Source organism: Populus alba, chromosome 16 (genome assembly GCF_005239225.2).
Source record: "Populus alba chromosome 16, ASM523922v2, whole genome shotgun sequence".
In the NCBI taxonomy this organism is placed as follows: Eukaryota; Viridiplantae; Streptophyta; class Magnoliopsida; order Malpighiales; family Salicaceae; genus Populus; species Populus alba.
In genome coordinates this window covers 69,397-191,292 of record NC_133299.1, presented here as the reverse complement: position 1 = coordinate 191,292, position 121,896 = coordinate 69,397, and the positions used below count along the sequence as shown (strand labels likewise).

The following is a 121,896-nucleotide window of genomic DNA, read 5'->3' as shown; positions in this document are numbered from 1 at the left end:
AGTAAACAAGGAGAATCAAAAGAAAACTAGTAGAAACTAAATTAAAATTTGAAGCATGGAACTCAAGTTGCTGATCTCTTCTTCAAATTCATTGCATCCTTGTATATCATTCGGTTATTCTTAACCCAATTCTAAGCTTACAAGACTAGAATTTTCTCATCATAAAATCCTAGACATACCATTCACACCCAAATACATATACTTGATTTGCATCGGAAGTGGAAACATTGAAGATAAATAACATGTGATGAACAAGTCTCTCTTATCATTCTGCCAACATCTCAAGATTCAAAGAATAACATTAAACATGGTACTTGGTTATTTGATTGGCTTCGAATTTGTCTCTTTATGCATACATAATTTACTTTAAAGAACTTGACTCAACACTATGTGCCTTGTAGCTCATAACATTCTTGGAAAAAAAATTATTTTTAAGTAATTTTTTTATAATTTTGATACATTTATGTAAAAATCATTTAAAAAGCACATATTAAAAAAACATCATGGCAAGAATTTATTTAAAAAAACACTTCAAAAAAACATGTGAATCCAAGTAAAACGTTGCCTAAAACATCACAACTGCAAGAAAAACATTAGCAAGTAGTAGCCTTGACCATAGCTGAGAAAAGAGAGCCAACAACCTTGTAAATCCACGTGTGTGTGGGTGTCAAAGACCTTGTCATAAACTGAAGCCGGCTTGGTTTGGCTTCCATTTTTGGCTGCCCCATGCCTGCTCTGACCTAAATGTAACCGAGACCAAGACCATCCCCTTCCTTTCATTTTTGGTGCTTGAATTTTAATGTTTTGTCTTGCCTCTTGGGATTTTTTAAATTAAATTGAAAAAATCACAATCACTCCCTTCCTCTTTGCTTAACAAAAAACAAAAACACCAACTCTCTCTCTCTCTCTCTAGATAATTATAAAATACTAATAAAAAAACTTAACCACAGCAAGAAAAAGGAATAGGGAGAGAAATGTCTAAGAATCTTGACTTCTCCTCATCTTTCCTTCTTTTCTCTCCTTTGTTTCCCTAAAAGGTAAGTCCTTTTCTTTATTTTTCATTTCAACTGTTTCTATGTTTTCTTTCCATCAACTCTTGATTGTTTCTGTTTTTTTAATTTGGGATAGCGATTTGATTTCTGTTTAAAAGTCATAATCTTTTTTCTGGGTTTTGCTTGATCTATTGTGGGATATTGATTTAATTGTTTGTTGTGTGTGGTTTGTGCCTCAAGTTTCAATTTTTATGATGGCATTGGAGTTGTCGGATCAGGAAGTTTGGTTTTTGGATCGGTTAGATGTAATACATTTGGTGAATTGGTGTTTGTACCTGTTATCATGGCCTCTGATTTTTTGGTATGTATAGTTAGACGTGGTCACATCTTATGATTCATATTAGTTGAATATGGATTTTGGAATTGGATTTTGCTGTGAATCCTGATTGGTTAGTAACTATCTTCTTCTGTACTTAAAATGTTACCTGCCGAAACAAAAGTGGGAGCACAAGATTGATTTCAAAGGATTATTGAGGTATCCTTGAAAGGTTAAGATAGTAGGTTAGCTACTTTTGTATTCCGTAATAAGTCAACCCCCCCACCTAAAAAGGGCCTTTGAGTTGTTGATATGGTGAATAAATATTGATATTAGCTCTTTTAGGTTAAAGGCTCTTCAGTGAGATAGTAAGCATGGTGTTACGCTCTAGAAGTTGGCTGTTTAGTCTCTAATAGTGTTTCTTGTTAGGCAAGAGTATATGTGTGATGCAAGCTCCCGGGATTGTAAACATATGAGTACTTTCATTTGATGTCGTACTTTCTCTAGAGAAAGCTGTAGATAGGGTTTCCAGGATTGAAACATACCATTATGTAATTTGTCTTGTTTCCAGGCAATAGAACTTAAGCGCCCATCATTGTCCTATCGTCATCAGAATTTTCCTCTGAAAAGACATTTATGGAATTTGAATTTTTTGTTCTGATACCGTGTAAATTTTGTTCAGTGCTATTCAATATTGTTGTTGGTGGTGATTTTTGCTATCATATCTGAATTCTTAATGAAAGAATTCATTCCAAGCTTGAATTCTGATCCTCCAAAACAAGAGCAGGAGTGAAGGGTTTATTTCAAAGGATTGTTGAGGTACCCTTAAAAGGTTGAACTGATAGGAGCAAATTTGAACTGTTTTGTAGTCCCTAATAAATCAATCCCTCACCTTTTTAGATGGCCTTGGATTCTTATCATGAATTATATAAGGGGTGAATAAATTTTTTGTATTAGTTTTTTTAGGTTGTAGACACTTCATTGGGGTAGTAAGATGGAGAATGCTCTGGATGTTGGCTGTTCAGCTCAGAGTAAACATTGAGTATTTTCATATGCTGTGTTGCTCTTATTCTCTAAACATAAGTGTAGATGGTGTTTCCAACATTAACAAGTTATTTTACTATATAGTCTCTGTGTCTTTTTCCAAGTGAATAGAATAGGTATTAAACTCCCATTGTTGTCCTATAGTCATCTGAACTTCCCATTGAAAAAGACTTCTATGGTATTTGAATATATGGTTTCAAGCACCGTGCAATTGTCGTTCTAGGTTTTTAACTTATAATCATGCAAGTGAAGCTGGTCGATGCTGCATGTGTGCATCTTCTATGATAACAGCATCCTGAAGTTTGGGATGGTGCTCAACTTTTTGCCTGAGAGATGGGAAATGGAAAAGGTCTTTCAGATTCTTTCCAGGTTTTTAATGGTATTAGAAAATTCAAATATTTCTCTTCTTTTAATTTTCTTGGTGAGAAAAATTGAGAATATTGGTTTCATTTGTTGCATATTAGATCAAGAGTTGAATTGGTTGTCACTTGTCCGATAAGATTATATGTTTTGTTTTAGTTAAAGGAGACATAGATAACGGAAGGAAATATCATATTCTGATTAGTCTCTGATGTTTCTGTGCCATTTAATTCACTTGGCAACAAAATTGATATTTACAGGTCATGTTGCATTTATGATTACTTGCATACAATACGATGCAGGTGACAGAAAAGAACCATTGGATTCTGAATTGATTGTATTTTATAATTATGGTGTTTCCTTAATTTACTCTGTGACAAAAGAAGCAGAGCGTACTGTTTCGTTGAGTGTTGGAATGCTACAATGACTTGGTATTCTTGAATTGCACACAGGAAAAGGGAAATAAATGAATATTAGATTCTGGCAGGTTTTGATAAAAGTTACAAGATTCTGATTTAGTTTTCTTTTATTTATTTTTTTAAGTTGAGCACATCAGAAAGGGGGGCCCACTGTTTTATTTTAAACGGCAAATGTATAATATACAAAAATTTATCCATGTTTATACTTCTGTAATTATTATCCAATTTCAAAAATCAAAGTGTTTTAAAGAATTGTGTTAAAATATATGCACATGTTTGATTACGTGTTCCTAAATATATGCGCACATGTTTGATTACATGTTCCTATTTCTGTTCAACGTATCCAAAGCCTGTCAACTTGAAAGGTCAGAAAGTTTATTCTTTTTTTTATCTAAATTAGTTAACTCCCGTTAACAGATCTGAATTTACTTTGGAAGTTTGATGAAATGCAACTTGTTTGTGTTATGGTATATCCACTCTCTAATTTCCTATACATATGATTTGGCTGGCTTGAAGTTCTCATCCACATACAAGTAAAGGGAAGTTTGTCTGCGACTATGATATAGTTATTTCCTTCTCTCAAGTTAACTGAACTTGTATGATACTTTTTACACACCTTCCATAATTATAGCTATGATAGAATTTGAAATACATAAAATAGTATACCTTTACAGGGTATTCTCTTTTGTTTTCTTGGTTTCTTGCTTGCTGAATCAACGGTCTTTTGAGCTAGAGTGCACAATTGAAGTAGCTCTCTCTTTGCTCCAGGTATGGAGTGTTTTGACGTCTGGAAAAGATCATGGTGCAGTGCCTAGACGGATTAAAGCATTTGTGTGCTGCTATAGCAAACTGTTGTGATGCAGATTTGTATAAGCAACCCAGAGGGCTGGAAGATCCAGAAGTTCTTGCAAGGGAAACAGTGTGTATGTTACATCTTTTAATTAAATTTCAGCTCTGGTTTCAGGAATCGCTCTAGTATAGTTATTAGCATTTAAATGTACAACTTGATCTGTCATTCAGTTACCTTTGCTTTCTTATGACAAGTGATAGTTTTAGAATGGCTTGTCACGCATTCTATGCTTCTGGTGTGTTACATACATCAACTTCATATGAATTTTATAATTTCAGTTAGGTTTAGGATTTCTAGATCAACTGTAAATGCTGGTCTTTGAATTCAAAGGTTTTCCAATCATAAGATGCTTGTTCTTTCCTGATGCAGTTAGTGTGAGTGAAATAGAAGCACTGTATGAACTGTTTAAGAAGATCAGCAGTGCAGTGATTGATGACGGGCTGATCAATAAGGTAACAAAAGTCATGGCATATTCCAATTGTTCTAATTAGGTTATTCATTTTTTTTTCACCTATGGATATGATTTATCCACTTTTTTCACATATGGAACTGATTTTTTATTATTAAAGTTATCCTTTTAAAGAGAGATTTCTTTCTTAAAGCCTAATGTGTTTCTTCATCTTTAATAGTGGATAAATGAAAAGTTTTATGAATATTTGATTACAGGAAGAATTTCAGCTAGCACTATTCAAGACAAATAAAAAGGAAAGTCTATTTGCAGATCGGGTATTTTATTCATTTTACCTATAAAGTCTGTTGTTTCACTTTTTGTATGCCTTTGGATGCCCTTTTTCTTGCTTTGTAATGGTACCTTTGTTCACAGTTTTCCTATATTAGTTGCAGACTTTCATTATGAAAATGCCTTCAATGAAGATTGCATATTAATATCTCAAGTCCAAACTTTTGTAGGTATTTGACTTATTTGACACTAAGCACAATGGAATATTAGATTTTGAGGAGTTTGCACGCGCTCTCTCTGTATTTCACCCCAACGCACCAATTGATGATAAGATTGAATGTAAGTGTTGCTAATAAATGTAAAATGCTTCGAGTAGACTGAAAGTAATCTGTAATTCGTAATTGATACTTGATATGTGCCTCCGACATCATCTTCTTTTTCTTGTTTTTTGTTGAGGGAGAAGAGATTGGTAATGCTGCTGTGGGAGAAGTTTTTTGATTATGGAATAGTCTGTATTTTTCAGTTAGATTTTAATTTATTGTCTTAAGTCCTCCATTTCCTCTAGATTTTTTAGCAAAATGCCTGTACTCCTTATATATTGATGTTTCTTGATAGGCCCCACTTTTACTTTCTTGCAGTTTCATTCCAACTGTATGATCTCAAACAGCAAGGGTTTATTGAGAGACAGGAGGTACTTGGTCTTCTCAAGTGGAGATATGAGATTTATTAACTCTGAAAACCTGCAATATTTAAGATAAATCTTGCGTATATTTGAAATGCATGTCTGGATTTCATTATTTAGTATCAAATCTTGGTGTACAGGTAAAGCAAATGGTAGTGGCTACACTTGCTGAATCTGGTATGAATCTGTCGGATGATGTAATAGAGAGCATTATTGATAAGGTGTTTCCTTAATCTAGCTGACTTTTACCTTGGCTGTCATTATTGCATGGTGCCATGTCAAAAGGAGTTGAAAGAAAATGAAAAGATGAGTGTTATATCACTGTTCTTGTTTATGTTAGACATTTGAGGAGGCTGATACCAAGCATGACGGGAAGATTGATAAAGAAGAATGGCGAAGCCTTGTTTTGCGACATCCCTCTCTTTTGAAGAATATGACTCTCCAGTATCTCAAGTGAGTCATTGCCTTATCATCAATGAATAGTACATAAAAGTACTGTTTCTCTCACCAATGTCCGAAAAGTGACATTTTTTTCATGTTTCTTGAACAGGGACATCACCACCACATTCCCAAGTTTTGTGTTTCACTCACAAGTTGATGATACCTGAGTTGTAGATGTGAACAAGTTTTACTGATGTAGTTTAAAAGAAACGTGCGGCTGTGCGTGCCAAGGTTTCCTAGATATAGGGAGAATGTCATCTTGTGTTTTAGAGCTGCTGCAATGACTAGAGCATGCTCTCCATTTTGCATTAGATTAGATTTCTACCTGGAACGAATCGGTTCCTGCTGGTGTTTCTTTCTTTCTTGCGTTTGAATGGGGTAAATTTCATGCTTGCAATTAAGCTTTGATATAGTTTTTTGGGATTTTGGCCTCGGTTTTGCTTTCTGCTCGATATATATACGGTCTGTTTAGCTTGAACCTACATAACTCGAGCGAGCAGGCTTTCACGACCAAGTTACCAAAGGACCGGTTCTTTTAACAGTTCGTTTTTAAGTATGAATCCCTCTCACTTACAATTTAAACATCGAGTTTCCGGATCTGGGTATTCTATTTCCTCGTGTACGAGCCGTTAAATAACAAAGAGTGCAATCATGCTGCGTCTCATCAACAAATATAATGGTTGAATCTTGAGGCTAAGATTTGAAATCATCTGGTTTTCAGCTCGTTCTCATTTCAGGAGAATCAGGGCAGCGCTATTTCACTGTGTCACATATCAACACGGACATCAGAGAAGATTTATCTAAAGAACACAAGAGAGGAAGGCAGCGGAGAAGAAATTGCATGTATTTGGCCAAGTTTAAATAAAAAAGAGACCATGTCTTGATAACAAAATTAAGTACCATCCTTGACAAGCCTTTAAAAAGGCAAAAAAGAAGAGATTAGATTATTAACTGAAGGGACTTGGGAGGAGACCACTATAGGAGAACACAGAGCTGGTTTAGTCAACCTCCTCCATCTTGCTACCCTCAGCATCATCAGCATCTTCCAAAGGAGGCATGTCAGTGTCAGCGTCAGCATCACCACTGTCTTCATCAATACTCAAGCCCAATTTCAGCATTCTGTGGATGCGACTGCCAAAGGTGTTGGGATCATCCAAGCTGAACCCGGATGTAAGCAGAGCTGTCTCGAAAAGCAAGAGGACCAGGTCCTTCACTGATTTGTCATTCTTGTCAGCATCAGCCCTCTTCCTCAACTCCTCCATGATTGGGTTCTCTGGATTAATCTCCATTGTTTTCTTGCTTGACATATACCCCCCCATGCTGCTATCCCTAAGTGCTTGTGCCTTCATGATTCTCTCCATGTTTGCGCTCCAACCATACTCTCCAGTGACCAAGCAGCAGGGTGAGTCCACCACACGATCAGACACCACAACCTTTTCCACCCTGTCACCAAGCACATCCTTGATCACCTTGCATAGACCCTCAAACTTTTCCTTCAATTCTTCCTTCTTCTTTTTCTCATCTTCAGTCTCATCAATCTTAAGACCTTCCTTGGTTGCAGACACCAATTTCTTTCCCTCAAATTCCTTTAGCTGTCCCACAGCATATTCATCAATTGCATCAATCATATATAGGACCTCGTATCCCTTCTTCTTCAGCTTCTCAAGGAATGGGGAATTCTCAACAGCCTTCTTGCTCTCTCCTGTAATGTAATAGATATCACTCTGGCCCTCCTTCATCCTTGTTACATAATCCTTCAGACTGGTCATCTCATCACCACTCTTAGTTGAGTGATATCGAAGCAACTCAGCAATCTTGGATTTGTTCTGCGAGTCCTCGTGAATACCAAGCTTCAGGTTCTTAGAGAATGCCTCATAGAATTTGTCATAATCTTCCTTGTTCTCAGCAATCTCAAAGAATAGCTCAATGCACTTCTTGACCAAGTTCTTGCGGATAACCTTGAGGATCTTGTTCTGCTGAAGCATCTCTCTTGAAATATTGAGTGGAAGATCCTCAGAATCCACTATACCCTTCACGAAGCTCAAGTATTCAGGCATCAACTCTTCACAGTTGTCCATGATGAAGACACGGCGTACATAGAGCTTGATGTTGTTCTGCTTCTTCCTTGTGTCAAAGAGGTCAAATGGTGCCCTCTTTGGAACAAAGAGAACAGCTTTGAACTCGAGCTGGCCCTCAACTGAGAAATGCTTCACTGCAAGGTGCTCCTCCCAGTCATTAGTAAGGCTCTTATAAAATGCACCATACTCCTCTTTGGTGATCTCCTCTGGCTTCCTCATCCAAATAGGCTTCTGCTTATTCACTAAAGACCACTCATGTGAAACTTCCTTTATCTTCTTCTTTTTCTTCTCCTCCTTTTCCTTCTCCTCATCAACATCCTCTACATTGCCTTCCTCATCCTTCTTATCTTCCTCGTCCTCATCATCAGAAATCTCCTTCTCAGTGGTCTTCTCAATCCAAAGGGAAATTGGGTAGCTAATAAACTCAGAATGTTTCTTAATCAGATCCTTGAGACGACGCTCCTCAAGGTACTCCAATTGGTCTTCCTTAAGGAATAGAGTTATCTTAGTACCTCTACCAAGGTTCTCGCCAGAGGTATCCCTAGTGATAGTAAAAGAACCACCAGCCTGAGACTCCCACACATACTGCTCATCATCATTGTGTTTGGAAGTAACAACCACCTTATCAGCAACCAAGTAAGCCGAGTAAAACCCAACACCAAACTGCCCAATCATGCTTACATCAGCACCAGCAGTCACAGCTTCCATAAACTCCTTAGTTCCAGACCTTGCAATGGTACCAAGGTTGTTCACCAAGTCTGTCACAAACAAAGATAAGTTAAACACCAAACAGAAACATAACCCTAATCAATAACTGTAACAAAATTCAGACATCAACAGTTGCAAACAGGATAATAAGATGCTTACCAGACTTGGTCATTCCAATGCCACTGTCGACAATAGTGAGGGTATTGGTTACCTTGTCGGGAATAATGTGGATGAAAAGCTCAGGTTGGGCATCGAGCTTGCTCTTGTCAGTCAAGCTATCAAATCGAATCTTATCCAAAGCCTATAAAACACAGAGATACAAGGACAGCATAAGCTAACGCTACCATCTGCACGTTCATACCCATTAACTCTACCTTTATCCAATCGTACCACATAACACAAAATTGCATTTGCTTTTAATGAAAGAAGAAAATAAAGAACACAATTTTGTTTCCGATTCCAAGCTACTAATAAACCATGAAAATTTTCATAACCGGATAAACGAAAGGATAAAAAAAAATATATTGATTTTTGACGTGATTAAAACATAACATCAAAAGGGTTTATCAGACGACATCAGTCTAAAAATCAGCTAAAAACACAATTAGCTACATGCATTGATTACTCTATTCATATAAAAACATTAAGGGAAAAAAGAGTGAAAAATTTAGGGATATTTGACATCACTAAATCACAGCAACAAACGGGTTTATCAAACACAACATTAGAGCCCCAAAATTCGGCCAAAGTCATACATTTATACGTTAATGAAAAAGAAACATAAAAAGAACAGAGAAAGAGAGAGAGGCATACATCAGAGGAGTTGCTGATGAGTTCACGGAGAAAGATCTCCTTGTTGCTGTAAAAAGTGTTGATTATCAAACTTAGCAGCTGATTGATCTCAGCCTGGAAAGCAAACGTCTCTGTATCCGCCATTGTGATTGCTCTGCTCACAAGGAAAGAAACCAGAACGACACCGCAAAAGGGAGAGATTGAGTAGGGAGATCTAGGGATTCGGAAGAAAACCAAGAATTGAGCAAGGGGAGGAGTGTTGGGTGTGGTTTTATAGAGAAAGGGAAGGGAAGGTCCTTGTTCTAGATCCTTCTTCTCCTTGTTGACGTTGACGTACTAGAATCTTCTCTTGCGTGACTGACCGTAGTGGATTACCGGAGCCGAGTAAATTACATATTGGTCCCTCTAGTTTTTATAAGCAAATCGAATAATCCATTCAATTTTATAAACTGATTAATTAACCCTTTAATCAATGTTGATCATCTTGATTTGGAAGCTTGGAAAAAAATACAATGGTCATTTTATTTTAAAAAAAACTGATGAATTGATCCTTAAAACAGTGTTGATCATGCTGGATTTTCAAGAATTGTCTTATTGTTTTGTTAATTTTTATAGAATTAATTAAAAAATATATGTTATATTTGCTATTTAGTGGTAGTAGTGTTTACACCTTTTCAATCGTGTCCTTCCTTCCTTTAAAAACTGGCGAGTCAACTCCATCGAGATTAATTGAAAACTAATTAGGTCCCCAGACGAAGTCGCCGTGTTGACTAGATGGGTTTAACAAATTTGGTTTAATGACATTGACAAAAGTTCCTCACATTAGATGAATTAGTTAGAGGAATTAATATTATATTATATTATATTATTTTCTCACGTTAGAAATATTAATTAATTCATTTTAATAGCTACCAGGATTAATTTATTATCAACTTTTCTTATAATACCATAAAATTATCAAGTTGAATTCCTGAGGAAAAAAATTTCAGTTGGTAATGTCAGATAACAATAGCAACAAAATATATATATATACTAGCTTTGATACCCGCGCGATGCCGCGGGTATTTTTTTTGTATAAAAAATATTTTAAAAAATAAAAAATTAAAAAAATCTTGAATTTTTCTACAAAGTTATACCCAAGAATCTTGGGTTTGGCTGCAACGTCTGACCTAAGAGTAATATTTATAATATTAATAATAAAATTAAACTTGCATGACCCAAGTTTAAGTGAGCCTGGCTGTAACACCAGACCCAAGAATATTGGATGTGGGTCTGGCTATAAGGTCGTGTCATAAAAGTGTGATAATTAAATAGAGTAATTAAAAAAAAATCAACATAAAAGAAAAAACTAATGAAGAAAAAGAAAAAAAAATTGAATTAATTGGGTTAACCCTTTAAACCAGGTTACCTCGTAAAATCTAGGATTTGCGTCATGAAAGTTTGATAACTAAATAGAAAAAAAAATGACGGGTTTACCTAGAATTAACTGGGTTAACCCATCAATCCAAGTTAACCTGTTAAGCCCAGGATACGTGTCATGAAAATCTGATAATTAAATAGAAAAAAAATTAACTTTAACAAACTAAACTAAATGAAAAAAATAACTCGTCAAATCAGGTTAACCTATCAAACCCGAGATTATCATGAAAATATGATAACTAAATAAAAAAAATAATTTAACATTAACAAAATAAATCAAACCAAAAAAAAATTCATTAAAAAAAATTAAAAAGAAAACAACAAAAGAAAAAAACAGTCATATAATATAATACAATATAATAATAATTATAATGAAAAAAACGTGGGGAAAACTAAAGCTAAAGCTAAATTTTCAACCAACTCAATATTAAAAAAAATAAATTTAACAAAGATAATTTAAAAAATAAACATGTGAGGGAAACACTGCAACCAAACAAAAATCATGCAAGGGAAACACTGTAGTAATCCGGCTTGGGTTATCGGATAGCAAGATTCTATCAACGGGAGTTTCATAGTCATTAAAAGCAAATTGTGAATATTGAGAAGATGACACATACTCATCCGGCTGAACATGTCCATGAGGACTTGTCATCTCGTTGCTCTAAATAAACCATGTAAACAAATATCAAGGCAAATGAAAAAAAAAAAAAACACTAAAAAAACCATCATTAGGACAGGATGATGGTTAAGTTAAAGAAAACACAGGGATAGAGAAAATCTTAATGACATGCACTTTCTATAGAAACCATGTAAACATAGGGATAATAAGCAATCAAAGAAAAAACATCATGAAATTAGGTGTTGGGCAAAGATTAACTGGCTTGTAAGGAAAAGGAACGACATTGGATTGAAATCCTTAACATGTCATAAGACATGATGATGGATAGGCTTAGCTAGAAAACTACTGATTTGTTTAATTAAGGAATAAAAAACATAATTCCATAAAATTAACATGTTGAAGAAAGGATGAAGATATAAGAATAAAAGATCAAGGAACTAAAAACAGAACATTAAATGTTGTTAAACATTGGAATACCATAAGAATGATTAAGCATGCAAGGCAATAGAAATGCATAAAGTAAATAAGAGAGAGGCACAAAACAAACCTGAGAAAATGTTGACGATAAATAAAAGCGACCTCTTCAAAGGACCTAAAAACAGCGTGAAATTTTGATTAATATGTGCAAGGATAAAAACAAATAGACGTGGGGCATAAGACTTGGAAAATCAGGCATGAAAGAACAAAAAAATAATAAAAAAAGATGAGCCAACATATTCTAAGCCCAAGCAAAATTGTATAAGCTGCAAAGAATAAGGGAAATAATTTTGTTATTTATTTAATGAGAGTGTCTTATGTTCTGTAATCTTTTAAAAAATAGAGCAAGAATTTTTTTTATTTATAAAACCCAATTGTAGTTCGTAGTTTGACATATGTAAATACTGCTAAAAAAAACAGGGAATTATGACCTCCCCTCTTTATATGATCATCAGGCATGTGAAATCTGTTGTAAGCTCATGTTCTTAAACTCATGTAATTTCCTGAAATGTTATTCATACCATTAATACATGTATTGCAATCATGTAGAAAAGTGTTAATTTGCATATGCCATCGAACATTTTGAATTTTTCTTTTGATATTACATGTAAAAGATATTGTTTTAAAAATATTCACCTCCCAAGCACAATGGAAAATGTAATGTTTATATCTAGCTGATGCTGCTTTTAATTAAAAATGATTACATAATTTAATTAAGCACCATCAGAAATAAACACGTATTTATAAATTGAAATTTCCCAAACTTTGCAACACAAACTAATGGCATCCATGCACTTCATTCCTTTTTGGACCCCTGATGATATAAATACACACCTACCAAATAAATTCTCACCAGAAACCTCATAAAAACTCCCTAAATTATGAATAGCTTTTTTATATATATTATTATATAGGAAAGATTCAAAGTTCAGATCTTTTAAGCAACTAAAAACACTAATATTAGGTTGAATTACAATTAATTAGCTACTAAATAAAATTAATTGGCTACTCACCATAATTTATTAAAATAAAATGAGAAAAATGAAATGTCAATCGAGAACAGTTCAGGGGATCTCTATTGTTTTAGCCTAATTTATATAATTAAATAGTGACAAAAGATTATTCATAAATTTATATGTGAATTTGCGTATAGTCATTAATTAAATATAAGTATTCCATGAGTTGTAGTCTTGGACAGCTGTATAAATTTCAAATATCAGTGTCCCCTTGCTATTATTTCACCAGATTTCTCTGCCATAAACCCATTTTTTTTTTCTAGACTCTGATGATTAACTTACATGATGTGTGTGTGAGAGAGAGATATTAAATAATCTCTGAGCAATTTTTTATAATTACTTTTTTTTTAGAAAAAAATCTTATTATAAAGAGATTATTATATTATTTTTAACTATAACATTAACAATGTAATGCTGCTGAACATCATTTAACAAAATTTGACAATCCTGAGAACTAATATATTTATTTCTTTTTTTTTTCCAATTTATCTGTTTCTTAAACTAAAAGATTGGGGCATATTTATTTTTTATTTTTTCCAATTTATCTCCCTAGATCCCTTTTAAGTTTCAAGTAATCATGGGTTTATGTTACAAAAATCAGCGATTAAATTTGAGATTAATTTTGCTTCAAATTGAAGACCATTTTTCTTTGAAAACAAAAAAAAAGGATGGTTTGTTCAAAATTAGTTTTTTTTTTTTTAAATTGTCCCCTTCTAAGGTTGTCTAAAGTGCAATGAAAAAAAAAAAAAACTTCACAAAACATGTGAAGAATCCAATAAAACCAGGAAGAAAAAAAAAAAAACAAACTTTAGAAACACCGAATAAAAAGAAAATCAAAGTGCAATGAAATAAGCAGGCAATTTCGATCAACAGTAGCTGAATGAACAACCCATGCAAACTAAAAAAAACACACAACATTAAAAAGAACAACTGAAAAGAAAGACAAATAGTAATGGAATAACCTGGAAATTCTGATCACCAAGAGTCAAACAAAAAGCTGTCAAAAACTGAGTATCCTCTTGAATGTAATGGAAGAAGCAAACCATTTAAAGCAAATGGAAAGAGACCAACATCCTATGAGTTACAATAAAATAAGATTAAGAAGCCATAAAAATCATAATAATTAAAAGAGAAAGAACGAAAGCATACTAATTAGAGAAGTTGCTGGAAAACAAAACCAAAACGGAAGGCAACAAAGAGGGCAAGAAAAAGAAACTGCAGAAAATTGTAAAAGGATTTAAGGCACCATCATGTCGCTTGTGCAAGTAAAATTGTTTCCCACGAAGAAAAGACTGAATTGCAAAAAGCAAAGAAAAAGCAGTGTAAATTTTCAAAGCATTCAATACAGAAATATGATGATGTCTTCCCACGAAAAAAAGACAGAATTGCAAAAAACAAAGGAAAAACAGTGTAAATTTTCAAAGCATTTAATACAGACACATGATGATGTCGCTTTAATAGTTTTCAATCTACAATGCTTTTAATAATATAATAATAATCAACAAACAACAAACTTGTGCAGGGAAAAAAAGCAAAGTCTATAGTAAATTGTTAAAGCATTTAAAACATTTAATGCACCATCATGATCTTGCTTTAATAGTTTTCAATCTATAGTACTTTTAATAATATAATAATAATCAACAAAGACAAATGTTCATCTAAAAGCAACCAAGTTGCGCAAGGAAACAAAGAAAAGACTACAATAAATTGTTAAAGAATTTAAAAACATTTAATGCACCATCATGATCTCGCCTTTGCATTTCCCACTGCAGATAAGAAGAGAAGACTCGACGGAAAAAAACAAAGATAAAACAGTGTATATTTGCAAAGCATTTAATACATTAATATGATGCTGGATGCAACTTTTGCAAGTCAAATCAGCAGCTAGCTACAGTTCTCCCCATTAAAATCTGCTAGGTACAACTCTTCCTATAATATAATACTAACTAATATAGAAAATTGTTCCATAAAAAAACAACACAACACTTAGAAAGAAAATTGTTTTGTGGGGAAAGCACAGTACTTTCCCCACGCGTTTTAGAGTTTTTTAATATATATGTCGAACATCACCACCATAATTAGTGATGAAATATGTTATGTAGGTAATTTTTAATTGAATAATAAAAATTATTAATAAATATTGTATTGATAATACTTTATGACAATTTCTTCCCCTCCCCCTTCAGCTCCAGCTCCAGCTCCAGCTCCAGCTCCATTCTAATGTGTTAAAATATTTTGTAATTAAATTTATGGTTAAATTAATAATATAAAATGTCTTTTTCAATATTGTATAATTTTTAATGTCGATTAATGTCAACTTGTTTGATCCAAATTAGAATGTATTAAAAAAAAGTGTGTCTCTTGTAAAAACTTGGGACAGCCGGGGTTTTATTCACTTACCTAGGCCCACAAAGTACGCTTTTCAGATGGTGGGGTTTCCTTGAATCTAAAAAAAAAATATATTAAAAAAAAAAATTAATAAAATACAGATAGAATCGTCGATAGGCATTTAAATATTCTTGTTGGTGATTTCATCAGTTATATAAGCTCATTTTCATCAAAGAATTACAAAAGAGTTCTCAACTATTTTGATATCATCAATGAATTCACCAATAAAAATTTGTATGTCGATGATTCCATCAAAATATATCTAATGTAGTCAAGCTTACAATAGCTTATGTAATTCCATCAAAATTTATATGTCGGTGATATCATTAAAATATATATTGTTGGATCATATTCAAATTTTTACAAGAGTTTCCTACTATTATTTTATTTAGAGTGGTATGGAATTTCTACTCGAATCTTTCGATATTGAAAATCTCACCCTAGGGCTTGGTTTTAGTAGTTTTATGATTTTTCTTTTTATTTTCAGATTTTTTGCGTTGTTTTGAATTTTATGCTTGTTTTCTTGTTAGTTTTAGAATTTTCTTTTAATTTTCTAGTTGAGGTAGGACTTATTTAAGGCTCTGTAAACTTTCTAATAAGATAGAGTTTATTATTATTAATAATTTAGAGAGAATAATCTTATGAGTTTGGAGTTCATATTTACAATCTATTTCTCCCATGAAGAATTATGTGTTCTTTATTTGTTGTTATTTTCCTTTCGCCTGCATCAATATTTGTCAGCGATACATAATTAGTTTTTGATGGGTAGTCCGTTATTGATCCGTCAATAATATATATCTACGGACTGGCCGATAGGAACATTGTCGGCAAATAATTTTTCTTGGCATGGATATTTTATTAGTGTTTTTGCTGGCAAGTTATTATTTTACTGAATAAATTACAAATATAATTGAAATAAACTCTTTAATGTTGGGTTTTTATTGACAAATTTGTCGGTAATTTATATGGGAGTGGAAATACAAATAAAACGCTTCATCTATGATAATCAATTTTCTAGTAATGTTATTGATTAATAACAAAATATACATAGTCTATTTATATATATAAAAAAGAGAATTCTATTTGTCTTCTTAATGAAGGAACGTTGACAAATAGAATTGACCTAAAAGCAGTGGCCTTCTCTTTCGATCAAGCAGGGTGGTGAGGAGCTCTTTGATGACAATGGATTCCCCAAACAAGACTTGGCCAACAAGTGGAAAGGATCAAATGGTCTTTACGGTGTTGGATTTGCAAGAAACGGCTTGCTGGCTATTTCTAGCGATGCGCAAGACATCAGTACTCTGATTCTGAATTGTCAATTCTGCTAAGAAATCATCCTTCGGTGACGAGTCCTAGCAATTCGTTTGAGAACACCGTGTAAATTATGTTTTTATTAAATTAAATTTTTTTTTATTAAAATTTAATATAATTTATATTTTTTGAATTGTTTTGATATGTTGATATCAAAAATAATTTTTAAAAAATAAAAATATACATTAACATATATTTCAACATGAAAAATTATTTAAAAAACAATCATTACTGGACTGCCAAACACATTCTTAGACTCCTTTTTTACTTTTCAACCTCATTTTCATCAAAGAAACAGGAGCAATAAATAGCATAGGAACACCTATTTTGTTTTTCCTTCGGTCGATATTTTTCTTCATTGGAATAATAAATATACCATTTTGGTTTAGCTAGCCAATCTCTTTTGTGCTCATTTTATTTTTATTTAACAATCCTTTTTAGCGGTGAAAAAATTAAGTGCCACTAGAATCTTCTATCCTAATCCTAGTTTTTGACTTTTTACAGTCATCAAATTAATTTAAAACACATAAATCATAAAAAATCCTTACTCTCTCGTAATTATAATTCAATTAGTTAAATTTTTAAATTTATTTTATAAAAATTATTAGTTTGAATCCTACAAACTTCAGAATCATTAAAACTTACATAATTATTAATTTTAAAATTTATAAAATTAATTAAAATACACGCAAGTTAACCAAACACCCTAAATAATGATGATGATTATAATTATAATAATAATAATAATAATAATAATAATAATAATAATAAAGCTTAGATGGCCATATTGCAATATCGAATAATCATGGATGAATCGGGTCAATTAGAGTGAATGGGAGCCCTATGGTAGGGCCAAATAGTGAAAATAAGAAATAATAAGAAAATAAAAAGCCCAAAAGAACAAAGAGAAGAGACAATGGTGTTCAAAATCACTCAACAGACAGGGGAGAGGAGAGAAGAGAACAGGTCTGTGCTCTGCTGCTCTATTTCTCTCTCATCACTCCCAGGTGGGTTTTTCTCCATGTTTGGAGACTGAAATGGGTTTTTCATGCTTGATCATTTTATATTTATTTACAAATTCCTTTCTTTTTTTTATATATAACAAAAAGGCTGACTCCTTGCTTCTTTTGTGTTTTGCTTGTACATGCGAGTGTTGCAGAAAGCATACAACTTTAAGCTGCAAAATGGAGAAAGGAGGAGGAAAAGGGTTCTCTCTACCATCCAAAGAGCCTAAGTCTTCTCTCAAGTCCTGTAAGGATGCTTTACATTACTCTACATGCATTTTTCCATGTGTTCCTGCTATTTTTATTTTCATAAAAGAAGAAAATTTAATGGGGTTTAATTAAATAAATTTATCAAAATTCTTTGCTCTACCTCAAGTCTATGGAGGGTATAACTGTTGTGATGGTTCATCCTTGTGGTTTAGGGTTCTGTGAATTTTGGGTTCTGCTTGCTTTTCTCTAATGTGTTTTTTTTTTATTTGTAGCCATTATTTGGGTTTTGTTTTATTACCACTTAGTTTATCTTAGTCTTCTCCTTCAAGCAATTTGCAACATTGGAACTATTTGGAGGTGCCTTTATAACTGAAGTGCTGAACGATGTGAAAACGCTTTCATGTTTTATCTCTTTTTTTTTCCTGAAGACCCCACATGCTCGCTTCATTTCTCTTTTCTTTTATTTCTGGATTGGACAATAATTGAAACTACTCATGGTTTCTGTTTGAATGTCTTTGCTAGCATCGACTAAAGGAAAGGATGATTCAAATAAAGGAAGGAAAATCCATTTTGAGTCTGAAGGTTAGCATATTTATATGTACTTTGACTCAATCTCTTACCTTTTCTATTTCTGGGATTTGTTCTTCATACTTGTGTTTTACTATTTAAAATGCATTTCTTTGAGAGTCTCTATACAGTTTCTTCTCCTTTTCTTACACTCATCATCATTTTGTAGCACTGATCTTACTGTGCATCGATGTTTCTCGGTGGGCTTTTATTTATTTATTTATTGATTTCTGTTGATTTTCTTTATACAATCAAGGTAATTTGAGCAAGGGGGGGAAAGGAGGCAAGATTGCAAATGGTGGGAAAAGTCCAATGACAAAAGAACCACCTCCACTTGAGCTAAAAATTGAGTCAGGTATATATTCTTATCCTAGCTTTACATATCTCATTCATCAAATCTCCAAAGATTCATTTAATTGTTTTTCTTTACTAGAGAAAAAGAATTACATACTAGTTGCTATAACAATGTTAGCTCGTTATTTGCTCTCAATTCTAAACTGCTTTATACAGGGTTAATCTTTTCCAACTTTTCCAATGTTACTATGCATGGCATGCTTTATAAATGATTGTAGGGCTTGCATTTCCTCTCTCAAAAAGTCTCCTCTATATTTACTGGATTCACAGTGATTTTTATTTCCTTGGGTAGGATACCGCTATGCTATCATTATTTTTGCTTGTATATGCAGAACTCCCACAGAATGTCAAACCCCTGATGGATTGTGAGGCGGCACAAATCTTACAAGGAATCCAGGACCAGATGGTTCTGCTGTCTCAGGATCCAACTATCAAACTTCCTGTGTGAGTAACATGTACAAAGCTTCTATTATTGAGTAAAAGGATCTTGGAATGCTGAAATTGTGTTGCTTGTTTTCAGGTCATTTGACAAGGGGTTGCAGTATGCTAAGAATGGTGCCCATTATACAAACCCTCAGTCTGTTAGACGAGTTCTTGAGTATCCTTGTTTTTATTGCTATAGGAAGTAGTTATAATGAACATGCGCTGATTATGCATTTTATATTAGTATTCTGTGATCAAACTATCGTTGAACCATTAACTCAAATGTCAGGGCTTTGAGAAAATATGGTGTCTCTGATGGAGAGGTATCAATCTTAACATGAGTTAGTTCTTTTTAAGGAAAAAAATAAATGCAGCTTTTAATTTCAACTTGATGAGTGCATTGCAGATATCTCTAATTGCCAATGTCTTTCCTGAAACTGCTGATGAAGCTTTTGCACTTGTCCCATCTTTGAAGGTATGATTCTGTTGTTTTCGGATATGAGTGCATTTCTCCCGTAACTATCCTGGGTTTTTTCATTCAATAGTCTAAAAACAGAACAAACTTTGTTGTGAAAAGCTGATGAATTGATGCAAAGCTTTCTTGATCCACAGGGTTTTTTCATTCAATAGTCTAAAAACAGAACAAACTTTGTTGTGAAAAGCTGATGAATTGATGCAAAGCTTTCTTGATCCACTACTGTGGAAGGCATTATATCATAATTTTTTGATTTGTTTTCTCCCTTTTGTCAGTCTAAGGCTAGCACACTTAGAGAACCCCTGAAGGACATTTTAGGCGAGCTAGCTAAGTTTAAACAGCCAGCATGAATCTCCAAACAGTTGAGGGGGAGATTCTTGGCAAGATATCTCCTTTTTGCTGCTTGAGCTGGTGGCCAGTTTTCAGAATGCGGATTCATCTCATTCATGGGGAGATGGAGATGACAATGTTGTGATGGATGGAGCTTGTATATTATAAACTCCTTGATAAGAAGCTTTGCATATCTTGCCTATTAACTACATTTAATGTAAATAACTCAGACTAGTAACGATCTATGTACTCTCTAACCATTCAAATCTTGTGTTTTTTGGGTTGATTGTTTGCCATTAGTAGATAGCAAAGAATGAATTGAACTGTTGAATCATCTCGCTAAAGCGTTGATGCATGTTAACTCCTAAGGTCCCTTGGGGGATTAAGTTAGCAATGTTTTTACCAGACTCGTTCTATGCCCTCTTTGCGCGATTGTGGTAGATTTCTTGCCATCATCTGTCAACTTCACAAGGAGTAGGCCAGCTCCTTGATGGTTCAAATTCTTAACAATGTGTATAAGAACTTTTAGTGGCTACTGTTATCCATCAAAATACCCCCGAATATTTCATTTAAGAGATGCTTGCAAACAGACCAAGTTATCAAAAAAAAAAAAAAAAAAAAATTGATATTAGTAAATGAACAACTTTAGTTAAAGTTTTGAGAGAATGGACGTGACTTGATGCATAACAAGTATGTTCAAGGCTAAAGCACAAGTTTTTCTTTTTATCTATTTTCCAAGACAACACCCATATTCTATCTTTAAAAAGTATGTAATTACCTGCTAGGGAATAAATTAAAATCCGATATTAATTCAATATCCCAGTTTCTCATGGTAGCGAAGTATATGTATTTTATGCATTACCTATCAAAACACAGGATGTTATTGGTTGGAGAAGACGACTTCTCTCTCTCTCTTTCTTTAGCCAGACCTTTTCGTTCTGCTCTCAACTTGGTTTCAACTACTGTTGATACCCAAGGCACTCTCTTTTTTCTTTCTTTACTTCAACTTGTTAAAGGGTTTCTTTAGTTTCGTTGACAAAAGAAAGAATTTTTAATGATCCGTAAAGGGTTTGTAAAGAATTTTTAATGATCCGTAAAGGGTTTGTCTGTTTGAGGTGCATATAACATAGCCAAGAAATACAGTAATGGCGTAGGAAATGCGAGGGAACTAGAAGAGAAGGGAGGGTTAGTGCTCTATGGAGTGGACGCAATAGAGATGAGTCAGTGCAACTTTTTGAGGACTCAGAGATTTGATCGAATTGTCTATCAACTTCCCTCATGTTGATTTCCTCTTCCCTGAGGGCAGCCACTGTCAAATCCAGTTATGTTCTAGTCTCTTACACAATTTATATGCTTATTTATATAATCATATCATTGTATTAGTCTATTTATTGTTTATTTTATGAAGTTAATTTGGAATTTCCTGTATTAGAATTCTTAATACCAATGAGATAGAGTCTAAATGATGCATTCCCACGTAAGAGCAAGTCTTAAAGCGAAGAAAACGAGACCCCACTTGCTAATTTTTGCTCAATAAAACAACTAAAACTATCTGAATTCGATTCCTCTTCTTTAGGGTAGCTATTGCCAAATCCAGTTATGTTCTCTTGCTCACTCTTTTCAATAAGTTTTGTGTTTGTTAGTTCATGATTATTTCAGCTAGTCTCTGCATTGTTTCTTTCTTTGAGTTTCTGCCCTCTCAAGGTAACATTGAACTTTTGTTATTTTAGGGTATTAGTTCTCTTTAAGACTTTAACAACAGATGGACGTTCTAACTAGGCTGAAACTGAGATGTAATAGAGGGGTTTGAACCAAATATTTCATTTGAAAGTTACTGAAGGACTTTCTTTCCTATGGTCATAGTAGCATGAAAAATGACTCGGGAAATTAATTACATTTCCTGAACAGAACAAGAAACAGATGAATCTTGATTACATATCATACTTTTAAAAAGATTCATTCATGCACGAGATCGATCAAATTTGAATGGGAAGAACTGGAGAACTGTATGCTGAAAGGATGTGTTAAATTTTCTTTATATCTGTTTGCTTTCATACCTATCTAGAGATCCTTGTGTAGTGATATGGATATATCGGAATTGGAAAAATTAAATGATGAAAATATGTTGGGATTGAAAATAGGTTAAACAAGATACTGCTAAGGGGTTATTTGAGCAATGCCAAAGTCAAGCTGAAAAAGGATAAAGGGGAGATTCATGTAACACACAAAGGCGACAATGGAGTTTAGTCAAGAAAGCAGAGAAGATAGGCTTGGTTTTTTCATGAAATTGTGCCCTTCTCCAAAGATGACTGTCCAGGATATGACAACAGGAGAGCTCATGGAAGCCTTTCCGATGCTCCCTCTCGATTTGGGGATAGCAGTACTTACAAGTTCAAGCCCATCCAGTCATCCAAGTTCAATAGATCATCAAGTTGAAATGCCTGAATGTTCTGTGGTGATAGATAACTGAGCAGAAGTACTGCTGATTTGTGAGTACATCTTGTGGAACATGTATTTTCATGTATTCATACAGCTGGTGTTTTGTAATAATTACTCGTATTTTTTGGTGTTCAGAAATCAAAATACTTTTGCAGCTGATTAGTACCATCTTAAACCAAATATATCCCTGATGCTTGCTTTGTCGAGGCTTCATAATTCATGAGGTGCTGCATATGGTACGCCTTAGGAGAAAGTCGTATGGTTACGACGGCATGCATGTTGATCAATGAGAGTCTGTATGATCTCCATGGAAATTGTGTTCTGTATAACCCCATCTCCAGTGAAATTGGTATTTTTTTAATTGAAGAAATAACATCAAGCGTGAAATGACATGGATTTCTGGAGGATTCGCATGCCATTGACATGGAGGAACTGGTCAAAGTTTTATAGAGATAAACGGGGTGGATCCTAGCTAGTGCACAAGTTGAATATATATCCTCAGGATGAGCTGAGGAACAGACGAAGTTTTCTTCTTCGTTTAAGGTCTTGATTACGTACGACGCAAAGCATAGTCAAGCTAAAGTATTATATTGTGTCATTGTCTTCCATTGTTTAACCTTGTGATGTAATAACTTACTCATGAAACTTATTCATGGAAAAGACATGGTGATTTACAGAAAGCAATCCCGGAGTCCAATTGTCCCTGTATATACGATCTTAACTATGCAATCCAACTTTTTGATAACCAGGCCTGTAGCGTTTGTAAATTTGAAGGATTAGAGTATTTAAATAGAAAAGATATACATAAAAATGACAAAAACATGTAAGAGATATATATATATATATATATATATGTGTGTGTGTGTGTGTGTGTGTGTGTGTGTGTGTATTTATGTTCCATTCAATACCATAAGGTCAAAATACTGAACATATCCTTTTGATTCTTTAGTAAAACAAGAAGAGAAATCCTTCTCAGAAGGAAAGATGCTGGAAGTTGTGGACAATACACACCCTAAGTTCCAAATCTTTTCACAGCCCCATGCATAATTGCAAGGCCTTTTCTTGGAAAAATAAAATTAAAGATCGAGTTCAGAAGTCATGAGGCCCCAGCTACTCTACTTACTTTATTATTATTATTATACATTGTTCATTGTGTTTTCTTCTTAATTACCATGCTTACATAGGCGGAGGAACGGTAAAGACTGGGGTGGGCTCTAGTCTAGGTCAAAATTTTATCAATATTTTTTAATTAGTTTTATGTAAAAAAATTTATAATTCTCAATTAACTTATTAAAAAATTTTAAAAATTTACGTAAAGCTTTCTAATATGATGCTTTAGCTTATGTTATAATTTCAGAATTTTTAAAGAAATTTAGAAATTTAATGAAAAATCAAAATTTGATCAGTTTTACGTTATTGGACATAATTTTCAATCCAACTATCAGATCGAGTTGAAATTTTATGAGAGATCTTAAAATATATTGAATAAAATCTAGTTAAGATTTTAGGATGAACGGAGCTTGATAGTGCTAACAAAAAAAAGAACCGTCAAATAAAAGCAAAATAACTCATTAAGAGTAAAATAATTATTTGCCATTAAAAAATAAAATAAATTAATCAGTCCCTCTTTTTGTTTATATGTTGCCGACTGAGTAGAAGCAGAATAGAAAGAAGAAAGAAAAGAAAAGGCGAGAGAGAAATAGAAAAAAGTAAAGGAAAAACATAAAAAAATTCCAAAGAAAAAAAATAAGAAGTGAGAGAATAACATTGTAAACTTACAAAGTCCAACTTATAAAACACTAATATATAGGGAAGAATCAAGTGAAGGAAGAAGAAATTAAAAGAGGGAAAAAATTTAATTACTTTGTTTTCCAGTTGACATGAGATTGTTATTTTATCCTGGTTGAAAGGGTTGTTATAATATCGATTCAGATTTGATTATAAATGAATTATATTCCACAAAATATCGAAGGATGTAACTTTAATAGTGAGTTTATTTTTATTTTTGCTTTAATTTAATATACTTTTAAATTTATTTTTTAATATTTTAAATAGTGTATTTGAATTAAAATTTTATTATTAATTTTAAAAATTCATGTATATAAATTAATAATCAAACTTAAAAATTATTTATATATTTATTTAATAGCCTAAAACAAAAAAAATTTCTGACCCCGCCCTTCATGTATGGCAAAGAAAATGTAGGTGAAACTTCCGAAACCAGTAGCTGTCAGTCAAGTCAACATTGCTATTTTCTTAGAAATCATAACATTGAATGCAGAAGAAGAAAACAAGATAGACTTTCATACACCATGTGAAATTATATCATTTGTAATAAATGTGTCTTGTGAGAAAATAAATGGAAGGATATGTGTAATCACCATCATCATTAATTAGAATATAGAATTTAAAGGGTTGACCTGATGGATGGCTTGCTAGGGGTGCTTAATTTATTCTTTCTTAATTAATTGTCCAGGTTGAAATCTTGAGGCATCATTAATTAATGCTATATAATATAGGGTAGAGTATTTTACCAGGAGCACAAGACAAGTTCCTGGTTTCTTCGTATAAAATAACTAGCTAGCTAGCAGTAGTACTGGTAAATTCATACGTATACGTTACCGTATGGGGAACTACAACTCCACAACAGGCTGTGGAGCTTCTGCTTATTCTCGACTTCCTAGTTGTCACTATTCTCCTGATGATGATCACTCCCTAAGGAACCCTCTTTTACGCAATATTACACAGGTTAATTATGGATTTAGTTAGTGTTTTTTTTTCTTTCTTTTTATTTACCACTTGATTTGCTGAACATGTTCATCTGAGTCTTGAACATTTAGTATGATAACTTTGCTTGTTGATCATGGCATGCAGAGGATGGAGGAGCAACATCAACAGCTTCTTCATCATATTTATGAAGCAACTCGTGTAAAGGAGACTGTAAAATCGGCCACTACGTCTAGCTCTAGCCCTAACCCTCCTCCCTCGAAGCCCATGGTAATATTTAGGTTTTTAATTTCATTTCCTGCTAAATTTTACCTCACCAATTAGTTTTTAATTTCATTTATCTATATATTTCTGATGTTTACTGCGGCCCATGAAGGAGCAAAAGCCGAATGGTCATCAAGAGTTGATCAGGCATGGAGTTGCAAAGCCAAAAGCTTTAGCTTCATGCCCTTCATGTTATGTGAGTCGTTGATCGATCCTTTCATTGCATCAATCCAAATTAACACATCATTTCTGATGAATATTTAATATACGATGTGAAATCTAATTAATAGCTGAAGATCAGGTAAATAATAATTTGCTGGTAATAAATGGTTGTCTTCAGTACTGTTAACTAATTTGTTGTTGATGAAGAAACAAGGAGAGGCCATTGAGAGACTCAAGGAGAAGAATGCTACTCTAGAGAAGAGAGTCATGGAGTTGACAGCTACTATAGAAGAGATGAAGAGGACTGGTGATTCATACATTAATAATAATAATAATATCAAGATACCTGCGGCAGGCTCAGGCTCAGGGTCAAAACCTCATCAGAGCATCATCGACACTCCAATTATACCTGATGATCTTATGAACCTGCAAACCAGTCCAGTTCCTGATCGTAGCACCAATGAAATTGAGATGAAGAATGATTCAATGATGAGTGAACAAAGCTCCGCGACACAAGCTCTACAATCTGAGATCATCTATGGATCCCAGATCAATGATCTTACTGGATGCTTAGTGGTTTTGATTTTTCTAGTGGCCGTGCTCATTGGTGTTTTACTATGAACAATCATCATTTCATAGTAATATTTAAGACATATATAAATATCTTATGCATCCATGAAGGTTATTTCATGAGGTTTGCTGAAATAAAATAAATACTTTAAGTCTCCATAAGTAGATATACAGACGGACACAACACCCTGACGAAATTACTAAATCTGCTGTGAAATCTAAACACTCGTTATGAAAGATCATGAAAGTCCAATTACAGTTTCCCACGTGGAAATGTTATTAACCAATCAACGTTCTTCTATTTATCTGGTGAAGCTATCATTAATTAATAGTCCAAGAAATGTAAAAGGAGAGAAATTATCATTGACCTAATCAAAGGATTATGAAAGATCATGAAAGTCCAATTACAGTTTCCCACGTGGAAATGTTATTAACCAATCAACGTTCTTCTATTTATCTGGTGAAGCTATCATTAATTAATAGTCCAAGAAATGTAAAAGGAGAGAAATTATCATTGACCTAATCAAAGGATTGTGTTCGACAATTAAAATCAACGTTTCATTAATACCTTGTTGTATCACTATCGTATATACTTCCAGTCAAATCTCAATACTATTCTCAACTTTCTAATCAATGTTGATGTGATACTCAATTGATTTGAAATCTAGAAAAATCTAGGTTAAGGAAAAAAAACAGTCGGTTGTTGACATGTGGAATAAAAACTTAAATTGACATGTGGACCACTGAAAATCCAACCCTCAACAAATTAAAATAAAAATAATATTATTTTTAATTTTTTAAAAATTAAAATGAGTCCAAGTCAAATCTTTTAACTTATAACTTAGATCTGCCTCATATCGACCCCGAGTTGAATCTTACAGGTATATATATATATAAAGCCAATTTGTAATTTAATGTATAATATATTTTTTTGTTCTTTTGTGGTATATGCCTTGATTAATAAAAGTGAAGGGTTTGAAGCTTGATTTCATAATCTCATGTTGTTGCTGCTAGTTTCGAAGAAGTTACCATTTGAATTTTGCTGCTGATTAAACTTTCGATTAAGGCCCCTGATAATTAATTTACCTGGTAAGTTCTCAGCTAGCAACTTGAAGAGGACTTTACCTCATTATAATTGAGGGGTTGGTATGCATCATGATCAGAATAAGAAGTTTCTTCTTAATTCCTTGTTGCCTTTTTTCATTTAGGTTACACAGTGTTGACCTTTACCATTTCAAAGGTCTTGCCTTTTCATTTAGGTTATTTAATTATCGTACGTTAGCCTTTACTATTTCAAAGGTCTTGCTTTGGCTTGTTGTATTCTTGTTGTCTATATATATAGTTTTCCTCTTGTATTATTAAAAAATACATTTTACCTCTTATTTTCCTTCTGCTAATTCTTATCATTAGTTTATATAACCTTCATAGATCTTGAATGATTATCTGCATCTTGCGGGGTGCTGACTGATATATGAAGAATAGAGTACTTCCAAGTTGCCATTTTTATAATCCAAGTTATTAGGTATTTTTTTATTTTTTAAAAAAGACTTTTCTCTTGTCATGGAATGTTTTGTGCTATTTTTTAGTATCGGTTGTTGCTCAGTGAGTGGGATATATATGAATATCTAAATTATTGAGCTGCTAAATAGTTGTAGAGATGTGAAAGCTTAATTATATATGTAACTGAAATCGTTTGATGAGCAGTTTGTACCAAAACCAGTACGATCAGAAAGTTGGCAGAATCAATATGGGATGCAAACATTCAAGGAATCAGGGTCATCATCACGATTCTTATTGCTGTAGGGCTTCATCAAAATATCCAAGCACTTCTCTATATTCAGCAAGGCATGCTGCTTATGATGATGGAAGGAGCGAGCTGCAGTCAAGGTATTCAAGAAATGGTGACGATTACCATTCTCTTGAGCAGGTGAAAATGCTTCTCCTTTGCAGCTACTTAATATCTAATTAATTTAGATATCTGAGTTGTTGCCTCCTCATCCCCACTTTTTTGTGGCGCCCACACACACCTGCTACCATTAGAGGAATACAAGAGTTCTTCCTTCTGTATTCTTGAACATTGAGTTCATCTGGCTATTGCTTTTATTTGCCTCTAGAACTAGAAAAAGAAATAGTAAAACCCGGTCGCACAACTCATGTAGGTTACGAAAGCTCTTGTGGAAGCTGGTATGGAATCTTCCAACCTTATTGTAGGCATTGATTTCACCAAAAGCAATGAGTGGACCGGCTCGCGGTCTTTCCATCATAAGAGCCTGCATCACCTAGGGGGTTCTCTGAATCCGTATGAACAGGCAATTTCAATAATAGGAAGAACGTTGTCAGATTTTGATGAGGATAACCGCATCCCTTGTTTTGGCTTTGGTGATGGTGAGTCATCTATTACCTTTCTTGCTCAATGCAAGATGCATGGCATATTTATTCAGCAATTCGCTATTCCAGTACTGTTTTAGGGGCATAGAATGGACTGTTGTTTCATTGAAGTCTTTAAATTCGTTTGCAGACACGACTCATGATAAAAAAGTCTTTAGCTTCTATCCAGATGATCAAGTATGCCATGGCTTTGAGGAAGTCCGGAGTCGTTACAGAGAATTAGTCCCCCATGTTCACTTAGCTGGTTAGTTTAAACGATTCTTCTTACATTGATCACGTAAAGTTTTCCTTTGACCTACTTCTGGTGAAAAATTTATTGCGTTGAGCCATGACAGGACCAACATCTTTTGCTCCAATCATTGAAACTGCTATTGAAATTGTGGACAATAGTGGTGGTCAGTATCATATTCTTCTGATCATTGCTGATGGACAGGTCAGTTCCTTCTACTTCGAAGTCTGCAGATGTAACTATTACCTCTTAAGAGTTTAAATCATTCCCTGAAACGTTTTATTAATGCTCTTCACTGCATGATATGTCAGGTTACAAGAAGTGTAGACACTGCTAATAGACAGTTAAGTCCTCAGGAGCAGAATACTACTGATGCCATTGTAAAAGCAAGGTATTAATATTCTGAAAAATGTATTTTTTCAACATTTTGCAGTTTGTGTTTAACAAAATCTGTATCTTTTTAATCCTTAATTTTGCAGTAATTATCCCTTGTCAATTGTGCTGGTTGGAGTTGGTGATGGACCATGGGACATGATGCATCAATTCGATGACAACATTCCTTGTCGGGCTTTCGATAATTTTCAGGTTGAAATATTGACTTGGGGAACTTTGACAGAAGCTTCCATTCTTTGAAGTCGAATTGATTGCTAATGCGTTGTTTGTTCAATGCAGTTTGTGAATTTCACAGAAATCATGTCGAAGCACATTCCAATGTCGAAGAAGGAGACAGAGTTTGCTCTGAATGCTTTAATGGAGATACCATCCCAATATAAAGCCACAATAGACCTCCAACTCTTAGGGTAATACGATATCCACTAACATTCAGCTTAGTAGTTGAAGTGTGTTCAAGTTTTCTTACAATGATAGCCTGCACTCTCATCATCATCTACTTGCAGCTTCCAAAGAGGTACTGATCCTGTAAGGAATATTGCTCTTCCTCCTCCACTTGGAAACAGCTCGGTTAATTCCTGTCCGAAATATAGCAGCAATAATGCTTATGCCCCGTCTGCAGATCATTCTCCAGACAACAGGCGGGTAGACCTCATATTCTAGTCTTCTGAGATACCATGGAAGTTTTTCTCTTGGTTACCCAGTTTTTAATTGTTTCGTTATGCTTTGCAGCAATGTCCCTTGTGTTTATGCAATAAGAAAGATCTTGCCTTCGGCTGCGGACATCAGGTAACCTAAAAACAACATGCATGGACCTAACATTGCCATCTCTTTCCTGACAATGGCTCGTTCTGATTCCCGCAAATCTTTTGCAGACATGCTATGATTGTGGGAAATACTTGACGCGATGCCCCATTTGTCGAGCCTATATAACCACAAGGATAAAGCTGTATGACTAAGCTGAGCAGCAACTATAGTAGCGGGGACACCGAACCAAATTTACATCCTATTGTGGTCATAGATGATAGAGGATAATTCAAATTATTAAGGGATTGAGTTTTAACTTATATTTTTGTTTAATTTATTTGAGCTTTTTTTTTTTTTTTTGGAAGAAGATGATATATTAAAAGGACTAACCAGAAGACACTAAAAAACAAGATAAAAGGAAGAAAAATAGAAAAGAAAAGAAAAGAGAATCACAAAAACAAAAAGCAAACACAAAAAGAAAGAAAAAGAGAGCCAACAAATACATCACCGAAAAAGATCATCAGGATTGAAGGAATTGATACGCCACGCTCAAAGTTTTGATTTAGTGGCCGTTTGCTAGTGTGGCTGCAGGTGAGGTTCACCTGCAGCCACACTACCCAGTGTTTGGTTAAAGAAAAAGAAGTGTGTTTTGCTGGTAGGACCCATTAATATTTAAGGCTGGACCGCAAGTTTTGAGAAGCTGCTTCTCATGCTGGCAAACAAACCTCAACAGTGGAGCATGGCTCCACTGCGTACTGTTCACGTGAACATTTTTTTTTTTTTTGAAAAACCAGTGCGCAAAGTTTATTTTTTTTTTATTGAAAAACTAGTATAGTTAATTAATTGCACTCGTATTATTCACGTGAATGTGAACAATATTTTTTTTTGTTTTTTTAAAAATTAGTTTAATTAAGGTAAATTAAATTTGTTTTTACTGTAATCTCAATTTTATTCCTGATAATATTTTACTTAATTTTATTGCACACAGGATAAATCATGATAACTGTAGTTATTGTCGAATGAATTTTGTACATAATAAAATTGTTGATTTTTTTTTAAATTGTGTTTTACTCGAAAAACTAGTACTTAATATTATTTAATAACACTGCATAAATTAAAAGGATATCGCATGATGACGTAGCATTTGTGAAATTTGATCGCAATTCCAATTATGTTATTGCCGGGTCCGGCCCAGTTAAAAAAAATTCAGTTTTTATTTTTATTTTAATTGTGTTCTATTCAAAAAATTAGAAGGAGATCGCTTGATGACGTAACAAAAGATTCAATTTTTGTTGTTGCGCGCTTAAGAAACCATGAAAAATACAGTCCTTGTTGGATAGATTTCGTATGTGATGACATTGCACATAGTTTAATGGAATAATAAAAAAATATTTGATATCAATATTATTTAGTTCATGATGTAATAACAATAGTTAAATTTACAATATTTAAATTAAAAATCAATATATATATATATATATTATTTTATAACCTCAATTTGAAAAGCATTTTTTTATCCAAACACATTAAACTACTTTTTCTTCAACCTTAATTTCAACCACAGTTTTAACTAAACACATATTTTTTCAAACTAACCTCAACTAAAAGTATTTTTTATAAAATAACTTTTTTCAAACCACAACCACAAAAACTACCGCAATACCAAACACATTCTTAGTGTTAGACCAATCGATATTACCTTTAGGCCCCATAATTAAAGCAGTGCCAGTAGCCATGAAGAACTTATCTATAGACTTGAGCCAATTTAAGAGGCGATAAAAAATTAAGGAGAAACTATATTCGAACGTCGCAATTCCATCATAGAAGATTACCTTGTTCCTCATAAGCCATATACTCCAGCTAACACAATAAAAAAGCATATACTAAGCCTTACGCTGGAATTTTCCAAACACTAGGTTAGGTTATTAATGTAATAGATCATCCACACAGTAGGAAAGGCAACCACTAAAACCCCATGAATCCAAGAATTTCATCTATAATTTCCACATTGATCTACAATGGAGGAGAAGATGATTTAAAGTCTCAATCTTATTTTCACAAAAAAAATAAAAAAAGCTTGATCAACTGGGATTATATTACAGCAAAGTAAGAAATTCTTAGTGCATAATCCATTCTGAACAGCTAGCCAAAGAAAAGATTGAACATTAGGAGGGACCTATTTTTGCCATATCGAAGCCTTAAAAGTTTTAATCCCTGGATTCACAATTCTGTTAATAAGTAAAGAACAAGTTGTAACTGTATAACCTCCATTTACTGATAAGGACCAAACTTTTTTTATCGAAGTTGTTGCTTTTAGTCGAAAGCTTTCTAAAGATGAGAGAAGGTATGTAATATCCCACTTCGGCGAGTGATGGTTTAGTAGCTGGCTTTATTAGTAATGCTAGTAGCTAACATGTTGTACGCGTTTTGGAGCGTTAGGCTCAGAAGTGGGCTCGCTTCACCAAGAACAAAACCGTGAGGGCGGTAAGGCCTAAAGCAGACAATATACGACATGTTAGGCTGGGTTGTTACATTTGGTATCAGAGTCAACCTCACTGGCTGTCCGGTTGTGTCGACGGGCTCGTCGGGCTCCTTAAGAGGGGTGGATTGTAAAATCCCACATCGACGGATGAGGGTTTGGTAGCTGGCCTTATTAGTAATACTGATTGCTAACATATCGTACTTGTTTTGAAGCGTTAGGCTTAGAAGTGGGCACGTGTCACCAAGAACAAAACCATAAAGGTAATAAGGCCCAAAGCGAACAATATACAACATGTTGGGTCGGGCTGTTACAGGGTAGACGACTTGCTTAGTTTCAAAGAGGAATAATTGTCTCCTCCAAGCAAGCTCCCATTTCCATTCCCCTTGCTCTTAAATTCTCATGCTAGCAATTTTGGCATTCGGTTTAGTGGAGAGAATATAGAGTCATGAGTAAATGACTTTCAATGGAGAGCTATTAAACCAAACATCAAACCAGAAGCGAGTTAGAGAGTCATTTCCCATTACAAATATGAAGTTATTAGCTAAAGCTGAAGAGACAAAGTTTGTTGAAGTTATAAAGGATGTGATGTCCCTTCAGATATAAGACAATCTTTTACTAAAAATAGGGAGACCATTTTAAAACACCGACTTGGATTTGTTGAATATCATCTTCTTTCATAGCTCATTACTAAGAAAAGAGAGCCTCCAAATCCACTTGAAAAGCATTGCTTTATTCTTAGCTATTAATGACCCAATCTCAAGGCCACCCTTATCCTTATCTCTAACAACCACATTCCATTGGACTTTGCAAATTTTTCTCATTCTAATGGTTATTGACCGACCATAGGAATTTGCGCTGGATAGAAGTAAGTAATCTGCACACACCTTTTGGCATAAGGAAGATGGATATGAAGTATAAAGAAAAGGGTGTTCAACAAACTTTTGATAAGGTAAATGCGACCAACCATACTTAATATTTTTCCTTTCCACAAAGTGAGTTTATTTCGAAACTTATCAATCATGGGTTTCCATGTTGAAATCCTTCTAGGATTAGACCCCAAAGGCATCCCTAGGTAGTTACATGGAAGAGAATCATACCTGCAGTAAACTAATTTTACAAACTCATCCAAGCAAGAGTCATCAACATTGATTCCTATAAAAGAGCTTTTAAAAAAATTAATGTGCAAGCCTGAGCATAGGGCAAACCACCTTAAGAATCTTTTAACTTATTATAGGGCATGCAAACTAGGTGGCATAAAGACAAGAGTGTCATCTGCATATTGTAGGTGACTTAAGAAGTTATTAGAGCCAAAATCAATACCCTGAAAGATGTTTGAAGCTGCCTTATGTTGAAATAAAACAAATAAACCTTCAGCAACAATATTAAAAAGAAAGGGCGATTGGGGATCATCACCTTGCCTAATACTGCGCCCCACTTTGAACTCTAGGGAAGGAGAGCCATTGACTAAGATTGATACTTGACTAATAGAAAAGCAAGAGGAAATCCACCCTCTTCATTTAACACCAAAACCCATGTAAGTCATCACCTTATCAATGTAATCCCATAGAACTGAATCAAAAGCTTTCTGGAAATCAACCTTGAATATAAGACCTGATCTTCGACTTCTTTTTAGATCATAAACCACTTCATTAGCTATCATAAAACCATCAACAATTTATTTGTCTGCTATAAAAGCAGTTTGATTATCATTAATCAAGCTGTCTTTTACTTTCTTTAGTTTGCTAGATAAAATATTCGCAATAATCTTGTAAATACCATGGATAAAACTTATAGTATTTTATTTAGTGGACTAGAAACCCAATTGTTTATTCAGTTAAAGTTATAGTATTTGTATCCTACTTTTTGAGAGTTTTAATGAATTGAATAAAAATTTACAAAGTTGCGGCAACCTCAATTATTCTTAGCTTCTTCTTTTCTTTCTTATTAGGCATCAAATCTTCTTTTGCTCCGCATCATATATAAACTTGACACGACAAGACATTGTTGGATTAATGCTCAACTTCCATAAAACTACTATTTAGCTATTGGAGAACCTTTGTACATATCATAGCTGGTAACCATTTTAGGCATATACATAAATAAAAAAGTTTCATTTACTCCCTTAAGCATAGATGTTCCACGTTGTAATTCCTTAAACTTTACAAACTTTTTCAATTTTTTGAAAGACACGAAACACTTATACATAAATTTTTATCCTGGTTAAGAAAATATTACTAAAATCTAAGACAAGATAGTGCAGAAATGGTAACTAAACTTGTCAAATATATATAGGATTATTTTGAACTACTATAGGTTTTGCTCTAGGATCAAGCTTTACAGGGTTCAAAAGTAACACCAATTCTTGTAAACAATGGACTACTAAGACTTAGCAACAACCTTCTTCTAAAGATTGGTGATTTTATCAGGGAGTTTTGATGGTTCAGATGATGGCATTACTAGTCTTATTCAATTGACAAGCACAGATGAGAACAATATTGAGATAGCTAGCATCCCAGATTAGGTGTTACATCAAAGTTTGATATTAAGGAGAGAATGAATGACATGATTCAAGATTTGAGCTCTCTGATTTGGAACCTAGAAGACCAGCCAAATCTGACAAATTTGCCATACCAACTAGATTATGCTAACTATTAGAATCCTGTACCAGGTAAAAAATAAAGCTCGAGAGCTTAAAGAAACTAATAAAAAACCATAAAGAAAAAAAAATCAAAATCTGAATGCTAGTAACTGTGATGTTTCAGCTTAGTTGCTCAGTATAATCAACATTCCTATAAAAGAACTAGACGAAACAATAATGGTTACAAATGCAATCATTACAATCAAATTGATGATACCAAATCACTTGTGGGATATCTAGAATAGTGAGATCATACTTGTGATTCACGAAAGAAGAATTTCAAGCATATCTCCACTACAACAGTTATTGTTGTTAATGTATACGCTCTATGGTCAATCAGTTGTTTACACGTGACATTGACATATAAACATATTTAATTTTTAATAAAGACTTTATTTATCTTTAATATTCATTAAATATTTAATTAATGAATCTAGAATAAAGATAAAGTCCAAAACATAAAAATGTTTTGCAAAGAAAATTATAAAGTTGTTATAATTATGAGATTCTTATTATATTAAAGCATTGCTCATAAATGTTCTTAGTCAATGCTCTATTAAGGCTTAAAATTATATGAAAGTATTTGAATAATCAAAAGAGGATTCATTACCATAGACAAATAAAATAAAATATTTTATATGTTTTCAAATAGCATTGATTGTAAATTCCCGCGTAAGGTGAAATAAAATTTGAAAAGAGTTTCAAATCATATTTAAAAAATCAATGACTATGGTGTTAAGAACAAATATGATTTAATAAAGTAGATATATTCCACACTATAATGTCTAAATCGAAATATTGTTGATAAAGTGATAATAATTACATTAAAAAACTGGTCATTAAAATGTCAAATCACTTTCCTAATATTTTTAGTGATCATGAGATGTTGCTAGATATTGTACTTGATCCTTAAATATAAATCAATGATCAATTATTAAATTGATAATAAATTAATTTATTTAATTCTATTTTATTTAGGATTGTAATTTATATATGTGCCAACTTATTAGAGAAACTAATGGTCACACATATAAGAACTGTTGGTTAGAAATTAAATTGAGATGAATTAAGGACTAGAATGCAATTTATACAAAGAATTATAATGATAGACTTAGGAAAAAAACCAAGTAAGGACTTGATTAAATAAATTTATAAAATCATTTTGAAATAATATATGTGATATTATTAATGGGAAAAATTGATATTTTTTTTATTTTTAGAGTTTTTAGGTTTTTCTAAGAATGTCATGCCTCTTATTTTCTATACAGTAAATAATACCTAAAAAACATAAAAGAAAAGAGCTAGCATTCAAAGACATAACAATCTCTCTCTCCTAAAAGGATTTAGGAGATTTTTAATTAGCGGTTCGGGTATATTACTATTAGAGGCTGGACACTTAAATGACTTTTGGTTTGCAAAAATATAACCTTCAAGTATTATTCAAAGACCAAAATATATATATATATATATATATATATATATATATATATATATATATATATACTAATTAATCTTTGTATAAACTTTAAACAACCCTAAATTATCTAATAGAATCTTAAGACTTCTAAAAAAAAATTAAATTTACTATCTCTATTGCTTATATATGTTTTTTTGAAACCCAAAAATTAAACAAAAAGGGAAAATATGAACAAACTCCTAGCATCGGCAGCTAGTAGCTGCAAATAATGGCAGTAAGGCTTTAAATATTTCTACATGTTTTGCATGGATAATTGATTCTGTGATATAAATCACATGACATTTCATTGTAGATATTTCACAGCTCTCAATTCCTTTGACCCCCTAATTCACTGGAGAAGGATGGATAGATAGATTCTATTCTATTTGTTTCATTATTATAACTTATCATCATCATCAATATGTAAACAACCTTTTTTTCTGCAATTGATATATATTACTGTAACATAAGAATTCTCAACAACAGCAGAGAAAATATATACGGTGATGTTACCGATAATTCTTTTGTCATCCACTAACAGATAAAAGGAGGATCGATCGATAACATCATCGGTACCTATAAATCCAGGCATGCAAACCAGCTCCTAAGAGCTTCTTAAGGATAGGTAACACTGTTCTTGCATGCAGACTCGTTCCATCTTCCGATCACACAGTACTGCTACCATGTCACAAGGTTTAAGATGACAGATATCAAAACAAATACAATAACCTTTATAAATACAAGCTCTAAGCCTTAAAAATCATATAGAATTAATGTTAGCATGCTGTTCTGCCTCTATGATAGTTTTGTTATGGTGGCATGCGAGGCCTGCTGGGCATCTTTTCTGTTTAAGAATGAATTATACCTCAGAGGCCAGCATGTAAGCACCTCGCTAGCCATTTATTTGGTTTCCACCTATACCAGAGATTCCATAATATATAGTACTACCATATTAAATCAATCAAAACTTTATGAATAAACACATCAAAATATTGTTTTTTGTGGTCTTGCCTTTCCAGCAGGATTGAAGCGGCGGTGAACCGGAGTGGAAATGCTGTCCAAGTTGGTCTTGAAGGAAGCCTACATCAGTACTAGCCATGCATAAAAAAGAAGAAAAGGAAAGCCTACATCAGTAGTAGATAGCCATGCAAAACTATGGATTATTATGTATGATGAACCATCAAAAAACACACAAGGGCAAGTGATTGGAACATCTATATATTTATCTGTCCAGTGAAAGTTGAAACGAGGGGTAGGCGAAGGTGATCATTAATAATTAAGCTCGGAAAAGTTTGAAGCTAGCTAGGAGAGAGAGGATTCGTATATTATTTGTGAGGAAATTAAGACTCTGCAGCTAGGTTTTGATTATAAGGATTTACACGAGAGGGAGAGGAGCAGGGATGGTGGAGTCCTGCTTTAATTAGCAAGGCGTTGACGTCGGTGATGGGGAATGTCCTTAATTTATCTAATGGCGGTGAAACCTTGGGCGCCCACAACCCTTCAATAAAGTTTGAAAACATATATTTGATTGAAAATAATTTAAAAATTAAATATTAAAATATATTTAATTGAAGGGTTATAATTTTAGTTTTAAAATAATTAAAATTTTGAAATTATTTTTAAATAATATATGAGTTAAATAGTTATTTTAATATTTTTAGGGTTTTTAGAATTACCTATAAATATAAAGTTATGTATATTATTTTTTTAGAGGTTCTCTATTAGATAGAAATACTATGTAAATCATATAATAAAGAGCTAGCACCTTAGATGTAGAAATCCATCTTTTTTAAATAGAAATTTAGAAAAAAATTTACTCGTGATTCATGTGAATTACTGTTGAAGGTTGGATAATTAGATGATTTTTGGCTTAAGCATGATATCTCAATCTTTGAAGAATTATTCAAAATTAAAAAAAAAAATCTTAAGATAATAAATTCTTAAAGTACTATATATCTATCTAATAAAATTTTAAAAACTCTTGAATATTATTTTAAATTTGTCATTTTCACACTATGAATTTCCATAACCAACGATAACATCAACATGACATAAACACAACAAGAAAGAAATTTCTAGCAAGAAAAGTCAGCCAAAATACTGACAAGGACATGAGCTAGGATAGATACACAATCCATAAATCTCACATTATTTTCTCTCAGCCTGTACAATTTTTCCCTTTACATAAGAAAATCCTGACTTAAGCATTGTTATATGTTCATCAAAGAACTTATTTTTTCGAAACTAACCAAACTCATCAACAGAGCCATGAAAATTGTAATTTTTGTGTAGATTTTGTTAACACTTTCATCATATTCTATGAATGTTTAACACACCAAAATCATTCCACGTACATGCAAACTCCATCATTATCGACTTAAGGGTGGTCTGCCAAACCCATCATGGATATATATTGGCAAAGGAATAATAAAAATAAACTAAAAAATGCACACAGAAAGTCTCGGCTCTGACGGCTCACAGATTTCCAGTACTGTGTGGTTTAGTCTCCGCTCTGACGGCTCACATAAGGAGGCTGCTCATAGTCAGTGATGGCAGCTCGCTCATGGTTACTGAAAGCTGTGTGTGTGTGTGTGTGTTCAAGCTAGCACGCAGTGAAGCAAACAAATCTTCCAAGTCTTGATAAGCAGGCCAAATTACGTCAGTGATGGCAGCTCATGGTTACTGAAATCAGTCAATCTATATATTAAGCTTAATAAAGGACAAAGAAAGGCCCTTGCAGAACTGATAGACACTGCACTATTCGTTGATGAACAACTACATGTTTGCGTGCGTGGTTTTTATAAAAAATATATTAAAACAATATTATTTTTTTATTTAAAAAAAAATACTCACGTTTAATATTAACATATTAAAACAATTTAAAACGTAAAAAAAAATAAAATAAAAAATCAAAATTTACTGATGCAGCCCCAAACAGGAGCTAAGAAGTAATGAAAGAAGACGAGATCACACCCCACTTGCTCATAAATTTCCAAGCCGCCTACGGAAAGTATATATATGCAACTTTGTGGTATAAATAGGATGTTATTGTCAGGGTACTGTAATGGTGGCTTTCATGGCTAGCCTCCTCTTGGTGGCATCCTTTACCATTTGTGCTCGTGCATGCAACTGAAGGTTGATAAATACAATCAGTATATTGCGATTATTTTTACATATAGAATTCTACATTTTATATTTATCAGTAAACACTAACAAAAAAATTCTCCTAAGGATTCAAAAAGACAAATTATACAGTGATATGATAGTTTTATCAATAAAATAACTATCAAAGTTACTGACAAAATAATTCCATTGGTAATGCTGTTAGTGACATTTGATTTATGACCTGGCAATCGTCCCTCGTCTCCCTCTTTTATTTTTTTTTTTCTTCTGTATTTTTTTCTTCAACAAACAACCATCCCTTCCCCACAATCTCAACGCAATTCAACCTCCAATAACACTTAGTTTGTCAACATTAATGTCCTGATTCAAATTTTATTAAGAACCACTTTAAGTAATCAAATCAATCAATTTTTTTTATTTGAACTCAATTTTAAAATGTTGATTTTTTATGCATATTTTTTTGTAGTGTGTGTGTGTGTGTGTATTTGGGTGCTTACTTGTTTTATATTTTTTTCTCATACAAATTTGTTATATGGATTTATGATTTGTACATGTTAGGGTTTGTTTTAAATTTTGTAAAATTATATTTGTTTGTAGATTGATGAAACATATGTATAATTTTTAACTTAGATGTTTTGTGATGAAATAAATAATGACTTACTTAACGGGTTAATTTTATATTTTTATCAGTTTTATTGTCGAATTGAAATTTTTGGTAAATATATAGAAATTTAAATTTATGTAGATATTTGATAATGAATTAAGAGTAATATTAAAATAGATTAAATAAGTTTGAGCTAAATCAATATTTTTACAAATTATTTAGTTAACGTAGTTAATTAATACATATGATCATCTTTATTTTATATAGATTTGATACAAGTAATGGAAAATTGTTCATTGATGCATAGAGATTCACCCCTAAGAGTTGTGGAGGATGGATTATTGTAATGAGGTTCAAAATTTTATTAATAACACACTATTTAATCCAAGAAATGTTAGTTAAGACACTAGAGAGTATTAGATGTTTATGCAAGAGATGTAAAAATAAAAGGTTTCTCGATCTAGATGTTGTAATGATACATCTTCTATAGAAAGAGTTCGTGAAAAAATACATATGTTACTAAGCATATAAAGAATCATATGTTCCTCACGATACCATGGTAGAAAGGATGGTTGGCTCAGCTTCTAGTTTTAGCAACATATATGAAGTTTTATATAACAATAGTAATCCTTATAGGAATATGATTATAAATACGATAAGAATGAATAAGGGTCATACCAGCCAATGTTTAATCATAGATGAAGAACCTAATTTGATTGCATAATTTATCTTGAAAATGATCGATATGGTCTCCCTAGTGCAATTGCACAACTCTTCAATAATAGGATGGATACTACCTTTGCAACGGGGATGGACGCGATCTTATTAGGAAAACAACCCCACAACTTTCCAGAGATGGAATGAACTTAGTAATGTTAGTGCGATTACACAACTTATCTTGGAATAGATCAATTCAATCTTCTTAGTACGATTACATAATTTATCTTGGAATGAATCAATATGGTCTCCCTAGTGGGATTGTATAACTCTCCAGTGATGGGATAAACACTACATCAATAACAAAGATGGATACAATCTCTCTAGGCCAAAAACACCACAACCTTCTAATGATGGGATTAATTCACTCTTCTTGAAGCGATTATATAATTTACCTTGAAAGAGATTGACATGATTTCCCTAATGTGTAAGAGATATTTATCCTATATTAATAATGTGTAGAGAATATTTATCTATTTTCAATGCTATCAAGGCAAGGTAACATGTTAGTCCCTTCTCTCCATTAAAGTACACAAGGTTCATGGACTATAAAAATCCTATGAATCTTTCAAATTAAGAGAAAACGGTTTATAATCTTTTCACTCTCAATATTTTTTAGTATATATATTTTTATATTCTATCTTTCTAAAATATTATTGTATTTTCTTTTTCTAAAAAGATATTTACTCAAATATCTAAGTCTTTAAATATACAAAAAGAAATCTTTTACAGTACCAATCATCTTGGCCTGTAAGATATCAGGTACCTACCACCACCTATCTTGGCTAAGGAGAGAGAAATAGATTGGCTACATTTATCAAATCCTTTGAAGGGCCACACACCACCTTGATGGAAGACACTTGACATTCTTTGCATTCTTCAGTAACCTGTTACCCAAACTATGCAAGGTTCGATGCATATTTAGCCTGGCCACCAAACGATCGAGAAAATCCCCGGCCCAGTGTCTTTCAAAGTTTCCTGGGAGTACAGTACTCTTCGCTCCTTCATCAAGCAGACCGAGAAGATGAATATCGATGGGAGGGGCACCTGGCCTCGGAGGGGTTCCTTTATTACTCAATACATAATTTATACAAGTCCCTGCTGGTTGAAAACCCTTGCTGCACCAGTGAGGTTTGCACCAATGGCTCCATCAGTTGGCCAACCCACCTCCCCAGTAACAATGGGCATCTGATCACCATATCCAAGTTTGTTGATTGCTGCTGCAACTAAAGTGTCGAAATTCCCATCAAAAGCATTGTAGTAGACATTAATTAGACCCGTCTGTAACAGGATGGGTACTCCCCTCAAAGAATGCATAGTCTTGTGGAAAATCGGAGTTCCCATCTGTAACTGCATTTTTTAAAGTTGTTTTGACCACACACAAGCTAATAACTTAGCCAACAGGTTATCATGCATATATGCCCCTGAAAATAATTTGAGGATTGGAGCAATATCAGAAGTAGTTCTTCACAGTCTTCTTCCTTGCTAAATGGATTGCATGGAGGAAAATTATCCCAAGTCCTGATATTAAACAAGAATTGCTGAAATTGACCTTCGATTTCGAGACACTTGATTCTTCTGTTTAAGATCAATCCAGGTTTTAACCACCTTCCTTGTTGCTAGAATCTTCATTGAAAAAAATCACTTCATCCTTGTCCAGTTATTTCACTTGAGAGCTGTAGGAAAACCTAGAGAGGCAGAAAATATCTAAGGCATAGCTAGCTTCAGAATTATATAGTAGGCTAAAGAAACTTCATTATATATCGACAAAAGGGTGGCTGCCAAACCCACCATGGATGGAAAAGGAATAATAATAATAATAATAAACTAAAAAATGCACACAGAAACTCTCCTCTCACGGACTCACAGATTTCCAGTACTGTGTGGTTTAGTGCTCTCCATGGAAAGCGTAATGGCCCAACTTGTTACTGATACTGTTTGTGTTAAAGCACCTAGTGGAGCAAACAAATCTTCCAAGTCTAGATAAGTCAGTGTTGGCAGCTCATTGTTACTGATTTTTCATTTAGATAGCTATTGAGACGAGTCATTCAATTTATTAAGCTTAATAAAGGACAAAAAAATGTCCATGCAGAACTGATAGGCACTACACTACTTCTAGTTAGTTAATGACTAAGTAGCAGTGCCGGCAAAAAAAGACACCCCACTTGCTCATAAATTTCCAAGCCGCACAAGGAAAGTATATGCAAATTTGTAGTATAAATAGGATGTTATAAACAAGGCTTCTCAGTCCAAAATTACATGTATATTTTTCTTTGATACAAACTATATATTGTGCAAGCAAAGATGGTGAGAAAGGAAACTGTATCTGTGGCTTTCATTGCTAGCCTCCTCTTGGTGGCATCCTTCACCATTTGTGCACATGCAACTGAAGGTCCTCGTATGCTGGCATCTGAGAAAGTGTATTATCCTCAAGGTAATTTAAATTCACCATGCTTGCTTATCCTTCGTGGTTGATTGCTTTTCCACTAATGTAATTCTTGATTATTTGAAGGTTGTCGCTGCTGCTTCTTTGTCGGAAGGATACCAAACAGGCGCTGTGGAAAAGCATGCTGCACTAGCATTAGAGGAGAGAACTGCTGCATCGGAACATAAAAAACAATAAGGCGTGAATGTGGCATAATCCATGTGCTTGTGTGTGTGTGTGTGTGTGTAAGTCTTGTGTTGCAGACCAAAATAAATTATACTATAAGCTGCAAATAATTGGAGTATTGGAGCATCATTCTGCAAGTTGCAGAAGTTCTTCAATATTCTTCTTCTTATTATAAAAGAGAGGGCTCCGGCATTTGTAATTTTATCAGTATCCTGTAATAAAAGGATTTACCTTTGGAGTGTATTATCCTCGAGGTAAACTAAATAAATTATGCCTGCCCATGGTTTATTGTTGATTCTGTTTACTTTTGATCTTGTTGTACTCACGAGGTAAGCATCATTCATGATTATTTGAAGGTTGGCGCTGCTGCTGCAGAGCCCTGCATCGAAACATAACAAAACAATGAGGTGTGAATGTGGAATGTGGCAGCATTCGTTTGCTTGCTTACAGTCTTGTGTTGCATCGAAACATAACAAAACAATGAGTATCATTCTGCAAGTTGCAGAAGTTCACCATTCTTCTGCCTTTCTAAATGAGAGGCTCTATCAGATGTGATTTTACCTTTTTGTAATCAAAGAATTTAACTTGGTAATAATATATACCTGATGCAATGGGAATTTCTACTAAACTTGACATGCCTGGATCACAAATCAGAGTGCAAGCACATTAAATACATGATAAAATTCAAAGTATATAGAAAATTAAGGTCAATATAATTTCAAGATTAGATAAATATCCAGTACATGAGTCTACTCTGTTTCCTACTCGATATGCTATCACATTTTGGGCATATCTAAATAACTGTATTCTCTTGTCTATGTGCAATACTGCTTATAGTTCTTGAACAGGGGGATGAGAAAAACCTATGCAAAGAAACTTCTCATAACATTAGAAAGAACCACACCCCCCCTAGGATAGAAGTCCAGATGGTGGTCCACCTATGACATGATCTGAAAGCTAATGAACTCTTATGATCATTCACTCCAACAGGGAACCTGCAATCACCAACTGATGGGTCTAGGAATGTCACCATACCAAGCCCATCGAAATCACAGCTTTGTGCATTTTGCATCTGGAGCTGATAGTAACTGTTGAATGCATATGAGATGTTTCCTTTTGCCCCAATTTCATTGCAAGATCCGCCATAATTAAGTGTTGTGCAATCGGCAGCACTGCAGGCTACTCTCAGGTGGTTGGCTACATTTGTTAGATCTTTTGAGGGGTCTGCCACACACCACCTTGATGGGAGATACTCGACATTCTTTGCATTCTTCAGTAACTTGTTACCCAAACCAAGGTTCAGTGCATATTTAGCCTGGCCATCAAACGAGAAAATCCCCCAGTGTCTTTCAAAGTTTCCTGGGAGTACACTCTTTGCTCCTTCATCAAGCAAAGCGAAAAGATAAATATCCATGGGAGGGGCATCTGGTCTCAGAGGGGTTCCTTTGTTACTCAATACATGTTTTATAAGTCCCTGGTTGAAAACCCTTGCTGCAGTGAGGTTTGCGCCAATGGCTCCATCAGTTGGCCAACCCACCTCGCCAATAATAATGGGCATTTGACCATATCCAAGTTTGTTGAGCGCTGCAACTAAAGTGTCGAAATTCCCATCAAAAGCATTGTAGTAGACATTAGACCCGTCTGTAACAGGATGGGTACTCCCCTCAAAGAATGCATAGTCTTGTGGAAAATCTGAGTTCCCATAAAGGCTAAGAAATGGGTAGATATTCACAACAAAAGGTGAGCCATTTGAGTTGAGGAAGGACACAAGTTGAGTCATAATCTGAGTTAGTTCAGGTCGGAATGCCCCTTGAGAAGGAAGAGAAGACTCATAAGCATCAGCATTGCAAGGAACTACTAGCTTTACATAACCAGCTAGATTTGCTTTCACCAGAGACTGTTGTAGATTGAGCAGAGCAGGGACAACAAAAGATTGAAATTGACCTGAATAACTTGTGAGGAATGGTTCATTTCCTACAGCAACATACCTGTCATTGTATGGTATACGAGAGCATCGCATGAGAAATGCAGTAAAACTCCTGATATACGTAGAAAATTACAAGCAAATCCCACATTTTAACAAATGCAGTAATCCGAATTCTGAACATGCATAAATGCACTTTAGGTTATGAAAGTATTGGTCTGCAACCTATGCAATTCCATGAGCGAGAGGATTCTTAGCTCAATCCAAGCTATCAGGTCTCATTCCTAAAATCTTACACATTACTGAAACAAAATAGCTATTCATGGATGGTTAGGTGCCATATCAGTTCTAATTCCTAAAGGTATCTCATGAGCAATGTTGCTTAGATCCTAGGAAGAGGAGCTACCCGAGAAGCTTGCTATTTGGCATGGCAACCCACAATTTCACAGACAAAAAAACTCTTTGTCAAGGAGGTACAACACACCTCAGCTGTATAGGACCATTAGAAGTTCAAACTGTGGTACTGGTATCATGAAGTTGCAATTACTAAAGATTCTGCATTATTAGTGATGAACACGTTACTAATCAAAAGGGCCTTTGGGTTTCTACTGAATTATTGATTCGCCTTCCACAAGGAATTGCCTTTCCCATCCCAAACCAACTTTGGTTTCAACTGAATTATTTGATGGATTCGCAACATATTTAGAGAAAACTTAAGGGTTTTTTCCTTCTTTGTTATTTTTTTTTCTTAAGAAAAAGTAAGGTCTATATCCCAATACAAATCCCATAGATAATTGTATCTCTGGTTGCACTATTACCTAAGATGTACCAACTTTGCCTGGTAGCAACCCTAATGCTCCTTTTTGAGAAGTACCTCACAATCTTTACTCATAGGCACCTCTACATTTGGCAAGGAACCCAACTCAACAACATACAAATATTTTCCATATGAATTACTAACATGGAATTGCCTTTCACTTATCCATCTCAATTCACTCAAGATTTAAAAGGAAATAAAAGCCAAGATCCAGATGAAAGAATAAAAAAGCCTTTTTCCTTTTCATTTCATTCACAACTCCTGTAAGAAATCAAACTGACCCAAAAAGGCAAAAACAACAAAACTTAAACAAGGAAGAGAGGGAGAGAGTGAAAGAGAATAACCTTATATCAGCACCACCTTTAACAACATATCTAGACACATTTTGCCTAACCCACAAATCAGAAGCATCAGTTGAAGAGCTAAGAGCAGCCAACATCTCATTAGGAATCCCAACCATGACTTCAATCCCACTCCCCATTAAAGCAGTAAGCGAACCTGGGTCTGCATCGAACAACTTCACTCTCTTTATGTTGTTGTCTTTCAACAGATCCACCACAGTTGAAGGCTTCAACCTGTGAAATGAGATTGTCCCCCAGTTGACTCCTATTGCTGATTCTCCCACTGGAAATGACCCTGATAATAGTACGATTGCTAGCACAAGATAAAGCAGAGTTCTTGATAATCTTGACATTTTGTTCATCCTTTATAAAGGAGAGAGCTCTAAGGGTTACCTTCAATACCATTCATTGAGGGGGGGGGGGGGGGGGGGGATGTAATGGGACAGATATAGGAAACTTGAAACGGTTTCTGTGGTGAGCGGGTAGAGAGTGACAACCACCTGCTATATAGGAAGGACCTGCCAGAGAATATCTTAATTCGTTAGATATTTCAGTTTAGTTTCCGCAATGCCTTCATTACCCCCCCCCCCATTTTTTAGTTTTTTTTTTTTTAAAAATTAGCACCTTAATTAAAAAATTTAATGGAATAATACTATTTAAAAAAACATTCGATAAAAATAGTGAATTTTCGCTTCGTAAGCGCAATTTTTACTAAATATTATTGTTCCCAAATGAGCAAGATATCGACTAAATCTTTGTCTTCTCGCATTTTAAGATTTATAAAAATACCCTTCCTTGAAAGAATCTGCACTCGTAACCCATTAGGGTGTCACTCTTCTCCTTCTCCCTATAGGCATCCGCCGTCTCTTTACCTCAAGAACCCATCTCTGTTTAGATCCAAAACAGGGCATCTCTCTGATCCCAAATGGAAAAATCTTGATTTGTACGTCCCCACCCTCCCTATTGCTTCTCTTTCTTTTGAGCAAGGGACAGGCGTGCGGACTCTACTGTGGGCAGTGCTCTTGATATATTTTGGGGTAACTTGCCATGCAAAGATGTTGTCTTTGATGGTTTACTTCCTTGTAATTGCTGTGTTTTGTTTCATTTGGTCTTTGAAGTTTCTCAGATCTTTATAGATGATGCATGCAGACCGCAAAGGATTCCTAGCTGTTTCTTGTTTCCTGCTGCATTGATTAATAAATATAGTTTTTTCAAGAGAGAGTTTTTGAGTGGAACTTGTACAGAATCTATGGAGTGTATTGGTTAATAAATAATTTATAATCAAGACAAATCACCCTAAATATTTGAAGTTAAAAAAAAAAGGGTAGATTTATTTAATGATTAGACCACCTCAGAAAGTTGCAATTAAAGAACATTCAAGTGCTCTATTGGTAATTGTGAGATGGATGGAGTGTTATGAAGGCTATATGGTGATGATAGGACATCTTACCTAAGAAATTTTGATTTTGAGTAAAATAGTAGTTGTGTTAACTGATTAAACATCTACAACAATGGGGTTAAGGACGATGGATGTCATTTAAGACCTTGAAGCCTAATATTGTATAATAAACCGACTTTCTGGACACGCTTTTCCATTGCCCACTAGACCACCTCCCAAGTTTGATGTCCCAGATGTGGATTTTGGACAGTGGTGATCACAGGGGCTATGTTCATGTTGTCGGCTGCCTCGTGTCATGAGGTGGTTCATGCTTGCTTGCAAATTGTCTCTCCCTGTCATCATGGGCATCCAATTCCATGCAAGCAGAACAGAAGGGCTCACAGCCTAAACTTTGTTATGCCCATTGAGAGGCCATGTGAGAGGGAGCTAGAAAGTATAGATTAGTAGTTGAAATGCTAACTGGCTGCTACAGGATTCTACTTTTTGGGGAGGTTGTCTCTCTATGGAAGTTGGCAAGCGAACCTTTCTTTGTCTCTTCACTAAAGTTTCAAGCTTTTTGGAAACTTGGGAAAGTAGAAACATTGTTTTGAGAGGGCTAATGGCCACGCAAAAGAGATTCTTGATTCTTACGCAGTCACAGTCTATATGGCACCAATTGAAGAATTTCTTCGTCTTTCTTTATAAAAGAGTGTCAAAGCAAGATTATGCCCAATTTGCCCGTACAGAACAATCAAACACAGCTTTCTTTTTCTTTCTAGGATCCTTCCCTTTTTCTTTCTTTGCTTCTTCTTAATGGAATGAATTTCATTGGGCACTTGTTTTTGCTCGTTTTTTTTTTCTTTCTTTTTTTTTCCCTCTTTAAATCGCTTCTTTTAACCTTTTAGTAGGTAATCTCCTTTTTTCTCTTCTCCCCTTAGGCCAAACTCCCATGTTTTCCCTTTCCCTTCTATAAAGTGAAGTTCGCAATGGGTATTGTTCACGAACGCTCTAATAAGTTTAAGCTTTTTCAAGTGTTTTTTTATTTCTCACGAATAATAAAGGCTTTGCTTGATTCTAGTTCAGTGTAAGCTCTTAGTCACTGCACATGATGATCACTTCTTAATGCGAACATGACTTTGCGGGTTTGCTAAGATTCATCAAAGCAGATTGACATGCATGGCCCCAAAATCCCACAATCGATGATTGTATGTCATGAAATTAAGAGTTCAATAATTAGAGAAAAATCATTGCAGCAACTTTAGCATATAGCTTTTGCACACAAAAACCAAATCTATTATCTCAACTTGGTTGGCAAAGTCCCAATTGGTTCAACAAAGTGGACGGACCATATGACCGTCCACAAACAAGCAAATAAGGAAAGCTCACACCAGCCATGACAGAGCCAGTTGCTGGGGGGGGGGGGGGACTCTGTGGTCGTTTCAGCATTTCAGGTTCATTTTTCCTGTGAGCATTAGTGAAATATTCATGCCCGCTATCATCTCTCACCATCAACATGTAATTGAACTCAAGTTTTATTAGCATAGAGAACATAGGGTCTAAGCTGTAAAGTTGGTATTTGTGTGATAGACAAACATGTGGGTTTGTCTGAAATTAACCCTTTCATTTTCTTTCAAGGACCCTTCCTTTTTCTTGGCCCTTCTTGATGGATTAATGAGTTTCGACTGGGCGCCTCCATCAATATGTGGAACAATAGAAGCTTGTTTCAAGCTGCATGTAAGCTCACAGTTCACTTGATGATTACATTGACGTTTTCCAAAGATTCATAAAAGCAAATAGAGAAGTGATTACCTTTCCTGAAAAATAAAAAAAGGTGATGTTTCAATGATTAAATTAGTGAAATCTATATATCATCGCCAAAACTTCAGCAAATTAAATAGCTTTTACACACACAAAAAATAATAATAATAAAAAAAAAACACCATTAATTCCTGACCAAACCATGCAAGCATGCGCGGACGAGCAATGTTTAGGGAATGAGCTCGGATTTTATTAGCAAACAGAGTAGAGAGTGATTTTATTAGCATACGCTAGAATGACGTTTAGGGCTTGACAAAATCAGGCTGATTGGTAACAGATCTCACCCATGCCCATTTATGGTCTTTTGTGTTAACTTCATTCCTAGCATGAGCAACCTCTTCCACTGGGATATATGCATAATTTCCATTGATAAGACCAGAGACAAATCCAGTGTATCCTGCCATTACACCGTGAATTGCCGAGTATGCTACAAGAGTGCAATACAAGTTATCTGTAGCATTTGCAGGCACTGCCCTGATCATGTATGTTGGATCTATGTACTTCACTGTGAACAACTCGTTTGCATGGTCTCTTGCCCACCAGTTCTTAAGTTCTGACTTTAACCACGCACCAAAGTCTAAGAACACTAAGTTGCCGGACTCATCCCTCTCTTCTTTTTGGGCCTCTGTTCTTGGTATCATATCCTGCCCAGCTCCCTCAGCAACAACTAGGACTGCATGTCCGTTCTCTTTCAGTTGTTTCTCCAGAAACTCAAACAATCCTCCTTCTCCTTCCAAGTAAAAATCGATTTCAGGAATTAAACAGCAATCCACATCCCGGCTGCTCAATGTGGCATGGAGGGCTATGTGACCTGTGCTTCGACCCATTAACTTCACTAGGCCAATACCATTAACTGCACTCTCAGCCTCAACATGAGCTGCATTGATTGCTTGCTGGGCCATCTCGACTGCTGTCTGAAATCCAAATGATCTATCAATGATGCCAATATCATTGTCAACTGTTTTGGGAATTCCAGCAACTGCAATATTTAGTTTTCGACGTTGAATTTCATTGAATATGTTCACAGCTCCGCGCATTGTTCCATCTCCTCCAATTATATACACCTATCCATAAGCAAGTGAAACAATGAAGAAAGGAAAGACCCTGACTAGCATCATTTCTCAAGCACAATATGGTAATAAACAAGAATTAAAGAGCAAGTCATAATGCAAGTTGCTAATGAAGAAGCCATCTAGCTTTTCAACAAACAGAACAGAGAAAAAGACCCATCTCTCTGGACAACAAAGAGGACAATTCACTAATTTATCATTTCTTTTTCAAGAACACGCTTACATGACCAATACATATCACTCTTTGGATTTTGTCCAGACTCATTAAATGAGAGGCATAAAACAATGTTCAATTGATTTGTTGAAAAAGACTGTCAATTTCCATAAACCTACTAAAGGCTGAAGTTTTTTATGTTCCATTCAATGAAATTTCAAGAATTTCTCATCAAGCTTTGGGTGTCAGGTGTCAATCAAACTAAGCAAACATTTACAATTCTAGGGACACTTTATTAAACTTTCTCCAGGTTATGCACAGACCATTACATTTTTTATGGACTTTTGGAGCAAGGATCATGCATTGCTCCTCTCCAACCCTAAAATGGATGTTGTTTTCAGATAATAACAACATCAACCAAAAAGCACAGGCTTTGAGAATGGAGATGGTTCAATTGAAGACTTTTTCACATAGTTGTTCTCTCACAAGTTCATTTGCAGTAAAAGTCTAATCGTTTCCCCTTGAAACCACAAAAAAAGGCAATGACTTTGCTATCATAAGGCAAAGCCAAAAGTAGTTTTTGCCAAATAAGATGAAACTCAACAGGCTTTCAAAATGCTACCTAACTACTGCACAAATTGAATTGATGGGGCAAGGTAACAACACATCAATGATCCATAATGGACTCAATCATGAATTAGCTTGTGGAATGAAAGCATGTGATGTAGCACATATGCTCTAATTTCTAATTCAGAAGATTTCCTACCGAATCAAGTTACTCTATTATTGGAAGGTACCAATTATGCGTACCAAAGAGAAACCAACTTGATCAGGATCACAACATCGAAAAAGTAAACCTTTAGCGAAGAAAGTTATAACATGGAGCCAAAATTTAGAGAAATAACCTGATTAAAACCGTGATGTTCAATGGCATCCACAATTTTATTAAGATCAAAACCACCTCTGGAGGTCTCAAGAGCTGTACCACCCAGTTTGTGCCAATTATGCACAAGCTTAGGATTAAGCTCAATAGGGTCTCTAGAATAAAACCCTCTATAACCAGCTGTCACCCCATAAATCTGACGCACTCCATACATCTCCCACAGCCCAACAACAAGTTCCCTGATCACTGTATTCATGCCAGGACACAGTCCCCCACATGTAACAATGGCAGCTTTGATATCTTTTGGATCAAAAAAGACTTGCCAGCGCGGACCAGCTCTGCTGTAAGCCACTTGGGGTGAGTGGGAACTCACAGCTTCACTGTCAGCAGACAAGTCTAAGATGATCTTGCCAAGGACTACTTCAGATTGATTGATGTAAAAGCCTGCTGGTGGGTGATATAAAGTATTCTTCTCCAAAGGGTTTGGTAGTGGTTTAAGGTTTGGAAGATAGTCTGTTAAGTGAGGCAGTTTTTGGAGGTGTATGGAGCATGGGGAGGACGGGTTTTCTGGGATTTTTGCAGTGTTTAGATTGGTGGCTTCTGGTGATGAAAGGGCCATTTTCTTCTTCTTCTTCTTCTTCTTTTGTCAGTGGTGGTTGTGGGAGTGGCAGCGGCGGTGGTTTGATGGAAGAGCGTGGAGATGAAGCTGAATTGAAGAGCTAGTTCAGTACACGTGGAGGTTGTGATGGCTCTGATACAGTTTTTGGCGACACGTATGGAAGCCTGTGGTAAGTAGTGATGCCATGAGACCTTGGCATTGATTGATTACTATTTAATCCCCAACCAATCAAGTTATGGTCAGTAAAAGTAAAAGACTGGTCAAATACTTTTACCGACGGAGCATCTTCCTTATCACAATGTGACTCTTCTGCATGGAATTGGAAACGATTTTGCATGCTAATGAAATCCAAAAAATTCCCAGGTAGATTAGGAATAGAATTTTTGGAATAGATAATGCAATAATATTTTTTTAAAAAATATTTTTTAGCTAAACTCGAAGGGAAGGAAAAGAGTTACTTTCTTGAACGGGTTCCACAAAGAATTGCCATTCATTTGAACTTACCAGGGAGAATACATTTACCTCTTGAAAATTAATGCATATAATACTCGGAAGACCACATCTGTTCTTTAAAGATTTGTGTATATAGCAGAAGACCAGGTTCATCTCCTAAATATTGGTACATATAACACTAGAGAGACTAAATTTATCTCATGGATAGTGATGCATGTAACATTAAAAAAACCAAGTTCATCTCTTAAAGATTGGTGCATGCAACACTAAAACCAAGTTCATCTTATGGAGAGCAGTGAATATAACATTGAGGAAATTAAGTCTATTCCATAGAGATTGGTGCATATAACACCGGAGGAATTAAGTCCAATTCTATCGGGGTCTAATACAATATGTCTAAGGTTGAGAGTATTGCTAAGCCCAACACTTTTTTATTAAAACATGTTTTTTTTTTAAAAATTTAAATTAACAAAAAAATTTAAAACTGATATTTTTATTTAAGATATATCGATATAATATTGGTTCACCACAAACAAATTTACTCTTTTTCGTTGCTGTTAAAGATTAGTAGTAGACACTAACTAGTACATGGTTGAAAAGAAAAGGGAAGGGTTGCTGGGGGGAATTAATTACTGTTACTGATCTTCTTTATCAACATTTTGAAGCTTCTCCAGATAAAAGGCTTAGAGATTAATAGAGGTCAGAGCTATATATAAATACATGGCCATTTGCTGGTAGCATTGACATGTTTCTACTACTCCATGGGCTGGATGCTGATAGTATCAGTATGCCTACCTTTTCTCCTCAAGCAGGATGTCAAATGGGCTGCATCAGTTCCATCTCCTCTCACCACAATTCTTTCATCTCCTTGTAATGCTGAAGAGTTCACTCCTGTTTTTCCATACCAAAGGCTTCTGCCACAACAGTGCGAGCCTTGACTACCCTGTTTTTCCCACAGTTCATCTGAACCTTGAAAATGATCACATGCTGCCGATTAATTAACCATAAAAGATGCAAGAATTAAATTAATGGTCTCTGAACAATTTATAAGAGAAGACACAGATGTTTTATGGCAGGATCGAGCAATAATACCGGACAGGATAGGACATACATGTGTAGTACATCCACCTTCACTCCGTTGATCAGTCTTGAAAGATGATGATGATCTCCAACATTGTGTTGTGGAAGCATGTGTGGTGAAAGGGGTGTTACCCTACCTGCCTCCCCAGGCAACCAAAGTCTTAGAGCCAAGATTTTCCGTGATATTCATTTCTAGTGATTGCTCGCTCGATCACAAGGACATAAGGTGGGATCAGAATCCAATAGCTTTAACTACGTTTTAGCCCTTTTGATTTAGTACTGTTCTACTGTTCGTAATTTATATATGTTATCTCTGTAATAATATATCACAAGTGCTCTTGACACCATATATACAGGATCCAATAAAACAGAGATTAGCAATCTTCTTTGAAGAAGGCTAAACCACAAACAAACAAGACTGGAAGGGGGCCTTGTCTGCTTCTGATCCACTAATACTGCAACACTGAGACAATGTCAGTATGCCCAACTTTCTTCCTTAAGCTGCTGGCTAACTTGGCAGCATCGACTCCTTCTCCAATCACCACCACATCTTCTTTCTTCAGTTCTCACCTTCTAATCCCATACAACTCACACCTGCATGCAACAGCAATTAATACTTGACATTCACATGCATGTTCCCAGAGAAAGCAAAATTAAGAAGAAAAAATAAAAATAAAAATTAGCCCTTTAATTTGAAAGCAATTCAACAGTACTTAGCCACTTAGTTACCATCCGCATCTGCCACAACCTTGAGTGCCATGGTCCTACATCTCTCGCAATTCATCGGTACCTTGAGCACTATTTTTTGCTGCACAAGGACGTGCCCAACAAGAAAATTGAAAAACAGAAGGAAGAAGAAAATACATCATAAATTAATTCTCTCTCTCTCTCTCTCTCTATATATATATATATATATATCAATTCTACTGCCAAATTTACCTTCGTCATCTTCTGATCACACTCCTTGTTATGGATAGAACAAATTAAGAAATTCCAAATTGCGAAGAAATAATTCAAAGCTTGGTCTCTATGAGTTATGATAAACCTGTACGTATAGAGGGAGCAGGGAGAGAGAGAGAGGAAGAGGGAGGTGATTATTTTGCTGTCCATTTTCAAACTTCATATACAAGTTTATATATACATATATAAGAGGTAGAATAATATTTAGAAAGGGCACGTAGAAATGTCACAGAAAGGGGTGGTCTACCTTAAAAATCAAATTCACATCGATCATGCATGTCCATGTGACTGCTTGACGCCTTCTTCTCAATGTTTGGACGCTCATTTATCATTTTGATTTGGTCTTCCTACGATACTGTTTGCTCCAATGTTATCATCAATCACCTATCCAAATCGTTCCAATCTCTCTCTACTATTCATCGAATTGTTGATTTTACTGCTAAATGTCGTCTCCATCCGAATGTCAAAACAATTAAGACTTGGAATTAGTTTTTCCTTGAAAGCTTCAAGTTCAAATTTGTACATTGAAAGGATGAAATTCAAGATGCATGACCCTTCATGTTAGAAGACTTGATCATTGACTTCCTTGCTTCCTGGGAATCTGTAAGATAACGTGTAGGCTACACATATAGCTGATGAAGTAAATACTGAATGTGCATCGAGTTCGAGGTAGCTTCCCGCGTGCATGAGACTTCGAAGGAAATCAAAAGGTCTTTCTTGGCCATTTCCCTGGGTGGAAAATATTCACTGTCTCAATTCATCTAAAGCAACCAAAACAAAGAAAGAAAGATTTGAAAATTTCTGTTCTGACATACGACTACAGAGGAGACCTCGAAAACCACCATACGTGATATATATATATATATATATATAGAATTCTAGAGGAAAACTGGGGGCAGGATTTTGAGACCATGCTTATAAATTGGTGAATGAATTATGTAAATTAATGTATGTGTGGGCTACATCTATATACTGTGAGACAATACTGTTGATTGATTCCATATTTTGAAGTTTGGTCTTGGACGATGCTTCAAGTTTGGCCACTGTCTTGTGTCTTGGCAACTCAAATTTGGCAACTCAATCTGGACTCGACTTTTAGTAGTTTAAAATTGAAGTGCAGCAACGACAGAAGTACTGTACTGTACTAGACTCAGACAAGAAGTTGCTACAGTTTTAGAAGCTTACAAGTTTGTTAAAAGAAAAGAAAGGAATATATTGCTCCTCAAAAGCCATGAAATTGAAGCTTTGATGGCTTAATTATAAGAAGGTTGAAGAGTACTGGCATTACTGAAACAGACAATTGTATTAAAGGAAGCTCTTAATCATCAGTAAGAACACAGGTGTGGATATCAATCTCTTTCAATGGTTGTCGAGATTTGATTGGTTTGCTCTAGTAGATTGGCCCACAACAAGTGCCCTTCATTATATGGCTTCTTCCAAGCCACAAATCGATCTGAAAGTGCCACCAGAACATTGGATGACAGGCCAAAATTGCTTTCAAGAGATGTTATGTATGTAAATATGTGATCAGAATAATTCACCTCTCTATCAATTCTCTAATTAATTGAGGGCTTCAAACAAGTCATTGACTTGATCATACTTGATCATACAGATTCAAACTAATTAAAAGAACTTCATTGTATGCTAGCTAGAACAATACTGTTACTGCTGTACTTGCTATTCAGATATGGCATTAAAGACAGTAGCTGATAGCTATCACAAACTTGAAAGGAAATCAGGATGTTGATAAAAATCTCTGATAAAATGGCTAAAAAGCTCAGTTTTCTTTAAATAACTTAATTAGAAATTAATGGTATCTAATTTTACCTTATTCATGAATGTATAGTACATGATTCACAATACCAATTCCTCGAGAGGTTAGGCTCATTCAGTAAGTAGCTAGTAGCAGTGCTGTACCTCATGAATTCAATATTGGGTAGCAGTAAGCTGTTGTTGGGCCTGCGTGACTCCCCTCATGCCAGTTAGAGAGGTTGCCAACACTCTTTGACAAGCTTCCTAGATGGCATTCAGGGAGCCAGGCAGACCATTCTTTCAGACCAAAGTAGCTAGCTCTAGCTAGTAGGAAGCAGTCTCAAGCATCTTAACCTGCAAAAAATTAGTACACATTAATCTAATAAATGCCTTGCATCAGTGCCATATATACATACCTTGCGATCTCAATTAATTACTATCATATATAAACACTCAACTGATTAACGAAATATTGATACTTTTTTTCTTAAGCAGCTCAATAGTTTAAAAGACTAGACTTAGATAATGATGTTCAAGAAAAGTTGATTGATTCTTGATTGTATTAGATAATTGTAAGAAGCTTATAAACCAACATTCAATCACAGAAATATTTAGACACTTACGGTGCTTGAAGAGAAGATATTACACAAGACTGGAAGACGAGCAAATAACTGGGAGATCAACCATTAATCTACCTCTCTCTCTCTCTCTCTCTCTCTCTCTCTCTCTCTCTCTCTCTCTCTCTCTCTCTCTCTCTCTCTCTCTCTCTCTCTATGTGTGGTGTCTGTATGAATATTGTTTCAGGCTTCGATTTCAAGCAAAGAATAGCACGTCAGGGGGCGGGGGATTTAAAGGGGTTGTGGAGGAAGAAGAAAAGACAGAAGACAGAAGAAGATTCTTCAGGAGAAAGAAAGGTGGTAGAGAAGGCAGCAGCAACGGCTTAACATATAGCTCCGTAGATACAGCCAAAGCTACCTGGGTTTTACAGGTAACTTTGTTTGGATTTTCTTTCCTTGGAAAAGGTGATTTTCCCACCTCCCACTTCCTTTTCATTCTTCCCCTCCCAATTAATTCAAGTCGTGTGTGCATGGTCCTCTCTCTCTCTCTCTCTCTGATTCTCTATCCTTTTATTGCATACGTAGGATTGCATTTTATTGCATCCAGTATTATCAACTCATTTCATCTGTCCTAGCTACCTAATTTTATTTTATTTTTTGTAAGGAATTGAAAATCACACAACGTACCATGTTATTTTAATGTTTGGATCGATGTAGAGGATAATGGATTTTGATAATTCCTAGAGGAAGCCAGCCAAACCAAGTAAACAAGACAAAGTGTAGCAGGGGTGCCTTAGTTGTGGTCATGTCCTCGCTAGAGCTTTTAATTTAACAAAAAAACAATCATTCTGTGTTGGAGATAATTGTTTATGTTAAGAGAGCAATGGAGCTCATTGTAGTCTAATGCCATATATCACAAGATGCATAGATTATCTATGTATCAATTTGAAATAACCAATTAGCCTGCAGCAGCTAAGATAAAAAAACGAATGCTATGTTTTGGATCTTCTGAGAACTGGAAGGACCCATATATATAGTATATACAAGGGAGAGGAGAGGAGAGGAGGAACTAGAAAGAAGCTAGCTAGAGCCTGCTTTGCCAAGGGGGAATCACTTTTAACCACTGAACTCAACTGTGAGTGGGCAGTCGGCTGGATCCACGGGAGTCGGGACCCTCTTGAGCCCTAGACCAATAGTACTAGCATGCTCCACCCCTTCTAACCACACCGAACTCTTGAATGCACATGTTGACGTTTTACGAGCTAGCATTTATGCACCAAGACAGAACTGATCAGTTGCAAGAAAGAGTCTGGTCCTTGATTGCTACGAAGAACGATTAGCCTAAACAAGTCGATGACGTCGAGATGTTTACATATATATTGGTAAGAGCATTTTTCAAAACACAGAATGAAGGTGTGTTCTAAGCCACAAAAGCAAAGCTTTTTCATGGATAATTAACAAGGTGGAGTTTCTATGGGTGATCATGATGGTGTGTGAACTCAATGATTGAAGAGAGAGTAAGATGTAAAACAAACATATATCCCATTAATTTGATTCGTTTTTTTCCCCAATTCATGGCAGTATCCTATCTAGATATCGGGTCCACTGATGTGCCAAGGCAGGTGGGAGAGCCATAAATAAAGTCAGGCGATGGACTGATCAGGTTGAACTTTGAAGGTGATAGGGCGGGCAAGTTCTGTGACATAATTAACCAAGAAAAGAGTGGGAGGTGGTGGTGGGACTGGCTATAGATGCCCTCCCAGAAAAAAGAACATCTTAGGAGGTGATATCACTGTGTTGGATTATTTTTTATACGAGAAATTATTGTCTACCAGAGTTTCCCCACATGTTGCTGACGAGCAAATGAGTGTGGGATTGCACTTTTTTGTATTTCGAGTGTCTTTAATGTCATGTACTTTCATGTTGCTATTGATTATAGTTTATTTACGAGAGGTTTAAATAAAAAATTAAAATTTATAAAGATTTGAAGTTTATGTTGTTAAGATTTTATTCATGGTTATTATGGGTTTAAGGTTAAGTGGTTGATTTTAGATTTGTTGTTAGAAATAAAGATTTGTAAATTGATTTGTTATGAATTAAGAAATTTGCTCCAACTTTGTTGGAAAATTTGGACAAAATAATTTTGAGATTCAAGATCATGAAATTTTATTTTGGTCATTGATTTATAAATATTACTGTTTAGTTCCTAAACTTTGAAAAATTATAATTTGACTCCTGAAATGTATTTTGAAACCCCGGGCAATATTCTTATAAGGTTAAGGATAATGAATCTCAGTTTAATAATTGATTTGTGTAACTTTCATTTGAGTCCCTCCATTTTGGAGATTTACAATTTAGTCCCTAAATTTTTAAAAAAAATATATAGTTTGCTCCCTAGAATATAAATTGAGATTCTTGATAGAATTGAGAATGGATTATGGGTGAAATTTCAGTATGGTTATGATTTCTAACATTTACAATCTAGTCATTCAATTCTAGTAAAATTATGTTTTGGTCCTTGATTTCTAAAAATTGTCGTTTTAGTCCTTAAACTTAGGAGACTAAACCTAGTCTTCTTTTATGCATTGGAGTCTTTTATTTGTGTTGTTTTTTAGGATATTCTGTATATTCATTATATGTACTTCTAACAATCCTCAATACAATTTTCAGATCTTTTATTTAATATTCCTTTTATTTCTATATTTTTCAAGTGAGTGGAATAATATTTAATAAGCATGTAATATAAATAAATATGTATGTTGATTATATGATGAGTACATCTAGCTAATTTCTTGAATATTTATATTTGTTACTTTATTTTCCGAGTACTTATCTATTCTTGAATTTGCACTTCATTTTGTTGAGCTAAATTCTATTTAATATGATATACATTGTTTCGATAATTATGTGAATATCTATTATGTCTTGATATAGGATTTGTTAGTAATTTCATACTAACAAAGAGTAGCTAATCTATGTGACATAGTATTTTATATACCTAACTATTAAGAGAGATACTAGTCTGTGGCAACTGATCCTCCCACAATGATCACCTTTGGGTGTCATCTAATCTCTAATATGTATTCCACTACTTTATAATAATATGCTTAGTATATATATGTATATCAAGATAAATTCACTTGCAAACTATTAATATCTAAAATATATATTAAATATTATTTTCTCACTGAGTTGGTTGAACTTATTCCTCATTTTTAATATTATTTTAGGCATGGTTATCATATCCGATTGGAAGTTAACCCAACCAAAAAGTCGGGTCCCGTGTTACACGAATTGACCCGAATCAACCTGAAAAAATAAAAAAATATATTTGAAGTTTTAATATTTCATACGAAAAAATTAACAATCCATGTGAAAACATAGGCCATACATGTGTTAAAAATGATGAAGTTTAAAAGATTGTTTTTAAATGTTTTTTATCCTATATTGAAAAGATATTATATTAGTATGTTATCCTTTCAAGTTGAAATATTTAAATAAAAATATTTTTTTATCTCACATTAAAAAAAAATAACTTTTTTCTTGTGATCATAGAGTTTATATATTAAAATGTTTAAAATCTAACATTGAAAAAAATAATTTTTTATTTATATAGTGAACTTTTTAAAAAAAAATTATTTAGGAGAAAACACATTTGAAAAAAAAAAAAGGATTTCAACCGGGTTTTGCGGAGTCGTTCGGGTCTTGAGTCAACTTATTTTTGCTAGGTTTTTGCTCACCTCATTCTTTTTCCTTACCTGAACCAGTCTAGTCACCAGATCGACTCGTCAGGCTGGTTCGAGTTTAATGGCTAACTATGATTTCAAATTCTTAGTTCCTATTAACAGGTAGACTTTGTTAAGTATTCTTGCTTCTTAATTTCTCTTTTAGTTTTGATTTGATATTTTAAACACTCCATTATTATCCTATTTTAATTAAGTTTTGATTTTAACAATATAATAAGTATTATAAATTATTGTTTTTGTTTTAATTACTTATGAGAAATTTTAAAATATCATTTGATTTCATTAGTTTTGAATAATATAATACTTTGAAGATTATAAAATATTATTCTTATGATATGTCTGTGCATAAATATGGTGTCAGTGTAACATTGTTCTTGCATTGCCAGTCATGGACCGAGATGATCGATGATCTAGTTCGTGACACCATCAAAATGAAAGTTCCCATGGATTCACTTGTTAAACACGGTAAATGATTCAAGGAAAGCACGTTAAAACATAGTGCAAATGAAAACCTTGTGGAGAAGAAAATCTTCTTATAAAGTAATTCTTCATCAAAACAGAGTCTTAAATGACCCCAATAAAATGATTGTTTGATCAACTAGGCAGGAGTAGAGGCCGCCTCCTTCTCTTCAGTGTAAAAAGGAATAGGTTTGGTTGGGGCAGGCAAACGGCCGATGCTATCAACTTTACCTCTTAGCTTTGGTGGAGGCCTAGCAGCCTTTGGCAACAACCTCCCCTTCTTTTCAAACCACTCAGGCTTAAGCAATGCCCGCAAACCCAACTGGTTGTAATGCACTCGCCTGACAGATCCACCAGCAGCTTCGACTGCTTCCTTTGCCCTGACAGTCACTCTTGACACCTGCATATATCAGTTATCAGCACAAGTTTGTGTAGCATGCAAAACAAGGGAAGGAATTATCACTAAATTTCACTGATAATTGTGATATGGTATTTGAAATTCAAATGTTTAATCAATTTCAGCAAATATGTCAGAAAAATTCCATCACATACCCAAAAAGTTCATAATTGTAGCTATGAATCCTGAACCTTAACTAGCAGTTATAAAGCAAAATATATAATTTCCATCTCAAAAAATTGATATAAAGCTTTTTAATGGCCATTCTGTAACACTGATATTTATGTATGATGCAGCTTCTTATGACTGTCTAATTGGTTCCCCTATTTGAAAAACAAGAAAAGGAAGAAGTAACATCTGTGAGTCAGCACAATTTTAACAGCTTACAAGAAATTTGTTTGCCAGTTAGCTCAAACAACAATAACAATAAAGGAAAAAACAAATTCAAGCCCAAGTGGAAAACTTTAACAGATGGCTGGAATGTTAAACCTATACTGCCACCCCAACCAAAAGTCTTTGGATTCTTTATTTAATAGTTTGCTTGCATATATCATCATTCAACTAACAGCAACACAAATAAAGAAATGCAACACTTAAATCCCAGAGGACATGAACACAAACTAAGAATTATAAAATAATGCCTTAGAACACTTTGGATTGCCTCGAGAATACTTGAAATCAAAGCTCCTAGCCATGCTTGTACAAATGGGGAAACCCCGTTCAAGTAAAATTTACCTCCAGATGAATAGGCCATTGGATCTTCTCTGCACCACGCCCCATCAGTCTTACCCCATCTTTTATCTGCTTCCCGATGGCCCCAGTCTCCTGTTGGAATAATTGTAAAGATCAAAAAACCAAGGCTCACCATGGAAATGACTTAGATTTGGGAACTGAAGAAGGATGCTAGCATACCTTTAGCGTTTTCATTGTGATTAATTCATGGGAATCTATCTTCCCTGCATTAATAAGTCTTGCAATCTTTCCCAACCCTACTGGCTGCCAGAGAAATCATAGGAGTTAATGATCCAAGGAATGCACAGAAGAACAGAGACCATTAACAATATACTTACAGGAAGGATTGAAATCAGCAATGTTCATATAACAAATAAGTAAATTAAGTTTGAAATCTTGTTTGCGGATTGTTTTTTCTTTATCTGATACAAAAAAAAAAAAAAAAAAAAAAAAAGGGACAAAACCATCAATCGACTCAGCCAAAAACAACTATTTTCAGCAGATTGCATTCCATCAAGGTAAAATGTCTTTCCATTTCACTTCCCTCCATTCTTCTTATAAAAACAAATAGAACAAAAACCCCAAAAACTTTGTTGAATTAAGAAGAAAAGAAAAAAACACACACACAGCACAATAACTCAAATTGCCAATTCCGCTTATTTTACCCACTTTTTATCCTAGCATCCATAAAACTGGCACACTCATCTAAAACACAGTACAGAGTACCACAATTATATACTCAAGACACCAACAATTCTTCTGGCGTCTAATTCAACATTCTTTCAACTTAACACATAATCAATGATTAATCTCATGTGTTATGATCCCTGGAAAACAAAAGGAATCGTACTCTCATTCCTAATAAGTCTCAGCAGCAAATCCTCAATACAAAAGATTTCAACTTTAACGGGCTGCCACTACCAATCACTAAACCACAGCTTCTTTTCATTTCAAATACACATTAGGCTTCATTGATCTAAATAGAAACTAAAAATCAATCCATAACAGACCCCAACTGGCATTTTTTCTCCAAAAAAAAAAAAACAGACAAAGTGGGCAACTTAGAAAGCAGCAAAATGCACCTGAAAAGTGAGACTAAAGGGATTCTTAAACCCCCTTTTGGGCAAACGCCTTCGCATTGGAGTCTGCCCGCCTTCAAAACCAAACTTCATAGTCCCTCTGGCTTTCTGTCCTTTATGACCTCTCCCTGCAGTCTTTCCTTTACCAGACCCAATGCCACGACCCTTTCTTGTCTTTTGCTTCCTTGGAACATTGTCCCTCAAATCATTCAAACTCAACAAACTATATGCCCTGAAACCCATAAACCCAGATGCCCCATTTGCAAAATAATTGTTAAAGTTTGATTCTTTGAAGGGTTGAATTTGAGAGAATGTGGGAATTAAGGTGGTTTTGGGGGTTAGGAGTGAGGTTGATGAGATCAGTGAAGAGAGTAATCTTCTTCTTATCATTTTTGGATCAAAAAATGAGTTTTGGTTATTAGGGGTTTTTGATTTTGATCTTCTTTTGTCATTTGGGGATTTAGGGTTTTAGTTTCTGTGATTAATCCCTCTCTTTTTTATCTCAGTGGGGGGGCCATCGGCCCACTAAGAGAGGGCTCGAGGCAACTATGCATTTTTAGGCGATATTTGGTTATTTCAAATAAAACTATTAATTAAACCCCCTTGTCAACGTGCTGTGCTGTGGTGCAGGTGTTTTACAAAAGTAAAATATATTAAAATAATATTTGTTTTTTTTTTTTTTAATTCTTGATATAGATATATTAAAACCATTCGAGAATATTTCAAGAACATGTCTTCCACTGAGGCTCCATATCGTCTCTCAGACTGTCGCGGTGGCTTGGGGTGGTGACGATATTGGCACAGCTTATTTTTCCAAGAATTCAATATTCAAAGCAAGAAAGATTATAAAATTTAAAACTAAAACGTATGGATTAAATCAGATCTTCTTTTTGACATTGAGTCATGAGTTTCCTAATTGATTTAAGTTTTTTTTTAATTAAGAATTAAAATTTTGAATTTATAATTTATTTTAATTTATTTAGGTTATCTCAATCTTATAACTCGGGTCATAAATTTAACAGTTTAATTTGGTTTATTTTTTTAAATTATTTTTTTCAATTTCATTTCCTAAGTTGATTAAAAATTAAATTTTATAAATTGTTTTGATTTATTTTTTATGAGGTTATTAGAGTTTTATAACCCAGGTCGTAAATTCAACATGTTAACTCAAGTTGACCTAAATCAATTTAATATGTTGTTATATTAATATTAAAAAAAAATATTATCTTGAAAATTGTTTTTAGTCAAATTATGTTTTTACAGATAATTCGAGTTGATGTTGGACTCACAATGTCAACCTCCACAAGATTTAATTTTTTTTTTCACTAGAAATAAAACGCTAATTTTTTTTAATATTTTTTTACGTTTAAGAAAACTTTGACCCGACCCGCAGCTTAGAGCGGATCAGTAATCTAGTAAAGCACTACCAGTGTGTTTAGAAATGTGATTTCAAAAATTTTTCGCTCAAAAATACATTAAATTAATATTTTTTATTTTTTAAAATCAACATTTTAGAAAAACATTTAAAAATATTAATTTGAAGAAAACAAAATCAAATTTTAATAAAAACCAGGTTAGAACTAAATGTCAAACACCCATATGTATTTTCTTTTTATCTAAACCCCAATATTTAAAAGTAAAGTACATTGATCAAGTTAACACAATTTACTAAAAGGTAAAACTCTTTCCAGCAATTATATACTCCATTCACACTACTCAAACTCAAGACTTTATTTAAAAAGATCAAGCATCTAACCACTTGAAACAACCATCATTATCACACCCATTTATACAATACTCTAAATGGTGTGGGGGAAGCTTTCCTCTTCTTTTTTTTTCTAACTTTTCCTTCTTCTTTTTTTCGTTTCTTTTTTCTTCTTTTTTCAAATTTACTTTTTTTTTTTCAACTTTCCTATTTTTTTATTTTTTAACAGTGCTTTCCTCTTTTTTTTTTTTTTTTTTTTTTCTAACTTTTCCTCTTTTTTTCCGTTTCTTTTCTTCTTCTTCTTCTTCTTTTCAAATTTACTTTTCTTTTTTCAACTTTCCTATTTTTTTTTTTTTCATTTTTATTAATTTTTTTTCAAAATTATTTTTGTTGATTTTAACTTTTAAATATTGACTTGGTTAAAATGTTTGCTTTCTAATTTTTTTCTTTAAAATACTGTGGAGTGCTGCGATGTTTTTTCACATATTTTTTCTATTTTATTTCTTTATTTTTCAAAATTATATTTGTCGATTTTTTTTTTAATATTGAGCTGATTGAGAGTTTAGTTTTGTAATTTTTTTTTAAAAAAACATTGTTGATTTCTACAATGTTTCTCTGCATGGTTTTTTTTTTCTCTAAAATTATCTTATTTTATTTTATTTTTTAATATAGAGCTGGTTAAAAATTACAATTATAATATGTGAGGAAAGCACTGTAAATTTCCTCAAAAATTACTGTTAATTGCTACAGTTTTTTTTTCTCACATGGTTTTTTTTTCCTGTTTTTTTATGTTTTTTCCTAAAATTATCTTTGTCAATTTTATTTTTTAAATATTAAGCTGGTTAAGAATTGCAATTACAAGTTTTTCCTCACAAAACACTATGGATTAATACAATTTTTCTTCATATGGTTTTTTTTTTCCAGTTTCTTTTGTGTTTTTTTTTTGTAATATTTTTTTCCAAAATTATCTTCGTCCATTTTATTTTTTCTAATATTGAGTTGGTAAGAATTTAACTTTGTAATAAAGCTTAATCATGTGGGGAAAGAATTGTAGCTTTGCTCATAAAACATCATGGATTGCTACAGAGTCTCTCCGCATGGTTTTTTTTGTTATAATTTTTTTTGAATTATCCTTTTCATTTTTTTTTTAATATTGAGTTGTTTGTGAATTAAAATTATAAGTCATTACAAATAAGGCTAAATCATGTGGGAAAACACTGTAACTTTCATCACAAAACACTGTGAATTGTTACAGTGTTTCCAACATGATATTTTTCTCTTTTTTTGGTGTTTGTTTTGTTTTTTTTTTTTCTAAAATTGTCTCTGTCGATTTTTTTTTAATATTGAGCTGATTAAGAATTTAGCTTTATATTTTTTTTTCTTTAAAACACTATGAATTGTTGCAGTGTTTTCTCATGTGATTTTTTTATTATTTTTTTTCAAAATTATCTTGGTCGATTTTTTTTTTAATATTGAGTTGGTTAAAAATTATAATTACAATAAAGCTAAATCATATGAGGAAAGCGTTGTAGTTTTTCTCATAAAAACACTGTGAAATTGCTACAATATTTCTCTAAATGGTTTTTTATTTTATTTTATTGGGAAAAGCGCTATAGTTTTCCTTACAGAACTTTGTCAATTACTGCAATATTTTTTCTCATGGGTTTTTTTCCTTCCAAAATTATCTTTATTGGTTTTTTTTTTAATATTAAGTTGATAAAGAATTGAGCTTTGTAATTTTTTTTTCTTTTTATGAACTAAAAAACTAAATTATGTAGTGAAAGCACTGTATCTTTCCTCATAAAACACTATAGATATCTACAAATCATTTTGTTCAGTCTCTGAGTTTTTGATCACCAACACAACTTTTTTTCCCGTCATAAAATATTTGCTCTATGATACCTTTAATTTCTATTACTTATCTAGCATTGATTCACAATTATAATACTATCAAGTGTATTTGTTTTATAAGCCCGTGGCAGCGCGCGGACATGTCATATCGTATGTATACGTATGAAGATTGAAGACACACTATTCATTTCAACTGTGAAAAAAAGAAGAAAAAAAGAAAACCAAATTCACCATTAATCTAGGGTCCTTTAACTGCAGGTTTTTGATAGGGCAGCTCTCCTGCAGGATTTTCCTCCCCAGAAACAAGGGGACACAAAGTGATGGACAGTAGCTAGTGGATAAAAAAATTATAGCTCTCTCTCTCTCTCTCTCTCTCTCTCACACAGCTCTTTTCCTCCAGAAAGAGGAAAATCATAGCAGATCCTCATGTCCTCCCTGTACCACAAATCCTTATTTGCTTGAGTGCTAGTTGATGACCATGGCTATCCCTGTCATCAAGACGGCAGACCTCGAGGGTTAATATGCCAAACAACCAAGACCAAGCATAAAGTGGAATGTGCCCAAATTAAAGGGGAAGTTCATTTACCAAGCAAATATTCTGTTGTTTTTTCCTAACTGGGCTGTGTCTAAATAGTAATTTTGATTTGTGAGGGCGATGCATTTGTGCCACTATTATGTGATCAAGTTTCAGTGGGCAGATATGTCCTCAAAAAAATGAGAGGATACTTCAACTCCTAAGAAGATAGAAAATGACAAGGCCTTCCCTTGCATGTATCCATTGAAGGTTAAATGTGATCATAAAACAAGGGCCAATACTCTTCTCTTGTTGCCTCTTTTTTTTTTTTTTTTTTTATCCCTATCATCTTGGAATTCATCTTCCATCACACACACACACACACACGAATGATTACAGGATAGATCCCTCCGACCTATCTGCTTTCTTCACTGTTCCATGTCTGTCAGTCTTCTATATTTAAAGCCTTGTCCTTTCCTACTGTCAAATCCTAAATTCTTAACTGACCTTAAAAACACACGAACAGGAACATTATGTCTCATACTTTCTCCACAAACCCCCTCAACGTGAACATGAATTTGGTGAGTATGACAACGTTAACTAGGCCTCAGAAACCCAATTCTTGTTTCTCCTCCTCCTCCACATTCTTACCCCATTGTAATATCCAGACCCTGAGATTCCTTCCACACAGATCTCTTCTGCGTCTCAATAAGAACAATTGTTACAAATGGAAGCATTCTATGTTTATCAGTACAAAGCCCTTACTAAAAGATGGAACTCTCAGTGTAAATGGCCAAGAAGCAATCACAGGAGTGCCTGACAATGTCTTCCTTACACCTTTGTCGGATTCATCTGCATTCTTGGGTGCTACTTCCTCTCAAAGCAGTTCCAGACATGTTTTCAAGCTTGGAGTTATTCAGTAAGGCCCCTCTTGTTGTTACCTTGACCTGTTTTCTAGTTCAACATCAAATTGAGAAGGGTTTTTAGTTCAATGGGAAGTTTTCTTAGAACATGATTGTGCAATGCAGGGGTGTGAGACTACTGAGTCTGTTTAGATTTAAAGTTTGGTGGATGATACCTAGAGTGGGGAATTCAGGAAGTGACATTCCTATTGAAACTCAGATGTTGCTGCTGGAAGCTAGGAAAGGACCAGATTTAGATAAGTCAAATGATTCTCCCTCTTATATCATATTCTTGCCTTTGCTTGATGGTGAATTTCGAAGCAGCTTGCAGGGGAACTCATCAAATGAACTTGAGTTCTGTCTTGAAAGTGGTAAGCCTTAATTTTCTTTCAGTTGCCAATTCAAAACTCCTGCACTTGCACGTGTCTGTTAATATCAAGGTGTCCACATGAATGAACATCTGTGATTGTTCTTCCAATCTCATAACCATCTTCTCATCCCTTTCCTCTCTTTTTTCAGTGTTTAAGAATTGATCTTCTGTGTGTTTTGATAGGTGACCCCGCTATAGTTACTTCAGAATCCATGAGAGCAGTTTTTGTGAATTATGGGAACCATCCATTTGATCTAATGAAGGAATCAATGAAGTAGGTCAGCCCTCTGAGAAACTTTCAGTTTCATTCTGAAGAAAATATTTGATTCCTTTTCTTTTATAATGAAAATATTAGAAATTAAATGGGGGTAATTTCGTTTCCATACGGAGTATTGATGTTTAATTGTCGTTTTAATTCAAATCCCGAGCAGCAAATTGAATTAAAAATCCCATGAGATCTCGAGTAGCTAGTCTTCTACCTTCCTGGCTTCTTGTTGTTACATGCTCTTTGCACCATATGCAGGATTTTGGAGGAGCAGACTGGAACCTTTTCTGTCAGGGAAACGAAACAGGCAACTTAGGCCACCATTTACTCTTTGCATCTTCATACAGGCCACCTACTTTTTCTTGCTTGAAGGAAAGTAGAAAAGGAAGAAAATGAAAGCATAATAATTAATGAATTTCTTCAATGCTTTATGATGCAGATGCCAGGAATACTAGATGTGTTTGGTTGGTGCACCTGGGATGCTTTTTATCAAGAAGTAAATCCTCAAGGAATAAAAGATGGATTGAAAAGGTTAATCTATGTCCTTAATTCTTAACACATTTTTACTCCACACACAACACATTGACTTCCAAAATGATCTGCAAAGCAACAGTTGCTTAGCATGGAATTTCTAAATTCATCCTCGTTTCACTCTCATAGTTTATCCGAGGGAGGCACTCCAGCAAAGTTTTTGATAATAGATGACGGTTGGCAGGATACCACTAATGAATTCCAAAAAGAAGGAGAGCCATTTATTGATGGTTCACAGTAAGTTTATCCCTTTTCCTTTTATGTTAATGCGGAAAATGCAGGCTTTCTGATCTCCCCCAAATTTCAGGTTTGGAGGCAGGTTAGTCAGCGTTGAAGAAAACAGCAAGTTTCGGAAAACATCCAATGAATCCCAGGCTGATGCACCAAATGATCTAAAACATTTTGTTGCAGATATTAAGAGGAATTTTGGCCTTAAGTAAGCATCCCATGATGTCCAGTAGAGGTTCTTTTATCTTTTCTTTTGGTGGTGTTTGGGGCCTTAATGATAGTAGTAGACAGGGATGGTGCAGAGTAGTTCATAGCAACTGTCCTTCAAGCAGACCAAGTACACAACTATCAGCGTGACTTCCATCTTAATGTTCGTACTTTCTAGAAGCGTCTTGAATTCCTTCTTCCTTTTCCCTTTCCAAAATTTCAGGTACGTCTATGTATGGCATGCCCTCTTGGGATATTGGGGAGGCCTTGTTCCAAATGCTCGTGATACTAAGAAGTATAATCCCAAATTAACCTACCCACTGCAATCGCCAGGGAACTTGGCAAATATGAGGGATCTAGCTATGGATTGCATGGAGAAGTATGGTGTTGGTGCAATTGACCCTGCCAGAATATCTCAGTTTTATGATGATCTACACAGCTATCTTGTTTCACAGGATGTGGATGGGGTTAAGGTTGATGTTCAGAATATACTGGAAACTATTGCAACTGATTTAGGAGGTCGAGTCTCACTTACCAGACATTTCCAAGAAGCACTTGAGAAGTCTATAGCTTCCAACTTCCAGGACAACAGCATTATCTGTTGTATGGGTCTGAGCACAGACTCCATTTACCAGTCAGTATCTTATATATCCATTTACATCCCTATTTTTACTCTTTTTTCATGAACTCATACTAATTCATCCAGGATAGAGTTCATGAATATAGAGAAACCTGAACAATGCCCAGCAAACACAGCAGAATTTAGCTTTTGTGAAGTTCAAATTTTTTCCTTCGTAGCATGCATTGAGTGACTTTGTCAATCTGATTAATTGCAAATGTAGGAAATAATATGCAACAGATTGTTCAGGACTTGAAAATGGATATGGATTGTCAAAGTTGTCCAATTTGGTGTATTTTCACAATTAAATATTGTTTCTGATCATTTCACGCCTTCAGCTTGAGCAGTGATTTTCATGGAAATAAAAACCGTTTGTTAGTGCAGCTCAAAAAGAAGTGCTATTACACGGGCCTCTGATGATTACTATCCGAAAAATCCAGCTACACAGACACTGCACATAGCTGCTGTGGCTTTTAACAGCATATTTCTTGGCGAAGTTGTTGTTCCAGATTGGGACATGTTCTATGTATGTCTGGAGTTACTCATCATTCATCTTTAAAAACTTCTACAAGTAATTTCTAATTCTGATTGTCTATGAACGTCTCATCGACTTGCAGAGTCTCCATGATGCAGCTGAATTTCATGCCATCGCTAGAGCTGTGGGAGGGTGTCCTGTCTATGTCAGGTAAGATTTCTGTAGTTTCAGAATTCATTTTCCCCTACTTTTCACATTCATAATGGTTTATCTTGCAAAAGGTGAACAATATTGCTATGAATTGTCAACAGTGATAAACCTGGTGAGCATGATCACAAGATACTTAAGAGGCTTGTACTTCCTGATGGATCAGTGCTTAGAGCCAAATATCCAGGAAGACCATCAAGAGATTGTTTATTCATTGACCCAGTTATGGATGGGAAGAGGTGCCTTTCTCACTTCACTTGTATGGAAATTCAATTCACTTATTTATTCACTCCTCATTCTGGGAATTTTTTAAATGAAGTCTTCTGAAGATTTGGAATTTGAACAAATGCACTGGAGTTATCGGTGTGTTCAACTGCCAAGGAGCAGGAAGCTGGCCTTGTATGGATAACACAAACCAGAATCATGTCAGTAATAGTGCAGAGGTATCTGGACAGGTTTCTCCTGCTGATGTTGAGTATTTTGAAGAGGTCTCTGGGAAACTGTGGACCGGAGATTGTGCAATCTATTCTTTCAATAAAGGTAAACTTTTCATGCCACATTTTTTTATCACAGGCAACGTAAGGATCTCACTCACAGCATTCTTTCTGTTCCCTTTTTTTTCCTGGGAGAATCGAAGGGACTCACATGTTTCTAATATTTTGAAATACAAGTAACCACAAGTGGCCACCCCGGCAATCTGCTGACAGGCAAAATGTTCGCAATTTTTCAGGATCAGTGTCTCGGTTACCGAAGGAAGAAAAGTTTGGTGTTGGATTACGAACTCTGGAATGTGATGTCTTTACTGTATCACCTATCAAGGTTAATTATTTGTCTACGAAATCTCTTGCACTCAGCTCACATGCATTACATTGGTAAATTAAATTCCAATCGATGGTTTCGCAGGTTTACTATCAGAGGATTGAGTTCGCACCCATCGGATTGATGAACATGTACAACAGTGGTGGAGCTATAGAGTCAGTTGAGCAGTGTGGTGATCCATCAAGCTATAATGGAAGCATACACATAAAGGGAAGAGGGGCGGGTTGTTTTGGTGGATACTCGAGTGTGAAGCCAAAGGGTTGCTCCATAAATGGAGAAGAAGAAGAAATGAAGTACGGAGAAGAAGATAAACTGGTGACAGTAACCATAGATGCCTCCAATAATAGTGGTTGGGACATGGATATATGGTACTGAGGAGGGGGGGCCTAGAGATTATTGTGATAATTAAGAAAGAGCCTGCAATCTGCATGGGCAGGGCATGCATATGTAAATAATAATGACTGATTTAGCTGTAATTAATTTATTGTTAAGGAATACGGAGAAGTATCTGTGATGAGAAGCAAACATGTGATTCTTGAACTAAAAATCTTAGCATAAGTTAAGGAACAAACTACTGTATGTTATCAAGATTGGTTTAAAGGTGGTAATAACAGTAACTCCAGGGCATGGAAGTGAAGTTTGATGATAATGGGCCATTGGGCTTCTTCTGCGCAAGGAATGCAAGGAAGACGGTGAGGTGAGAGAGCGACCAAATAAACTATAATAATACCAATAATAAATTAAAGGAAAAAAGAAACGTAAAGAAAATCCGGTGAAAGAGGAAACGACAGCGAGGACCAGAAGGAAGGAAGGAAGGGTGCGGGGGTCGTCGTCGTCGTCTTCGTCGCCGTCCTCCTCCTCCTCCAGTCCTGATTATTAATAACAATAATCTAATTTAAGCTTGTGCATCGCTGGAATTTGCATCCAATCTCTCTCTGCTTGGTCGTCTTCTTCTTTATTAATAACTCCAAAAAAAACTAAACATATTTCATTTTTTTATTATTCGAAAAATGTCTTACGCTTATCTCTTCAAGTACATCATCATCGGCGACACTGGTTCGTTTTTTGTCTCTTAAATTCTTAATTTTGATGATAATTTTTTATTAAGTTTAAATTCTAAAAAAACTGAACGAACAGGAGTAGGGAAATCGTGCTTGCTGCTGCAATTCACGGACAAGAGATTCCAGCCGGTGCATGACCTTACCATTGGTGTTGAGTTTGGGGCTCGTATGATCACCATTGATAACAAGCCTATCAAACTCCAAATTTGGGACACCGTTCGTTCCCTTCTCTCTCTCTCTCTCTTTAATTTCAATTCCCTTCTCTTATAGAACAAATCGATAATTATGTTTAAATCTCCGATTTTTATGATTTTTAGGCGGGTCAAGAATCGTTTAGATCCATAACCAGGTCTTATTACAGAGGTGCTGCCGGTGCTTTGCTTGTCTATGATATTACCAGGTACCGACCCCTCTCTCTCTCTCTATTATCTTCTTTTATGCTATAACTATAATGCTTTTTTGCTTGTTTCTTCTTCTGAAGAAGATGATATTGTAACTTATGCTGCTGCTGTAGCCAGCTAGCTAGGTACCCAATTAAACAAAATCTTCAAAATGGGCTCTATTGTTTTCACATACAATTTAGGGTTTCTCCTTCATTTGCTTTTCCTTAATTTAAACCACCACCACCTGGTCTCTCACGCTGGGCATCATAATCAAGTAATTTCATGACACAGATGAAGCCCTTTTGATTTGGCGTCCAAATGTGTGCGTTTCTGTTTTTTCAATCACTATATTGTACCCTAAGCTGGCCCTGAATGATATCTGGTTTTCTTATTCAGGAGGGAAACTTTTAATCACTTGGCGAGCTGGCTGGAAGATGCAAGGCAGCATGCCAATGCAAACATGACCATTATGCTCATTGGTAATAAGTCTGATCTTGCTCATAGAAGGGCTGTCAGCACTGAAGAAGGTGAGCAGTTTGCAAAGGAGCATGGCTTGATCTTCATGGAGGCCTCTGCAAAAACTGCTCAGAATGTCGAGGAGGTGAGTAATGAACATAGGATGACCTATACGTTGAAACACTTACATACTTTTTCTTTGTTGTTTGTCCAGTTTTTCTTATAGCAACATCCTTTGTGCAGGCTTTTATCAAAACAGCTGCAACTATATATAAGAAGATTCAAGATGGAGTTTTTGATGTATCAAATGAGGTTAGACCTGTTTATTATGCACAGTTATATCCGTATTTCTATTATGTTTTTTAGAAGTCTCATCATTTATCGAAGCTTCTGGCTGCTTTATATTTTCCATCTGAAGCTTTAATTTTGAAGGTTAACTATATTCATTCTGGTTGTTTGTTTTTTATGTTCTTCTTCTCATGACAAGATCTGGATTTTCAAATGTTAATGGGGCAACTTGGAAATTATGTTCTACAAGGGTTTCCAAATTGAAATATTTTTCTTATTTCGATCTTCATATTGCTGACATGCAAGTTTTGCTGACCTCAATACGTTTTCATCTTATATTGTTGATTTGCATTGTACACCGTTTTTTAAGCATGGTTAATTTTCAAATAGAGACATGATGCTGGCATTCATATCTTCAATTATTATTGAATGAAAGTTGTAAATGATTTGGCTGGTATTCTATTTGGATTTTTGCTTCCTTCTTACACTCATTCGCCTCTATTCAATTGGCTGTTTTCCACTTGTTAGCTATTTGAAGCTTATAATTAGCTTTGCTTGCTTGGACATTGCTCTTTATATTGTTCTTCTCATGAAAAGACATCAGTTGGCACCCTGACAGTTACGTAGCAGTACTCCATAAGGTTTCTTATCAATCTTTTAAGTGTTGGTTTCTGAGTTTTCAAGAGCTCAATCCATTGTCAACCTAGCTTTTCAATCTGCACATACAATTTTGAAGCATGCTCAATACTGATGCCATTTTTTGACTAATATTATTAGATAAAATTGAAACTAGTTTGGCTGATATTCTAATTGGATGTTCTGCAGTCTTATGGGATAAAAGTTGGATATGGAGGTATTCCAGGGTCATCAGGAGGCAGGGATGGTGCTTCTGCCCAAGCTGGAGGCTGTTGCGGTTGAAATTGAATACCCATTTGCTATACTTGAACACAACCAATTTACACTTTCTGTGTTCTTTAAGATTTCCCCTGTTTTTTCAAGTCTGAATATCGTGACTTGTTTTCTTTAAGTGTCTATTCAGGGCATTAACGTATATGTATAATCCATCTCGATATCACGTCCATTGATTGTAAATCCGTCGGCTGCTCTTCTGCTTCCCATTTCCTTTGATACTGGCTGTTCTAGTTTCCTCCTCCTGTATCTGTGTTAAAACAAAACCTTGAATTGTGAAAAAAATGCAGGAAAGTCTTACCCTTTGATTTTCTGTGGGGCCACTTCAGCTTTGTTTTCGTCTCCAGGGATTTGTATAAATAATAAATGCATAATCTTTCATAGAAAAGAAGGGCTTGGAAAGCAGGGATAATTTGATTATGTTGTGCCATACCTTCCACCAAGAATGAAGGATCTAAGGCCATTTTGAGAAACTTCTTGGATGGAAGTTTCCTTCCCCAAAGTCCAGACCAATCATGAAAAATCAACCTAGTTATTTTATTTTCAACTTTGGACAGAAAGTAGTTCAGTTACGATTTGATCAACTTGGGAGCTTGAAAGAGTGTGTGATTCCAGAAGTGAAAGATGCGAACTTGGGTAACGTGTACAAACGACAGATGGGCGCTATGTCCGGTACCTCTGCGGATGACGCTCACAGGAGATGACGACGATAATAATAATTATAATAATAATAATAATACAAAATTAGTAATAGTAATTGTAATTACATCCTTAACAAATGAAATAAAATGTTCTCTCTTTCCATATTTTCCACTCTCCGTTTGCTACGTCTGTGCTGTTCATTGGCGTCAATCTACACATCCGAGCAAAGTAACATAAAAAAGACTTGTTTTTTCCCCTTCGATCCTTCTCTCTGTCTTCTCCAAATTCTCACTCTATCGCTACCCTAGTTTGGGACGACAGAACAGAGAGAGGAGAGGTGGAGAAAGAAAGGTGTGCTGTCTTTCTGATCTGAAAAAAGATTTAAACTTGAACGGATCCAGGAATTCCTCCACTCTGTAAGCTTTTTTATATCTCTTTCTTTCTTCCTTTCTTTCTTTATCAATCTGACTGATTGTTTCCAATCACTGTATATTATATTATCAGATCACTTCTTCTTGTTGCTTAATAATGGCTTCACCTGGTAATCCAAATCAACAACAACAAGGAGGCGGGGGAATAATAGGGGGAGGAGGAGGTTTTGATCTGAATAAACTGTTCAAGCCCTCTTCTTCAAATCCTATGAATATGATGCAGCCCCATATCCAGCAGCAGCAGCAAGGTCCTTCTCCTTCTCCCAATAGTAACACTACCACAAGTGGCAATCTCACTACCTCTCCTTCCTTCCCTCTCCCTTCCTCTTCTCCACCTTATCTAACTCCATCTTCTTCTTATCCACCTCCAACTGGCCCTTACCACCCTTTTCACCACCCTCACTATCTCTCCCCTTACCCACCTCCACCTTCTCCTCAGCAACTTCACAATCAGTTCCTCACAAATACCAACATCCATCTCCAAAATAGACCACAACCCATCTCTTCCTTTGCACCCTCTCCTCCTCCACTCTCACCTAATAATTCAGGTGGTGCTGTTTTGATGGACATCTTGACCAATCAAAACCAACAGCAGCCTCCGCTATCCACTAATCTTAGTGGACCTTTCCCTTCTTCCACTCCCTCAACTGCATTCATCACCACCAGTCCTCCTGTCCCATCTGCCCCTCCTGTTAGTTTAGCATCTCCAACGCAGCAATGCTGTGCTCCCCCTGCGAGGATGCTCAGTACCAAGCTCCCTAAGGGTCGACACTTGAATGGCAACCATGTCGTGTATGATATTGATGTGAGATTGCAAGGTGAGGTGCAACCTCAACTTGAAGTCACACCCATCACCAAATATTTATCCGATCCTGGCCTTGTTCTCGGCCGTCAGATTGCTGTTAATAGAAATTACATTTGCTATGGACTCAAGCCTGGAGCTATTCGTATCCTCAATATTAATACTGCTTTGAGATCATTGCTTCGTGGACATAACCAGGTTAATTCTTATACTTGTTAAAGTCTCACTATTATCTTGTGTTTTGTGCACCTAAACTTGATTAAAAATTGACATTTATGACATCATGTAACCTAGCAATTGGCAATGTCTTAACCAATAATGAATTTCACTTTGTGATTATTGATAAATCAGATTTCTATGAAGTAAATAAAATATGTATTTGAAGTCCTTTCGATGATCCATTACATATGAACACACTGCAAGAATGTTTGCTCTCAACTTATCTTGACAAGTTGCAATACTTGGATAGTTTTTTTTTCAATAGCTGCTCTCTCCAAATCAAGTGCAGGCAATATCTAACTGATCGAGTTGTGGAGGAAAAACTTCACTCCAAAATAATTAAACTTTCTTATGACACTGACATCAAATCAACAATTGCGTCACGGATATTAACATGAGAACTACATCACTCTCCATTATTGCTTCTGGATTTTATTTTGGTTTCAGTTCTGTCAATTAATTGCTTAATGTACTTTAACAAGAGATGCTAAAATTTCTTATGTGTAATAAAATCCTGATTTTTTCTCAGTACTGAAGCTTCTTATAATTAAAATCACACAGTGATATTGGATATATTTGCAAAGTAAGCCTCATTAATTTCATTACTTTAGCTGTCTGCTGTCCTTTCATGTTTTGAAGCAACCCCAAATGGCCAAATATTGTATCTTTCTTCTAGTTATGCAACATTTTTTGTATCTCTTTGAGATCAATGTTGGTTATTATTATTTTCTAAATGCTTGCAGAAAAGCTATCTAATTCATTAACATACACGATTTTGTCATGCAGAAAGTAACAGACATGGCTTTCTTTGCTGAGGATGTTCACCTTCTGGCCAGGTAACTATTTGCATTGACATTTTTCCCTATTTTATAGCAGAAGATGCTTACTTTTATCCCTGCAGTGCATGTGTTGATGGGCGTGTTTTCATAAGGAAGATCAATGAGGGCTCAGATGAGGAAGAAAAACCTCAAATTTTTGAAAGGATACTCCTTGCCCTTCACATAATAGCAGATGGAGAATCATTCCACCCACGAGTGTGCTGGCATCCACACAAGCAAGTAATAATGGATTTTGATATTCACTTTATCAGATAAATATTCCCATTGCGACACGTTTTTCACTACTTGTACTGGTCTTGATTAAGGATTTCCTTATCTTTACTATGAATGGGAATATTGCAGGAAATTTTGATTGTTGCAATTGGAAATCTCATCTTGAAAATTGATACCATTAAGATTGGAAAAGGTGGAGCATTTTCAGTGGAGCAACCTCTTACTTGTCCCATTGATAAGTTGATTGATGGGGTCCAGCTTGTTGGTAAACATGATGGGGAAGTCACTGAGTTGTCCATGTGTCAATGGATGACCACCCGTTTAGCTTCAGCTTCAACAGATGGCGTGGTTTGTTGCCTCCCTCCCTTGCCTCACAGTCTTGTAGTTTGTCAATTTGTTTCTACTGGTAGCATTTGTAGTCTCTAAAGGTTACAGAGCCTCAAACAATAACCAAACTCCCCCTCCCACATGTGCACTTATGGCAGGGACAGTCTATTACAAACTGTGTTTGTAAGATCTCTTAGTTTCATTTTAAGGAGTTAAGCCATAATCAAATTCTTTATGATCATATCATCAAAGTACTTGTCAATGTATCCATCATAAGCAATGCATTCTCTTATTCTTTTAGTGTATTCACCAAACACTTGTTATCTGCTCCACAGGTCAAGATTTGGGAAGACCGTAAGGCAGTACCCCTTGCAGTATTCAGACCACATGATGGTAATCCTGTAAATTCTGTGGCATTCCTGACCGCCCCTGACCGCCCTGATCATATTGTTCTTATCACTGGGGTAGGCTCCTATTCTTTCTGTTCTTCACAATGATGGAGCTTAATTATGCTAGACTTCTTAGATGACTAAAGAAAAGTTTGATATATATGTAATTCAGCCATATTTTACTACCGTTTGATAATCGTGATACAGTTATTTTGTCAGTAATTTTGTGTCAAAATTACTTCCATGTTCTTGAAGGTTTTGGTTTCCTTCATGATATATTCAATGTTGTAGGTATTGATGCTCGCTTTCATATCTCCATGTACAGGGCCCCCTCAATCAGGAAGTGAAGATATGGGCCTCCGCTAGTGAAGAGGGCTGGTTATTGCCTAGTGATTCTGAATCATGGCAGTGCACTCAGACCTTGACCTTAAAGAGTTCGGCTGAATCTAGTGCTGAGGATGCATTTTTTAATCAAGTTGTAGCCCTACCCCGAGCCAGCCTGTTTCTTCTTGCAAATGCCAAGAAGAATGCCATATATGCTGTACACCTAGAATATGGGCCATATCCAGCTGCAACCCAAATGGATTACATAGCTGAGTTTACAGTTACAATGCCTATTTTGAGTCTTACTGGAACCAGTGATTGTTTACCAAATGGAGAAAATATTGTTCAGGTTTACTGTGTCCAAACACAGGCTATTCAGCAATATGCATTGAACTTGTCACAATGCCTTCCACCACCTCTGGAAAACATGGTGTTTGAGAAAACAGAATCTAATGTTTCTCATGCTTTTGATACTGCTAATTCTGATGGTTCTGCTTTTATGGAATCATCTCATGGAAGTAAACCCACTGAGATATCCACAGGTAACATGACTTCCACACCACCAATGACTCCTAGCAGTTCTGAAAGTGCTCCTGTAGCAAGCCATCCAGAAAGCTTGGGTTCTTCTGATGTTGGTAGCTCGCTAGATATTGCTTCTTCCGGTGGGCAAACCAAGGCTATTACTATTTCATCACGTAATAATACTGACAATGCTAACATTGTGTCACCCCATCTACTGTTAAGTCCAAAGTTGTCTCGGTCATTGTCAGGTCTTCAGAGTCCAGCAAATATCACAGATCCCAATGTGCAACTCGGTGGTCATGCCGGTGACCAGCCTGTTCCAGATCATTCAGTTGACCGAAGAATTGAAACTGTGAAAGAAAATGTTACTGATACCTCCACTGGTGATAATTTGAATAAGGGTGAGAAGAACATCGAGCAAACTGGTATTGCAATGGTCTCTGAACCTCCAGTAATGTTTAAACACCCAACCCATCTTATAACTCCATCGGAGATATTATCCAGGGGTGCTGCTTCTGAGAATTCTCAAACTACTCAGGGTCTGAATGTTGGAGAGGCAAATATTCAGGATGTGCTTGTGAACAATGATACTGAGAATGTTGAAGTAGAGGTTAAAGTTGTTGAAGAAACCCCCGGCAGTGGAACAGTCCCAATATCTAGTTCCAAAGAAAAACCTGCTAGGCTGACTATATCAAAGAATACCTCTAGTAGATTGAAGAAGAAGAGAGAAGAATTTCTTCTGAAAGCAGATCTTGCTGGGACTACTTATCTTCATGGGGCGTATAAAGGCCCTGAGGAAAAGAAAGAAAATGTCATATCTTCAGAAGTCACAGAAAGCACCAGCCCTATTCTGAAACAGACAACTGCTGATGCCTTGCTGGTTGACTCTGTAGCAAGCGAGAAAAATAAAGGCGAGCCAGATGATTGGGAAGATGCCGCTGACATGTCTACACCGAAACTGGATGGTGATGGGGAACTATCACGTGGAGAGTCAGGAACCAATCAAAATAATGACTTTGACTTGCCCAGAGAATCTCATACACCTGTTGCTGAGAAGAAGGAAAAACCCTTCTACTCTCAGGCCTCGGATCTTGGCATTCAGATGGCTAGAGATTGTCATGTGGAAGCTTATAGTGTTGGGGCAATCCGACAAGCTAATGAAGGTAGCATTACTGAGGTATTTGATAGAAATCCTAGTGGTGTAGATGAGGAGCAACATATAACTGAAGATGTTCCTGCAAAAAGTGGTGAAGCAGAAACATCTGTGGCAGTCCCGCAGTCCCCAGCCCCTGCCCCAGCCACTAAAGGAAAAAAACAGAAGGGAAAAAGTTCTCAAGTATCTGTTCCATCTTCCCCTTCCCCGAGTCCATTCAACTCAACTGGTTCGTCCAATGAACCAGGTTGCACTTCTAGTGCCCAATCTAGTGATGCTGCTTTACCTCAGATATTGGCCTTGCAGGATACTCTTGATCAGGTGATTGGAATTTCAATCAACTGTTCTGTATATGTGATTTGCAATTTTATAGTTACAATGAGCGTGGTATATGCAATATTTCCCAACATCAGTTCACTGCTATGATCTAACTTTTCTGATGTCATGTGTTGATTGCTTAACACACTTCTTGCAGTATGTCATCATCTTGAGAATATTACTTTTTTCTGTTTTTCTTTTTATATTTTATGAATTATTAAAATCAACTATCACTCTTTTTATCCTCTCTTTTTTTCTCCTGTCAGCTTATTGTCACCTCCTTCTTTACATTGTGCATCTAATTTTTTCTGTCTCATCCCCAAATCCAATCTCATTTCTTGAAATTAAATTTTGCTAGAACATGTGTAGATTCGAACCTTTCTCCTCCATTGATTTCCTCTATCCAATATTTTGTTCGTGCATTTTTTCTTTTAGAATGATGCCTTCATGAAGAATTCAAGACTGATGATTTTTGTTTCACGTTGCACAGTTACTGAACATGCAGAAAGAAATGCAGAAGCAGATGAATACAATGATTTCTGTCCCAGTTTCCAAAGAAGGTAAAAGACTAGAGGCATCCTTGGGCCGGAGCATCGAGAAAATTATCAGGGCTAATACAGATGCTCTATGGGCTCGTTTTCAAGAAGAACACACAAAACATGAGAAGTTGGAGAAGGACCGTACACAGCAGTTAACTAATTTGATCACGAATTGTATAAACAAGGATTTGCCAACAGCTTTGGAGAAAACTTTAAAGAAGGAAATAGCTGCAATCGGACCTGCTGTTGCTCGTGCTATCACTCCTGTTTTGGAGAAAAGCATATCATCAGCTATTACAGAGTCATTCCAGGTTAAATGCCAAAGCTTCTCATTTGTCAACATATCTATTCTTGTTTCAGCAGCCTATTCTCTATATCACTAATCATAATCCTGGAAAATAGAGTCATGCACAGATGTCCAGCTATCTTTGCTCTAGATGATGGTTTCATTAAATGCTTGATAATTATAGCATAATCTTCCCATTCCTGTTGATCTTATTTGTTCCTATGTAAGCTCATCAATGATCAAGGTTTCTTTATGTGCTAGCAGAAAGGGGTGGGAGAGAAGGCAGTGAATCAGTTAGAGAAGACGGTTAGTTCAAAACTTGAAGCTACAGTGGCCAGACAAATCCAATCACAGTTCCAAACTTCTGGCAAGCAAGCTCTTCAGGTTATTTGAAGTTCCATATGATGCCATGTCTTTGAACAATAACCTTGACTTGCATGAACCTTAATTTAATTTAAATGACAAGTAGGTTAAGGTTTGTTTATCTATCTTTATGTAGGACTTTAAGGACTGTTTTTGACCCAGTGATTTTACTCTGCTAGTTTCTTTTGGATGGACTACGCAATTGTTTTAGGGATTTTTTCTTCTCTTTGGAAGAATGAATGATGATATATTTTTTCGCATGTATTAAGAATCTTATTTGTTAAATATTTTTGAAGAAGCAAAAGGATGAGGAGCTTCTTTCTTAAAACAGAAAAAAAATGATATTGTTGGTATTTGCAGGATGCATTAAGGTCCACGCTGGAAGCTTCAATTATTCCTGCATTTGAGATGTCCTGCAAGGCCATGTTTGATCAAGTTGATGCCACATTCCAGAATGGGCTTAATAAGCATATAAATGACGTTCAGCAACAGTTTAATTCCATGCATTCTCCTGTGGCCATTGCCCTGAGGGTATGTGTACTTTTGATATGTATAGTAGTAGGTTGCAGATCTTCTATATCCATGTGTTTTGTGCGTTATTTATTACTCGTCAATTATGCATCTTACTTTGTGGTATATCTTCTTGAACTGATGGCATTAGCCTGTTGTATCAATTTAGTGCGTGAAAATGTTTGAATTATTAAACACTTGGGCTTAAGGGTCCTTTTTTTATAGTATTAGATCTCTAAAGACACCCATTGTGAAATTAGTCCTCAATTTTCACTGAAGCAGATGTTTAAAATATTATAACTGAATTTCAAAACACCCTTAAGTGTTGGATTTTCTTGAACTGCAGGATCCTTTATATTGTATTAGATCTCCAAATACCCTCTTGTGGATGTGTCTATTGTGAAATTATTCCTTCTTTTCCATTTGAAGCCAGTTTGAAAAATATTCTAAATGACTTCTAAAGCATCCAATCAAATATTCAAAGATTCTCATACTATTTTTTCCTCATTCAAATGGAAAACTAAGTTCCACCATTAGAGAGGTCTCGTTCTAAATCCGTTTTTCTTCTTTGAACTAATATGTAGTGAAACAAGTAGTAGAGTATAGTCTTAATCTCCTTTCATAAGTAAGTCTTCCTGCTATGGGTGGCCTCCCTATAATTTATGGTGGCAGGGAGGTACTGCTTATGACCAACACCAGCTGTTCAGCCACCTCATTATGGCCAAAAATAAAGCCAAACAAAAACTTATATTTAGTTGTTGTACTGAGCTCTTAATATTCCGTGTCCTTTTTTTTTCTTAGGGTGCATGTGAGAGTTTAAAATGTAGATTTTCCACCTTAAATTTCTTTGCATGTTTATGGTGGCAAGTTAACTAACTTCCATGGTATCTATAATGATAGGATTTCAATAAATATCAAAGTGGTTAATTCTATACAAGAGAATGCTTTCCTTTACATGGGCCTGTTGATGTTTTTAGACCGAGGTGCATGTCATGCTGTACCGTTTATAGTTGCTGTTTGAAATTTTGTATACGAATGTTATTGCAGGATGCTATCAATTCAGCATCATCACTCACCCAGACCTTAAGTGGAGAGCTGGCAGATGGTCAACGGCAGCTCTTAGCTATGGCGGCTGCAGGTGCAAACTCAAAGGTGGGAGATCCATCAACGAAGCTGGGCAATGGACCATTGCCTGGTATGCATGAGATGGTATGCCCTTTTCATTTTCTGTGTGGGTTTTTTATTTTTTAATGTGTATTGAGTAGCTTCCAAGTTAAACAGCTGTGATGGTTTTTCTTTTAGTAAAAATGATCAATATTCATTAGAAGTTACAAAGCTTTTAGTTGCATCTGACTTGTGTATTTGTTGATATCAACAGCCTGAGGTGCCTTTGGATCCAACAAAAGAATTGTCAAGGTTGATAGCTGAGCAGAAATATGAGGAAGCGTTCACCTTAGCTCTGCACAGAAGTGATGTCTCAATAGTTTCCTGGTTATGTTCTCAGGTATGCTCTGTCATCAATTGTAGACAGATAAACTCCAATATGCCTATGTTCTTTGAAGTGCTTGTAGATAACTTGGGACTGGTAAGCTGCGTTCATGTGTTAAGCCACATAGAAAGACTGGCATACATGTGCTTGTATTGGTAAAGAGATTGAGTAAACGAGTAGCTTGACTCAACTATATTCTACCTGATTGGGGTCACGTGCAAGTTTTTATGTTCTTGTGAGACGTGGCCTTCTGATGCATTTCTTGCATCTTCTTTGTGGCCACAGCTCTCCTCTTAACCTACCAATTTGAATTTTGAACCAAAATACTAAACCATTGGGTTTGTTTGAGCTTAGACCAGCCAAACGGTGCCAGGCATTGTATAATACAAAGTTGGAAGCATAATTTTCACTCATGACATGTTTGCTGTTTTCTCTAGGTTGATCTACAGGGGATATTGTCAATTTCACCACTACCTTTAAGCCAAGGAGTTCTGCTGGCCCTTCTACAGCAACTGGCATGTGATTTTAGTAATGAAACCTCTAGAAAGTTGGCATGGATGACAGATGTGGCTGCTGCCATAAACCCTACAGATCCAATGATTTCGATGCATGTAGGACCAATTTTTGATCAAGTCTATCAGATAGTGGTCCATCAAAGGAGTCTGCCCAGCACATCTGCTTCAGAAGCCTCAGGCATACGTGTTCTTCTGGTTGTCATAAATTCTGTGCTAAGGAGCTGTAAATGATTTCTTTTCCCTTTCGTTACTACCATTTTGTGCAAATATGTAACATAATACTTTTTATTTTTGGGTTGTATAGGGATCTAGGAAAGTTTCAGGGAATCAGAATTGTTTGAATTAGTCGAGTATTTTATAAATGTGTGATTCTTACATAATCCGTTGTTGGCTAGTTTCAAAGGGTGAAGTCAATATAACTTTGATCGACCTTTTTCAGTTTGCACCCCTGTAGTTTCAATTCATGATCATAGCAATTTTACTTCACAAATTCCTATGCTCTTATGATTTCAACTCTTTTGTTACCTTCAAAGGTGGTAAAAGGTATAGGTTGCAACAGAGAAATGTGCAAACGAAGTTGATTCTAGTATTGATGTTGGAAATTACATTGTGAACAAAGGGCAAGTCTTTCTTATCCTGATGCATCACTGTTCGATCAGTTTCCAAAGCTACCAGCCTACCACCCTTGAAAATTTCCCTGGCCTGTCAAAATATGAAAACTAGACAGAGATAGAAGGAAACACTACATCAAAATTAATATTGGACCGTACTGCATTTATATGAGAGAGGTACATCACATGTACTGAAGAATTCCATTCCTCCAACAGATGACTGCCGAAATCAGGGTGTTGTCACGCTGAGAAGAGCATCTTCTGCAAGATTGAAAGAAAACCTGTTCAGGAGGAAATTGCAACAACGAAACGCTGATTCTGTGCTCCTCAGTCTGCAAGCACTGACATTGCCTCATGTCTGAGATGAAAACAAATGCCCCCCTCAAATTCTCATATACAGAACCATGGGAAAACACTGCTACAATCCTTACTTTCATAGACAAGAATCGGAATCTACATGGATTGGATTAGTTTCCTATCAATATTGTTACACTTTTATAGCTTTGAATTGTCTTCGAATGCTTGTGTTTTTCATCCTTGGCAAAATTGGTTTTGTTCTTTTTTTAACAAGTAATATGATTTTGTACTCCCATTTTTCTTTTTTATATTGATCCATAGTTCGGTAATTCATGGTAACACAAAAAAGGAAAAAGGAAAAGCAAAACCATGTAATATACCATTTTTCGGTTTTGTTAAGGTTGTAGAAAATCTCAAGGAATTGGTGTTGGTATGATTTGGTTGAGTTAGTTTGTGTGAATCTGATTCTCATTGTTTGCTAGTTTTAAAGAGGGAACTCAAAATTTCCATGTCATGTGCTTTCTGTACTCTTGTGGTTTCAGTTCATAGTTTTATTTGACAAAATTTCAGTGCTTTTAATCTTTTTGTATCAGAAAATTAAGGGAAAAAATATGATTCCCTTGTTGATAGTAGAAATTACATTATGAGCAAATTGCTAGCTAGGTTGCCTGCCAACATTGATCAGTCCCACCTCCTCGTTGTTCGAAGTCCCTGAAAAGTGTTTGAAGTAGAATGTCTGAATTGATAAGATGGAGCTGCAGTCGTAGCTAGCCCTAGCTGCAGGATCAGATAAGATTGCATAAGCATTGTGGATATCTATGAAATCTTGACCATTACGATCTGAAGAAGTGGTGTCTGGATGGTATAGTTTTGCTAGACTTCGGTATGCAGCCTTCAACTCAGATTGGGAAGCATTTTGGTCGACACAGAGGATTTCGTAGTGTATTTTCTGATGACTTTGTTTTAACTGAATGTGGAGGACCGACAGTGGCTGTGGACGAGGTAACTGAGAAAGCCCGAATCGGAGGTCTAACCCCTGGACTAAAATAGCTGAAAGAGGAGTGGCGGAGGGAGGTTTTACGAGGGAAGAAAGTGCTTCCTAACATTTTGTATAGGTTGAGATTTCTCAATGATAGGAAAGGTCTATGTATATATAGAGGGTGCCTGAAAAGGAGAAGCCTGAGCCTGAAAGACTGAACATGGAAAAGAACAGGAGGTAGAATATTGGAGGTTCTTGGACTTGGATATGACTTATGAGTGAGGTTACAAGTTATAAAGAGGTTAGGGAGAAAGAAGAGGAAAGGACTAAAACATGAAAGTGAGGCAGTGGGCGCCTGATTTCTGGGTTTGGCAGTTTGTAGTGCTTCAGAACACAGTTTGGTGGAAGAACATCTTGTTGTTATATAATCTGTGGTGGATAGCTAAAGGTTGGTTGAAAAGTCGTGTTGAACAACGAAATGTAAATTTTCCGTGCTTTGATTGAAAAGTCGTGTTGAACTTTGAGACATGCCACATGGTGGCCCATTTGGTAAAGAGAATGACAAAAAAAAAAAATTGAACATGATCAACCGTGGTTATTTTGATCTTGATCAGCGAAAAAAATATCGAACGTTGCTAAAGAGATGCGCTCATTTTAACGAACTAAATGAAGGGAAGATTATTCATGCACAGCTTCTCAATTCGAGATTCAGAAACGATCTTGTTATGCAAAATACCCATCTCAACATGTTGATGAAATGCTTAGCAGAGATGTTGTCACTTGGACTTCTTTGATTACTGCGTATTCTAAGCATGATAGACCTCAGGATGCGCTTGTTTTCTCCCTGAAACGCTGAGGATTGGATTGCAACCTAATCAGTTCACTTTGGCTGGTTTATTTTTGGACATGCATGCTAGGAGAGATCATTTGGAGGAAGCCCAGTTGATATTTGATGTTATGGTGAACAAAAATGAGGTGTCTTGGAATTCTTTGATTGTTGGCTATGCTAGGAAGTGTCATACAGACAAGGCTTTTCGTTTGTTCTCGAACATGTTGAGGGAGAATGTTGAAATTACTCACTTCACCTATTCTAGTTCTCCTAGTGCTTGTGCTAGCATTGGATCACTGGAGCAAGGGAGATGGGTTCGTGCCCTTGTGATAAAACGGGGTGAAAAGCTAGTTGCTTTTGTTGGAAACACTTTGCTTGACATGTATGCAAAATCGGGCAGCATTGAGGATGCAAAGAAAGTTTTTGATAGGTTGGTAAAACGGGATATGTCGTTTCTTGGAATTCAATGTGTACTGGATATGCTCAACTTGGACTTGGGAAGGTAGCTTTACAAAGGTTCGAAGAAATGCTGAGGACTAGTATTGCTCCTACTGAACCAACTTTCTTGTGTGTTCTTACTGCTTGTAGCCATGCGGGCCTTTTGGATGAAGGACAGCTTTACTTCCACTCATGAAGAAATACAACGTAGAACGACAAGTTTCACTTTATGTCACAATGGTTGATCTTCTTGGTCGAGCTTGACATCTTGATCGAGCCAAACAATTCATAAGTGAAATGCCAATTAAAACCACTGCTGCTGTCGGGGGGGAGTTGCTGGGTGCTTTTAGGATGCATTAGAATATGGAGTTAGGTAGTCATGCAGATGAACGTATTTTTGAACTAGATTCTCACTATCCAGGGACCCACGTATTGCTCTATAATGTATATGCATTAGCTGGCAGATGGAATGATGCTGCTGAAGCGAGAAAGATGGTGAAAGAAAGGGGAATGAAAAAAAAAACCAGCTTGTACGTAGTTGGGTGGAGATGGAGAATGAAGTGCGCATGTTTGTGGCAGATGACGATACACATCCTCAGAGAAGAGAGATCCGTGATATATGGGAGCAAATTAGTGATAAGATCAAGGAAATTGGTTGTCCCAGAGAGGAGCCATGTGCTTTCGTTTATGGACCAGCAAGAGGGAAGCAAAGTTGCAAAACCGTAGCGAGAAGCTTGCTCTAGCTTTTGCACTTCTCAACGCCCTCCTGGATCCACCATCCGCATCAACAAGAACATCAGAGTTTGTGGTGATTTTCATTCAAGTTTGTGTCTAAGATGGTGGAAAGGAAAATCACGATCAGAGTTACCAATCGGTTTCATCATTTTCGTGATGGTGCCTGTTCATGTGGGGACCACTGGTAGTGCTGGTTATCAAGGAATAACCAAGTGGTTGTTAGTCTTTTGAACTGAATGGGAATTGACTAGACATTTACTATCTCCATCTCTAAATAAGGAAGAGAAATCTGTGGCGTTTGTTCTCCGCTGGCAGCATATGGACAAATTACTTGAGCTGTGAGGATAAATTTGTTCCCCGGTGACAATTCAAGTCACAAAGCATATTTGAACAGAGCAGGGTGGGGAGCATGGTGTTGTGTGCAAATTATAAGATCAAACGCATTGCAAGGGTGAGAGACAGCGAGAATATGCGTTGGGTAATGGCTGCAAGAGCACAACCACAACACGGTTCTCATTCATACAAATGCAAAATCTCAGCTGCAGTTTGATGATGATACAGAAATAAACTTCCTGAAGAAACATTGAATGGACTGTTATTACGCGCTTAGTTGAAAAGATTGGGGAATTTACTTACAAGAAGCACACAACAAGAGAATCTGCAAAAAGAAACTGGCCGAAACAAAAGAAGAGTAGAGAGAGAAGAGATAGCAGCAGGAGAATCTGCAGAACAAGATCAGGAGAGATTATCTTCAACTGGGAGCAGTCAATTTCAGGTGCAAAAGCAATAGCAATGGCTCCCTTGATGTTAGTTTCATTTAATAAATTAATGCATGCGTTAATGAGTAAAATAAATGAAATATAGATTATGTCCATACTCTTCAGTAGACTGTATCCAGCAGTCCTATTGAATGCTCCATTCATTTTCTGAAAATATCCTAGATTTGCTACTGAGCATGATGCTCTGTGTCCATTTAACTCTGCTGTGGTTGTGAACGATTGAACACTGCTTGAAATGAAAACTTCACTTTTCTCTCAGAAATGAAATGTCCCAGCATCATATCAGGACTCAGTTTCTGCCCGCAACATCATAAGAAATTAGCGAGCAACATGCAGCCAGGAGTCTCATTAACTATCGTAACCTTGCCAATGGGGTTTTGAGGAAGAATATCCTACATCCATTACAAAGAGCATAACTTTTCTGTTCTCTAGCATAAATCATCATACAGTTTACGTAATATTTCATGGATTAGAACGACGCCTCAGAAATGCCTGCTATATATAGCTCATTGATAGAAATGCTATAGAACTTGAAGTCCCTTCTGCCCACAAATATTTTTTCTTGGTCAAGCATTGCAGGCAATTAAGAACAGAAGGAGATTGGATTGGATTGAACCCTTCAAAATCCACATTGTTAATGTTGTTGTGTTTGTTGTTATACAGCATCTCAGCCATAAAAAAACAACATTACAAAGGAGAAAAATTAGGGATCCGGTATATTATTCTGGGTGGACATTACAATGAGGTGTCAAAGACGAGGACAAAGGAATAAAAGGCATGCCGAGGAGCAATAGTTCTTAATTCACTTCACATGGCAGTATTATCATAGTAATGTTAGTTTATAATAATTAATCTACATGAAACTCATGTGAGTAGAGAAGATTAAAACATGATGTTGCGAAAAAAATGCAACGAGCCTGGTAGTGGCAGGCTCTCTTCTGTATATGAGTCTAAAAATAGAGTAAAAACACAGAGAGACCAAGGGACGAGGTTTGAAGGAAGGAAGAGGAAAAGGAAACGCAAAATAAGGAACCAACAGCCCGTTTGTTTGATTGATTGTTTTGCCGTTTCTGCAGCTGTAAGAGAGAGAGAGAGAGAGAGAGAAACAGCAGATGCATGGTAAAAGGCGTGACAGAAGTGTGTGTTGTGGTTGGGACTGTTTTAGCTTAAAATAGCGTAGCGTGTGAGCAAAGCTTAATCATATCATCATTCTTCTTTAGCTAACAACAACACCAAGCAAAAGTAGTCTCTTCTCAAACAAGATCAGGAAGTCCCCTTAGAGCCCTCAAAGAGGTAAGATATACATACAGAGACTCAGACACATAGACAGGAAAAAAGAGATCAAAGTTTAATTTATCTTGTCGACACAATGATTTGATTGGAGCTGTGAGTTCATTATTATAACACATGCATGATGTATCTTTCATTTCATTTCTAGATTCAGCTGTTTTCTTTGAATTTGTATGATGAGCATTTTGTCTCTTGGTTTTGCCCTTTGTATATAACAGATTCTTTCATGTGATCACTCTCCCAGCTAGTTTCTTCAATGCATTTCAGACTACATGGCATTTTTTATTGCATTGGTAGAGAGTCTTGTATGTACCTGTGAATCGGGTTGGTTTTCTGAGCATGCAATAATGTGGCCATGATCATATCTCTCTACAGATACATAATACAAGTAATGGAGCAAGAGATCAAGAGGAAGAGAGGAAGAGAGGAGGAAGAAGAAGAAGAGGTGAAGGAGGAGTCCTCAAATAAATCTACAAAGATGCAAGCTGATCATCCTAGCCAGCCACGTAGTGTAAGGAACGACATCAAAATCGAGAGGAGATCATGCAACCATGAAGAGGACAGCAACACCAGCAATGAAATTACCGGAGAAAACAATTTCGCATTTGGGGTATTTGATTTCCCCTGGCTAAAAGAAGAAGGCAGCAGCATGATCTCAAAGGCAGACGAGGAGGAGTGGTGTTTGGAGGACACAATATTCTCCTCATCTCTCTATTACAGTACAACATCTGCCGCTGAATTTTCTGGACAACACTTGTGGGAAGCTACACCAGAAGCCACCTGCATTGGATCATGCATAGACGTTCCGGTGGACAAGTTTGAGGAGATTAATGCTTGGTCATTGGAAATGGAGGCCACTGTTGATTGAACCTCGACCTCCCTGCTCCATAACAATGGTGCCTAGTCCTAGCTTAGCTAATCACTGCAAAGTTTGCATTTGCATTGCATGCACACAACCCACTAGGAATCTTGATGGGTTTTTCTTCATTCTCTAGCATTGCAAACCCAGTATACAGCTGGTCCTGTTTGAGAGTGTCATGCTGGGAGTGCAACGGAGGTTGCTGTTTAATGTGAGGTTGTTTTTTTAAGTATTTTTTTATTAGAAGTGTGATACAATTTGTTTTTTAAAATCATTTATATATTAAAATAATATTTTTTTAAAAAAAATTATTTTTAATATTATAAACTTTACGAAAACTCTCAAAAAATTTTAAAAAAAAAAAAAAAAATTGAAAGTAATCAAATGAAGCCTCGCAAGATACTAGACTTCAAGGTTGATATAAGCTGGTCAAATTGGGCTTCTACCTTTATTTTTTGAAGTTTCTTGGGGGTGTGTGTGTGTGTATAAACTGAGATTGATATCGTTGATTGCTTGATTGCTTATAAATAGTCTTGCCAATGAATGAAAATGACCTTTGTTGGTTAATTATGGACAAAATTAGGAAACGAGAGAGAGCTGGAAATAGCTTAATTTGTTCATGGTGAGATTCTCTATATATTTTCCATCTTGGTTGTATATTTTCTTACACTACAAGAAGTGGTCCAGCGGTGGTTTGTTCCGACTTGTGTTGTGGCCGTGATCGATGTTGTTGTTTTTATTCACATTTTCCGGTCACTCACCGTTCTTTTCGAGCCACGATTTCCTTTGCTGGGGATCCACTGGATGCTTTATCTTGCTCACCACGCAAGCCATGTCTCTGTGAATAACAATCTCGCTAGCTAGCTGCCGCTGCCGCTGCTTTCTGCCGATTACACAAAACATAAATCATCATTTCTAGTAGTGCTACAGTGATTGATGCAACAAAAGCGTTCGATGGAGAGATTATTAAAGTGAAAGGAGGAGAGAAAGAAGCAAACCCTTAATTATGGAGATGGTCCCTGTAGCAGACAGCTGCTGGTGGTGGTGGTCCTACCCTAGCTTTCCTATTTTCCACACCCATAGCTGTTGTGCCGACACTTCCTGCTTTATGGGTATTCTAGATACCGGTGCTCCGTAATTTAAAATAAAAAAAAATTAGTAAATAGACTATTTTGATTTATCTTTTTATATAAAAAAATTCAAAATATAAATTAAAAATCTTATATAGCCATCTAATAAACATCGCCGCTAATAAAACGACATAACAATAGATTTGAATATCGAGAAGCGTTTTATGCCTGAAGTCTACATCCTTGCACCTTTTTTATTATAAAATTAATTATTTGGAACAAAATGTTCAAAACACCCTCTGTATTTCTGGCAGTAACAACAAAACCCATGCGAAAAGATAAAAATAACCCTTGGACCTATATTAAAGGATGAAATCATGGAAAAAATCTATTATAAAAAAATAAGAATGAAAGTGAAAAAAAATTATGAGCATAAAAATAATAAAATTGAAGGGTTAAATTTAAAAGAAAACAATTTTAACAAAATAATAAAAAAAAAAAAATAAAGATCAAACTAGAAAGAAAACATAAACTTGACTATAAAACTGCTTATCAACTATCATCATATGCCATGCTAGGAGGATGAGGGAGAGGCGGCGCGTCTAATAAAACCACGAAACAACATATTTGCTCACCAGGAGGTGCTGTATGAACTATCTAAGAAGTGTGAGCGTCTCCTACACGCGAGCCACACGCCAATGCGTGATATCCATATCTCCGCATCTTTTTTATTAAAAAATATTTATTGAGAGCAAAAGGTCCAAAACACCCTCCATAATTATAGTATTAACAAAAAAAAAACCTATGTGAAAAGACAATATCACTTTTGAACTTAGATTGAAGGATGAAACTAGAGAAAAAAAATCTATCATACAAAAAAATATAATTAAAATAATGAGGGTGAAAAAAAAAACTAGAGGGCATAAAAAAATAAAATTGAAGGGTTAAATTTAAAAGAAAAATACTTTAACAAAAAAAAAAAAAGAATTCAAAAGTATGGGGCTCCACTGAAAAAAAAAAACATAAACTTTGATTGAAGGATAAAATTAAAAACAATAAAACTTTAACAAAATAGCTAATAAAAAAATCATAAATCAAAAAAAATAATGACTAAATTAAAAAAAAATGACAAATCACAATTTAAAGATTAAATTGAAAACATTAAGAACTTTTCTACAAGAGTCAAGGACTAAAATAAATTATCAAAAATATAAGAACCAAACTTTTAAAAAATAAAAATAAATAAAGGACATGCATGAACTTTTGTGCAAAAGAGAAAAGAAGGTAAAAAAAAAATCATCATCAACGACAAATCACTCATCAACCATCATCATGCGTCCCAGCAGGAGGATGAAGGAGAGGAGGCACTTCTAATTAAATGGTGGAACAACAGATTTCACCATTGATAAGTGCCGTACGCGCCCCTCACGTGTCAACATGTGAGAGGAGAGCATCTATTCCTGTACGTGTCATAATAAGTAGTCTTTTGCTTACGTTAATTGTAAAGAATTTCTTCAAATTACAAGAGCGTAATTCTACTGTCATAATAAATAGTCTTTTGTTTACGTGTGTACAGTAAACTCTACAGTATTTTAGCTACGTGTTTTATTTATGTGTACTTTATAATAATAATAATAATAAATTAATAACTACTGAGAAATATTAATATACTCCCACCATTCATCTTGATCTATGCAATGCATACAATAAGTGGTGGGGGAGGAGAGCATCTATTCCTCTACGAGGGTGTAGTTCCTCTTTATTGTCTATGAGAGGACGGGCCCTATGTCACATGTGTTTGGTAATAGTAAGACGTGTTTTTTTTTTTTATCTTAATTAAAGATGTATTTAAATAATTTTTTATTTTTGGTATTAAAATATTCAAATAATTAAGAAATAAAAATATTAATTTAATGTTTTTTTAATTACAAAATAATACTGAAAATGCTTGGAGAAATAAGAGTTGGCGATCAAGAAAGGAGAAGGCATCGATCGTTATTAATGGTATATTTTAATTTAATGATTAAGTGTATAGAATAGAGGAGAGACACACACGCACGTTACTCGCTTACTTGTAAATGAATGTTCAAGTATTTCATAAGCATGCTGTCGTTAACTAGTTACGGCTGAGGAGAGGGAGAGGGAGAGTGCCTCAGCACGCACGTGAGATGGAGAGCTAATTTATGTCCGTGAAGGGTTAAATTGAGAGTTTTGAAACAAAAGGGACCAAGTAGATTATATATTAAATCAACAAGGGGAGGGAGGTGGAATCTTTCCTGCTGGGCCGCGTGTAGGTAAAAAAGCAAAGGACAAAAACACGGTTCCTTGATCCTCCCTTCAACCTCATCTTCATCTTCTCATCTCCCGTTGTTGTTGTTTACTAATCTCAGTTTTTCTGCTGTGCCTGCCTGTCATCTCACTCCTCACCTCACCTTTCCTATCCTATATTCATTATTCTTTCATTATCGTACCCACAACTCAACGCTGTTGCTGCTGTAATCGCATACTTTTCTTTTATTAAACCTCTCTCTCTCTCTCTCTCCCTCTCTCCCTCAATCTGTTTTTGTTTGTTTGACCCATCCATCCATCCACGCCGCAATCAAGAAAAAGGCCTCTTTCTCGCTCTCTTTCTTCAAACCAACACTCTATGATCTCCTCCTCCTGCTGTTGTTCTCTTTAATAATTTGATGAATGCAGTTTCTTTCTCTCATACATCCACAACAAAAGTCTTTTCTGGGATTCTCACCACGATGAGGATGAGAAATCTGGTGATTGGGTTGCTCTTCCTCACTGTCTTGTCTCCCATTCTTCTTTATACTGATAAATTATCCTCCTCCTTTACCCCTTCTTCTTGTAAGTTTTCATTTCTTATCCTCTCCCTCTCTCCTTTTTCTTTGAAGTAGTGTTGTTTATTAATGATTATTCTCTGTTCCGCAGCAAAACAAGAAGATGTTAATGCTTTTGTATGTTCAATCCCCTTCTCCTCTCCTTCTTTTTCCTTAACCCACTGCTTTATTAACATTTTGTCATAATAATATTCTCCATGTCTTTTTGGTTTTGCAGACTCTCCCTACTGATACCAGACATCTCAATGTGTTGCCCCAGGTCTGTCTATCCTTAACTTCTTTCTATGTCTTAAAAGTTTCTCCTCTTGCTTGTAATTCAGTGCTGAATTCCAGATCTAACCTCTTCTATTTCTCACTGTAGGAGGAATCATCTACCGTGATTAAAGAACCCATTGGAATTGTGTATACTGATCACATCAACTCCTCCTCCAATACCATTCTGACTGAAAAAGGTCTGTGCTTTCTTCTTCTTTTTCTTCTTCTTTCTTCTCTTTCAAAATTTCCCATCTTTCTTGGATTTCTAATTTTGGGTATCATTTTGTTCATTAGATTTGCAGTTGCCTGATGCAAGAGAACATAAATATGCTAGAGTACTATCTGCCACTGATGACGAAGTTCATTCTCAAACCGACAATATCATCAAACAGATCATTCAGACCACTAATCAGGAAGAGGAGGAATCCCAGTCAGACAACGGAAGTGAACAGGAAAGCCAACAGGAAACTCAAGTTCAGGTACATTTGATTTTAATTTCCATTTTCAATTGTTGTTTGTTTTTTTTTTTTTTTTTAAATGCTATGAGAACGTGGGCATGTGCAAAAAGTCTTTGGCAGCTCCTTTTTTTTATTAAGGTTTGAATTATATTTTGAGGAATAATTCGTTTTTGGTGATGCTTTGCTAAGTTTGATGTTCTGTGGCCATGTTCATTACTTGTTTTTAAAGCTTGGTCTACTCTATATGTCAATTACTTCCAGCTGTTGGAAATAGTCATCTCGAAAGGCTCTCCGTCCCTTCCCATATTCAAATAACTACGAAGTAGAATATTCTTCTATTGCGTCACATTCCCTTGCAATAGAAGGTGCATGCAGAATTTATCTCTAGAAAAAAGCGATTCTATCACTTTTCAAGACTTAAAGAACACACCCCATTAACAATTTGGATGGAACTATTGAATTGGCTACGAACCATACTGATTGTCAACTCAATCTGTTACTTTTTCTTAATAATTTGAACAGAGTTACAGTGCGACAGCTGTATCTTTTCCAAAATGAATGCCCTGCTTGCTGAATTTCTTTTAGGCCTCAAATACAATATGGGAAAACAAAAGAATGAAGAAAGTTTTCTATGGTGAAAGTATTTTATAAGTTACAGGTGAACTAAAATTTTGTAACTCTTTGGTCCTTTTTTGATTAGCTTGAACAACAATCTGCTGTAAACTCGGGCGACAATGATGAGAAGGATGCTCTGTTAACTGAAACCAATAAACAGGCAGATCAAACAGCTATGCCAGATGCTCGGGTGCGGCAGCTCAGAGATCAGCTTATCAAGGCAAGGGTGTACCTGTCCCTTCCGGCAACAAAGAACAATCCCCACTTTACAAGGGAGCTTCGAATGCGGGTAAAGGAAGTTCAACGTGTACTTGTAGATGCAACTAAAGATTCTGATCTGCCAAAGAAGTAAGCTTCTTTCTAAAACATATCGAAATTGGCTGGCTAGCTAAATTGCTCCGTTGTGAGAAAAAAAAAATGTTAATAGATTGTTATGTTCCCCCCCTTCTGATAATGGAATTCTTGTTGGTTTGTATTATAGTGCCTATGCGAAATTGAATGCAATGGACCAATTGCTGGAAAAGGGCAAGCAAATGCAGGATGACTGTGCTACTATGGTAAAGAAGCTCCGGGCAATGCTCCACTCAACAGAAGAGCAACTCCGAGTCCATAAGAAGCAGACCATGTTCTTGACGCAATTAACTGCAAAGACACTGCCTAAAGGTTTGCACTGTCTTCCGTTGCGCCTGACAACGGAGTATTATAATTTGAATTCTACTGAACAGCAATTTCCAAATCAAGAGAAATTGGATGACCCTTCACTTCACCATATTGCACTATTCTCGGATAATGTTTTGGCAGCAGCAGTGGTTGTAAACTCCACCATTACCAATTCTAAGGTAAACAAAAGATACTCTATTTGAACATCAACACGCTCTCTTTGGTTGCTAAGGAGATCTTAGAAAGCCAAAGAGGAGCTGATTCAAAGAAAGCTAAAATAGTTTCTTTTTGAATTTAGTATTTAGTTTTCCATCTCCACTTCCTTCAATTCTCCTTTTGGAAAGGGGAAGGCAGCATGATAGCATTAGTGAAGTTGGTTTTTCATTTATATCTGAGACTTTTTATTTTAATTTACATCCTTAAACTGATCACTTTTAGTTGACTTATCTGCAGCATCCTTCGAAGCTTGTTTTCCACATTGTTAGTGATAGACTCAACTATGCAGCAATGAGGATGTGGTTTCTAGTAAATCGACCCGGTGTAGCCACTATTCAGGTCCAGAACATTGAAGAATTCACATGGTTAAATTCAAGTTACAGTCCTGTTCTGAAGCAGTTGGGTTCTCGATCAATGATCGATTATTACTTCAGGGCAGCTCGTGCCAGTTCTGATTCGAATTTGAAGTACCGGAACCCAAAGTACCTGTCCATCCTGAACCATCTTCGCTTTTACCTGCCAGAGATTTTCCCAAAGCTCAACAAGGTGTTATTCTTAGATGATGATATAGTGGTGCAGAAGGATCTTACTGGCCTTTGGTCCCTTGATTTGAAGGGTAATGTGAATGGTGCTGTAGAGACCTGCGGAGAAAACTTCCATCGTTTTGATCGATATCTCAACTTCTCAAATCCTCTTATCTCAAAGAATTTTGATCCACGTGCTTGTGGATGGGCATATGGAATGAACATCTTTGATTTGAAGGAATGGAAGAGGCAAAACATCACTGATGTATATCATACATGGCAGAAGCTGGTAAGCAACCTACTTGAAGATGTATTTTTGCGGGTAGAGTTCCAAGTTTAATGGAATTCAAAATTGGTACCTTTTACAACTAGACAAGTGGTTTTAGTTCAAAATTGGAGAATAAGCCTGGATACATGCAATATTCATTCTTAAATCTTAATTTATTCCAGCACATGCGTAACTCAAACATCAATTTATGCTCGAAAAGTTAGCTCTGGTTGTCTTATGTTGCTGTAGGTTCTAAAGAAATTTTGTTTGTGAACAGAATCATGACAGACAATTATGGAAGTTGGGGACTCTGCCACCTGGCCTCATTACTTTTTGGAAACGGACTCACCCCCTCGAGCGACGTTGGCATGTTCTGGGCCTTGGCTATAATCCCAATGTGAGCCAAAGAGAAATTGAACGAGCAGCTGTTATACATTACAATGGCAACATGAAACCATGGCTTGAAATAGGCATGCCCAAGTATCGAAGCAACTGGGCAAAATATGTTGATTATGATCATGCATATTTGCGAGAGTGCAACATCAATCCATAAAATATAGTCCTCGTGGTGTCATCCATTCATTAGAGCTCCATGCAAATGCTGTGCCAACATTTTACAGGTCCACATCACTTTGTTGGCTCTTCCACATCCTGTGCCAACATTTTTACAGGTTTGCAACACCTTGTATGTCCTTTCATAAACGAAGTAGAAGCTCGAGTGTAATTCTTTATGTATACATTTTTTTCCTTTCCTTTTTTGGATGGTAGATTGAGGCCACTATGCATGTTAGTTGATTTTGGTACCCATATTACATACCTGCAAATTAGCAGGTGTATTTGTAAATGATCGCAAACTAAAAGAAGAAAAGAAGACGTATTAATCTTTTGAGTTTACATCCGTGTTCTGGTCTCAGCCTCGTTGTTAAGTCCTTTGTCATCATTTTCTGGAGAGATTGTGAAACCCTCTCTTTTATTTGGTCAATTTCTTGTTTTCTCTGTTCAGAAGAGAGGCGTAAATGCGATGCATTTTAGAGAGAAGGAGGATGCATGCCGCGTCTCTTGTGATCTTGCTACATTCTGGATTATGGAGCTTGCGCTTGATTCATTTCATATATTGTATGTCGTAGAAATAACATTACTAGACCCTATCTCGATACTTGCATGAGCATGGTAGCTCGCGGTACTTGGAACAACTGTTCGTTTCTCTTGCGTTCCTGTTTCCTGTCTTGCAAGAGTGTGAAGGTCCGTCCGTTGATTCCTGAGCGTACAGGGTCGTGATGACTGGTATAAAATCCCCTTTATTCCATCGACGGAGTAATAGATAGCACTGCCTGCCCCTTCTCTTTTTCCTTGTCTGTCCTTGATTTCTTTTTCTTCGTTTCTTTCAGGCTCTGCGTGAACATCGGTCATTTTTCACCCACCGACACTTGTTTTCGTGCGTGTGTGTGTTAGAATACTGGACCCAGCTGGGAGTGGGAGGGTTTGAGGCAGAAAAAGAAAAGGGTGAGACTAGTGAGAGCTGGGCTGGTTGTTGCCCAATATTTCTAGCAATCAAGCTGTGATGTGATGTGATGTGATGTGATAGTGAGAGGAGTGAGTTGGCTAATTAAATCAATCCGTTCATGCAATGAATTCATAGTGGCCCACAAGGCAGGGGCATGGGGCAGGGACAGCCTGTTCTTCATTAGTCGCAGCAGTTACAGTTAGGGTTCACGGTAAGATATCCTCCTCCTCCTCCTTCCTCACGTGGTGGGACTCCACTCGTTTGTCCGTGTCTGTCTGCCTTGGTTGTTGCTTTCTCTATTTCGGTTCTTATTGCACGGGTCCCACAGCATAGATGAGTCCGTGAAGGTATTGCCCGAACAAGATGCGCGGGGCTGCCTTCGAGATCCAAGTTGCGTTGGCTCTCTAAGATCCATTCATGAATTATTGGCCGTTGATGATGAAGAGCTCCTATAGATAGTTCTGGATTTCACAGAGACAGTTCCCCGCCCTCCATGGATTTAACAGCCGAGCCTGACGTTAACTGTTGATGATGAAGAACTCTATGGTTCCGGAGTTGAGTAGACAACAGATGCTTCTGGCAAGACAAAAAGTATTCATGAATCATTATTCACTCCGTGTGTGAGATTATTAGTCAGAACTTGCGGGTGGAACAAGGAACTCGCCCCGCCCGGATGTTAACTCTTGAATTGATAATAATTTCGGACGACCTTCATTTTTTTAAAAAAAATTCAGTAGGATTCATTGGGAGCTTGGTTGTGACCAATTTAATTCTTAATAAGATTCGTTAGCTTGGTGTATTAATTAATAATGATTCAATTTAATTGAAAATAGATAAATATTCAGAATAAAAGAATGAAATTGTGTTGCTGAGAATAAAATAATCTACCAGCAAGTAGGTACACTATTTTTCCTAGTTGTTTCTTTTAAATATCCTACTCTGTCAAGAAAGAACGTGACATTTATTGATTTCAAGATTTCAAGAAACCAAATCTTGATTTTGCTGGCAAGCAGCCCTCTACTCCTATCGATGAAAGTCTAACAAGTGGAAAGTGTGTCTGAGCCTCTGAGGTCAAATATACAATGTGGTTGTATTGGACTTGAAGACAGCTTCCTCCTCTCTATCCATTGAATTGTGCTTTTGTTTTTATGCACCTTTTTTGTAAATTCTTGTTGCTTGGGCCCCATTAAGCTATACTTATAAAGTTGGTGTGTCTTGCTCTGCAGAATTAAAATATTTTATACCTAATATTAGCAAAACTCTCAAAAATATATGGGATTTCTACTGTAGATGTATCGTGGATCATGAAACAATTAATTATGGACTTGCACTGTTGTAGGATTTGTATTGTACATGTACTATGAATTAAGAGACAATTAACTATCAACTTACACTGTTGTGGGATTTCTACAATTCATGTATTGGAGATCAAGAAATAATTACCAATGGACTTGCAATTGTTTTTGCACTGTAAATGACACTATCTATATATATATATATGGTTGCGCTATAAACGATATTGTAACGTTTGAGAAGGGTGTTCCTCTATTGTGTTTTTGATTAAGAATTGCGACTGAAGGTGTTGCCTTCTCTACCAATAATAATTGGATCTCGCTGCTAAGCTAGGCCCAAAACACTTCCAGAAAGTGCTAATAGTGTTAGGTCCTATTACCCAGCAAGACTCAATAGTGTTAGTTTCGCTCAACCAGACCCAAAACACTTCAAAAATAGGTTGAGTCTGACTACCTAGGTACTTGTGTTTACTCTCTACCAGGCTCTTTCAAAACACGTAGAAGTGGACACAGACACATTGCATTGTGAACAACACTGAGCACCATGGGGGTGTTCCTCAGCTTTTTTTAGTAAAAAATTATGGTTGGGGGGCATTGCTTTCTCTGCCAAAAGCTGTTGGGTTTGGCTTGACAGCGAGACCTAACACTGTTGGGGTTTGGTTGTCAAACTAGGCCCAAAACACTTCCAAAAAGTGCCACAAAAAGGGTTGGGTCTGGCTGTCGAGCCAAACCCATCAATCTTGGGTTTGGTTGAGCAATTGGACCCAAATCTTTAGGTCTAGTTGCGAGGCCATACCCGGGTCTAATAAGTTCGGATTGCAGCCAGACCCAAGACTCTTGGCTTTGCCATTTATGAGGGGCGCAAGGATATTATTATTAATATTTAAAATATTATTATTTGTATTATAACTAATATTATTCATATCTTAATTAATAAATTTGAAAAAAAATGATATTGAAAAATAACTATAGATTTGATTTGAAGGGTAAACTTAAAATTATTATTATTATTATCATTAATAGATTTGAAAAACAATATTATTACTATGTAAGTAAAACCATAATTATTTTTAATAGATTAATTAATATATGAAATTAGGCCGAACAAGTTATATATAATTGTTACTATTATAAATATTAATGTTAGGTACATAAACTCATTGCATTGTAGACGACAATGTAGATATAGAGCGTTTACATTGTGGACGACACTGTAGCACCCGAGGGGGACGTTATCTTTTTTGTTTGTAAGTCAAAAGGGGTTGCTGGGTCATGTTGCCACCAGAACGTAATAGCTTTGGGTCCTCCCTCTAGTAAGACCCAAGACTTTATTTTTATTTTTTCATTTGAGATTGGGTTGGATTTCTTTATTAAAGCATGTTTGTTTTTTCCATTTAAAAATAAAATAATCTTTACTTCAAATTAAGATTTTTTTTCCCTCTTGAATTGTTTTTCAAAATAAAAGAATTCATAAAAAATATAATTCTAATATTGTCATCTTAAAGTTGATAGAGCTCTAAATAATTTTTTTATTCACATAATATACTTTATAATTTTGTATTATATAAGAGAATTTTTTAAAAATAAAATCCATTAAAAAACAATTCATAAATACTATAATATAATATTATTTTGGGTCAACACTCCTGGGTCGTTCTGCCAAGTATGATCCAATGATGCTAGGTCCTTCTATCAAGCATAACCCACTGATACTAGGTCCTGCTACCCAGCAGTGTTGGGGCCAAATTTTATATAGATCCAAGTTTATTGGCTCTGGCTCTGCTACCAGATCCAAGGATAATGGGCCTGGGTGCCAAACAGGCCCCAATAGCGGTGAGCCTTGCTATCAGCCCCAACTGTCAACAAGACCAACTGCTGCTGGGTATTGTTGCCAGCAAAAGCCAGCAATGGTGGGCCTTGCTGCCACTAGAACACAGTAACGATGACGGGTCTATTTCATTCAAAATCTAGACTTTCAATTGGAATGGTGGAATCAGGTCGACTAACCGGGTCAACTTGGAACTCAGGCGACCAGAAAAAAAACCTGGTGGAGTTCTTTTTTTAATTCTTTTTTCTCCTACCTACAGACCCATCTTTTTACTTATTTTTCAATTGATTATTAACTCATTTCAAAGTTTACTATATAAATTCTAGAAAAATATTTTGTTTTTTTAATGTGAGATTTAATGCCCTTTAGTGTATATACTCTATGTTCACAAGAAAAAAGTTATGTTTTTTCAATATAAGATAAAAAAAAAATATTTTTGGTTTAAATACTTCAACTTAAAAAAATAAGATAGTATCTTTTCAATATGAGATAAAAAAATCTTTTGAGGTAATTTTTTAAACTTAATTGCTTACAACATGTACAACCTATATCCACATAGATTATTTGTTAATTTTTCATAAAAAATATTAAAGTCTCAAATATTTTTTTTTTAATTTTCCCGGTTTGGCCCTAGTCAACCCGTGTAACTCGGGACCCGACCCCTTGATCGGGCCAACCTCCAAATCGGGTTTGATAACTATTGTTGTCATGAAAATATATATTTTTGATTTGTTATATTTTTTGAACTATCAAAATGCGTTAAAAAATTCTACATGTATAATTTGTTATAAAAAATAAAAATATTTGACCAATGGAGGAGTTTTAACAATTTATTTATATCAAACCATTAAGTTTTTTTTAAATAATTATTATTTTTGTTATAATTTTTTTTTTAAAATATTATTTCTATAAAAACATAGGCTAGACAAGTTTAATAATATTATTAATATCATAAATGTTATTAAATTCATTAATATTATTAAATTTAAAATAAATTTTATTATTATCGACAAAAACATAGATTTGATTTGAAGGGTAAAATCAATTATTAGTTTATTATTATTATTATTATTATTATTATTAACATAGGTTTGACATGTCTTTCTAACCTAAAAAACTTGGGGTTGGAAAATGATGTCTGACCCAAGAGGCTTGGGAATGGTAGGGGCGCAGACTCATGACAATTAGGAGTGGCATGGGCACAAACCCAAGTCCTTTAGATTTTACAGCCCTAACTAATCCAAGACAATTGGGTTAAGTGTCCAGACCCAATGCTATGGGTTGAGTGGTAGGACCCAAGGTTTTTGGTCCTACATCCTAACCCAACTCTAATGAGTTCAGATTGCAACCAGACCCAAAGCTCTTGTATCTAGTTTTTATAAGGGATGTAAGACTCTTGGACCTAGTGTTGCAGCCAAACTCACTTACTTTTTGGTAAGTTTAATATTGTTATTAATATTAAATATATTGTTATTTTTATTATAATTAATAATGTTAATATAGTAATTAACAAATTTGGAAAATAAATTTAATATTGAAAAACAACCATAGATTTGATTTGAAGGGTAAATTAAAAATTATTATTATTATTATTATTAAATTTTTATAAAATATTATTACCATGGAAGAAAAACCATAATTTTTTTAATAGATTAAAAAAATATGAACTTAAGCCAAACAAGTTATATATTATTATTAGTATTATAAATATTACTATTGGATTTTGTATTGTAACCGAATCCAAGGCTCTTGGATCTTTTTTTGCAGATAAACACAACGCACTTGGGTTTTAGAGATGGGCGGGGGCTAATCTTCCCTTTTATGTTAGGCAAAAAGAACAAGATAGAAGAAGGAGAAGTAGCTTGGCCGACGAGATGTGGGACCTTTCTAAGCAAGTCAATCGAAATGAGTCAAGTACCAAACATTTTCTTATCATTAACTTAAAGAACTTATTTAAGCACTTGACCAAGGAGAGTGAAGGGGAATGAAGGCATTAACTGTGTTTTACGATAAAGAAGAAATTTAGATCCTACCCTTATCGGAACCCATTAGAGTTGGGTCCTGCTTCTAGGAGGACCCATCAATATTGGATGCAGCTTCATAGCCAAACTTAAAGATATTAGGTCTGGCTGCATAGCTACACCCATATTTATTAGGTGTAGCTTTGCAGCCACACCCAAGTTTACACCTAATAGCAGGACCTAATTGGGTTGAGTCCTCCTACTAACAGGACCAATACTTTTAAAAAAATATTTTCTTTAATATTCACTTTAATAGTTCTGGATTATAGATAATACTAAATACATAAATAAATTATGCATTGGGTCCTACCTCTAGCAAGATCTAATAACTTTAGGTCTAACTACCCAACAAGACCCAAGACTTTGAGTTCGACTACCCAGCAGGATCCAATAATAATGGGTCTTGATGGCAATTGGACCCATCAATATTGGGTCCAGTCGCAACTGGACTTAGCAGTGTTGGGTCCTGCTACTCAGCAGAGCCTAGAAGCTTTGGACTTGGTTGTCAGATCCAAGATATTTAATTTTTTTTTTATATAGTTTTTATATTTAATAAAAAAGTTGTTATTGAACTGTTATGAAACATGGGCAATATGTTAGTACCTTTTCAACCATGGAGAAGATATATTTAAGGTGATATGTTTTGCTGCACAATTAAGATATTTCTTAATGTTTAACTTACGTATTCTATATCTAAAATACGTTCTCAGCCATGGAGAAGATGACAGTGACGGTGGTTGAAATAGTTCTACGATGATGTTGCAAGTGAAAAAAGACAAGTTTATTTTCATCAGCTAATTCTCCCTAAAAAGTAATCGTCAGTAAAAAGTACCGGCGGCGAAATAAACGGACAATTAGTCGAGTAAATGGCAATCAATCAACACGGGAGATACGTGGGAGAGTTTGTGTTGTGTTTGCTTTGATTTGTGTCAGTCAATTTTTAAATGATAATTAATGTAATATAAATAAATCAGGCGAGCATTTTGTCTTCATCAATACACTTGGTCGGTCTTAGTTTGCGTCTATCAACTTCCAGGTGGTAATTATTTCTTGAACAGGATAGTATCGGATCGTTTCATTCCTCGACAAAAAAAAAAAGAAAAAGAAAAAGAAAAAAGTGGACTAAAATCCTCTTCATCTCCTGCTATTACCACCATGGCCATGGTAATATATATACATATATATAACTGATAGAAAGAGAGCTTGTAATCTCATCTCATCCACAATCCCATTGTCACGAGAAAAAGAAATGGTGTCTCGCCCCTCCCCCCCTCGTCTTCTTCACTCTATCTCCTTGTTGCTCCTTCTTCTTCTCTCCATATTCCATGCCTCTGATGCAGCGACTGCCCTAGTGGACAAGGTTTGCAAACAAACTTCAAGTTATCCATTCTGCGTGCGCTCTCTCTACTCCGACTCGCGAACCCCAGAAGCTGATGAGTACACGCTGGCTTACATTTCAGTCGGGGTAGCTTACAACAACGCTACCTCCACCCAACATTACATATCTGATCAGCTCAGGTCAATCGAGGTCAATGGCTCTAGCCACCACGATCAGCAGCAGCGTCTCCAAATGTGCAGCCGCGGTTACCAAAGGGCTGTTTCAGCTCTGACAATGGCCCACAATGACCTGGACTCCGAGACCTTCTTCGAATTGGCTAGGCTGGCAGCCAAAGCCTCTAGCGGTGCTAATGATTGCAAGGCTGCTTTCAAGGGAGTTCCTTCACCAACAGCGCTAGCCAAAGGGAACCAAGACTTGGTGCATCTTTGTGAAATTTGTGGTGTTGTTGCTAAATTATTTACTGTAATGTGATTCGTTCTCTGTCACATTTATTATCTTGTCTTAATTAATTAGGAGCTGAAGAAAGACTTACCATTAAAGTAATAGTAATCAAGCTGATAATTTGTGGAGATGTATAAATACAAGGGACGATGCTTTTTTAATTTTTTTTCTTACCATTACAAGAGCAGAAGGACGAGATATGTTATCAGACATGGAAGAGATAAGACAAGATGGAGTTAGGTGAGGGTCACAAGGCTTGCAAATTGCAACTTGTGTTTTGAATCCATTCTCTACAGGCCATACATGTACAGACGTGGGCCCAACAAAAAACAATTCATGTGATTCAACAGCTCTTCGCGGATCAATTTGCTCGAAGAAAAAAACACCATCTTTTCATTTGCTAAGCTTTGGATGAAGTCGTTTAATGTAGGATTACATCTGATATGGAATACTGCTAATGGTCAATCGCTGTGAGGGCTTGCCAACGGCGATGCTGATGAAAACCTCAAGATAGCTATTCAACTTGTATGTATGAACTAGTGCTGCAAAGGGGAAAACCCCCTTGCCACTTGTTCAGGGAAGAACTCAACGCGTCAGTTAACTCTGCTGGACAGTGTGTCTGCTCTTTCACCCCCTTCCAGGAATTTTAGAATGCTCTGCCAACTCTTTATCTTCCCAGGCATATCATGTCTAGTGAATGCTGAGTAAGAAGCCAAATAAAGAAGCAGAAGCCATCATTAGCGCCGCCCTAATTAAATGCTCAACCCGTCATTTTGATCGCAACGAGTTTTCATCTGCATATGGGAAGATTTTCATGGAGAAGAATGCTGTAGCATTCAGTTTAAGTCTGATTGCAAACCTCGTGATGTATCGAGCATTTACTTAATATGCTAATGGTGACTTCTGCTTCTTGATTTGGCGCCTGAATCAACATTAACTTTTCATGAACTTCTTGATAAGATAAAGGGTAGACAGTTTTCCATCCTAAAAGTCCTGTAAGGAGATGGAAGTGTTGGCACATCCTGTTTTACTCTCTTACATGCTGCCTGCTTCCCTTCCAAAGTAGAGTTGGTGGAGTTTGCAAGCTTCATCACATGATCTGAACTGAGTATTGATTGTGAGGACTTTGCTATGTCAGTTATTTTTGGACATCATGATCAATATTTGTGATTTATTTTGTTTATTTTATGACCATGTGCTCCTTGCTGGGATATTTCTTTTACCAATAGTATAGGACACTAACCAAGAGGTTGCAGAGCAGAACTCTATGGAGAGCGGAGAATACCATCAAATTCACCAGTTAAAAAGGCAGCCAGTTTTAAAAGCAGGTCTTTACATTTCTGATTTACTTGGTGTATATTCAATATTTCAAATGATTTGGAGGTAGAGAGGAGCAAAACAAAAGGATATTCTGCTGGAGACATTGCTGCAGAAGTTGGGCCTAAAATGAAAGAAATCGACTCGTCTGTTGTCATAGATGAGAGGATAGGGGGCTCACCTTCAGAAAACACTTACCAGCTCCATGATGAGGCGTTTTTGAAGCCCCTTTGAGTATGAGAAGAGGCATTCGAATGATCCAACAAGGCTGTAGTGCATCATAAAACTGTAACAAGAACGCCTCGATAATTAATGAAGGAAGACTCTCATCAACCAAGACGCATAAAAGGGGCGTCATTAGGCACTGAAGGGCAATATGCTAGTAATTGAATCAGGAATGCATTTCACACCTTCTGTCACTGCCCTAGCTGTGGTGTTATTTTTTTAATCGAATGAGCCTTTCTGATGTTTAGACAAGTTAATACGGCAATTCTTCTCATATTCGGTGGCTTGCGTGCTTCTGGGCTTCTCAAAGTGGTATAACTACTAGGCAGCTACATTGATTCTTGGTATCTAATGCAATGGAGTTTGTTCTAAGACAAGCTGAATGTTGCACATAATTAATCAAGAACAGCCAGGGGACGCTTCCCAACAACAAGGCCAAGGGGCCCAGCAGAGCTATTCAACTTGAACACTCAGCTGCGGCCAAGAGTGGTGTTAAAGAGACCCATGGACGGATTCGGGGAAGAAGACAATCGAGCATCTAAGCTTTAAGGGCGATTTGCTTACTAACAGCAGGTGTATACCTTCCCTGGTGTATCTCACAGTAGAAATGGTGCAAATGAGTAACAAGTGGCAAGATGGGCAGCACAAGCACACAAGACAGATACATGCACAAGCGTCATGTCTCCTGTCTTGTACATCGATCCAAGGATGCAAAAGAGTGGTTGTAGATAATTGCAGAATGAATGCGATACTGCCAAATCCACAGCAAGAGTAGTTGCCATTTCTTTACCGATTTTCCAAGTTTAATCAGCAATTTCTAATTAATGGAAGGATGAGACAAGTTCTCTCCAGATTAACGTAAACGAAGCCCCCATGATTGTAACAGCATATTGTTCCCATCTCTGCCGCTAAATCTAAACAAGGACTGCTCTCTCATTCTTCAATCATATTACATGGAGAAAAGCGGAAATGCAAGCAGCGCATTACTCCTACATAACATCATAGTTGTTATCAAAATAAATTACAATACAGTTCCTATGTTTTTTTATTTTATTTACAACTCGATCCTTTTCGCTTGTTCATATTTTTTTTATTTCACCTTTCTTAAGAAATGTAAAAGGGAAAAAAAGAAACATACAACGTGAAAAAAATTGATGAATAAAGAAATATTAAATTAATAATAGTCAATTTTGGTTAAAGGATTAATTAGTTACTCTTAAAATCACAAAGACTATTTAATTTATTTTGGAAAACTACACAGACTAATTTATAATTATTATTAAAAAAAAAACCCAGAATGGGCGAGCCTTTTGTTTTTCTTTGAGGCTTCATAGTGTTTGGATCCTTGCTGGGCTTAGAACCATTTTCTCTATTGATTTCCTACTTTATCTGGGCTTTCTTCAAGTCCTCTGCAAACCTTCATCTCCTTGCAGAAAAGGGGGGAGAGAGAGAGAGAGATTTGTAGGGAGACAGACTGAGCTGAGCTCGCTTTACCTTGGAATTGAATTGACAAAGCCTGAAGTAAAGGTAACTATCAAGTTGCCTGCATAGTACATGGAGTAGTTCATTATACCACCTTCTTTACCTTAGCAGCTTCCGGCCTACTAGTAGTTGAAGAGGGCTTTCATAAATTTCAAGACAACAACAGGTATTCTCTCCCCTTCCCTTCCCTTTTGTGATTAATTTGAAACTTGGTTGTTAAATTGAACTAGTATCTCATTTTGTTTCATCAAGACGTTGATGGGTGGTTTCTTCAAATTGCCCACCATGTGCCTGAGGAAATGACTCTCTCAGCTGCAGTTTCACTATTAATTCACATGTCTGATAAGCTAAGCCACTTACTAGATTAGACTCTTTTTTTCAGCTGCAAGGAGGCAAAGATAACTAATAAATATGCTCCACCACATGCCAACCGTATCTCCTTCTTCATGGAATCCATCTTACAAGGGTCGGACTCTCATCCCTCGTTCTCTTTTACTATATTTTCTTTTATATATCTTCAGCTTAGCTTCTAGTAAAGTTTTATTTTTTTAATTATATATAATTGAGGGTTGAGGACAATTAATGCCTCTAATTGCTGCAAACATGATTGTAAAATGTGACCAGATTTATTTATTAGAATCCCATATGCAAGTTTATCAGCTACTATGATTTCCACTTAAATATAATCATGGACAAGTGCTAAAGAACATTTTGTATCTCCTAATGTTAACAACCATTTATTTGGCTTTGCACTTCACAGGTATTTGCCCGTGTGTGTGTGCCATGGTGCGTAAAACACCTCAAATTTCAGCTCCAAGCTCAGATAATCTTAGGTTGAAGGTTTTATAATCTAATCAATAGCTATTTTTTTTCATGTCTTTTATCTTTTCTTGTGAATCTACAAAATTCACCACTAAATTCCGCTCCTTATGAGCACTTGTTAGACCCCCTTTCAACTATGGTAACTCGAGGATTCTTGGGTGCCAATCCTAAGAAAATTTTTTGTTGATGTTAATACTCTTTTTATGAATTTCAGTTTGAGTTTTGTTGCTAGCAGCATTCTATGTGAACAAGTTTCCATTGACCCTTCTGTTTCTTTGTAGTTGCAGTTTGGCCTTGAAAGGCTTAAGAAAAGGGAGCTGACAATTTCTGAGACTATCTTCTGTGCCAGCCAGAGACCCAGACAAAATCCCTCCATCAGGAAAGAAAAACCAATTCCTCAAAATGTGGATTTTCCACCCATACTGCCTAAGAAAAAAAAGAAACCCTTTCCTATTCCATTCAAGAAGATCCAGAAGGCTGCCAGGGAGGATAAAAAACTTGCACAAATGGGCATTGAAAAGCCCCTTGAACCGCCGAAAAATGGCCTACTTGTCCCAGACCTGATTCCTCTTGCATATGAGGTACTGGATGCCTGGAAAGTTTTGATTAAAGGTGTTGCACAGCTCTTGCACACTATTCCTGTATATGGTTGCAGGTAAATTGTATTTGCAGTTCTCGTGATGTGATTTTCAAATGGTTAATTCAAGAGAAGTAGATTTAGGATCACAAACACTATTAACATGTTATAACTTCTTTGCAGCGAATGCTCAGAAGTTCACGTGGCCCTGGAAGGTCACCAAATTAAGGACTGTCTAGGTCCAACCAGTAGGGACCGTCACAGCCTCCATTCATGGGTCAGGGGTTCAATCGATGACATACTTGTACCTATTGAGTCTTACCATCTCTATGACCCTTTTGGTAGGCGAATCAAGCACGAAACTCGGTTTGAGTATGACAGGATTCCAGCTGTTGTAGAACTCTGCATCCAAGCTGGTGTGGACATACCAGAGTATCCTTCACGCAGAAGAATGAAACCAATCAGAATGATCGGAAAGAAAGTGATCGATAGAGGTGGATTCCTTGAGGAGCCTAAGCCTTGGCGTCTGGGAAATCCATCTACTCCCGTGGATTTTGATACTTACAGGGCCAATGAACGATTTCCACCTCCTCTATCAGAAGATATACCAAGGATAGCACAGGAGACTATGGATGCATATGATTTTGTCAGATCAGGTGTGATGAAGTTAATGAAGAAATACACGGTGAAGGCATGTGGGTATTGCTCTGAGGTTCACGTGGGACCTTGGGGTCACAATGCTAAATTTTGTGGCGCATTCAAGCATCAATGGAGGGATGGAAAGCATGGCTGGCAAGATGCAATTGTTGACGAAGTTTTCCCTCCGAATTGTGTGTGGCATGTTAGAGATCCAAGAGGGCCTCCATTGAGGAGTGCACTGAAGAGGTTTTATGGCAAGGCTCCAGCTGTGGTTGAGGTGTGCATGCAAGCAGGTGCACAAGTCCCAGACCGATACAAGCCCATGATGAGGCTTGATATTATAGTTCCTGAAAGCGACGAGGCGAAATTAGTTGCATGATAGGAGCCCTGATGTTAAAGTGTCCATTTTTATGCAGAACAATACCCCAAGCTTGTATATTTGTTAGATCAATTTTCTTGGCATGACTTGCAAAATAAAATGCAATTAGAATACTTCATGGATAGTTTGTCTAGGGAAGCATCGGTTTCGTATTAATTTGTATGCATGAATTTAAATGTCTGAATATTAAAGATGCCATTTACTTTTGGTCTAACGAAATTATAGCTATTTTGTTCCGAATAGAAGGAAAAGAAATAAGAAAAGGAATGCATTAAAATTAAAGAAAAATATCTCTTTGTAGTTCATATTGCTATAACGAGTATTTCTCCAAGTTAAATTTTCATGCTTTCTATGAGAGAGTATAATGAAGATGCAATAATACTTAGCCTTGTCGAAGGCTTTGAAACTCCTAAAAGACAAATCATGGTGAATGAAGTTCTTAAAGGTCAAGCCAAGATTTTTGGTTCTCTTACGGGGAACTTCTAGTGTTTTGGAGACTCAATAATCAAGAGGGCTTGTAGTCTGATGGATTATTAGTGTCTCTAATTCAAGGTTTTCCCTTTTTCTTTATTCTTCTTCTAGTGCTTTTCTTTTTCTTTTTTAAAAAATAGATGGAGGTGGAAGGTGGTGATGCATGGCTCAATCATCTTCAAAATATTGGAATAGATGAGACAATAAACGACAATGTCATGATTTTAAATCCAATTCGGTGTAAATAACAGGACACGATTTTAATCCATCTCCTCTCTCAAATGCGTTCGAAAAGAAGAAGAAGAAGAAGAAGAAGAAGAAGCATGATAATCTTTTTTTCCCTAAGATCACAAGGAGGCACAAATCTTTTTGAACATTGAAATCAAGAATCGAGCCACCTAGGTTCTGCATACAGTTTTAACCTTTAAGGTTTTCAACAGTGATGGTAAGTTGTGGTCAGTGGTCACAAGGCTTTATGATTATTAGGACATCCCATTACAGTTTTTGAGGAACATGTTTGAGAAACAAAGGGAGGGAGGTAGGCCCAGATTATTAGAAGATGCCACAGAGCACCAATTAAATATATTTAACTGCTGAATAGAATCTTTGATTCAAACAAATGGGAAATAACAAAAGACATTGCCGTGCAACTAGCTCATAGTTCAAAGTCTGAATATGACCACCCATTTGACTAGGTCAAATGCATGACCAAAATCAAACCATTTTTGTGCTTTGTAGGCTAGGTTAGCTAGGCTGGTGAAGACACCATGAACCTTTCATCTTTTACTTCTTTTCATGGTCAGATCATTTGAAAGCCTCCCCCAATTACATATCAGTCACTAAAGGGAGATCCCCCCCTCCCCTACTTCTCAATACAGTCGGTGGTTAACTTTTAGTGCATGTATCCTTTTCCAGCTTGTGGGAAACTGTTTTGATCTATAATATTGTAAGTAATTTGCTCAAAAGCTTGGCACAACATGGAGCAGACAATCATTTAGTTTTTCTTCAATTATAACAACATAATTAGCCATTGACAGATGGAGTTATCAGCTGACATCATTGGATGCTTGTCATTTGGAGACTAGTGATTCGAGTCTAGCTGAACCACCCATTTAAGTAGATAGTAAGTACCCTGGGAAAAGAATCTATAAATCTGTCCTGATCAAAGGACATTATCTCTGCAAGAGAATATCCAGTTTTAATTAAGGTAGCTTTCTTAATTAGTGGTCAAGCTAAGCACCAATCAATTGTTTCAATGCATTGAACCTCTAATGATTTTATTAATGGAGCTAGATCCAGTCAACATCAAAACCTTTCCTTGATTTGTGATAAACACCACCTGAATGTTTGACTCAAATGAAGGGAGACGAGTCACTCAATACAGATACTTGACAGGATCGCAGATGGATCGTTAACCTAAAGGGTTGAAGGCTGAGCATTTGACACGAAAAGCGGGAGGGATGCTAAGTCGCCTGTAGCCAGGACATGTTTGAATTTGAAGTACCAAATCCAAATGGTTGGTTCATGTGTTTTCAAATAAAGTTGATCTAACTTATGATATGCTATACTATCATTTGTCATAATAACAAAAGGCCAAAGTTTTGGGACCCTTGCCTTTTGTATTCAGACCTCACCTTGAGATTACCGAGGCAACAGGAACCCAAGATCAGGCTTAGAACAATTGCCTTTCTAATTGTGTTCTGTTAGGCGAAGCCTGCAAAACGAACACACAGTCTCCACACTTGTAATTTATTAAGTATGGTAATTATGTGCATTGATGTTATAAAGAATTCTATGCATGCAAGTTTAGGGCATGCAGTCCAGTTGGTAGGAAGAGGGTAGACAAGACCCGTGTGTGTTTTTGAGTGCCAAATGGAATGCAATTGGTGGAAGGAAGGGATTTTTGGCTCCAAGCTAGAAGCTTTTTAAGGGGGGGAAAGAAGAAGAAGAAGAAAAGAAGGCAAAGGCAAAGGCAAAAGCCCTTTGGTGGCTTGGTCCCTAGTTAGTCATCATAGAGAGACAGGTTTTTGATTTAGAGGAAACTTGAAATTCAAAAAGCTCCAACGGTCTTTTGGATCTCTTTGCCTTTTGTTTTTTTTTTCTTGGCTACACTTGTGGAGTGATCATTTACGACGTTAATAATGCATGAAGAATCAATGAATGGGGTCTTGGAGAGATTGCTAAAAGCAAGCATAGAAGCCGCACTGCATGAATAAAAGCAGCAACAAGATGAGGGTAGTGCGTTTGGGAGAGCAGAGGAGAGGGAGGAGAGTGGATCGGAGGGGACCTTAATTTGCATGTCAGGTAGGAGTGGGTGGCGGGTGGTGGGTGGTCCAATCTCCATGTACTGTAGTGGTTGGTGGCATGTAGGAGAGGGATGGGGTGCAGTTGCTGGTAGGGCCCACCTTCTTCTTCTTTTTTCACTTTGCCTGTACACTCACTCGGTAGCAGTCTTCCCTTCGCTGTTCTTGGGAAGACGTTTGGTTTTTTCTCGAAGTCTTTTTTTGAAATCAGTATATTTATTTGAAAATATTAATCTAAAATAAAGTAATTTAAAACACTTTTCAAACATAAAAACAAAGAAAATTAGAGGCAAACCACTGGTAAATTTATCCATTAAAGCACCAAGATATTCATTACATTTATGATGTTATATTGCATCTGGCACTCCACTCCACTCCACTACTTGTTGCCTTTACCAGTTTTTCTACCTCTTGATTTTCATTACCAAAGTATGTGAAGTTACATGGACCTCCCAAAGATTTTGAAAACTTGACATAAATCCTCTCCCACATTTCAATGTTTTAAAGATCATCCATGTAATGATAATTACTTGAGAAATACAAAGGACATTTTATATAAAATAATAAAAAAAATCTATAAAATATTATCACTAGTGCACTCACACCACGGTAGATCCATCTGTAAATTACAGATGGTTTTTCCTTCTTTTATATCTATCTAGCAGACGGGGTTTTGAATCGGTAAACTTGTGTCATCCCTTTCACAACGATTAAAGATTAGGTCATCTCTCTTTCAGGGGAGGTCTAGCAGCAGCAGCACTTGCTGCTAGCCAGTCCACCATCTGATTTATACACTCATGAGCTAATAAAAGAAGGAAAGAACATGTCACCGGCGCTGGGTTTTTTTTTTTTTTTTCCATTGACAAGGAGGAAAAACAATATGATAAATGAGGATGTAAAGAAAAAGGTAAAGAATGTCTCCTTCTTTCTTTTTTTCTCTTGAGAGCGGTCAAGGTAGAGAACGTTAGGGGAGGGAGGGAAAACAGATAAAAGAAAAGCAAAGGGGTCAGTACATACTTTAAAGCAAAGGTGGTGGGGTTAGTATAAAAATGGGGGAGTACTTGGCTTGCCTGGAAGGAGGGAAGGGTGAGAGAGAGCTGAAAACAAATATGAGAGAGCGTGTGAGAGAAAGCAACACAAGCTGCTGAAGAAACTGCAGAATTTGGCAGGGCTTGTCTGCCCCTTTTCAGCCTTTGTATGCCACTAAGATTACATTAAGACTAGTTGCCTCCCCTCATATCCATATATTCGTAGCTCGTTCCTCTTCGGATCCTTGTCAACTCTCAGTGTGGCATAGCATAGAGCATTTGAAAGAAAGAAAGATGGGAGTAGGAGCAGCGTCATCCAAGCTGAAAAGGGCTGCTAAGAAAATGGTAGTGGCTGCATGCGCCTCCTTCTCCTCCAGAGAGCCAGCTGCTCCTGCGGATCCCTCTGTTTCCATTCATTCCACCTCCATCAATGTAAGTAACTCCTCATTCCCTAATTTTCTCCTGGGAAGAGAAGATTCTCTTCCTAGTTAATCCATAAATCATCAATGCGCTCCCCCCCCCCCCCTTCTCCAAAACTCCCAAATTTACAAGACTCCTTGTTTTTTCCTTAATTCTCTTTAGGATTTTGGGATAAAATCTTATAATTAAGATCGATATATTATATACAATGATTTATGACGACAAGGGTCCCTTTTAATTTCTCCTCAAAAAGCCATCCTTGTGCAGTTAATTTGCATATATATATATATAACAAGATAAATTTAATTAATGGAAGGGGATTGTAATTAATTAAGAAGCCAGCTAATACCTGCGAGTGAAATTTACAGATCTCGGATTCTAATCTGGCAATGTTTCCCACAAGGACAAAGAATAGCTTCTTAGGGGAAGGGGAAGGGGAAGATGATGATGAAGAAGAAGAAGAATCCAACACCATCATTAGCAATACAAAAAACAACAACGTGGCTTCTAAGGTAGGCAAACCATGTTTTTTGTCTTCTCTTTGCTTTTGAGAGTGCTTAACTTGATGTCTTAATCTACCTTGCTATGGCCGTTGCTTGCATCTACTCTTGGAATCCAAAGTTTGACTGCTCTCGTGGCTAATCTCATCTGTTTATTTGTGCTCTGCTTCATTTCACACTTGCCCACAGCGACAGACAATTCTCTTCTCTAGGCCGTCCTTTTTTCCTCTTTTTTTTTTTGACACTGTTCACTAGTAATAATACACTTGGTATGATTTTCGAGGGAAATTTATTCTACAAAAAAGCTTGTGATTCTGAATATTTGCTTTGCACATCCCAACTTCTCATTACAAATGAAGCCCTATTCCACCTACTGTTAGTTAAGGTCCCGTCTCATCTACCTTCAGGCAATGTGCATTATCACCACCACATGATTTCTTACCATTTTTCTTCTTCTTTCAATTAGTGCACCCTCCCCTTTCATACTTAACCTTTTTATGTTTGTAGATGATCCAAACAACTCCCCGTCATATCAATTATATTAATTCTCATTTCACTCTCTAATAACCACAACCAATCATCCTTCTCATGAAGGCAACAAAAATAAGGGGCGCGCCCCCGTCATGAGTTTTGGCCAACAGGTTGCTCTCCAAGTCAAATTTTACCTTTCAGGGTATAAGAATCATCATCATATATAGTTCTATAAAAAGGAAAGGATTAGTACAATTGTAGCTTGTGAATCGAACAATATCCTTGATAACTTGTTCTTTTAATCTACTCTTGAGACTGCACTAACAGCAGACTGAATTTGAGATGTCTAATTTCTTAGTGGTTTTTTTTCTGGGAAATTTTATTTTTTTTCTTTAGAGGAATATGTTTTTATGTCTTCGAGATCAAGATCAAATGTCATTTTTCATAATGTGTCTCTCACTTCAAACTCCTGCCAGGGCATGCTCATGGATTTGTTTTAGCTAACCTGTTAAGTTATTGATGTGATGTGGCAGAACTTGTGCGCAATATGTCTTGATCCCCTAAGTTATAGCACAGGCAACAGCCCGGGGCAGGCCATATTCACAGCGCAGTGCTCTCATGCGTTCCACTTTGCCTGCATCTCATCCAATGTCCGCCATGGCAGTGTCACCTGCCCCATCTGCCGTGCTCATTGGACGCAGCTCCCCCGCAACCTAAATATGCCCTGTTCCCTTTCCTGCAACCACGCCGATCCCATTTTCCAAATCCTAGATGATTCCATTGCAAACTTCCGCGTCCATAGACGTTCTTTCCTACGCTCTGCCCGTTATGATGACGATGACCCCATAGAACCAGATCAGACTTCCAATCATCCCCGTCTAGACTTCTCCCTAGTGCCAATCCCATTGACAATCTTTCATCATCCTCGCACACAACATTACCAGCATCACTACAACTTAACAAGCTCATCATTGCTTTCACACCCACCAGCTTCTTATGCATGCACCTCCTCATCAAATAGGAGAACAACTGCTGCCTATCTCTCAGTAAGGTTGGCAAATCAACGACCAACGGATATGGTTCTGGTTGCAAGCCCCAATGGACCACATCTGAGGCTTCTCAAGCAATCGATGGCATTAGTGGTTTTCTCTCTCCGACCCATTGATCGTTTGGCTATTGTGACTTACTCTTCAGCTGCAGCCCGTGTCTTCCCCCTTAGACGCATGACATCCTATGGTAAGCGAACAGCCTTACAGGTCATTGACCGCCTTTTCTATATGGGGCAAGCAGACCCGATTGAAGGTCTCAAAAAAGGGATAAAAATTCTCGAGGACCGTGCACACAAGAATCCACAGTCTACTATCTTACATCTCTCTGATAGTCCAACGAGATCGTACAATGCTATCAATTTGCAAGTTCCTATTCCCATCCATCGGTTTCACGTGGGATTTGGCTTTGGCACTTCAAATGGGTTCGTCATGCATGAGTTTGAAGAGTTCTTGGCCAGACTGCTTGGAGGTGTGATTAGAGATGTCCAATTGAGGATAGGGGATGAAGCCAGGATCATAAGGCTTGGAGAGCTACGGGGCGGCGAAGAAAGGAGAATTGTCTTGGAAGTGGGCGAGTCGGGATATGTTTGTGTAGGATATAGCTACATTGATGGCGGAGTTGAGGAATTCAACAGAACAGGAGAAACTGCGGTGGCTCTACGGGATAAAAGGGAAGCAAATGAAGATGACGGGGAAGCTGTAGTAGGGAGGGACTCCAGCAGTATCCTTGGTGGAAGGAGTAGTAGTGTTGAGAGTTGGGATTACCATGATCCTTACATGGCTAGAAGATGGGCTAAGCATTTGCATGGCTATAGGATTTGAGCCAAGCAACACCAGAACTTTACAGTAACATGTCAACCATATCAACGGGGGATTTCAGAGATTTTCTGTGAGCCGCCTGATAGTTTGACCGAGTAGCCGTGCTTAGACTGCGGGAAAAAGAAAAAAAAAATTGTTCAAACGAGAGTGCTTTAGAAAATTTAAAATCGGAGTCGATCTGTAAAAAAAAAAAAAAAAAAAAAAAAAAAAATCATACCTGGTGCTTTGAGTCATTCACATCTCCATTGCAATTTTTCACTACTTTAGCTGCCCAGAGATAAATAGAAAGATTTCATATATAAACATGTGATCTCCCCTCAAGAAGGAAAACAGAGAGTGATGCAAGCAAGAGGCAGAGAGCAAGATATGATGATGAGATCTTACTCAAGACACCTTGAACAGATGGAGGAGGCGGGGAGAGTCTTCAGCATTAAGAAAACATGCATTTGCCATCGTATCCATTGAATTCATGACGTGGAGATTAATAAAATCATTTACTTCCTTCCTTCCAATTACAGCTGTCAAAGCCAAAATTTCTGAAGACTCGTGCTGCGGCCTCCAAGAGAATAGTAGGCTTATAAATTAATAAGAACAAGGGTCATGTTATGAAGTTTCATCGATGGAGAATCTGATTTCTATATTATTGTTGGAGAGTATTAAATCACCATATGATCAATTTTTTATTCAAAGAACATAAAAACCTGATAAACAGTAGATAAAACTAGAATACTAAATAGCAGTTGGCAGCTATACATAATTATTTTTTAATGAAATGACATGTGGCTCACATCTGTGTCGTTTCTAATGTTAAAAAAAATAATTGGTGACTATAGTGTTTTAAAAAGAGTTTGGGTCATTCATTTGAATGAATTAAATAAAATCATTTAATTTAATAATATGAATATATAAAAAATCTAACTACAATAAAAAAGACAAAGGTTGATGAAAAAAAAATGAATGCTTGTTAATATTATAAAAAAGATACTTTCTATATATTCTTAAAAGATCTCAACGATCTTATTGGATAACAAAAAGAGATTTGAATGTGATCGTTAACACCTTGTAAAAATAAAAATAAAATAAATTTAAAGCTTAATTACTAGCAAAGTAAACATTGAAGGACAAATTGAAAAAAAAAATAATAAATTTAAAACAAGAAAAAAAACATGACTCGAGATAATATGTCAAATTCACGGTCCAGTTATAAGATCATGATAAGCACACAAAAAATAATTGATTAATATAATGGATGATACCTCTCAAGCAAACTAAATAATGAAAGATGAAATTAAAAAAAAAATCAATTTAAAAAAAAAACATGAAAAAAATCTGAATCAAACCGGATTAATTTGACTAATCTGTGACCCAAGATATGAGACTGGGATAACCCCACAATTTTTTTTAAAAAAAAACCCATAAAACTCAAGGTCCAATAACCTAATATTGAAGGGTGAAGTTAAAAATATCAATTTAATAAAAGAACATAAAAAAACCCAAAGTTAATGTAACATTTTAGTTACCAAAACAACACACCAATCATAATTTAAGGAAAAACATGGTAAAATTTTTAAAAATAAAATTCATACAAGGGTTCTCCAAAACTTTTATCGAAATTTCAACAAAATCTCCCCTATACTGAGAAGTTCCAAGTTATCGACAACAATTTGTTGCACTTCTTTTAATCATTATTCAATCACGGCCTGATCTCAATTCCAACAATCAACATCAATGAAATCGTAATCTCTCAATCATTAATATAATAGACATGAAGTATTAAATGACACTAAATAAGTAAACACATATATATGTAGATTATAAATACATGAAAATAAAATTTAAATTTATACAT

The 121,896-nt window shown here is 35.9% G+C and overlaps 15 protein-coding genes, 2 long non-coding RNA genes, 1 other non-coding gene and 1 pseudogene across 32 annotated transcripts; 13 read left to right on the top strand and 6 right to left on the bottom strand.

Annotated features, from left to right (window-relative positions):
* Nucleotides 1–709: 709 nt before the first annotated feature.
* LOC118036623 (calcineurin B-like protein 3) lies at nt 710–6,203 on the top strand. Of its 2 annotated transcripts, none has more exons than XM_035042378.2 (9): nt 710–1,037; nt 3,900–4,054; nt 4,351–4,433; nt 4,648–4,707; nt 4,891–4,999; nt 5,299–5,351; nt 5,483–5,563; nt 5,683–5,795; nt 5,893–6,203. In XM_035042378.2, the coding sequence occupies exons 2-9, from the start codon at nt 3,931–3,933 to the stop codon at nt 5,948–5,950; spliced, it is 681 nt and encodes a 226-aa protein (XP_034898269.1). In that variant the 5' UTR covers nt 710–1,037; nt 3,900–3,930; the 3' UTR covers nt 5,951–6,203. The 2 variants fall into 2 exon arrangements, with proteins under 2 accessions (XP_034898269.1, XP_034898270.1); XM_035042379.2 differs by lacking the exon at nt 710–1,037 and adding an exon at nt 2,760–3,696.
* Nucleotides 6,204–6,639: 436 nt separating this feature from the next.
* LOC118036613 (heat shock cognate protein 80) lies at nt 6,640–9,653 on the bottom strand. Its single transcript, XM_035042364.2, has 3 exons — nt 9,383–9,653; nt 8,729–8,870; nt 6,640–8,619 (listed from the first exon to the last, which is right to left on the bottom strand). Exons 1-3 carry the CDS (start codon nt 9,503–9,505, stop codon nt 6,782–6,784), a joined length of 2,103 nt encoding a protein of 700 aa, XP_034898255.1. The 5' UTR covers nt 9,506–9,653; the 3' UTR covers nt 6,640–6,781.
* A 7,807-nt stretch (nt 9,654–17,460) lies between these two features.
* Nucleotides 17,461–20,238, top strand: LOC118036626 (DNA-directed RNA polymerases IV and V subunit 4). Of its 2 annotated transcripts, none has more exons than XM_035042383.2 (9): nt 17,461–17,598; nt 17,751–17,842; nt 18,328–18,387; nt 18,629–18,727; nt 19,059–19,170; nt 19,247–19,324; nt 19,439–19,472; nt 19,556–19,624; nt 19,900–20,238. In XM_035042383.2, the coding sequence occupies exons 2-9, from the start codon at nt 17,776–17,778 to the stop codon at nt 19,972–19,974; spliced, it is 594 nt and encodes a 197-aa protein (XP_034898274.1). In that variant the 5' UTR covers nt 17,461–17,598; nt 17,751–17,775; the 3' UTR covers nt 19,975–20,238. The 2 variants fall into 2 exon arrangements, with proteins under 2 accessions (XP_034898274.1, XP_073261278.1); XM_073405177.1 differs by having other exon boundaries at nt 17,476–17,557.
* Nucleotides 20,239–24,981: 4,743 nt separating this feature from the next.
* LOC118036622 (uncharacterized) lies at nt 24,982–26,278 on the top strand. Its single transcript, XM_035042377.2, has 4 exons — nt 24,982–25,141; nt 25,268–25,390; nt 25,497–25,580; nt 25,754–26,278. The coding sequence occupies exons 1-4, from the start codon at nt 25,019–25,021 to the stop codon at nt 26,165–26,167; spliced, it is 744 nt and encodes a 247-aa protein (XP_034898268.1). The 5' UTR covers nt 24,982–25,018; the 3' UTR covers nt 26,168–26,278.
* A 1,208-nt stretch (nt 26,279–27,486) lies between these two features.
* LOC118036620 (E3 ubiquitin-protein ligase RGLG2) lies at nt 27,487–30,223 on the top strand. The gene is made up of 11 exons (XM_035042375.2): nt 27,487–27,638; nt 27,821–28,043; nt 28,276–28,501; nt 28,635–28,748; nt 28,840–28,937; nt 29,045–29,124; nt 29,213–29,318; nt 29,406–29,533; nt 29,630–29,768; nt 29,856–29,912; nt 29,999–30,223. Exons 2-11 carry the CDS (start codon nt 27,864–27,866, stop codon nt 30,080–30,082), a joined length of 1,212 nt encoding a protein of 403 aa, XP_034898266.1. The 5' UTR covers nt 27,487–27,638; nt 27,821–27,863; the 3' UTR covers nt 30,083–30,223.
* A 12,672-nt stretch (nt 30,224–42,895) lies between these two features.
* LOC118036628 (uncharacterized) lies at nt 42,896–43,794 on the top strand. Its single transcript, XR_004685409.2, has 2 exons — nt 42,896–43,324; nt 43,403–43,794. It is a non-coding gene; the product is annotated as an uncharacterized lncRNA (long non-coding RNA).
* Nucleotides 43,795–44,193: 399 nt separating this feature from the next.
* On the bottom strand, nt 44,194–47,016 carry LOC118036615 (glucan endo-1,3-beta-glucosidase 5). The gene is made up of 2 exons (XM_035042366.2): nt 46,587–47,016; nt 44,194–45,489 (listed from the first exon to the last, which is right to left on the bottom strand). The coding sequence occupies exons 1-2, from the start codon at nt 46,943–46,945 to the stop codon at nt 44,382–44,384; spliced, it is 1,467 nt and encodes a 488-aa protein (XP_034898257.1). The 5' UTR covers nt 46,946–47,016; the 3' UTR covers nt 44,194–44,381.
* Nucleotides 47,017–49,878: 2,862 nt separating this feature from the next.
* Nucleotides 49,879–52,703, bottom strand: LOC140954139 (ATP-dependent 6-phosphofructokinase 2). The gene is made up of 2 exons (XM_073405463.1): nt 51,909–52,703; nt 49,879–50,843 (listed from the first exon to the last, which is right to left on the bottom strand). The coding sequence occupies exons 1-2, from the start codon at nt 52,503–52,505 to the stop codon at nt 50,022–50,024; spliced, it is 1,419 nt and encodes a 472-aa protein (XP_073261564.1). The 5' UTR covers nt 52,506–52,703; the 3' UTR covers nt 49,879–50,021.
* An 826-nt stretch (nt 52,704–53,529) lies between these two features.
* Nucleotides 53,530–58,962, bottom strand: LOC118036616 (uncharacterized). Of its 7 annotated transcripts, none has more exons than XR_012168249.1 (8): nt 57,374–58,962; nt 56,916–57,104; nt 56,335–56,451; nt 55,246–55,727; nt 54,978–55,083; nt 54,768–54,846; nt 54,051–54,632; nt 53,530–53,945 (listed from the first exon to the last, which is right to left on the bottom strand). It is a non-coding gene; the product is annotated as an uncharacterized protein (transcript). The 7 variants fall into 7 exon arrangements; XR_012168248.1 differs by having other exon boundaries at nt 53,530–53,927; XR_012168246.1 differs by having other exon boundaries at nt 53,530–53,927; nt 54,070–54,632.
* A 2,517-nt stretch (nt 58,963–61,479) lies between these two features.
* On the bottom strand, nt 61,480–64,260 carry LOC118036621 (uncharacterized). Its single transcript, XM_035042376.2, has 4 exons — nt 63,724–64,260; nt 62,822–62,905; nt 62,645–62,734; nt 61,480–61,912 (listed from the first exon to the last, which is right to left on the bottom strand). The coding sequence occupies exons 1-4, from the start codon at nt 64,108–64,110 to the stop codon at nt 61,652–61,654; spliced, it is 822 nt and encodes a 273-aa protein (XP_034898267.1). The 5' UTR covers nt 64,111–64,260; the 3' UTR covers nt 61,480–61,651.
* A 3,851-nt stretch (nt 64,261–68,111) lies between these two features.
* Nucleotides 68,112–72,938, top strand: LOC118036612 (probable galactinol--sucrose galactosyltransferase 2). The gene is made up of 14 exons (XM_035042363.2): nt 68,112–68,709; nt 68,819–69,063; nt 69,246–69,336; nt 69,586–69,634; nt 69,767–69,858; nt 69,988–70,095; nt 70,166–70,294; nt 70,517–70,927; nt 71,297–71,438; nt 71,530–71,597; nt 71,699–71,833; nt 71,914–72,134; nt 72,325–72,413; nt 72,498–72,938. Exons 1-14 carry the CDS (start codon nt 68,324–68,326, stop codon nt 72,786–72,788), a joined length of 2,457 nt encoding a protein of 818 aa, XP_034898254.1. The 5' UTR covers nt 68,112–68,323; the 3' UTR covers nt 72,789–72,938.
* A 144-nt stretch (nt 72,939–73,082) lies between these two features.
* On the top strand, nt 73,083–75,729 carry LOC118036624 (ras-related protein RABB1c). Its single transcript, XM_035042382.2, has 6 exons — nt 73,083–73,469; nt 73,551–73,690; nt 73,792–73,874; nt 74,254–74,458; nt 74,557–74,625; nt 75,427–75,729. The coding sequence occupies exons 1-6, from the start codon at nt 73,424–73,426 to the stop codon at nt 75,517–75,519; spliced, it is 636 nt and encodes a 211-aa protein (XP_034898273.1). The 5' UTR covers nt 73,083–73,423; the 3' UTR covers nt 75,520–75,729.
* Nucleotides 75,730–76,314: 585 nt separating this feature from the next.
* On the top strand, nt 76,315–85,836 carry LOC118036611 (varicose-related protein). The gene is made up of 13 exons (XM_035042362.2): nt 76,315–76,568; nt 76,657–77,583; nt 78,391–78,440; nt 78,506–78,662; nt 78,786–79,004; nt 79,319–79,447; nt 79,698–81,692; nt 82,180–82,539; nt 82,779–82,898; nt 83,238–83,408; nt 84,435–84,596; nt 84,766–84,891; nt 85,314–85,836. The coding sequence occupies exons 2-13, from the start codon at nt 76,681–76,683 to the stop codon at nt 85,620–85,622; spliced, it is 4,701 nt and encodes a 1,566-aa protein (XP_034898253.1). The 5' UTR covers nt 76,315–76,568; nt 76,657–76,680; the 3' UTR covers nt 85,623–85,836.
* A 2,023-nt stretch (nt 85,837–87,859) lies between these two features.
* LOC118036654 (pentatricopeptide repeat-containing protein At3g24000, mitochondrial-like) lies at nt 87,860–92,479 on the top strand (annotated as a pseudogene).
* A 472-nt stretch (nt 92,480–92,951) lies between these two features.
* On the bottom strand, nt 92,952–93,463 carry LOC118036629 (uncharacterized). Its single transcript, XR_004685410.2, has 2 exons — nt 93,207–93,463; nt 92,952–93,091 (listed from the first exon to the last, which is right to left on the bottom strand). It is a non-coding gene; the product is annotated as an uncharacterized lncRNA (long non-coding RNA).
* Nucleotides 93,464–95,563: 2,100 nt separating this feature from the next.
* Nucleotides 95,564–100,014, top strand: LOC118036614 (probable galacturonosyltransferase 4). Its single transcript, XM_035042365.2, has 9 exons — nt 95,564–96,131; nt 96,216–96,241; nt 96,342–96,383; nt 96,486–96,576; nt 96,674–96,858; nt 97,538–97,800; nt 97,934–98,291; nt 98,566–99,141; nt 99,398–100,014. The coding sequence occupies exons 1-9, from the start codon at nt 95,966–95,968 to the stop codon at nt 99,671–99,673; spliced, it is 1,983 nt and encodes a 660-aa protein (XP_034898256.1). The 5' UTR covers nt 95,564–95,965; the 3' UTR covers nt 99,674–100,014.
* A 6,790-nt stretch (nt 100,015–106,804) lies between these two features.
* Nucleotides 106,805–107,706, top strand: LOC118036627 (cell wall / vacuolar inhibitor of fructosidase 2). The gene has a single exon (XM_035042384.2). The coding sequence runs from the start codon at nt 107,015–107,017 to the stop codon at nt 107,573–107,575; it is 561 nt and encodes a 186-aa protein (XP_034898275.1). The 5' UTR covers nt 106,805–107,014; the 3' UTR covers nt 107,576–107,706.
* Nucleotides 107,707–110,419: 2,713 nt separating this feature from the next.
* LOC118036617 (APO protein 1, chloroplastic) lies at nt 110,420–113,110 on the top strand. 7 transcript variants are annotated; one of them, XM_073405272.1, is made up of 5 exons: nt 110,420–110,614; nt 110,952–111,035; nt 111,330–111,355; nt 111,673–112,046; nt 112,152–113,110. In XM_073405272.1, the coding sequence occupies exons 2-5, from the start codon at nt 110,981–110,983 to the stop codon at nt 112,984–112,986; spliced, it is 1,290 nt and encodes a 429-aa protein (XP_073261373.1). In that variant the 5' UTR covers nt 110,420–110,614; nt 110,952–110,980; the 3' UTR covers nt 112,987–113,110. The 7 variants fall into 7 exon arrangements, with proteins under 7 accessions (XP_073261373.1, XP_034898264.1, XP_034898263.1 ...); XM_035042373.2 differs by having other exon boundaries at nt 110,421–110,735; nt 111,679–112,046; XM_035042372.2 differs by having other exon boundaries at nt 110,421–110,735.
* Nucleotides 113,111–116,419: 3,309 nt separating this feature from the next.
* Nucleotides 116,420–120,724, top strand: LOC118036630 (E3 ubiquitin-protein ligase WAV3). Its single transcript, XM_035042386.2, has 3 exons — nt 116,420–117,220; nt 117,577–117,720; nt 118,713–120,724. Exons 1-3 carry the CDS (start codon nt 117,083–117,085, stop codon nt 120,048–120,050), a joined length of 1,620 nt encoding a protein of 539 aa, XP_034898277.1. The 5' UTR covers nt 116,420–117,082; the 3' UTR covers nt 120,051–120,724.
* Nucleotides 120,725–121,896: the final 1,172 nt, after the last annotated feature.

Excerpts from the sequence above, each read along its gene's own strand:
- LOC118036621 (XM_035042376.2), bottom strand. The coding sequence starts at position 64,110 with ATGATAAGAAGAAGATTACTCTCTTCACTGATCTCATCAACCTCACTC. Across the intron at positions 62,906-63,723 it reads CCTTTAGTCTCACTTTTCAG|CCAGTAGGGTTGGGAAAGAT; the intron begins GTGCATTTTGCT and ends TTTCTCTGGCAG. Across the intron at positions 62,735-62,821 it reads TCACAATGAAAACGCTAAAG|GAGACTGGGGCCATCGGGAA; the intron begins GTATGCTAGCAT and ends TTATTCCAACAG.
- LOC118036622 (XM_035042377.2), top strand. The coding sequence starts at position 25,019 with ATGGGGAACTACAACTCCACAACAGGCTGTGGAGCTTCTGCTTATTCT. Across the intron at positions 25,142-25,267 it reads TTTTACGCAATATTACACAG|AGGATGGAGGAGCAACATCA; the intron begins GTTAATTATGGA and ends CATGGCATGCAG. Across the intron at positions 25,391-25,496 it reads CTCCTCCCTCGAAGCCCATG|GAGCAAAAGCCGAATGGTCA; the intron begins GTAATATTTAGG and ends CGGCCCATGAAG.
- LOC118036611 (XM_035042362.2), top strand. The coding sequence starts at position 76,681 with ATGGCTTCACCTGGTAATCCAAATCAACAACAACAAGGAGGCGGGGGA. Across the intron at positions 78,441-78,505 it reads GATGTTCACCTTCTGGCCAG|TGCATGTGTTGATGGGCGTG; the intron begins GTAACTATTTGC and ends TTATCCCTGCAG. Across the intron at positions 82,899-83,237 it reads CTGGCAAGCAAGCTCTTCAG|GATGCATTAAGGTCCACGCT; the intron begins GTTATTTGAAGT and ends TGGTATTTGCAG.
- LOC118036613 (XM_035042364.2), bottom strand. The coding sequence starts at position 9,505 with ATGGCGGATACAGAGACGTTTGCTTTCCAGGCTGAGATCAATCAGCTG. Across the intron at positions 8,871-9,382 it reads TCATCAGCAACTCCTCTGAT|GCTTTGGATAAGATTCGATT; the intron begins GTATGCCTCTCT and ends TGTGTTTTATAG. Across the intron at positions 8,620-8,728 it reads CATTGGAATGACCAAGTCTG|ACTTGGTGAACAACCTTGGT; the intron begins GTAAGCATCTTA and ends TGTTTGTGACAG.
- LOC118036612 (XM_035042363.2), top strand. The coding sequence starts at position 68,324 with ATGTCTCATACTTTCTCCACAAACCCCCTCAACGTGAACATGAATTTG. Across the intron at positions 69,635-69,766 it reads CTGTCAGGGAAACGAAACAG|ATGCCAGGAATACTAGATGT; the intron begins GCAACTTAGGCC and ends TTTATGATGCAG. Across the intron at positions 70,928-71,296 it reads AGCACAGACTCCATTTACCA|CTCAAAAAGAAGTGCTATTA; the intron begins GTCAGTATCTTA and ends TTGTTAGTGCAG.
- LOC118036615 (XM_035042366.2), bottom strand. The coding sequence starts at position 46,945 with ATGAACAAAATGTCAAGATTATCAAGAACTCTGCTTTATCTTGTGCTA. Across the intron at positions 45,490-46,586 it reads AAAGGTGGTGCTGATATAAG|GTATGTTGCTGTAGGAAATG; the intron begins GTTATTCTCTTT and ends ATACAATGACAG.
- LOC118036620 (XM_035042375.2), top strand. The coding sequence starts at position 27,864 with ATGGGATGCAAACATTCAAGGAATCAGGGTCATCATCACGATTCTTAT. Across the intron at positions 29,125-29,212 it reads GATGCCATTGTAAAAGCAAG|TAATTATCCCTTGTCAATTG; the intron begins GTATTAATATTC and ends TTAATTTTGCAG. Across the intron at positions 29,913-29,998 it reads CCTTCGGCTGCGGACATCAG|ACATGCTATGATTGTGGGAA; the intron begins GTAACCTAAAAA and ends AATCTTTTGCAG.
- LOC140954139 (XM_073405463.1), bottom strand. The coding sequence starts at position 52,505 with ATGGCCCTTTCATCACCAGAAGCCACCAATCTAAACACTGCAAAAATC. Across the intron at positions 50,844-51,908 it reads AACATCACGGTTTTAATCAG|GTGTATATAATTGGAGGAGA; the intron begins GTTATTTCTCTA and ends GCTTATGGATAG.
- LOC118036623 (XM_035042378.2), top strand. The coding sequence starts at position 3,931 with ATGGTGCAGTGCCTAGACGGATTAAAGCATTTGTGTGCTGCTATAGCA. Across the intron at positions 4,708-4,890 it reads AAAGTCTATTTGCAGATCGG|GTATTTGACTTATTTGACAC; the intron begins GTATTTTATTCA and ends AAACTTTTGTAG. Across the intron at positions 5,796-5,892 it reads ATGACTCTCCAGTATCTCAA|GGACATCACCACCACATTCC; the intron begins GTGAGTCATTGC and ends TTTCTTGAACAG.
- LOC118036624 (XM_035042382.2), top strand. The coding sequence starts at position 73,424 with ATGTCTTACGCTTATCTCTTCAAGTACATCATCATCGGCGACACTG. Across the intron at positions 73,691-73,791 it reads AACTCCAAATTTGGGACACC|GCGGGTCAAGAATCGTTTAG; the intron begins GTTCGTTCCCTT and ends TATGATTTTTAG. Across the intron at positions 73,875-74,253 it reads CTTGTCTATGATATTACCAG|GAGGGAAACTTTTAATCACT; the intron begins GTACCGACCCCT and ends TTTCTTATTCAG.
- LOC118036617 (XM_035042369.2), top strand. The coding sequence starts at position 110,981 with ATGCTCCACCACATGCCAACCGTATCTCCTTCTTCATGGAATCCATCT. Across the intron at positions 111,036-111,329 it reads ATGGAATCCATCTTACAAGG|GTATTTGCCCGTGTGTGTGT; the intron begins GTCGGACTCTCA and ends TGCACTTCACAG. Across the intron at positions 111,410-111,672 it reads CAGATAATCTTAGGTTGAAG|TTGCAGTTTGGCCTTGAAAG; the intron begins GTTTTATAATCT and ends GTTTCTTTGTAG.
- LOC118036630 (XM_035042386.2), top strand. The coding sequence starts at position 117,083 with ATGGGAGTAGGAGCAGCGTCATCCAAGCTGAAAAGGGCTGCTAAGAAA. Across the intron at positions 117,221-117,576 it reads TTCATTCCACCTCCATCAAT|ATCTCGGATTCTAATCTGGC; the intron begins GTAAGTAACTCC and ends TGAAATTTACAG. Across the intron at positions 117,721-118,712 it reads ACAACAACGTGGCTTCTAAG|AACTTGTGCGCAATATGTCT; the intron begins GTAGGCAAACCA and ends GTGATGTGGCAG.
- LOC118036614 (XM_035042365.2), top strand. The coding sequence starts at position 95,966 with ATGAATGCAGTTTCTTTCTCTCATACATCCACAACAAAAGTCTTTTCT. Across the intron at positions 96,132-96,215 it reads CTCCTTTACCCCTTCTTCTT|CAAAACAAGAAGATGTTAAT; the intron begins GTAAGTTTTCAT and ends TCTGTTCCGCAG. Across the intron at positions 96,577-96,673 it reads TACCATTCTGACTGAAAAAG|ATTTGCAGTTGCCTGATGCA; the intron begins GTCTGTGCTTTC and ends TTTGTTCATTAG.
- LOC118036627 (XM_035042384.2), top strand. The coding sequence starts at position 107,015 with ATGGTGTCTCGCCCCTCCCCCCCTCGTCTTCTTCACTCTATCTCCTTG.
- LOC118036626 (XM_073405177.1), top strand. The coding sequence starts at position 17,508 with ATGGTGTTCAAAATCACTCAACAGACAGGGGAGAGGAGAGAAGAGAAC. Across the intron at positions 19,325-19,438 it reads TCTGTTAGACGAGTTCTTGA|GGCTTTGAGAAAATATGGTG; the intron begins GTATCCTTGTTT and ends CTCAAATGTCAG. Across the intron at positions 19,473-19,555 it reads ATGGTGTCTCTGATGGAGAG|ATATCTCTAATTGCCAATGT; the intron begins GTATCAATCTTA and ends AGTGCATTGCAG.